The sequence below is a fragment of the Cibotium barometz genome, chromosome 16 (genome assembly GCF_041138505.1).
Source record: "Cibotium barometz isolate CiBa-2024 chromosome 16, ASM4113850v1, whole genome shotgun sequence".
NCBI classification, from domain to species: domain Eukaryota; kingdom Viridiplantae; phylum Streptophyta; class Polypodiopsida; order Cyatheales; family Cibotiaceae; genus Cibotium; species Cibotium barometz.
In genome coordinates this window covers 6,664,442-6,788,895 of record NC_141061.1, presented here as the reverse complement: position 1 = coordinate 6,788,895, position 124,454 = coordinate 6,664,442, and the positions used below count along the sequence as shown (strand labels likewise).

The window sequence follows — 124,454 nt, the reverse complement described above, 5'->3', positions numbered from 1 at the left end:
AATATGTCATCCATCAAGGGCTAAGATTGTTAAAATATTGTAATTTTGAGATTTCTTGCTATCACATTTAATGTTACATTACATGCTCTTGGGTACTTGAAGCGTATAAGAATGGTAGCTTCAGCCAAAATATATTTTCATGTCTTTTAATTTATTTTTATTTTTTTTTTGAAAAATTTTTAAGAAAGTAATATTCATTTATAGCTTAAACTCAGTTTAGTTTTAATTAGAGACCATGTTAGACGAGTTTTATCCCTAGCATTTTGGCAAGCTCTAACCTTAAAATTTTAGTGGTGGCTTTCACAGTGAATGGATTGAATGACACTTGTGAGGCTTACATGTATAGAAGGCTAGTCACAATGGGTGGCCTTTGATGTAGAGGGTGGGAAGGCTATCAACGCATTGTGGGGGAAGAGGCGGGGAGAGGTGGAGGTGGAGGTGGAGGTGGGGAATTGTGCCTATGAAGGCCTTAAAAAGGCCTTAAATTAGGTGGGTTTTGACCTTCTTTAATGATCTATTTAATAAGTGTTTCAACAGACTCTAACAAGTGATTGTGGGCATTTTTTGGGTGCTTAATCAAAGACCAATTAAAGGCTTAATTTTAGACTTGAGTAAGGCCCTTAAACAAAAACCACTATTGGGTTATGTAAGTTTTCATCAAAACCCACTATTGGGTTCTGTACATTTCACCATGCCGAATTTAAAATACAAAATGCTTTTATTATTATAAATGACTCCATTAAGTAAGCATTCAATGGGGCAAGACACTAATCATGATTCCAAATAGAAGATATTTATTTGATGGGGCTAGACATATGTTTAGCTTACCATACAATAAGTAATGTTCAAATGTATATTATACATGTTGTGCTTTGGCTTTTTCTTCCTCATTCTTACATTTACATTCGCAATGGCATTTGCTAGTTCTACTCTTTGTTTTGTTTGTATTGCCTACCATGTTTTAATCATACCTTCAAATCAATGCATTATGGCTACATAGTGCTTCCTTCTTGGTCCTTCCTCCTATCTATATTTTTTGCTTATGGTCCTTTTTGCATGTGAATTATATGCTCCCCTCTTGTTTAATGTTCTTTTGTTTGCATCATGTATATGCAATGTATAGTTTAAGGTCTTCTCTCTCTCTCTTTAGGTTATTTTGTTTGTTTGCATGTGTATGCAATGTGTACTTTGAGGTATTCTCTCAAACACAACCAACTCTTGAAGTTATGTTGTGCCCTTTCCAGCTAGTTGTGCAGCCTCTGCTTCACTTGTATTCTCTATTTTATCATATTCAAGTAATATATACACATGCATACTTTCATTCCTTTTTTGTGATTCATATGCTCGTTGTAGCACTATTAAATCCATGCACGTGATTCGTAATTTTTGTCAAAGAATCGGACATTTGATAATGAGAATCTTTCTTTATCCTTCCTTTTTTATGATTCATGTGCTTGTTGTAGTACTATTAAGTCCTTGCAAGCCCCTCATAAGTTTTGCAAAAGAATCAAATTTCTAATAATGAGAAGTGTTCTTCGTCCTTAAAGACCGCACCAAGATTTTCCAATAAGAAGGCTAAGTTATTTGGGGTATTGATAATCATTGGTGTGTCTAATAGAGACATGAACATTAGCTTTTGCGAGTCAAATGAAGATCTTTTGAGAATGGAATGTATCAAAGTCTTTTTTCCCCGATATATCATTGCTCTATACACGGTTGTTTGAGGCCACATCGTTTCAAGTGTAGAAATTACTATTTTTTAAAATTAAAAGATTAATGATTTGTCATTATTTGAGTATAGTTTTTTGTTGTAAGGTTTGATATTGTTATTTTAAATAGTTATGATGCTAGCCCTCACTAACTAGTACAAATTTAATTTAGGTAAATAAGTGTACAAGATGTGGCTCTCTCTTAAATTAAATAATAAACAAATAGTATATCCTTTGTAAGATTCCTCCCCCAGCCCCTCAAGATGTCCAGTTTCTCCCCCTATAATCAATCCCCTTTTCAGAATAATAACATATCTTGTTTCTATCTATTTTGGCCTAGAGAGAAGTGTATGAATAAGATATGATGTGGATAGAAGTGACGTTATTTAATGGTGATGTGAATGAATGTGATGGATATGAATGAATGTGAATGTGATGGATATGAATGAATGTGATGTGATGGGATGTGAATTGGGATAGATGTGAATGAATGAGATGTGAGGTAAAATGAATGATGTGATGTGAGTGAATGTGATGTGGTCTGAATGGATGAGATGTGGGTGAATGTGATGTGGTCTGAATGGATGAGATGTGAATGAATGTGATGTGATGAGATGTGGATATGGGTAGATGCAAGTGGATGAGATCTGATGAGGATAAATTAAGGAAAGATATGATGAGACTTAAAATGACATGATTGAATGAGAATAGGAATCCTTATGAAATGGTTGTGGAATTAAATAATGTGGGTTGATGTGGAGCAGTGTGGATGGAAAGACGAGAGTTCGTTATAGAAACTATATTTTTGAACTGTTTTTAAATGATTGTTTTATAGAAACTATATTTTTGAACTGTTTTTAAATGACTGTTTTATGTCAAGAATGCTGGAGAAGCATTTTGACCGTCTTAAGAATGAGGTCATGGAGACCTAATCTGATAGTTACAACAACTGACGGAGAGTCAATGGAGGACGTCTCGCGTAGCAAGGTCGACCGAGGTCTTGACTAGCCTCGGTTCGATGATTAAAATGGTAAGCTTCCGGTACGGTGGATGAGGGACCAAGGAAGCGGTCTATGAGTGAAGCGCTAGGTCACCTGCAAAGGATCCTAGAGGGTGCTGACCATACGGTGCTCGGGCTCTGGGTCGCTAACGATACCCACGCGTGCATCGTGGAAGATATTGGAACAAGGAGTAAGAGTTGTTTTCTGAATTTGGGCATGGATCTAGTTGATTGACCTTGCTGGTCCTCAATGGATGAGTCCATTGTTACCATATTATAGTAGTGATGTGTGTGAACACACTTAGGACCGCCGGGGCACTTTTTCCCTCACTAGGAGGTTTTTTTCCCGTGCATTGTATATACGCCCATTATCTTCTAGGGCTGGTTATCTTTCATTTTTGGCACTCATAATACACCACTGTGTTGTGCTCAAGCTTCCTCATCTTCTTGAAGTTGTGTGTGCATTCCTGCAACCCTAATTCCAACAATTGGTATCAGAGCAGGCTTCCTCCTCCCGGGCAGCATCACCGGCACCTGCCGCTTCATCTCCTCCGATTGCGACGAGGTTTCACGAGCGTCTGCAGGTTAGTATATGCCGTGGGTGAGCCCGTAGGGCTCGGTCGTTTCAGAATTTTGATCTGAGGTCATTTCGCCCTCCGTTTTTGCATTCCAAGTACTGTGGAGGCAAAATCGTCCTACTATGCAGATTTTCTGTCAAGATTAAAATCTGCAGGACAGGTGCCCATTCGTCTGTTTTGGGCTGTGCTACATAGCACAGGTCGATTTTATACAGGTTTACCTCTTACAGACAGCATTTACATCTAGTAGTACAGTCATTGGCCATGGCTGACAACAATGATGTATTCCGCATGTTGGCTGCTGAGGATAAGTTGGATGGCACCAACTATCCATTGTGGGCATATATGATGCGACATGTATTGGTAGCAAAGGGGTTATGGAACATTGTGCAGGGTATTGATGCACGTCCTATTGTGGCTGGGAATGCTGCAAACACATCAGAAACAGGTACTGTTGATGATGGTGCAGGCACAAGTGCTGTAGCAGCTGTTCGAGAACCACCACTTTCAGCAGAGCAGATTCGTTGGGATGGTAGAGATGCGCAGGCTCATGCCTTGATTGCGCTGTCTGTCAAACGTACCATTATCCCACATATTCGCTCCTGCAGGACTTCTAAGGATGCTTGGGATGTACTTGCCACATTGTATCAGGCAAGAAATGAGGCTCGTGTTGCTTACCTCCGAAAACAGTTGGAGAGTGAGCATATGAACGAAGGTGATTCTATGGATAGCTTTTTGACAAAGATCAAGGATTTCAAAGAGCAGCTCATTTCTGCAGATGAAATCCTGTCAGACAGTTCACTTGTGCAGACTGTTTTGAATGGTCTACCAGATTCTTATCAGGGTTTTGCTTCCACTCTTCGCTTGATGATGAAAGGCAATCCCAATGCCTTATCATTTGAGGAGTTAGTTTCTGTTTTGCTGCAAGAAGACCAGTCAAGGCAAAACAGGAATATTATGCGTGTCGCAGATCAAGCTTTCGTTGCTAGTCAGAGAAGCGGGAAAGGTAAAGCTGGCTTTTCTTCTAGTAAGCAGAAATCTGCAAATGCTGCGCAACCAAAGAAGGAAGACAAAGATGAGAAGAAGGGTGACAAACAGAAGACATTTTGCAAGTACTGTAAGGGAAATGATCATGTCATCAAAGCGTGTCCTAAGCTGGCTGCGAAAGAGGCTAAGAAGAAAGAGGCTGGTATGGCTGTTGCAGATGCCTCTCCTTCTAACAATGAATCTGCTAATGTTGTGCTAGATACAGAATGGGCATTCAATGCGCAGTGCAGTTATGACCCATCTTTGCATGACACATGTATGTCTGCAGTAGATTCAGATGTATGGTACTTTGACAGTGGTGCCACTAAGCATATCACCTCGCAGCGCAGTTTATTCACTTTCCTTGAGTTTGCTCCCACAGGGAATACTGTCACTTGTGCCAATAACTCCTCTTATCCCGTTGAAGGAGTTGGACAGATTGTGCTGAATGTTGCAAATGGCAACACCTTTACACTTTTTGATGCATTGTATGTGCCAGGGATCAAAAAGAATCTGCTGTCAGTCTCCGCATTTGCCAAAACAGGTTTGGTTGTAAAATTTGTGGATGACAGATGTACTGTTCATGATCTCTCTTGTGGTGACATCATTGTAGCATCTGGTTCACTATGTCGAGGGCTGTATAAGCTCAATATGGATGGCAAATGTGTAGAGGATTCAGCATGTGCTATTATGGATACGCAGGCTATTTCAAATGCAAAACTGTGGCATGCACGTTTTGGTCATCTGAATTTTGCAAGTTTGCTGCGCCTGCAGAAATCTGAAATGGTGTCTTCTTTGCCTAAGCTTGAGGCACCTGTCAAGCATGTTTGTGAGGGCTGCATATTGGGTAAAATGCAGCGTGCTTCCTTTCCCAAAGATGGATCAGTGAGAGCTGAACGCAGATTGCAGCTTGTTCACAGTGATGTTTGTGGTCCCATGCAAACTCCATCATTTGGAAACTACCTTTACTTCGTGACTTTCATTGATGATTTTACCAGGCATGCATGGGTATATCCTTTGAAGGCAAAGTCCGAAGTGTTTTTGTGCTTCAAACAGTTTTTGGTTATGGCTGAAAATGTGTCAGAAAGTAAGATGGGCACCCTCCGTTCAGATCGAGGGGGGGAGTATATGTCTTCAGAATTTAATGCATTTCTGGCTGAGCGTGGGATAAAACACCAATGTACAGTGCCGTATACACCACAGCAAAATGGTGTGGCTGAGAGAAAAAACAGGTCTCTCATGGAAATGGCAAGATGTATGGTTAAGAGTCAAAGTCTACCACATGGTTTTTGGCTTGAGGCTGTCATGTGTGCCACTTATGTACTAAACAGGTATCCCACCAAAGCATTACAGGTTGTCACTCCATATGAGGCTTGGCATAGCCGCAAGCCATCTGTTGGCCATTTACGTGTTTTTGGTTGCCTGGCATATGCATTAGTGCCTGTGCAACATCGCAGAAAATTGGATGACAAAGCTGTCAAATGTATTTTTGTTGGATATAGTGCTGAGAGCAAAGGCTATCGTTTGTATCATCCACAGACAAAGCGCATTTTGGTTAGCCGTGATGTTGTATTTGTGGAAGATGCAGTTCAGCCCTTGGTTTCATGTACTAAGGAGACAGATATCAGCTCACGTGATGTCTATGATGCATTGTTGCCTCTTTTCAGTGGTGCACAGTCAAGTGCAATACCTCATGAGGCAGTTTTTCAGCCTATGCAGGTTTTAAATGATGGCACAGATCAGCCTATATCTGATGCAGATGTGCATGATGCACTTGAGGATGAGAGACAAGAGATTGAGGGCTCTAGGAACATGCCTAGATGGCTGGTGCAGACTTTGCGTGACAGCAAGTTGGATGCCCCTTTGTCTAGTCGCACTCGTTCTGGCTCTCATGGTGCCTCTTATGCGTCAGATTGTTATGCATTGGCTGTTTCTAGTATGTGCGATGAAAGTGAGCCTGTTTCATTTGATGAGGCACAAAGTTCAGAAAATTGGATGGCTGCTATGCAAGCAGAATACGATGCTATTATGAAGAATAGTACATGGTCTTTATGTGACTTGCCCCCTGGCAAGAAGGCCATTGGCACTAAGTGGGTATACAAATTGAAGCGTAAGCCTGATGGCACAGTGGATCGCCATAAGGCTAGGCTTGTTGCAAAAGGTTATGCTCAAGAGAAGGGCATTGATTTTGATGAGACTTTTGCTCCCACATGTCGTATGACCACTGTTCGTAGCATCTGTGCATTAGCAGCTCATAATGGTTGGAATGTACATCAGCTGGACATAAAGACTGCGTTCTTAAATGGAGATTTGCATGAGGAGGTGTATGTATCGCAGCCTCGTGGTTTTGTTCAAAGAGGGCAGGAAAACAAAGTGTGCAGGTTAAAAAAGGCTTTATATGGTTTAAAGCAAGCTCCACGAGCTTGGTATGAAAAAATACATGCATATTTGACTGCACATGGGTTTCAGAATAGTCCAACAGAAAGCACTTTGTATGTTAAACGTGTGGATGGTGTACATCTAATCATTGCTCTCTATGTCGATGACATGCTGCTCACAAGACCAAATGAGAGTCATATTGCTGATTTTAAGGCTGATTTGAATGCCTCTTTTGAGATGTCAGATTTGGGGCATTTGCATCATTATTTGGGGATACAATTTAAGCAGTGTGATGGAGGTATTGCTTTGTGTCAGACAAAGTATATTGAAACATTGTTGCGGAGATTTGGCCTTGAAGACTGCAAGCCTATTGCTACTCCAATGGAGACAGGTTTGAAGTTGAGTCTTCATGATGCTGGAGATCACTTTGATGTCACACTCTATCAGACAGCTGTTGGTTGCCTCATTTATGTATGCATTACGAGGCCAGACATTCAGTTTGCAGTCTCACAGGTGAGCAGATTTATGCATAGCCCAGGCATTAAGCATTGGCAGGCAGTGAAGCGTATCTTTCGCTATTTGAGTGGTACTCGGCATCTTGGGTTGTTTTATCCCAAGGGGGGATCATTGCCGCCAGATTTACATGTTTTTTCAGATTCTGACTGGGCTGGTTGTTATGACACACGCGTGTCCACGAGTGGTTTTTGCTTCATGCTTGGAAGCTCATGCATATCATGGTTGAGCAAGAAGCAGCCTACTGTGGCCACTTCTAGTTGTGAAGCTGAGTACAGGGCAGCTTTCACAGCTACGGTTGAGTGTGTGTGGCTCAGACGCCTTATGGCTGATTTGGGTGTTGGGCAGCCATCTGCCACCACCATCTTCACTGACAGTCAGAGCGCATTGGCAGTTGCGCGGAACCCAGTGTTCCATGCTCGTACGAAGCACATTGAGGTGCACTACCATTATGTCAGGGAGAGACTCTCTGCAGGAGAGATCAGTTTGGCTTATGTGCCAACACAGGATAACCTTGCAGACCTTTTCACAAAGGCTCTGCCTCGTGAGAAGTTCGAAGCTTTTCGCAAAGCTTTGGGCTTACTCCCTTTTGTGGATTCGTCCACATAGCTAGACACTTCCCTATACATGAGTGCTAGCTCTTGTTCACCGCATCACTCCAGGGGGGATTTGTTACCATATTATAGTAGTGATGTGTGTGAACACACTTAGGACCGCCGGGGCACTTTTTCCCTCACTAGGAGGTTTTTTTCCCCGTGCATTGTATATACGCCCATTATCTTCTAGGGCTGGTTATCTTTCATTTTTGGCACTCATAATACACCACTGTGTTGTGCTCAAGCTTCCTCATCTTCTTGAAGTTGTGTGTGCATTCCTGCAACCCTAATTCCAACATCCATGGCTCTTATATGGATCCGTTGGTTGATCTTGCTGATCTTCAACAGATATTCCATTTGATGTGGGAATATATTGCCGGTTACTATGAGCTAGGAACTATCGAAAAGGCCCCTGAGTGGACAGATAGTGAGCGTTTTGGTTACCAATGATGCCATAGGTACACCGATGAAGGAATGATTGGAAATAAGGATTTAACCAGAGATTTTGAGGATTATGATCAGTGACACAATGGTTTCATTAAATGATTGATTTTAAAGATAACTGATTCTGTGAAAAAGATAACTGCTTGTTGTTAAAGATAACTGATTCTGTGAAAAAGGCAATTTCATATTAGGTGTGTAAGCGGTGTGACTAGTTTTAAGTTTGCATGAATATCCAGCTAGGGGCTCGGGAACTCTTTTCCTTGGTACCCAAGACAAAACCTAACCAAATTCTTAATTGGATCCCATCACTATGGTGGTTGGGCGGTTGGCTAACCCATGGGGCTGGATGGGGTTGGCTGGAATGATGGATCCCTAAATTGAGCTTCAATTCTGTTATGGTACGATAGATGAAGTAAATCCTGGATAAAAATTATGCTATGGAAAAGAATCAACGGCTGAGCCTCTCTATGAGGAAAAAAGCTTTGGTCTCTATGATCCAAGTGCAATCTTTTCCTTGATCTGACTTTCATACTACGGGTTCGGTCAGATCAGTTCAGCTAGTTAAGGTTTTTGACTACGTCAGAAAAAAATTTATCCTGGAGAAATCACCCGTGCTTTCCGGGCAAGGGAAGTTTTTCCGGTTTCGATTTTGGAATTTTGGAAGAATTGATGGATTAGTCTCTTGTCCGAATATCCGTGGGCGAGGCCCCGACGAGTGTGGGCCCTACCCCACGCAAGAAGTGCTACTTGCGCTGCTGCTAGCACCCTGAATTCGTTGCGCGGTGGGGACAGGGATCTTACATCCTTATTCTGAAGGCCTTTACGCTTTTTTTGTTTTTGTGTATAGGTTGCTATTTAAGTTGGTTGGTTACATTGGGGGTGAGTTTAGTATTGGAAGCTCATTGTTGGGCCTTTGTAAAAATCAACTTGAAAGAAAATACTTAAGCTCAAAATAGATGAAAGCTTCTGCACGCAACACAAGAATGGGTTAAATCTCCCCCACCATGAGAGTGGCTCATGTCCTCTTCATGGTGTACTTTAATATATTTCCTTGTACAAAAAGTAAGAGCCAAAAATACATGTAGCCAAAAAAATATGGATCTCCACTTTAGGCTTGCACAAGCCTAAATACAAAAGTGTGAACACTCTAAGGTTCACTCATGAAATAGAACTAATGTATATCAAAATGTTGCACACTAATGTGCACATAAAATATCACTGACATTGCCGATCATAAATAATCACCATGCGTCAATAAATTTTCGTCGAAGCAAGCCCAATGGATCCATGCACATCCCGCACACTAACCCTGCCCCACCACTGATTTGTACTGACATTCACTACACGTAAGCTCAAAATATGTGACAAGTTAGAGGTGATTAGTCTTGCTTGCACATAAAATAAATATCCATCAAATAAATCCATAAATGCCAAACAATTTAAATAATTCCAACATTCCTCCCTGGTGAATAGCAACTATCCTCAATTGCTAAACATGCAATACCTCAAATTCGGTACCTTTGCATATTTAAACAACTACGTGTAATACCTCAATTCGGTGACCTTTGCACGAAAGAAAATATCAAATGCAAAATATCCATGAAAGAAAATCTGATTCCCTAATATCAAAACCTCGTGCAATACCTCAATTAAGTGACTTTTGCACGAAAAATAAGGTCCATGTGTGATACCTCAAATTGGTGACTTTCACACATATCAATATCAAATACCAAAATAAACTACCAATTGTGTGATACCTCAAATTGGTGACCTTCACACATATCAATATCAAATACCAAAATAAACTGACAATCGTGTGATACCTCAAATCGATGACCTTCACACAATTACACCTGTCTCAATACCAAGTGTAAAATTCACTACAACTGTCTATGAAAGGAGTCGATCAGGGTAGAGTGTGTAGGAAGGGCATGGCCTCGAATCCACTGAGATTCTTCTACAAGATAATTCTTGTACTTAACCAAATATTTAACATAAACATTGCCATTGCGAGTTGTTTGCTCACGAGATCAAGAATTGCTTCAAGAACTAAAATTTATGTATCAGCCTCTAAGAGAGGTGGGTCATCACATAAACGGGGGTAGAAGGTGGTGTACCTTTAAAGGGTCAAAGTAGACTAATGTGAAAGGAATTATGAATATTCCAATGGTCAGGAAGGGACAAACGATAAGCATTGTCATTGATCTTAGCAATTATTCTCAAAGGCCCATAAAATCGTGGAGATAATTTAATGGTTGGATGTTTCTCAACAGACTTTAATCTACGCTTTTCTATGCGAAGCCAAACTAAATCGTTTTCTTCAAAATTCTTTGGTCTTCTATGCTTGTTAGTCTGTCTAGTGTAAGCTTGTTGAGCCTTAAGAATAGACTCACGAGCTTCGGCCAAAATACATTTATGAGTCACGGCAAAATCATCGGCCACTGGAACTTCATGAGAAAGTCTAGTAATTGGAGTTGGAAGTTTCTTACCACACAGACAATCTCAAAAGGAGCTTTGCCAGTGGTTGTATGAGATGTGTTATTATATACAAATTACAAAAGATGTAAATACTAATCCCAACTTGCAGGAGATGAGATAGTGTAAGACCTTAAAAGATCTAAAATAGTGCTGTTTGTGGCCTCAGTTTGTCCATTACTTTCTGGATGATATGCATAACTAAAATCAATCTTAGTGCCTAAGTTGAAAAACAATGCCATCCAAAAATGATTACAAAAACGAGAATCACGATCTAAAATGATGACTTTAGGTAAACCATGATTTGTGAAGACAGCTTTGATAAACAATTGTGCAGCATGTGAAGCATGTGAAGCATTCAATGTTTTACAAAATGCAATGAAATAAGCTTGCTTACTAAACCTATCTACAATTATCCATATCATATCATTTCGAGAAGATGTGGTAGGTAAACCAGTTATATAAAGTCCATGGAAATTTCTTCCCATGGTGACGTGGGAATAGGTAAAGGCATGAGTAGCCCATACTCTTTCCTTGGCATCTTTTAACTCGTTGACATGTCACACATTCTGAGACAAAAGAAGCAACATCATGTTTTAATTGTGGCCAGTAAAAATATCTTTTATGGTGCGAAGAGTAGTGAGAATGCCACGATGACCAACATATGGGGGACGATGCATCTCTTCAAGAATAAAAGATTTATAAGGAAGTGTAATGCATAAACATTTTGAAAGAAAAGGAAACCATCATTATATGAATAATCATGAAGAGGCAATCAATTCTAGTTTCTAACTTGTGCCAAAAATCAGAAAAATCAAGATCTGTAACATGTGAATCACGCATATCATGTGAAGAATGAATGTCAAGCATTGAAATGTTAGAAATAGAAGGTCGTAGACTAAGTGCATCAACCACTACATTCTCTTTACCGGGTTGATATTGGATAAGAGGATGAAAGCTCTGAATAAAAGATGCCCATTTAATATGGCGGTGTGAGATAACAAGTTAATTAAGAAGATATCTAATACTTTGTTGGTCGGTCTTAATCATAAACTCAGAACCCATAAGATAATGTTTCCACATGTGTAAGGCATGGACAACTGCTAATAACTCCTTGTCATATGTACTATACGAAAGTTAAGGTGTCGATTTTCTACTCTCATAAGCTAAAGGATGTCCATCCTCATGAGGACAACACCGATTCCTGAGCCACTAGCATCAATGTGACTACAAGGAAGAACGGTCGAGTAAAGTCTAGAAGTTGGAGGAAAGGGGTATGAGTCAACAAAGATTTTAGTCTATCAAATGATTTTTGTTGGTTTTCACCCCATCAAAAAAACTAGACCTTTCTTAAGCAACATTGTCAAAGGAAGTGCTATCAAAATGAGAAATTACGAACAAACTTCCTATAAAAACCAGCCAAACCAATAAAAGATCTAACTTCTTTAACACATGTTGGAGTGGGCCAAGTCTCAATGACTTTTACCTTTTTTGGTTCAATTTTGATGCCTTCACTTGAAATAATGTAGCCTAAGTACTCAATTTCATCTTGGAAAAAGAGACTTTTATCCGGATTAGCATAAAGTTGATTTTTTTTAAGAAGATTAAACACTAATGATGCTCTTCATGTTCTGCATGATTCTTACTAAAGACAAGTAAATCATCAAAGAAAACAATGACACAATTCTGATGGTCAAGAAATATACGATTCATCATGCGTGCAAAAGTAGCAGGTGCAATGGTTAGACCGAAAGGCATAACCAAAAATTCATAATGACCAGTTTGTGTACGAAAAGCAGTTTTATAAATGTTAGAACTAGTCATTCAAACTTGATGATATGCAGATTTCAAACCAATTTTACTAAAGACAGATGCACCTTTAAGCTTATCAAGCAAATCCTCAACGCGAGGAATGGGATATCTATTCTTAACTGTGACCTTATTGAGAGCTCTATAATCAATACACATGCAGTAAGTCTTATTTTTCTTTTTAACAAGAACAGGTGCACCAAAAGGAGAACTACTAGGTCGAATAAGTTTCTTGTCTAATATTTCTCTAATTTGTCATTCTATTTCGTTTTGTTGAAGAGGATTTGTATAATAAGGAGCTCATTGAGGTGGTTGGCTACCCATAATAATCTCTATAGGATAGTCTTCAAGACATGAAAGAGGTAAGGTAGGAGGTAAATCGCCTACAAAACAATCCTGAAACTTAGCCATGAATGCTTGTTGAGAAGGAGAGATTATTTTCATATGCTTGCACTTCATAACTAAAATCATGTATGCACGTGATTGCTTCCGAAGTGCACATTTAGCTTGGGTATGGGATAATAATGGATACATCTCAAGAGAATGATCACCAACTAATTGCACGAGAGTACCATTATGTGTGAAATCCATAGTATGCATGGAATAATCAATATGTGGATTGAATTCATGTCTAAATGACATACTAAGTATGATGTCACTAGAATGCAAAGGTGCAATGAGAGTTTCGTTTTTGTTTATAAGGTCCAATTTGTATCTCGAGGTCACGAACTTCACGAGTTCCCATGTAGCGTGTACCTTGAAATGCAAATTTAACCTTATAACATGAAGGATGAGTCTCCAAATGCAACCTACAAACTGCCTTTTCAGAAAAAAAATCATGTGTACTACCATCATCATGCAAATTAGTGATATCATTTCCATTAATAGATCCTTTCATACTAAGCAAAAAGTGAGGAGTGATTGAAGTACCTGCCAATTTGTTTTGCGTACCCACTTCTTTATTGTTGAGTTGATCTTCTGTCCAACCCGGAGCCGTATCACCATCACCATTGTAGTATGTGTCGTCTTCGATATTGTGAAGTTGTGCTCGATGTCCCACTGGATGACACTTGAAGTATGTAGGCACATTATTGCCTTGATGAGGTTGGGTAGGGCGAGGAGTGGGTGCATTACTATTGTGACTTGAATTGGGTTTGGGGTGTACATTACTTGGGGTGGTAGCATTAAAATTGTTCTTTACATTTGAATTGGAAAAAGTGCGTGCATTGCTACTACCATTACCAAAATTATCATTATTACCATTCCATGAACGTTGTTGTTGTGATGAAGGAGATTGTTAAAATTGAGGGCGTTGAAAAGAAGATATGAAACCTTGATTCCCCTCACAAAAGAAGATTGTCAATTGGGTGGACAAGCATACTAACCACACGACGAGGTAATTGACGAGTCAAACCTTTCTTGCGCTCGGAATCATGAGCAAGAGAGATTGCATCATCAAGAGAAGTTGGTTTGAACATGTTCACATCTGCTTGAATAGTTGTCTCAAGACCGTCTTCATACTTTTATTGGAGTGACTCTTTAGGAACATCCTCGAGCATACGAAGCATAAGAAGTGATTGCCAAAATCTCTCCATGTATTGAGAAACAGTATTATGATTTGTCATGCGGAGAAGATTCCATGCTGGACGAGTGTTAAGGTGGAATTGTGGAGGAAGAAAAGCAAACTTGAATTTGTCTTGGAATTGATCCCATGTGAGAGGCTTAGTAGGACCCATGCAAAGTGTGTTCTACCACAATGAAGCTCGATCACTCAAATGATTAGTAGCACACTTTATTTTTTCTTCCTCGGATAAGCGTTCACCAGTAAAATAATCATTAAATTGAGTCAACTAAGAAAGAATTAAGTGACCATCTTTTTTACCATCAAATTTGGAGAACGCGAATGCACGACGGCTGATCTTGGAGTCCTTGTGAGTTGCAAGTGGAAACTAGATTTGAGAATCTTGCTCAAGCGATTATATTCGGGAGAGATAACATCAGGAGATTCTTCATGAACGCGCTGGCGTTTATGTTGTTCTTCAAGTTGCATCTCGAGTAGAAGAATTTGCTCCTCCAAAGCAGGAGAGGGAAGAAGTGACACATTTGAAATGGTTGGTGGTTTAGTGCCATCATCAGAATCCATGGATATAGATGCCTGGTAGAAATCAAGATATAGAGCAAAACAAGGATTGGAAAAAAATATACCCCTTCAAAAGATGGAAGATATATATATATATATAGTTTTTTTTGTTTTTTATATACTTATTCTTCTTCTCTTTCCCTCCTCTCCTCTCTCCTTCTTCTTCTTTTCTCTCTCTTCTTCTCTTTTTTTCTCTTCTTCTTCTTCTCTCACAAGCTCACCGGCTGCCATGTAGGCGCCTTATAATCTCGTGTAGCGCCAGTGTGCTAGCAGTGCTAGATGTACTTGCTAGCTGTCAGTGTTGTTTGCTTGCCGTGTGGCTGGTGCACTGTCCACTGTAAATGGTAGACAAGCGGCACTCTGACAACTGGTGTCACCCTGGGGTTTTGTGCCAGTGTTCCTCACCTTCACGCAAAGGACAATAGTCATGGGCCGTCCGAGCGCCCAATACACAACCTGTTTTTTCGACAAGAAAGTACGATGGCATAGTTCTCTCTAATCCATGGCTTTGGCTCTGATACCAATATTGGAAGCTCACGGTTGGCCCTCTATAAAAATCAACTTGAAAGAAAATACTCAAGCTCAAAATAGATGAAAGCTTCTGCACGCGACACAAGAATGGATTAAATCTCCCCCACCATGAGAGGTGGCTCACGTCCTCTTCATGGTGTATTTAGATATACTGCCTTGTATAAAAAGTAAGAGCCAAAAATACATGTAACCAAAAATATGGATCTCCACTTTGGGCTTGCATAAGCCTAAATACAAAAGTGTGAACACTCTAAGGTTCACTCATGAAATAGAACTAATGTATATCAAAATGTTGCACGCTAATGTGCACATAAAATATCACTAACATTGTCGATCGTAAATAATCACCATGCACCATGCGTCGATAAATTTCCATCTCAAAGCAAGCCTAATGGTCCATGCACATCCCGCACACTAACCCTGCCACCACTGATCGACACTAACATTCACAGTATAAGCTCAAAATATGTAACAAGTTAGAGGTGATCAGTCTCGCTTGCACATAAAATAAATATCCATCAAATAAATCCATAAATGCCAAATCATTTGAATAATTCCAACATTTAATTTTCCAATCTACTAGTTAAATTGAATATCATAAATTTGAGGTTTAATATTATTATCATCTAAGCTTAAAGTTCACATGCGAGAAACTTCCTTGAGGCTCTACAAAATTACTGGCAAAATTGAATAAAAAGCTCTCTCTCTCTCTCTCTCTCTCTCTCTCACACACACACACACACACACACACACACACACACACACACATACACACACACACACAAAATAATTTTTAGGTACTTAATAATGCTCATAAATATTTTCTTCTCTATACATTTAATGACTTTTAAATTTTATTTTTTTAATTGCCATAAAAGTGGCTTAAGACTTGTATATTGGATTTTAGAAAAATATAAAGGCAAATAAATTTACAAGTCCACGAAACTGCTTCAAGATGTTTAGTTAGCATGTATCTACCACTAATCGTAAAAGTTTAGAAAAAAACTCAAGTAAAATTATAATTTTAAAATTTACTAAAAATAGCATAAAATGTTATAATTCTTAGATTCAAAGACATGTGTACAAAAACACGTGTCTTGAATTGATAGACACAAGGTATATGCCAATGGACTAAATACATATAGAATATTTTTTATATTGCATTTGTAGTGTACTTAAATTTGTTTTAAGGTAAATTTTAAAATTGTGTGTCTTAAATTGATAAGTACAAGGCATATGCCAATGGACTAAATACATATAGAAGATTTTTTGTATTGTATTTTTAGTGTGCTTAAATTTTATTTAAGGTAATTTTTAAAAATAAAAGAGGGTGTGGCCGACGGTGTAGCATCATGCTTACAATATTTTTAAGGATTAATAAATATCAAACATATTAGGAAAAAGTTATGAAGTTTAACCATGTAGAGGTCTTAATCATCTCTAAGAAATCCTCTTTATCAATTTAAATCTCATCAATCATTAACCCACCTACTAATAGGTACTAATCTTGGTCTTTAATACTTTAATAATCAAATCAAGTTTTATATACGAAAACCATTTTTAACGATTCCATTAATCATGTGTGCCAATTCAACATGTCATTTGAACCTCAAAGATCACACCCCTAAGGTCAATCTGTGCAGATCACGATTCATGTGGTTAATCTCTTACTAATTCTTCTTTTTAAAAAGAGATTATCACTAATTAATAAAATTAAACACAATTGATAAAATTAAATCACTTAGGATCCTTTATCTTATCAAGACACACCTCCCCATCTACTCAACGTGTACTAATTTAAGCCTTAAGAATCAATAATCTTGCTCTAGAACAAGATTAGGGAATATTAATCATTTAATGATCAAAACTCTAATTTAATGACAAAGAGGCCTTAGAAATGGAAGGGATTAAAGGATTATATGATTAATTTAACGATTGAGCCTTAATTAATCCATAAATTAAGTCTTATTAATTTTAAACGTTATTAATTTCAAACTCTAATTACTCATAGATATATAACTAAGTTACAAGTTCAGATTTTAGAAGGAAGTTCTTCTCATCAAGGTACTAATTACAAAACTAATCCCAACCTAATATTATTTTTGATTTTTTTGAAAGAAATTAACTTGATTTTCACAACACTTGGTCACTACAAAAAATAAGCATGAAAATGGACTAATCCCTTCTTTAGTTGGATGAGAAAATTTGGAAGAGTTGATCCGACAAGGTTATAGTAGTATAATCGCCCCTTCTTTCTTGATGATGTCACCCTCTTCTCACACAAGCATAGTGATGAAGAGAAGTTGTGTAATTACTTAAGGATCATAGGATTTATATAGAAGATAGGAGAATCCTTCCATGATGCAAGGAAAGTCTTGCTAAGTGGAGACAGGCATAGGGAGGAAATACATGATTTGTGAGTTTCTATATTAATTCACTAATATCCATTAAAATATATTATTTATTCATTTATATAGCCTAAGGTCACTTAACCTTATGTTTTTGGATTTTCTTTGTTCTCTTTTCACATGAGAGTGTCCAAACCCGCATTTGAGGATTCAACAATTTAATTCAAGTCTCATGCAAGGTTTTCAAAGCTTCTACAATTGTGGTATCTATTTATTAAACAAAATATTACTAAAAATCTCATTTTAATCTTTAAAAATAACTCTTTGACTTTTTCTTGTCATATTCGACGTAATTAGACCTTGCCCTTTCCAATCATATGACTCCATTTCAAACCCGGCTACCCGGCTAGCTCATAAATGTGAAAAATGCTAATTTTTTTATCCTAATCAAAGTGATTCAAATACAATGAAACTTGGTCCTCATGTTGTTCCTAGTGTAAATAACATGAATTTACTTCTAAAAGCAAATGTTAATAACATAAATTTGGAAAAAAGTATACATTAAAGAATAATATCTGTTTAGAAAATTATATTAACTAAGATATGAATCCATCTCTTTACACCACCTTCTTGACACCACCCACCACTGGTGGATTTAAATTGTAACATCATCAAAGATCTACTTCTTTAAATCATGCATTTATGAGAACAATGTGGGAGAAAGGATAAGCTTGAGCTCCTTTTTGCAAGCACACACACACAGACATAAGAGTAGACAAGCACACATAAGAGAGATGGATGGTTGAATTTTCTTCTATTCTCTTCTCTTCACTACAACCATAAACTAAAGAGATAGTACACACTATAAGGGAAAGTACTCTCCTACTATACTATATAAAGATTCGTCCATAGTGTGAATCAGACTACATGAGCTGGCACTATAACTATGCCATATTTCTAGTACACCAAAGTGGCACTATAACTATGCCATATTTCTAGTACACCAAAGTGGCACATAGCCTATAAACCATTGGCAACATATCGCCTATAATCTCACCAACAATGCTAGTGGCGTAAGTGAGGAATCTATCACCCAGGTCAGTCATCCTCAATCTCTATATCGCTAATTAAGTTCAATATCTCAATACCCTCAAATCCACACACTGTACTCCAAGTAAGCTCCTAAACTCGTGGAGCTTCTCTAATGCCTTTATGAGAAGATGTTAGTAGCCACATGATAGACTGGGTTACAGCCATATGCTATAGATGTTGTCATAATAGATGACATTGACCCTATCCAAACATGCTCACCCATATCACCTATCTGCATCTGTATACCCGTGTAGCTTTATCTCTTTGTCAGGCTCATAAAAAATCCCATAATCAACAATAGACTTTTATGTATTTAAGAATCCGTCTAGCCACATCCAAGTGTGGCTTCATGGGGGCCTACATAAACTAACTCACAAGTCCAACAACATATCAAATTTGATTTGATAATGGTCATGTAGATAAAGCTACCCCCTATGCACTTATATATAGTGGGATCCTCCAAAAGCTCACACATGAATATGTCGAAAGCTTAGTGTTATGCTCCAATGGCACTGAAATAGGCTTACTACCTGTTATACCATGCTTAGATAACATGTCCAAGCTTAGTGTTATGCTCCAATGGCACTGAAATAGGCTTACTACCTATTATACCATGCTTAGATAACATGTCCAAGCTATACTACCTCTGTAAGAGCAAAATATCATGAGGTGATCTCACCACCTTTATACAAGGAAAATACCATAGCTCCCCCAGGTCTTTCATCTCAAACTTCTGCTTCAAAAGCATTCTGACATCATGTATATCAGCATCATTATCACCAGTGAGATAATTATGTCACTAGTGATAATTAAGTCATCCACGTAGATGACTAACATCATGATCCCTCTATCTGCCTTTTTCACATAAAGTGAAAAATCTACCATTGGATGTCTGAAAATCCAATGGTAGCAAGATACTCCCCGATCTTTTTTTGATCATGCTATAGGTGTCTACTTCAAGCTATACAAGGCTTTGTGTAACATGCACACAAAATCTGGATGCTCATAACTTGGTGGCTATATCATGTAAACTTCTTCTTACAAATCACCACAAAAGAGCACATTCTTTATATCCATTTGAAGTAAGGACCAACCCTTCGTTGTACTTTGATGAGTATTTTGGGCATATCACCACAAATTTGCCTTAGATGAGTACTTTGGGCATATTTTACAACTCATGGCCCACACAACTCACTCTCAGGGAGAAAGAGAGTAGGATAATCCAAGATTACGCTCTTAGTGATGGATGCTTATTCTATTAACTAAGAATGTGCATACCAAATACGAAACATTAAAAGTTAAAAGACCGAATCCTACATGAAGCACATGATGTCCCATCAGCTAGACATCCATGATATGTGAAGATGCTGAATGTTCTACAAAGGAGTTTTTTTTGGCCAGGATTGAAAAAGGATGTACTCAGGTATGTCTCGCCGCAGTAATACTACTCGATAAAAAAATCCATCCCTTTTAATAAATAAAGACAAGGTAACTTTCAATCAAGATTTCTCACTTTTAGTTGGGAAGATGCTAGGCTTTCTTTAGAGTAAAGGCAAGGCAAATTTCAATAGATTTTTCTAATTCTACTTGGGAAAAAATACCCCAACTGCTTGGTTTTAAATAAGTTACAAACAAGAAACACCCCACCTTCCTAACAAAATTGTACCAAGAGCATTGAATGGAATTACCTCTCTCAAAAGGGGCTCCAAATGAACAAGTTTAAGTGTAGATATTTGACTAGCAGAGCTCCACATGTAAGCTTTTTGTTGAAACTAGTGTGCTTGGACATTGTAAGGGATGAGTTGAAGCCATTTGTTTAGTTTAGGCATACGAAGATGGACTTATAAAAAACGACAAGTAGAGAGGCGGGTTAGAGCCACATTGATCTCTCAAGCCTAAAGAAACCTCTTCAAGCAGTTGGTATATAAAACACAAAGGCTATATTTAATCGTTTCCTTTAAACAAACCTGTGTGAAAAGACTTTTGATTGTACCTTCGTAACGACTAGTGGGTTGACCTGTGCTTTGCACGTCTCTTCAAACCTCCAAATTCAAATTCTCCCCATCCTCCTCCTCCTCCTCTTCCGGAACCTCTAGGTTATTGCCACGTGGCAGCTTTGTGAAACTCATCCTTTATATAATATATATAGAGATATAGAGAAAAGAGCCTCGAGCGTGTAATCAAGGTGGTACAACGGTTAGTGAGCTACACAACGGGGGTAGCTTGTGTAAGCCGATGGATTATTCCACCTTCCCAACAAGAGATAGAGAGAAAAGAAGGTAGATTAAACCTTAGTAACATAATGACTCCTGCTTTGGGTTGGTGTTTTAACTAAGGGTTGGTGCGCCAAATGGTAATACAATGTATGGGTCTGAAATTCTCGTCTTCTTGAAAATCTAACAGAATATATTTAATGGAAATGCAAAACAAAACATTTTGGCCTTTTTATTGACTTTGTGTGGGACAACGAGGGGGGGCCAGGGGCATGCGAAGCCGCACAATCACGGTCCCGTGTCGGGACGGATGCTCGTGAAAGCCTAGCCGACAGCGGACACGTCGTCATAGAGGGCCACGTCAGACACCCTGGAAAGTTGGAAGTTGAAGTTAGGATATGCCACGTTGAGGTACTACAACTGATACGTGGCAGAGGCATCGACGTGGCTAGCCAAACGGCCACAAAGACGTTTTCTCTCTCCTCTCTAGAGGCTTCCGAAAACCAGAAAACTTCGGAAAGCGTCTCTCTCTCTCTCTCTCTCTCAGTCTCTCTGTTCTCTCTCTCTCTCTCTCTCTCTCTCTCTCTCGTGTGTGCTCTCTTTCTATCTCTTCTCCCTTCTTCTTTTCTCTCTCTTTCTCTCTCTCTCGTGTGTGCATTTGGGGTCCTGCCGAGAGCATCGTCCATTTCGCTGGGCGAGCCTCGCTGCTGTCAATTAGCGCTTAGGGTGTACAGCCCATTTCGAGAAGGAAAGCATTTTTTCTGCGTACCTATTTCGGCTTGTTGTGGAACCTGGGCACATCGACTTCCTCTGCTTTTTTTGGACTCGTTATGCAGCCCCCCCAACAGAACCTCATTTCCAAAAGCGTGTTTGGAGCGCCTTTGAAGCCGCCCACATAGCAGCAAAGCTCGGGTAAGTCATCTATAACAAAAGCATCTTGGTATTGGCTTTCCATCTTGTCATCGTTTGCGTTTTGTTCCACGTGGGTTCTTTAGGGTCTTGGCCTGCGGTTGAGTTAACCTTGGGCAAACGCTACTCTGCACAGGACCCACCTTTTACCTGTTTTTTTTTTTCCCAGGAAAACCTATTACCTGTTTTTCTCAACCCATCACCCCCAGATCTGTTTTGACCTGGGGCTCTCTACAGAAAATCAGAACAAAGGCCTTTCACAGTATAAAAGATCACCACACCTATATATTTCCGGCTCTTAAGTGCTGCTCACAGGTTGAGCACAAAAGCAACCTCTGCATCTCTTTTTTCCCCACTAAGAGTTCTCGGCTCCGGGGTAACCTTTGCTGCCCAGAAATTTCCCGCAGATTGAAGGACTGTGCTTCCAAGCTCTTTGCGGCTTTCCAGGTCTACATGTAAGAATGTGGTGAGACCCATTCTCTGATATCTTCTGCTATACAAGAACAGCTTTATCTCCGACTATCTTTAATGGATGACCGAGGTGTTACCTGCCTCGGTCATCATCAAGGTTGCAGTAAGGAAAGTGCAAGAGAAACCTTCTTTTTGTCCAGTTTCTTGGAGTTTACCATAAAAGAGATTGCACCAAACAACCAGTCATGGCCTTTTGCGCATTTAACTGATGTGCTAGGAGGAACTTACCCTGCCAAGCAGAATATGCTGATGCGGGATGGTGGTGTGGGCATCAATTTGGAAAAGGATGAAGATACCTTTAGGAACGGGGATTTGAATGGAAATGCCAGGAGATTGCCCTCGGCCATCCTGCCGATTAGCCCTAAGTTCAGAGAGATTCGTGAAGAGCAAAGGTCTGGCACCAGGGTTGATACAAATGATTCGTTACAATGGGAGAAGCATGCGCAGGGTAGCTGGAATTTAGAAATGAAAGGCTTTGACAGCCTGGATGTGGCGAAGAGAGGCTTCGATAAGCAACCTGTCCAGGGAATAGCTAAGGGTTTTTACACCCTCTCCGATGTATCTGCGGCTCCTCACTTGCAGGAGGAAGAAGAAATTTGGAGCAAAAGTACCAGTCTCGGTGTCATGGCCGGTGCAGAGCAGAGTACGCGTGCCCAACTTGACATGTCTGTGCGGCCCAATAGCATCAACATAGTTTCTTCTGCCAAAGTGGAGAGAAGGAGAAAACAAATTGCTGGTGATCGGGAACAGCTGGAAAAAGATTGGGAGTATGCTTTAACATCGGAACCAGTGCCTAATCTATTGTCAGAAAGGTCCCTGGTTGGACTACATTTACCCCATGAGATATGCCTCATGGGTCTTAAAGGTCCCAGTAATCTTACATTTAGAAAACTCACTGTACCTTCTGAGAAGCAGACAGCTTTTACGTCAAAGATATTAAAGATAAACGGCTTGCAGAAAGCCAACATAATACAAGTGCAGAAGCATAAAGATGCTGAGGCCATGAAGAAACGACAAGCACAAAGAGCCCACATTGTGAAACAGCTTCTATGTGGTGGTTTTGCTGGTGTCATATCCAGGACTGCAGTTGCACCGTTAGACTTGATCAAGGTAAGATGGTTAGTGGCCATGTTTTTTGGCTCGTCTTGTAAAGAGAGAACTTGTAGCGTGCAGCAGTCTTGATCTTGTTTTATTAACTGATGTCCATTGAAGTGCAGACTCATTTGATTACGTCACATGTGCTGTGGGGAGGGAAAAAGTCTGCCCTGACCATTTGCAAGGAAATTGTGGAACAAGATGGCTGGCAAGGTCTTTTTAGAGGTAGTGTATGTTGTGACAGTATAATGTTTTGAATGTTTATGTTAATTTTCTGGTTTCGTATGCAGAATGCATTGTTTCAGTTAGTTCTCTCTCTTTTCTGTTCCTTTCTGGGCAGGTAACCTGGTGAACTGCTTAAGAGTTGCCCCCAGTAAAGCTATAGAGCTATGTGTCTTTGAGACAGTTCGAAGAGCACTCAACAAGGAAGGCCATCCATTGAAGAACGCAGCAGCGACTATTGCTGGTGGAGCTGCAGGAATGGCTGGCACTATTGCTACTTACCCGTTAGAATTGATCAGAACTAGGCTTTCTGTTCAGGTATGCTCTTAATTTGATGGTTAATGGGCAGCTGGAATCTTAAGCAGCCTATCCTGTATATTCGGCTGATACTTGATTTATTCTTCTCTTACAGCCTGAGCTATACAGTGGGGTCTTACAGGCCATTAGGAAAATTGCCAGTGATGAGGTAAGCTGCATGTTTCAAGTTTGCCACCCTGGTATTGGTGAGAGGGACACCATGTTCTGATAGTTGCGGCATGTGCATGTGTTGCAGGGTTTCTTGGCATTCTATTCTGGACTTACCCCCAGCTTAGTTGGAGTGTTTCCATATGCGGCAACAAACTATTTTGTGTATGATGGTCTTCGCACAACGTATTGCCGTTCCACCGGGAAGCAAAGTGTGCCAACGATACCAACTCTTATTTTTGGAGCAGTAGCAGCTGCTGCTTCCAGTGCTGTTACTTATCCTTTAGAGGTGTGTGTCAGACAGCCACAGCCATTTGTAATATGACCTCTATTGGTAAACTCAAAATTCAGGGTCTGGTGTTGTGTGGATTGGATAAATTGTTTGCCTTATATGTGCAGGTGGCGAGAAGGCAGTTGCAATTGTCTCTTACAGATGCTGTAATTAAGAAGTCAACTGTTGGGGTTATTCTAGATATTTACCAGCACGAGGGTTTTCTGGCTCTCTACAGGGGACTTGGAACAACTTGGTTAAAGCTGATTCCTGCTGCTGGAATCTCATTTGTGTGTTATGAGACTGCCCGCCTGGCATTGCATATTGATGATGCAAGCATTGTGAAGCCTGAAGAGACCTCCTTTATAGCAGAACAGGGGCCTGAATCTTGAAATTGCATCTGTCGGGCTCAGTGCTGCCTGTGTAGTAGTAGACAACGCAGATGAGCCTTCAGCATATGGTAAACATGGATAGGCAATCAGAATCTCCCCTCTTCTCCAGGACAATGTGAGCAAGAGACAGTTTGCATTTATTAAGGGAAGGTCTAATTATCAGCCCTGATTGACTTATTTTACTCGAGGAGATCCATGTGCCAGGTCTGTGCTCAACTTACATTTAGTATGCCTTTTACTCAGTCCACGTTTCCATTAGGTAAAAATGCATACAAAAGAAAAGGTTATATGAAATAATTTTTAGGATGAAGCCCACGGGGAGGGCATTCTGCCCTGGAACTGGGGAGCAAGGGAGTTGTGAGCCAGCTTCCAAGGGTAGAATGGTTGACCACAATGTACTTTAAATTACATAATGGTCAGGGTGAGGTGATGATAGTATCTCAAGTCGGGGTAACATTAGCATGGCTGAATCCTGAGGTGAAAGTCAGGCGTTTAGTAATGAAATTTAGGTTTTTGGAGTCATGTCCAGTGTCTGACCATTGGCATACATGGCTGTACGGAGCCTGGGAAAATCTGGGCCGTTGGAAGATGTGATTATGGTTTGGATAGAGGCCAGATCCAATGATGGCCATCCCTCCATTGCCAAGCCCTGACCATTAGTGTAGAAAAATGTTTAGTCGCTACTTGAGTTGATGCTCTGTATATCAGCACGAACTCTAGTGTGTGGGTTATTCTTCAAGGCCACATGCGGCTTTTCTCACATACATAGAGATGTAAGACTCTGTGCATGTGTTTGTGCTCTTCTCCCATGTAAGACTGTGTGCATGCATACAAATAGTGTACATACTATATGCAGACTCTGGCAGATATTGGGCTGTAAATTGGCAGACTCTGGTAGCTCTTTCAAACTTTATACAAGCCATGTGCATGCAAATCAAGAGTGGGATCCAAACTTGTAAATGTCGAACAGCAAAGTTGTAGACTCTGGTGGGTAAGTCTCTCTCTCGGATGAGATTGGCCTTATGTTACGGCGTCCCATGCGAGAGTTTCTTCGATGACGCTCTCTCTCTCTCTCCACCCCCCCACCCCCCCCCCCCCCCCCGCGCCCCGGCCGGATGCTATCACTCATCTGAATGTACCCCTCTTTATATATTCTTTCTTGTTCCACAGACAGCTTGTATCGGACCTTTGATTGTAACTTTTGTCTCATAGGTCATTCTGGCCTTTTGAAGATGTTAATATGACATTTCATTTCATTTCATTTTCACTCTCTCTCTCTCTCTCTCTCTCTCTCACACACACACACACACACACACACACACACACACACTAGTGGGAAACCTCCAAGTGGAGGAGAAAACCCATAATCAAAATACAAAAAAACATGAGGTAATTACAAGTCCAGTTGTCCAACTTTGATACAGCTAAAATTCAAAAGCAATCAAAGAACACTTGTATAGTTGCCAAGCGCAGATCTCCAAGGTCAAAAGAATCCCGAAAGAAAAGAAGGGATATCCTAAAGAAAGCAAAACAGGGAATATCTTGTGCAGCAAAGATTAGCTGATTTCTTGCATGATAAATGGACCATAGGGCCCAAAACCTAGTCAATGCAATGAAAGTATCAAATTCTGTCAAAGAGAGGGAATGTTGCCAAATAACCAAGAAAAATTGCCAAAAGATCTGCCACAAATCTCACACGAAGGTGTCTTGACAATCTGTCTAGAAGAGCACGAGAATAGTGGCAAGACCATAGAAGATGACATACTATTGTCTCACATGGATGTGAACACCTACAAGATGCAGGAGGAATATGTCTTTCGGCCAGAAAATTGCCAATTGGTAAAGCACCAATGAGGCATCTCTAGAAGAAGACTTTTTGTTTGAGGGGTAATTTACTCTTCGAGATTTTCGAGACACCCCTCCACCAGCCAGAAGGCTTGTTAATGTGCCATAATGAATTTCCACGAGCCTGTATCCAAGGTGGAGGAAGAAGCAATTTGTATGCACTGGCCGTAGTCAAATTGTGAAAGGGCACCGCATGGGAGCGTGCATTTTGACCCACCAACATCCAATCTTTCAAGTCTAGAGGAGGTACAGGTTGAAAATCATGCAGTAGAGAAGCTATGGTACGCCATATCGGTTTGTGATGTAGACCTAGATTGTAAAGTGTCATAGCTTCTGGAAAAGAAAGTACATAGTCCCTATCATTCACCACAACCTCAACATACTTGACTGCTTTTGTAGAGAGGAAATCTCTCTCGGTTGTAAAAGAGCAAGAGGCTGTTGAAATGCACAACCCCAATGAATGCCGTCGTTGCGAAGGGAGTTGCCTTGATCAGGGTGGGCTACTAGAGCATTTCATTTGAGCCATCAAAGTTTGCTAGTCTTGAATCAATTTCGTGGAAAACGAGCATCCAAGAACGCCCCCCTCTGAGGAGCCAAATATAACCTCAGCATGAGTAATCATCCGATGCCCAAAGGTTGGAGTTTTCATTGCTGCAACAAGACTTGATGACATTAAAGTCCACGGTTGTTTTTGCACCAAGAAACTCAAAAGAAGATAAGCTTTCTTGGCAATAACATGAAAGTGTAAATTCAGTATATTGTGGCCACCATGCATTCTTGGAGTACATACCAAAAGATTTTTGAGTAGCTTGATGGTTTTTTTGTCCACCTTAGTACGCCACAAATATGCTAATGTTGCAGACATGAAACTATCTAAATCTTCCGAGGATCAGGAACAAGAGGCAAGTGAAACTAAATATAAGCCATTAAAATGGATCGGACTATTCCTAATCTAACATGCAACGGCCAAGTAGATAATTTCCAACAGAGCAATCTCACTCGGGACCTCGATACAACACTATCTCAATGTTTGGCTACTCCAGTAGTTTTATCTCGTAACTGTTGGCGTAAGCTTAACATTGAGAAATGTACTCGACTCCTCCAAGGGTCGTCTCTCCATAATTCTCACAAATAGGAGGCATATAGGTGGCTCAGAAAACCTTTGGTGATGTCCTATTCCTCGATTATGGAGCAGGCAATTGTTCCTGGGTAACATTGGTTCTAATAAACGATCTCGTTTATTTTTCCCAAGTTGTATAGATTCACAATGATTTTGGTCTTGATTTTTTCTTCTTTTTGGAAAGCACTTGCAACTCGGGTCCACCCTGCCTCCTGCTTTCCAATGGTTTAATCCTTTTTCAACTTAGACCAGCTCCAAGGGTACAGCCTAGCCTTGACCACACCATGGGTCTAGCCGCTCTCCCGTTCATTAGACCTGTGGGGTTGGTGTGAACTCACGCACCCGTAATTGATATTCTTTTTCGATCGCGTACATGTTAATGACAACCAAGAAAACAGAGTATACACACCGCGGAAAGCAGTCGTTAATTTAAAAGTTTTGAATATAGTATATCATCAATGTTCATAAAATCTCAGTGTCTACAACTAGGATCCTTAGATTGGAAAGATATGCACTGTTGAGCTTGAACACTCCAAGATCACTAAGCCGCCCGGCGAGGAGTCCATATGTCTCACACCTAGTACAGACGTCGTGAATAGCCATACGGAGCTACTTCCGACAGCCATATCACTTCCGAGGCACGAACACTCGGACCAACCAATGCACTAGGGTTCTTACAACCACCACCACCACTCGGATTGGTTCTCATAGCAACTAGGGTTCTTACAACAACCACCACTCGGATTGGTTCTCATAGCAACTGTGGCCCAGTATAATCGGAGCCGCCTCTTGTCCATCACACGAATTGCATCTAGAGCATATCCACATTCGTCAAGATGGTTTAAGGTCTCGGTCGACCGTCTTCGCAATGTGATCCCCCACTAGGGCAAGATCCGTCCGGTACAATAATGATCTGTGAGGTATCGTCACAAACTTCACAAACTCCAGTGAATATAGTATTCAAGCAAAAACATGGACAACCATCATGTATCACATATGCTGTCCAATGCAGAGTAAACCACTACAAGTGCGAGTGAGACTTTCTTAGTCCTCAAGTCGACACTCCGAATGCGAGTCTCGTTCCGTAAGTCCAGCGGGTCCATAAGCTTACTTGTCTTGCTTGTTCATTGTCCAAGTCCTTCAATCGATTCTTAGTCCCGATTTGATGATTGAATGACTCTTATATCTATCTTAGCCGTAGTCAATTTCTAAGGCCTCTATATGGTTATTAATGTGTCCTAATAGTACTCTTAAGATAGATCTATTCCTTATGGAGTATCGTACTCTTGAGTTTGAATCTAGAAGAATTTACAACTAGACTAGTAACCTTTTAACTAGTGGACTAGTTAATTTTTGGTCTTAGGATAATTTACGTAAGGTTCAAAACCTTGGAAAATTAATGTATTGGATAAGTTCTCTAATTCAAGGTCTAAATTTACTCAATTTGAGGTCTAGTTCTAATCATAAGGTTGTTCTCTCTCTCTCTAAGAACTAGTCAAATTCTATTTCTAGAATTTCTATTACTATGTTCATAGAAAGGTCCATAGTTATGGAATATACCCATTTTTTCTAAGATCAAAAGAAGGATAATTCATATTCCATGTGCAACTTTAATTATACTTTAATCTAGGACTAATCCATACTAGTTCTAAGGGATTAGGTCTAATGACTAATTCCCCATAAGTTTGAAGATTACCTATATCAGTTAAGTTGATCCTAACCTTATTGGGATAAGATTCATAGAGTGGCTAGGATTTTCTAAAATAATCCATATTCTAGCGCTAATTTAGCGCTTACTCTTTAAGGGTCATAGTCAATTTTTAGGCCTAATTCTAAAAGTTGCACCCTTGCACATGTATATAATTGGTCCTCTCTTTACTTAACCATATGTCACTGTCTTAGGGTTTAGACCATAGTCTTAGAACTCAAATGAACTATATATTCTTAGGGTTTAATGTGGCAAAAGAGAGTTAGAAATTACACCACCAAGGCATCTACTCTAAGGTTCACTTCTAAATTAAATTAAAGACTCTATGATAGTCCATGTATTTAAGATTTAAATTCAAGAGCTTTGATGCATGTGTGTTCATTACAACATCTACCTAAGTTTTTGCTATGTCCAACCATAATTAATGAAAGGCATGATTTCAAGGGATTTAGGCCTTATTCTAAGGCTCATTGTAATTTGATTACAGAGGGTATTAAGACCTTAGATTTAATAATTCTTTCATTCTCCTAAGTCAAGAGTTGATTGTACCTTATTCTAGAGGCTATTTCTCCAATAATTGCATTCTAGGATGGGAAGGGGAGTATTTAATTAAATTATCCACTATTTCTATTCTTTGTAAAATTGACATAGAGCAATAAAACAATTTATTCAAATAACAAGATTTAAAGCATCAAAAGAACATGTACTTGGTAGGAATTCAAATATTTGAGAGGCTAGTTGGATCACTTACTTATAATCTAGCTTTGGCTTGATGTAGATGCTCTGCAAGGTGTGTGGAAGACTCCCCTATTCCAAGAGAAACAATTGCCTACTTCAACTTGTGTCCAAGACAAGCTTCCATAGGGTATAAATGGCTAGTATGACATCTAGAGGGGGTACACTAGGGTGTAAGGGTTACTGTCACCAATTGGCCGACCATTTGGTCCATCTCCAGTTTTTGCGTCTCGTTCACTTGAGGCCAGGCCGGTGTCTCATGTGAAGAGGCCAGTATTTTGCTGACATGGACGGGAGCCAGACTGGTGCCACCCGTGTGTTAGCAGGATGGTGTCGTATGGACGGGAGCCAGACCAGTGCCACCCGTGTATGACCTTGACTGTGTCCGACCCATGGGATTATCACGCCATGGAAGAGCCAGTATTCGTGCCGTGTTTTGCCTATGGGACTGTCACACCATAGGGAGACTCGTGCCTGGAACTGTGTCTTACCTATGGGACTGTCACTCCATAGGAAGACCAGGTTTTTATGTTTTTATGTCGTGCCAGTTTTGTGCCGACAGATATTTTGTACTTGTTCCATGAACGGGAGATATGTCCATGTTACTATTTGCACATGCACACATGATTTGCATGTTTGAAACTGTTTTCGCATGACATGTATTTGTGTGTTTGCCTGCTTGACGTGTTACTTACTGAGCGGGGACGCCTGCCAGTGAGTCGTGAAGTCTGCTCTGTATTCTGACGAGTTTTGGTGCATGTGAACAGGTGGTAAGTATGTTGCACATGTTGTTTTTATTATTTTATCTCTAACCTCTTATTTTATAAGGTTAGGTGTTCACATTTATTTAAAAGTGGGCACCCCCTTTGGGCACCCACTTAGGGGCCAAGGTGGGGAGCCCCACTTTAAGTGAGTGTGGGGGTGGGCATGGGCACCTACCCAAACTCCCTACCCACATGCAAACGTGGGTATCACAAAGTTAACTTCACTCTTATTTTATTAAAGAAAAAGGCTCTCTCTTCAAGCGTCAACATGAATCGCTTCTTGCGTTGTTCATCACCCATCGCTTCCACCTTCTTGCGTTGAGAAACCGGCGACCATCTTCTCTTCGCTTGCTTTTCCCAAGCGGCTGGCTGCCTTCCCTGCACAACGACTGCAGTACCCTCTGCTCTGCTGGCTGCGCCTACCTCTCTACAGGCTGCTGATTTTGCTGCAGGTGGGCTGCGCCTGTTTTCCAGCAGGTTGCCCTGGCTACAGCAGGCGCCTGCATCACTTCCTCTCCTACAGGTGGGCTGCACAGCGTAACTGAAGTACACATCCAGCAGGCTGCCCGTCCTCTACCGGCTGCACCTCCCCATGCTCCCTTGCAAGCGACAGGCTACTATTCATGCTTTTCTACTGTGTATGCAAACTGCTGGCTGCGCATGAATTTCTACAAGGCGACTGTGCACGCCATCTCCAATAAGGCAGGAGGCTGTGTGCTCTAACTCCAGCAAACTGCTCATTCTCTCCACGTTGCAGCCAGGCCGCTCCTCCCTTGCAAGTGGGCACTCCTACTCTCACAGCAGGCGGCTGTGCTTTTTGCGGGTGTACTTATCTTGGTGGCAGCACTAAGTTCACCACGAGGCAATTGTTTCTTCAACAAGGGTGGCTTCAGCATACCACAAGTATTGGTTTTCTATCAACCATCTACAAGTAAGTGATTTTCAGATTTGAGTAAAGTATCTTATGTTTAAATCTGATAAAAGATTCATCCCGCTCGGCCAACACCCGTTCGGTGCCGGGTTGTCCAAGCTATATTGGCGAACCTCGGTCCAAAGGTGCTGAGATCGGGAGAGCCAGGCGTTAGTACGAGAGCGCCTGTTTGTGCGTGGTCTCGGAACACCAGTGAGGCGCTCTCCGCGGAGTCCAGTGAAAGCACAGGACCGTAGCGATTGAACCACACTAGTGGTCGTTCTGCTTTGAGCTTCTACATCGAAATTCGACTTCGAGCCTATTTGTTTGGTACTGTTTTCATATGTACATGGACATCATCTGGTTCTTGGAACCCATGGAGCATTGTATTCATTAAATACTCCCAATAAATATAACATATATTGAGGGGGGGTCGGCCCGTTCCGGCCCCAGTGCTGGTGTCCATCTTTCCATTTCATTTCATTTCAATTTCAAGTTGTATTAAGTTGTCCATTTCAAATTTGTGGTTTTAAAGTTGTGCTATTAAGTGTGTGGATGTCCAACGGAGTCTTTCCCACTTAACGGGATCGGTTTCAGTTACAAGGTATTGCTGTAAGGCCTTGATGTACAAAATACAAGCATCGACACTTCATGAAGGGGGCGTGGGAAAATGAGGGACTAGGAGGGTCTTTTTATAGGGAAACACCCATCTTTGTGCTTGGGAAGGCTCCTAGTGTGGTATAGCCACCATGCACCCTGTTGAGGAAATCATAGTCAAAGAGTGTATTTTTGAGTCTTTGTGTGAGAGAGTGCCACGTGTCACTTTGGGAGTTATCCCATAAGCATATGGTACTTGAGTGTGTGTGTTCACTCTATAAGAGTGATGTACTTTCTTGTGTGTCATATCAATCAAGTCAAGCTATCTTGGTCTACATTTAAGTACTTGTTCATTGTTTTCTGTGACATGTAGAGGTCTTCGACCGTAGTAATCACAACCTTAGTCTAACTAAACTGCACTTAATGGTGTTTAAGAGAGACAAATATGTGTCAATGCAATGCAGCTATATTAGATAATGAATGCGGTTACAATGAGATCCAAATGGATCTATGCTGTCCACTATCTTTCCCTTGTCTCTTGGGAAGGAAACGTTGAAGGGATGCTTTGGAACAGATGCTATGCTGACCTGATGATGAAACGCAGATGCTCTCCAACACGGGAAGGTGGATGCTCCATGCGTTTGCAGATCTGATGGGCTGAACTGAACTGAATGCTGATGCGTTTGCTGAAGATGAAGTACTGAATGCTGATGATGATGCGCTGCTGTTCTCAGCCCTCCTGGAGTAGAAACGCTGAAGGAACACTTGGCTGAATGCTGAATGATGGACTGAATTGCTGAATGGAGAGGCGCCTGTATATATATGTAGGACTGCTGCTGGGGGTCGGCCAGCATAACTGCTGTCGGCCAGATGAAATGTCCAAGACTGCTGGTTGGCTGCCCCATAAATGCCTGTAAAATGCCTGTAAAATTGCATAAATGCCTGTAAAATACCTGATAACTCCTGATGATGCTAATGATGCTAAAATGATGCCATGTCACTGTACACCTGAATGGTGTGCACGTGACACTTTCATTTCCTTTCATTTTCCATTTCATTATGATTGCCATCTTTCCTTTTTGCACCTAGAGTTAGCTTGCTCTCTTATTCCTTCATGTGGTATCAGAGCCATGGGCAACCCTCGGGGGTGAAGGCCGACCCACAAATGGAAGTTGGTCTTCCTCCTTTGGTTGCCCACTCCCATGAGGTTCTCTTCTTGCGATCGATCTCACTCATCGCCTACCTCTCCCACAAGCTGCCCACTGTCCACAACCACTATCTCGCCCTCATCTCCGTGATCTCATTTGTCTTCATGCTGTGCGAATAGCTAGCTTCTGAGGTGCTTGCCCATCTCCAAGCTAACTGTAACCTGCAGAGCTGCTGCATTGGAGATAAGAGCTGCTCCCATCACTACAGTCACGGAGCCCGTATGTTAAGTACATGAGCATCATCGCTATCAGTTTCACCTAAGCTCAGCAGCATCAAGCTCCTCGCATCAGCAGATTACTAGCAGTGGCCATAAGCATCGTATTGCAGTCATCCAACAGAAGAGCTTCGTCATCCATACGGCCCGGGAATTTCAGCCATTTGTTTGGGATAAGTTTCATCACAATTCTTATTTCTTGGCTTCACACTTCACCACAGATAGGGGTGCTTTCACATGAAGCTAAAAGCTTCCTACCCATCTGCTGCACCATCAAGTCTTTTGAGCTGAATTCCATTGTATAAACAGTAAGTTTTCAGTTCAGATTTGAGTCATGACTTCCCTATCTTCTAGTACATTGGTCATGGATAAGTTCCAGGGGGAAGGCTTTCCCACATGGCAAACCAAGATGCAACTGCTACTTATGTGTGAAGGAGTTTGGGATGTTGTTGAGAACGACACAATTGATGCACTTGATCAGCCACAAAGAAAAATTTGGAAGCAGCAAAATGCAAAAGCCATTGGTCTCTGCTTGGCGAACTCTCTCATTCATCACGTCGACTTTACATCCACGGCTAAGGAGATCTGGCATCGATTGGAGAGCATCTTTGGTAACAAGGTCACTAATTCCAAAGTTTTTCTGAAATTGAAGTTTTATGAGCTGAAAATGCAAGAAGATGAAGAGTTAAGTGATCATCTCTCCAAATTTAATTCTCTTGTGCAACAATTATCAAGTTTGAAGTGTTCACCAGATGATGAGGACAAGATGGCAGTACTAACCAAAAGCATGCAAGGCATTTCTCGCTTTGAGCAGACCATTGAAGTATTACGCCTGGCCGCTACTACATATGATGACTTGGTTGCTCTTCTCATTGAGAAAGACCGCCGGAACAAGGAAACCACTTCTACATCCTTGACCTCCAGCACTGAAGAGGCGCTTATATGTGCCAGCAGACGGAAAGCCAACAAGAACATCATATGGAGATACTGTAAGCGGAAAAGTCATATTGAAGCCAATTGCCTCAAGGAGGAGGAGAAAGAACAAGAACAACACCATGCTAATCTTGTTGCGCGGTTGCTGATCCACCAGACGAGATTCCCGCGATTGACAACATTCATGCACTTACTGCCCATGTCACCCTCGATGAGGATGACAATGATTATTGTTTCTGATTTCTTCGATGTATGTATGGGTGCTCTGCCCTTGTGAGTGTGAGAGACGGTGTGGAGCACACGAAGAAACAGAACAAAACGTGTGGAGGCAAGGAGCAAAACGATGGAGCTCAAAATAATGAAGATAAGTTTGTTACAAAACTTAGGGCATATAATAGCCCTAACTGGTGCCCGTTTCACATAACGGTAAGTTGGGCGCCTTATTGGGCGCGGGGAAAAAACCTCACTTAAAGTGAGTAAAAAGTGCCCGGCCGGTCCTAATACCACCAAAAGGAAGTAAGCCTAAAGCTTTGCGGAAAGCTTCAAACTTTTCTCGAGGTAAAGCTTTGGTGAAAATATCTGCGACATTGTCATGTGTTGGACAATAGATCATGCTGATCTCCCCTGCATGAAGTCTTTCTCTGACATAATGATAATGTATCTCTATGTGTTTCGTTCGTGCATGAAACACAGGATTCCGTGCTACTGCAATAGCACTCTGACTGTCAGTGAGAATCGGAGTAGGCTCCTCCAATAAAGGATGAAGATCTGCCAAGAGTCTGCGTAGCCAAACACATTCCACTGTCGTTGTGAAAGCTGCCCTGTACTCAGCCTCACAAGACGAGGTAGCTACTGTAGATTGTTTCTTGCTCAACCATGAAATGCATGAGTGTCCCAAAAAGAAACAATTACCACTGGTAGACTGCCTTGTGTCGAAGTCACCAGCCCAATCTGAATCACTGTATGCATGTAAATGCAAGTCACCCCCCCTGGGAAACATCAAGCCATAAGACTTGGTGCCTTGCAAGTAACGAAACACACGCTTTACAGCTTGCCAATGAAGCATCCGTGGGCTGTGCATATATCTGCTCACCTGGGATACTGCATACTGAATATCCGGTCTTGTGTTGCACAAGTAAATCAGGCACCCAACAGCCTGACAATAGAGAATAGCATCAAAAGATTCACTGCCATCATGTACTGTAAGTTTCAGCCCTGGTTCCATAGGAGTGGAAATAGGCTTACAATCTTGAAATTTGAATCTTTCCAACAGTCTCTGTACATACTTCGACTGTAACATAAAGATACCCTTCTCACTTTGTATGAACTGTATGCCCAAGTAATAGTGCAACATACCCATATCTGACATCTCAAAAGCAGATTTGAGTTCGGACTTAAAATCTGAAATTTTATCCGCATCAGTACCTGTGAGCAACATATCATCTACATAAAGAATGATTATCAAAATATCCCCCCCATCTTTCTTGATGTAGAGGGTGCTTTCAGTTGGACTGTTGGTGAACCCTTGGCTAGTCAAAAATGCATCAATCTTTGCATACCAGGCACGCGGTGCTTGTTTTAAGCCATACAAAGCTTTCCTCAACTTGCACACCTTGTGCTCTTGACCAGACATAGCAAAACCAAGAGGTTGTATCACATAAACCTCTTCCTCAAGATCACCATTCAAAAAGGCTGTTTTTATATCCAACTGATGTACAAACCAGCCATAATGTGCAACCATAGCAAGAACAACACGGATGGTGGTCATCCGAGAAGTGGGGGCAAAAGTTTCTTCATAATCTATGCCCTTTTTCTGAGCATAGCCCTTAGCAACCAGCCTTGCTTTGTACCTGTCAATGGTACCATCTGGTTTGCGTTTAACCTTATAAACCCACTTTGTACCAATTGCCTTCTTGCCAGGAGGCAAATCCACCAAATCCCATGTATGATTCTTAACAATAGAATCCAATTCAGCTTGCATGGCCTGCATCCAATGCTGATTTTCACTTGCATCTTCAAAACTCTCAGGTTCCTCTTCATCCATAATAGAACTCACCCAAGCTGACTCTGAAAAATGAGAGCTTTCAGCCTCACGTGTACTCCTACGTGTCCTACCTGGTAATGGAGCAGCAAGTTTACTCTCTTGAAGAGTCTGTATAGCCCAACGAGGAATGGTTCTAGCTTCTTGCAAAGCTGTCCTCTCTTGTACAACAATATCCTCTTCTGCTTGCTGTATGTTAGGCTCAGCCTGGGGCTGATTTAAAGCATCAAACACACGAGGTGGTGGCTGCAAATTCTGAAATTCAGCCGGTATATCAGCTGTGGTTCCTATGCCAATGGGTATCAACCCTTCAAATACATCAAAAGACTCCTGAGGTTGCTGAAATTTAAATTCAGCAATGGGTTGTGCTGAATTCTCTGCAAAAACAACATCTCTGCTCACAAAAATCCTGCGTGTGACAGGATTATAGAGACGGTACCCTTTACTTTGACTGCTGTAGCCAACAAATATGCACTTTATGGCTTTATCATCAAGCTTCCCACGAAGCTCCTGTGGTACATGTGCATAAGCCAAGCAACCAAACACATGAAAATAATCAACACTAGGTTTCCGATCAAACCAAGCTTCATAGGGTGTAACAGATCTGAGTGCCTTTGTAGGGCACCTGTTCAACACATGAGTGGCACACATAAGAGCTTCCACCCAAAACTTATGTGGCAATCCCTTTGCTTTCAGCATACACCTGGCCATCTCCATGAGTGACCTATTCTTTCGTTCGGCCACACCATTCTGCTGAGGTGTATATGGTGTAGTACACTGGTGTACTATGCCCTTCTCTAAACAAAAAGCATCAAATACTTTAGATAAGTATTCCCCCCCTCTGTCAATTCTGAGAGTCTGCACTTTTTGTCCTGTTGCATTTTCAACCATGTTGACATAATGTCGGAAATGCATAAAGACATCAGATTTGTTCTTCAAAGCATACACCCAAGCATATCTGGAAAAGTCATCAATAAAAGTAACAAAATACCAATGACCTCCCAAGGATTGTGTCCTCATTGGACCACATACATCACTGTGAATGAGCTGCAATTTGCGGACAGCTCTAACAACTCTATCCTTTTTGAAAGCCTGACGATGCATCTTTCCCAAAATACATCCCTCACACACATGTCTGGGAGGAGTCTCTAAATTAGGTAGGGCATCTACCATTTTCAGCTTCTGAAGTGCCATGAGACTGCCATAATTTACATGCCCAAACCTGGCATGCCACAACTCTGCATCCTGCATAGCAGATGTAAAGGTAGAAACAACACATGCACTGTGCCTCTCATAAGGATCAAGACGGTACAAACCGCGACATAAGGTCCCTGTAGCAACCAAAGCAAAGTCACTTTCCCTGTCACGGACCATACATTTAGTATCCTCAAAGGAAACAACCAGCCCTCTCTTTGCAAAAGAAGACACTGAGAGAAGATTCTTCTTTATCCCAGGTACATACAATACATCCTGAAGGAGAAATTCTGAGCCATTAATGGCTGTAAGCATAACATCCCCTGTGCCCTGAACTGGATAAGAAGCATTATTTGCACACGTAACCTTTCTGCCACATGAAGAAGGTACCATCTTGCCAAACAAATCCTTTCTGGACGTGATGTGCCTTGAGGCACCACTGTCAAAGAACCATACATCACCACTTTCACTCACACTGAGTGAATGAACCTCATTTAAGGGATCATAGCTGCAAGTAAAGAAGCACCAATCCTCTTCCACAAGATTGACTGTGGCATCATCTTTCTTGTTATCCACATCTGAAGAGTCTTCAACTGAATTACCAGACTCTTTCTTCTTTTCCTTGGCTATCCTCTTAGGACATTCATGAATATAGTGACCTGTTTTCTTGCAGTAATGGCACTTACCCTTCTTTTTAGGTTTCTGTGCATCATCCTTCTCTTTACTAGATGGCTGTCCTGATTCTGACTGTCACCAGCCTGGACATTTCCCAGTCTGAAAGGGGTCTGGTGGACTCCATGATGTCTGAATATTTGGAAAGTACAAGCTTTGGGAATGGGGGATTATCCTAGAATACAAAGGACCACACTCCTAAAATTTAGGAGAGTTACTATTTTTGGCCCGACTTCGATGGAAATTCTGTTCGCGTCATTACATCTGGAATTGAGCAGATACCAAGAGTTGGCAAAGTGTCTATGACAGAATGTCTACCAGTTGGGATATTTTTAGAGATAAAGTTTATGGAAGGACCCATCTCTTAGATTGGGACATGTGGCAAGGAGGTGGACCAAAGTGAGACAAGTGGCCTGACACTTGTTAGAAAATGGATCAAAGTGAGACAAGTGGCCTCACACTTGTCACTTCAGCTATTGTGTGGCTCTCCACTTGTCATTGTAGCCTTCTCTTGCCATTTTAGCTCATGGGAGGCCCAAATCTATAAATTGGAGCCCTCTCTCTTCATTAATAGAGGCTCTCTTGCTGCACACTAGCCTCTACCACCGTTGAAGGCTTCTCTAATGATGGCTACTCTCTTTCTCTCTCACTTGAAGGCTGCCCATGAAGAATACCGGCTGTTGGGGACTGTTTTGGAGGCTTCCATTGCGAAGAAATACTGAAGGCAAGGGTATTCAATCATTTATTATGATTTCTAGCCATTGTATGTGTTGTACCAGCATTTGTACTTGCTGTACCTGCTGTACCAGCCACCGCACCGACTGTACCAGCCACCGTACCGGTTGTACCAGCCATTGTACCGGCTGTACCGGCTGAATGGAGAGTTGTACTTGCTGTACCCTTTCTATTGCATGAATACCCGTGGTTTTTGGGGAAGAATCAGTACCCACACGGAGGTATATGGATTATGTTGTTGGCTCGGCATTTCTACAGCCTATGTTCCAGCTCGGTTGCCTTGTGTTGGGCTGTGTTATGGCATTTGTATATGGATAATCCGGCATCTCCCGTGGGGAGAGTAAGGCCCTCAAAGCTTGTACATGATATTATTCTCCTTGGGTAATAAAATACTCCAAGGGGGGGGTCGGCCCATTCCGGCCTCTATGCGGTGTCACACGTGCAAGCTCCATTTTCAACATTTGTGGATGTTTTGTCCAGCTTTATGTTTTACGCAAAGTGATGATGGATATGTGTTAAGGCTGTGGCCATGTTTAAGTGTTTTAATATGCATTGATGGTATCAACAAGTGTGTCAAAGGCCCTAGTCCCCCGGGCACCGCCGCTGCGAGTTACATTGGTATCAGAGCATAGGCTTTCTTGGAAGCGGAGGCTTCCTTCTATCAATAAGGAAGAGAAAAGATCTCAAGTGGGGACCACACTTACCATCATTGCTGTTAAGCATGGCCAGCCGCTTCATAGCTTATGAAGCAAGAGCATGAGCAGTAGACAGCTTGTTGATCTAAGGATTTATGAATTCACAAAATTTATCTTGGAAGTATGGAGTTGGCTTTATGTGCACACGTTTAGCACTCTTTCCATATGGATATTGTGGATTATATTATCAAGCTTACTCTCAGGATATCTTATGGATATGGTGACGAGATATTTCTTTTGGCTTCATGACCAACCTGGCAAAGAAAAGCTAAGTATACTTTGAGTTTGCAAAGTTAGTGCTTTTGCTATGAAGTGTTTTTGATGTTCACTAACCCTTGTATAGCTATGCAAGGAGAAAGGTGGTGTTGTTTGCCTTGAGATGGTTTCAGGGAAACATTGTTTATGGCTCCCTTTAATGGGATGAATTCTTTTCATGGCTCCTTTTATTGGGATGGAATATATCTATGGAGATTTCTTTCTTGGACGAGATTTATATAGATATTGGGCTTCACAAGCAATTTCTATGGACGAATCTGTCCGAGTTTATAGAGAAGAAATCTTTGGATATCTCATGGATATGATGCTTTTATGGATAAACTCCACCTCTACTCCAAGGTGTGTGGTTAGCACAGAGTGGATGAGGCCTATCTGGAGGCTTTTCAGGTGCGGTCAACTGATTAGAAGCCGGGGGGAATGTCACAAACCCCTATATTCTAGGGACATGCGGATGCGTGTCAGGCCTAGAAACATGCGGATGCATGTATGTATTATACCTGGGCATGTGTATGGATCATATGAGTGGATGCATATGAGTCCAAGGACATGGCAAGACATTTGTGGACTTTCGGGCGGTGCCCGTGTGGATTCCGGCCATGCACACATGGTGTGTTATGATGGCAGGCGGAATATTTTCAAGTAGCACAAATGCTTATGGAACTCCAGGTTATCTATGCCTGCGAGTGATTGTTTTATCTTGTTACTTGAGCCCACCTCTCATCCAAGGTGTGTGGTCAGAGTACCAACACGGAGTGCAAGTGGTAAAGTAGACATGACGCCTGGTTGGCACGGAACTTATATCTATGCCAAGGATCATGTGGACCGATGCCTTATTGGCAGGAGACTTATTTTGTCTCGCCCATTTTTGGGACATGGATTACGATATCTGGACTTATGGGACTGTTTTGTCTCGCCCATTTACTTGGGACATGGATTATGATATCTGGACTTATGGGACTGATTTGTCTCGCCCATTTATCTTGGGACATGATTATGATATCTGAACTTATGGGACTGTTTTTGTCTCGCCCATTTATTTTGGGACATGATTTTGATATTGGTATTATAGAGACTTATTTAGTCTCACCCATTTCTTTGGGACATGGATTCTTCAGTTATATTGGATTTTTGAGACTGTCTCGTCTCGCCCAATCGATGGGACATGATTATATCTTGAACATATGGCTTGAAGCTTAAAGTTGCGGACAACTTTTAAGAAGCTGGGGAGGATGTCACCAGCCTGGACATTTCCCAGTCTGAAAGGGGTCTGGTGGACTCCATGATGTCTGAATATTTGGAAAGTACAAGCTTTGGGAATGGGGGATTATCCTAGAATACAAAGGACCACACTCCTAAAATTTAGGAGAGTTACTATTTTTGGCCCGACTTCGATGGAAATTCTGTTCGCGTCATTACATCTGGAATTGAGCAGATACCAAGAGTTGGCAAAGTGTCTATGACAGAATGTCTACCAGTTGGGATATTTTTAGAGATAAAGTTTATGGAAGGACCCATCTCTTAGATTGGGACATGTGGCAAGGAGGTGGACCAAAGTGAGACAAGTGGCCTGACACTTGTTAGAAAATGGATCAAAGTGAGACAAGTGGCCTCACACTTGTCACTTCAGCTATTGTGTGGCTCTCCACTTGTCATTGTAGCCTTCTCTTGCCATTTTAGCTCATGGGAGGCCCAAATCTATAAATTGGAGCCCTCTCTCTTCATTAATAGAGGCTCTCTTGCTGCACACTAGCCTCTACCACCGTTGAAGGCTTCTCTAATGATGGCTACTCTCTTTCTCTCTCACTTGAAGGCTGCCCATGAAGAATACCGGCTGTTGGGGACTGTTTTGGAGGCTTCCATTGCGAAGAAATACTGAAGGCAAGGGTATTCAATCATTTATTATGATTTCTAGCCATTGTATGTGTTGTACCAGCATTTGTACTTGCTGTACCTGCTGTACCAGCCACCGCACCGACTGTACCAGCCACCGTACCGGTTGTACCAGCCATTGTACCGGCTGTACCGGCTGAATGGAGAGTTGTACTTGCTGTACCCTTTCTATTGCATGAATACCCGTGGTTTTTGGGGAAGAATCAGTACCCACACGGAGGTATATGGATTATGTTGTTGGCTCGGCATTTCTACAGCCTATGTTCCAGCTCGGTTGCCTTGTGTTGGGCTGTGTTATGGCATTTGTATATGGATAATCCGGCATCTCCCGTGGGGAGAGTAAGGCCCTCAAAGCTTGTACATGATATTATTCTCCTTGGGTAATAAAATACTCCAAGGGGGGGGTCGGCCCATTCCGGCCTCTATGCGGTGTCACACGTGCAAGCTCCATTTTCAACATTTGTGGATGTTTTGTCCAGCTTTATGTTTTACGCAAAGTGATGATGGATATGTGTTAAGGCTGTGGCCATGTTTAAGTGTTTTAATATGCATTGATGGTATCAACAAGTGTGTCAAAGGCCCTAGTCCCCCGGGCACCGCCGCTGCGAGTTACATTGGTATCAGAGCATAGGCTTTCTTGGAAGCGGAGGCTTCCTTCTATCAATAAGGAAGAGAAAAGATCTCAAGTGGGGACCACACTTACCATCATTGCTGTTAAGCATGGCCAGCCGCTTCATAGCTTATGAAGCAAGAGCATGAGCAGTAGACAGCTTGTTGATCTAAGGATTTATGAATTCACAAAATTTATCTTGGAAGTATGGAGTTGGCTTTATGTGCACACGTTTAGCACTCTTTCCATATGGATATTGTGGATTATATTATCAAGCTTACTCTCAGGATATCTTATGGATATGGTGACGAGATATTTCTTTTGGCTTCATGACCAACCTGGCAAAGAAAAGCTAAGTATACTTTGAGTTTGCAAAGTTAGTGCTTTTGCTATGAAGTGTTTTTGATGTTCACTAACCCTTGTATAGCTATGCAAGGAGAAAGGTGGTGTTGTTTGCCTTGAGATGGTTTCAGGGAAACATTGTTTATGGCTCCCTTTAATGGGATGAATTCTTTTCATGGCTCCTTTTATTGGGATGGAATATATCTATGGAGATTTCTTTCTTGGACGAGATTTATATAGATATTGGGCTTCACAAGCAATTTCTATGGACGAATCTGTCCGAGTTTATAGAGAAGAAATCTTTGGATATCTCATGGATATGATGCTTTTATGGATAAACTCCACCTCTACTCCAAGGTGTGTGGTTAGCACAGAGTGGATGAGGCCTATCTGGAGGCTTTTCAGGTGCGGTCAACTGATTAGAAGCCGGGGGGAATGTCACAAACCCCTATATTCTAGGGACATGCGGATGCGTGTCAGGCCTAGAAACATGCGGATGCATGTATGTATTATACCTGGGCATGTGTATGGATCATATGAGTGGATGCATATGAGTCCAAGGACATGGCAAGACATTTGTGGACTTTCGGGCGGTGCCCGTGTGGATTCCGGCCATGCACACATGGTGTGTTATGATGGCAGGCGGAATATTTTCAAGTAGCACAAATGCTTATGGAACTCCAGGTTATCTATGCCTGCGAGTGATTGTTTTATCTTGTTACTTGAGCCCACCTCTCATCCAAGGTGTGTGGTCAGAGTACCAACACGGAGTGCAAGTGGTAAAGTAGACATGACGCCTGGTTGGCACGGAACTTATATCTATGCCAAGGATCATGTGGACCGATGCCTTATTGGCAGGAGACTTATTTTGTCTCGCCCATTTTTGGGACATGGATTACGATATCTGGACTTATGGGACTGTTTTGTCTCGCCCATTTACTTGGGACATGGATTATGATATCTGGACTTATGGGACTGATTTGTCTCGCCCATTTATCTTGGGACATGATTATGATATCTGAACTTATGGGACTGTTTTTGTCTCGCCCATTTATTTTGGGACATGATTTTGATATTGGTATTATAGAGACTTATTTAGTCTCACCCATTTCTTTGGGACATGGATTCTTCAGTTATATTGGATTTTTGAGACTGTCTCGTCTCGCCCAATCGATGGGACATGATTATATCTTGAACATATGGCTTGAAGCTTAAAGTTGCGGACAACTTTTAAGAAGCTGGGGAGGATGTCACCAGCCTGGACATTTCCCAGTCTGAAAGGGGTCTGGTGGACTCCATGATGTCTGAATATTTGGAAAGTACAAGCTTTGGGAATGGGGGATTATCCTAGAATACAAAGGACCACACTCCTAAAATTTAGGAGAGTTACTATTTTTGGCCCGACTTCGATGGAAATTCTGTTCGCGTCATTACATCTGGAATTGAGCAGATACCAAGAGTTGGCAAAGTGTCTATGACAGAATGTCTACCAGTTGGGATATTTTTAGAGATAAAGTTTATGGAAGGACCCATCTCTTAGATTGGGACATGTGGCAAGGAGGTGGACCAAAGTGAGACAAGTGGCCTGACACTTGTTAGAAAATGGATCAAAGTGAGACAAGTGGCCTCACACTTGTCACTTCAGCTATTGTGTGGCTCTCCACTTGTCATTGTAGCCTTCTCTTGCCATTTTAGCTCATGGGAGGCCCAAATCTATAAATTGGAGCCCTCTCTCTTCATTAATAGAGGCTCTCTTGCTGCACACTAGCCTCTACCACCGTTGAAGGCTTCTCTAATGATGGCTACTCTCTTTCTCTCTCACTTGAAGGCTGCCCATGAAGAATACCGGCTGTTGGGGACTGTTTTGGAGGCTTCCATTGCGAAGAAATACTGAAGGCAAGGGTATTCAATCATTTATTATGATTTCTAGCCATTGTATGTGTTGTACCAGCATTTGTACTTGCTGTACCTGCTGTACCAGCCACCGCACCGACTGTACCAGCCACCGTACCGGTTGTACCAGCCATTGTACCGGCTGTACCGGCTGAATGGAGAGTTGTACTTGCTGTACCCTTTCTATTGCATGAATACCCGTGGTTTTTGGGGAAGAATCAGTACCCACACGGAGGTATATGGATTATGTTGTTGGCTCGGCATTTCTACAGCCTATGTTCCAGCTCGGTTGCCTTGTGTTGGGCTGTGTTATGGCATTTGTATATGGATAATCCGGCATCTCCCGTGGGGAGAGTAAGGCCCTCAAAGCTTGTACATGATATTATTCTCCTTGGGTAATAAAATACTCCAAGGGGGGGGTCGGCCCATTCCGGCCTCTATGCGGTGTCACACGTGCAAGCTCCATTTTCAACATTTGTGGATGTTTTGTCCAGCTTTATGTTTTACGCAAAGTGATGATGGATATGTGTTAAGGCTGTGGCCATGTTTAAGTGTTTTAATATGCATTGATGGTATCAACAAGTGTGTCAAAGGCCCTAGTCCCCCGGGCACCGCCGCTGCGAGTTACATTGGTATCAGAGCATAGGCTTTCTTGGAAGCGGAGGCTTCCTTCTATCAATAAGGAAGAGAAAAGATCTCAAGTGGGGACCACACTTACCATCATTGCTGTTAAGCATGGCCAGCCGCTTCATAGCTTATGAAGCAAGAGCATGAGCAGTAGACAGCTTGTTGATCTAAGGATTTATGAATTCACAAAATTTATCTTGGAAGTATGGAGTTGGCTTTATGTGCACACGTTTAGCACTCTTTCCATATGGATATTGTGGATTATATTATCAAGCTTACTCTCAGGATATCTTATGGATATGGTGACGAGATATTTCTTTTGGCTTCATGACCAACCTGGCAAAGAAAAGCTAAGTATACTTTGAGTTTGCAAAGTTAGTGCTTTTGCTATGAAGTGTTTTTGATGTTCACTAACCCTTGTATAGCTATGCAAGGAGAAAGGTGGTGTTGTTTGCCTTGAGATGGTTTCAGGGAAACATTGTTTATGGCTCCCTTTAATGGGATGAATTCTTTTCATGGCTCCTTTTATTGGGATGGAATATATCTATGGAGATTTCTTTCTTGGACGAGATTTATATAGATATTGGGCTTCACAAGCAATTTCTATGGACGAATCTGTCCGAGTTTATAGAGAAGAAATCTTTGGATATCTCATGGATATGATGCTTTTATGGATAAACTCCACCTCTACTCCAAGGTGTGTGGTTAGCACAGAGTGGATGAGGCCTATCTGGAGGCTTTTCAGGTGCGGTCAACTGATTAGAAGCCGGGGGGAATGTCACAAACCCCTATATTCTAGGGACATGCGGATGCGTGTCAGGCCTAGAAACATGCGGATGCATGTATGTATTATACCTGGGCATGTGTATGGATCATATGAGTGGATGCATATGAGTCCAAGGACATGGCAAGACATTTGTGGACTTTCGGGCGGTGCCCGTGTGGATTCCGGCCATGCACACATGGTGTGTTATGATGGCAGGCGGAATATTTTCAAGTAGCACAAATGCTTATGGAACTCCAGGTTATCTATGCCTGCGAGTGATTGTTTTATCTTGTTACTTGAGCCCACCTCTCATCCAAGGTGTGTGGTCAGAGTACCAACACGGAGTGCAAGTGGTAAAGTAGACATGACGCCTGGTTGGCACGGAACTTATATCTATGCCAAGGATCATGTGGACCGATGCCTTATTGGCAGGAGACTTATTTTGTCTCGCCCATTTTTGGGACATGGATTACGATATCTGGACTTATGGGACTGTTTTGTCTCGCCCATTTACTTGGGACATGGATTATGATATCTGGACTTATGGGACTGATTTGTCTCGCCCATTTATCTTGGGACATGATTATGATATCTGAACTTATGGGACTGTTTTTGTCTCGCCCATTTATTTTGGGACATGATTTTGATATTGGTATTATAGAGACTTATTTAGTCTCACCCATTTCTTTGGGACATGGATTCTTCAGTTATATTGGATTTTTGAGACTGTCTCGTCTCGCCCAATCGATGGGACATGATTATATCTTGAACATATGGCTTGAAGCTTAAAGTTGCGGACAACTTTTAAGAAGCTGGGGAGGATGTCACCAGCCTGGACATTTCCCAGTCTGAAAGGGGTCTGGTGGACTCCATGATGTCTGAATATTTGGAAAGTACAAGCTTTGGGAATGGGGGATTATCCTAGAATACAAAGGACCACACTCCTAAAATTTAGGAGAGTTACTATTTTTGGCCCGACTTCGATGGAAATTCTGTTCGCGTCATTACATCTGGAATTGAGCAGATACCAAGAGTTGGCAAAGTGTCTATGACAGAATGTCTACTAGTTGGGATATTTTTAGAGATAAAGTTTATGGAAGGACCCATCTCTTAGATTGGGACATGTGGCAAGGAGGTGGACCAAAGTGAGACAAGTGGCCTGACACTTGTTAGAAAATGGATCAAAGTGAGACAAGTGGCCTCACACTTGTCACTTCAGCTATTGTGTGGCTCTCCACTTGTCATTGTAGCCTTCTCTTGCCATTTTAGCTCATGGGAGGCCCAAATCTATAAATTGGAGCCCTCTCTCTTCATTAATAGAGGCTCTCTTGCTGCACACTAGCCTCTACCACCGTTGAAGGCTTCTCTAATGATGGCTACTCTCTTTCTCTCTCACTTGAAGGCTGCCCATGAAGAATACCGGCTGTTGGGGACTGTTTTGGAGGCTTCCATTGCGAAGAAATACTGAAGGCAAGGGTATTCAATCATTTATTATGATTTCTAGCCATTGTATGTGTTGTACCAGCATTTGTACTTGCTGTACCTGCTGTACCAGCCACCGCACCGACTGTACCAGCCACCGTACCGGTTGTACCAGCCATTGTACCGGCTGTACCGGCTGAATGGAGAGTTGTACTTGCTGTACCCTTTCTATTGCATGAATACCCGTGGTTTTTGGGGAAGAATCAGTACCCACACGGAGGTATATGGATTATGTTGTTGGCTCGGCATTTCTACAGCCTATGTTCCAGCTCGGTTGCCTTGTGTTGGGCTGTGTTATGGCATTTGTATATGGATAATCCGGCATCTCCCGTGGGGAGAGTAAGGCCCTCAAAGCTTGTACATGATATTATTCTCCTTGGGTAATAAAATACTCCAAGGGGGGGGTCGGCCCATTCCGGCCTCTATGCGGTGTCACACGTGCAAGCTCCATTTTCAACATTTGTGGATGTTTTGTCCAGCTTTATGTTTTACGCAAAGTGATGATGGATATGTGTTAAGGCTGTGGCCATGTTTAAGTGTTTTAATATGCATTGATGGTATCAACAAGTGTGTCAAAGGCCCTAGTCCCCCGGGCACCGCCGCTGCGAGTTACATTGGTATCAGAGCATAGGCTTTCTTGGAAGCGGAGGCTTCCTTCTATCAATAAGGAAGAGAAAAGATCTCAAGTGGGGACCACACTTACCATCATTGCTGTTAAGCATGGCCAGCCGCTTCATAGCTTATGAAGCAAGAGCATGAGCAGTAGACAGCTTGTTGATCTAAGGATTTATGAATTCACAAAATTTATCTTGGAAGTATGGAGTTGGCTTTATGTGCACACGTTTAGCACTCTTTCCATATGGATATTGTGGATTATATTATCAAGCTTACTCTCAGGATATCTTATGGATATGGTGACGAGATATTTCTTTTGGCTTCATGACCAACCTGGCAAAGAAAAGCTAAGTATACTTTGAGTTTGCAAAGTTAGTGCTTTTGCTATGAAGTGTTTTTGATGTTCACTAACCCTTGTATAGCTATGCAAGGAGAAAGGTGGTGTTGTTTGCCTTGAGATGGTTTCAGGGAAACATTGTTTATGGCTCCCTTTAATGGGATGAATTCTTTTCATGGCTCCTTTTATTGGGATGGAATATATCTATGGAGATTTCTTTCTTGGACGAGATTTATATAGATATTGGGCTTCACAAGCAATTTCTATGGACGAATCTGTCCGAGTTTATAGAGAAGAAATCTTTGGATATCTCATGGATATGATGCTTTTATGGATAAACTCCACCTCTACTCCAAGGTGTGTGGTTAGCACAGAGTGGATGAGGCCTATCTGGAGGCTTTTCAGGTGCGGTCAACTGATTAGAAGCCGGGGGGAATGTCACAAACCCCTATATTCTAGGGACATGCGGATGCGTGTCAGGCCTAGAAACATGCGGATGCATGTATGTATTATACCTGGGCATGTGTATGGATCATATGAGTGGATGCATATGAGTCCAAGGACATGGCAAGACATTTGTGGACTTTCGGGCGGTGCCCGTGTGGATTCCGGCCATGCACACATGGTGTGTTATGATGGCAGGCGGAATATTTTCAAGTAGCACAAATGCTTATGGAACTCCAGGTTATCTATGCCTGCGAGTGATTGTTTTATCTTGTTACTTGAGCCCACCTCTCATCCAAGGTGTGTGGTCAGAGTACCAACACGGAGTGCAAGTGGTAAAGTAGACATGACGCCTGGTTGGCACGGAACTTATATCTATGCCAAGGATCATGTGGACCGATGCCTTATTGGCAGGAGACTTATTTTGTCTCGCCCATTTTTGGGACATGGATTACGATATCTGGACTTATGGGACTGTTTTGTCTCGCCCATTTACTTGGGACATGGATTATGATATCTGGACTTATGGGACTGATTTGTCTCGCCCATTTATCTTGGGACATGATTATGATATCTGAACTTATGGGACTGTTTTTGTCTCGCCCATTTATTTTGGGACATGATTTTGATATTGGTATTATAGAGACTTATTTAGTCTCACCCATTTCTTTGGGACATGGATTCTTCAGTTATATTGGATTTTTGAGACTGTCTCGTCTCGCCCAATCGATGGGACATGATTATATCTTGAACATATGGCTTGAAGCTTAAAGTTGCGGACAACTTTTAAGAAGCTGGGGAGGATGTCACCAGCCTGGACATTTCCCAGTCTGAAAGGGGTCTGGTGGACTCCATGATGTCTGAATATTTGGAAAGTACAAGCTTTGGGAATGGGGGATTATCCTAGAATACAAAGGACCACACTCCTAAAATTTAGGAGAGTTACTATTTTTGGCCCGACTTCGATGGAAATTCTGTTCGCGTCATTACATCTGGAATTGAGCAGATACCAAGAGTTGGCAAAGTGTCTATGACAGAATGTCTACCAGTTGGGATATTTTTAGAGATAAAGTTTATGGAAGGACCCATCTCTTAGATTGGGACATGTGGCAAGGAGGTGGACCAAAGTGAGACAAGTGGCCTGACACTTGTTAGAAAATGGATCAAAGTGAGACAAGTGGCCTCACACTTGTCACTTCAGCTATTGTGTGGCTCTCCACTTGTCATTGTAGCCTTCTCTTGCCATTTTAGCTCATGGGAGGCCCAAATCTATAAATTGGAGCCCTCTCTCTTCATTAATAGAGGCTCTCTTGCTGCACACTAGCCTCTACCACCGTTGAAGGCTTCTCTAATGATGGCTACTCTCTTTCTCTCTCACTTGAAGGCTGCCCATGAAGAATACCGGCTGTTGGGGACTGTTTTGGAGGCTTCCATTGCGAAGAAATACTGAAGGCAAGGGTATTCAATCATTTATTATGATTTCTAGCCATTGTATGTGTTGTACCAGCATTTGTACTTGCTGTACCTGTTGTACCAGCCACCGCACCGACTGTACCAGCCACCGTACCGGTTGTACCAGCCATTGTACCGGCTGTACCGGCTGAATGGAGAGTTGTACTTGCTGTACCCTTTCTATTGCATGAATACCCGTGGTTTTTGGGGAAGAATCAGTACCCACACGGAGGTATATGGATTATGTTGTTGGCTCGGCATTTCTACAGCCTATGTTCCAGCTCGGTTGCCTTGTGTTGGGCTGTGTTATGGCATTTGTATATGGATAATCCGGCATCTCCCGTGGGGAGAGTAAGGCCCTCAAAGCTTGTACATGATATTATTCTCCTTGGGTAATAAAATACTCCAAGGGGGGGGTCGGCCCATTCCGGCCTCTATGCGGTGTCACACGTGCAAGCTCCATTTTCAACATTTGTGGATGTTTTGTCCAGCTTTATGTTTTACGCAAAGTGATGATGGATATGTGTTAAGGCTGTGGCCATGTTTAAGTGTTTTAATATGCATTGATGGTATCAACAAGTGTGTCAAAGGCCCTAGTCCCCCGGGCACCGCCGCTGCGAGTTACATTGGTATCAGAGCATAGGCTTTCTTGGAAGCGGAGGCTTCCTTCTATCAATAAGGAAGAGAAAAGATCTCAAGTGGGGACCACACTTACCATCATTGCTGTTAAGCATGGCCAGCCGCTTCATAGCTTATGAAGCAAGAGCATGAGCAGTAGACAGCTTGTTGATCTAAGGATTTATGAATTCACAAAATTTATCTTGGAAGTATGGAGTTGGCTTTATGTGCACACGTTTAGCACTCTTTCCATATGGATATTGTGGATTATATTATCAAGCTTACTCTCAGGATATCTTATGGATATGGTGACGAGATATTTCTTTTGGCTTCATGACCAACCTGGCAAAGAAAAGCTAAGTATACTTTGAGTTTGCAAAGTTAGTGCTTTTGCTATGAAGTGTTTTTGATGTTCACTAACCCTTGTATAGCTATGCAAGGAGAAAGGTGGTGTTGTTTGCCTTGAGATGGTTTCAGGGAAACATTGTTTATGGCTCCCTTTAATGGGATGAATTCTTTTCATGGCTCCTTTTATTGGGATGGAATATATCTATGGAGATTTCTTTCTTGGACGAGATTTATATAGATATTGGGCTTCACAAGCAATTTCTATGGACGAATCTGTCCGAGTTTATAGAGAAGAAATCTTTGGATATCTCATGGATATGATGCTTTTATGGATAAACTCCACCTCTACTCCAAGGTGTGTGGTTAGCACAGAGTGGATGAGGCCTATCTGGAGGCTTTTCAGGTGCGGTCAACTGATTAGAAGCCGGGGGGAATGTCACAAACCCCTATATTCTAGGGACATGCGGATGCGTGTCAGGCCTAGAAACATGCGGATGCATGTATGTATTATACCTGGGCATGTGTATGGATCATATGAGTGGATGCATATGAGTCCAAGGACATGGCAAGACATTTGTGGACTTTCGGGCGGTGCCCGTGTGGATTCCGGCCATGCACACATGGTGTGTTATGATGGCAGGCGGAATATTTTCAAGTAGCACAAATGCTTATGGAACTCCAGGTTATCTATGCCTGCGAGTGATTGTTTTATCTTGTTACTTGAGCCCACCTCTCATCCAAGGTGTGTGGTCAGAGTACCAACACGGAGTGCAAGTGGTAAAGTAGACATGACGCCTGGTTGGCACGGAACTTATATCTATGCCAAGGATCATGTGGACCGATGCCTTATTGGCAGGAGACTTATTTTGTCTCGCCCATTTTTGGGACATGGATTACGATATCTGGACTTATGGGACTGTTTTGTCTCGCCCATTTACTTGGGACATGGATTATGATATCTGGACTTATGGGACTGATTTGTCTCGCCCATTTATCTTGGGACATGATTATGATATCTGAACTTATGGGACTGTTTTTGTCTCGCCCATTTATTTTGGGACATGATTTTGATATTGGTATTATAGAGACTTATTTAGTCTCACCCATTTCTTTGGGACATGGATTCTTCAGTTATATTGGATTTTTGAGACTGTCTCGTCTCGCCCAATCGATGGGACATGATTATATCTTGAACATATGGCTTGAAGCTTAAAGTTGCGGACAACTTTTAAGAAGCTGGGGAGGATGTCACCAGCCTGGACATTTCCCAGTCTGAAAGGGGTCTGGTGGACTCCATGATGTCTGAATATTTGGAAAGTACAAGCTTTGGGAATGGGGGATTATCCTAGAATACAAAGGACCACACTCCTAAAATTTAGGAGAGTTACTATTTTTGGCCCGACTTCGATGGAAATTCTGTTCGCGTCATTACATCTGGAATTGAGCAGATACCAAGAGTTGGCAAAGTGTCTATGACAGAATGTCTACCAGTTGGGATATTTTTAGAGATAAAGTTTATGGAAGGACCCATCTCTTAGATTGGGACATGTGGCAAGGAGGTGGACCAAAGTGAGACAAGTGGCCTGACACTTGTTAGAAAATGGATCAAAGTGAGACAAGTGGCCTCACACTTGTCACTTCAGCTATTGTGTGGCTCTCCACTTGTCATTGTAGCCTTCTCTTGCCATTTTAGCTCATGGGAGGCCCAAATCTATAAATTGGAGCCCTCTCTCTTCATTAATAGAGGCTCTCTTGCTGCACACTAGCCTCTACCACCGTTGAAGGCTTCTCTAATGATGGCTACTCTCTTTCTCTCTCACTTGAAGGCTGCCCATGAAGAATACCGGCTGTTGGGGACTGTTTTGGAGGCTTCCATTGCGAAGAAATACTGAAGGCAAGGGTATTCAATCATTTATTATGATTTCTAGCCATTGTATGTGTTGTACCAGCATTTGTACTTGCTGTACCTGCTGTACCAGCCACCGCACCAACTGTACCAGCCACCGTACCGGTTGTACCAGCCATTGTACCGGCTGAATGGAGAGTTGTACTTGCTGTACCCTTTCTATTGCATGAATACCCGTGGTTTTTGGGGAAGAATCAGTACCCACACGGAGGTATATGGATTATGTTGTTGGCTCGGCATTTCTACAGCCTATGTTCCAGCTCGGTTGCCTTGTGTTGGGCTGTGTTATGGCATTTGTATATGGATAATCCGGCATCTCCCGTGGGGAGAGTAAGGCCCTCAAAGCTTGTACATGATATTATTCTCCTTGGGTAATAAAATACTCCAAGGGGGGGGTCGGCCCATTCCGGCCTCTATGCGGTGTCACACGTGCAAGCTCCATTTTCAGCATTTGTGGATGTTTTGTCCAGCTTTATGTTTTACGCAAAGTGATGATGGATATGTGTTAAGGCTGTGGCCATGTTTAAGTGTTTTAATATGCATTGATGGTATCAACAAGTGTGTCAAAGGCCCTAGTCCCCCGAGCACTGCCGCCGCGAGTTACACTGACTTAGGCTTATATGCACCAGATTTTCCTTTGCCCTTGTTCTTGGCAAAGAGTGCTTGCTCACCACTTCTTTGCATGACATTTTTCCGAGTCTGCTCTTCCTGCAGCAAAAGTCCAACCAAATCCTGAAAGGATAGAGGGACTGGATTACCCCTCATGGACAAGTGAAGAGATGTATGAAAACCCAAATAAGAGCTCGGTAAAGAGTTAAGTGTAGTGGTGACCATCTCAGCATCAGAAATGATTTCATCAATATTCAAGAGCTGTTCTCTCAAATCCTGAATATTCGTAAGATGATCCTGCATAGAATCACCCTCATCCATGCACAAGTGTGATAGTTCCCGCTTCAAAAAGGCAACTCTAGCCTCATTGCGAGCCTGATACATGTGCTCCAAAGTATCCCATGCAGCCTGAGATGTCCTGCATGAACGGATATGCGGAATAATGGACCTCTTAACTGAAAGTGCAATCAAAGAGAGTGCCTGAGCATCCCTGGAATCCCACCTAGTTTGTTCCTGTGTAGGTGCCTGAGGAGCTGGTAGTACAACCTGCTGAAGCATGTTGTGGAGGGGTAGCTGGGGCCACATGCATAGGCCTTGCCTCAGCTCCACTTACATAATTCCACAAATTCTTTGCAACTAGCAGATTCCTGAGCATAAAGCTCCACAGGGAATAGTTGGTTCCATCCAACTTATCTTCCTGGGCTAAAAACCCAAACACATCAGCAGTGTTCTGTGCCATGAGAGCAAACTGTAACCTGCAAAAGAGACTGACTGCACAAGAGTCCACAAATATTGCTCGAGACTGTCTGTTTCACACAGATAGACAGCACAGCAACAAAAGCCCCAAATTTCTGGTGGCTCAAATTTCTCTGATTCCCACAAAAAACCTGTGGGAGCTGTCACAGATTGTGCAGCAACACAAAAACAGCAAAAGCCCCAAATTTCTGACTTGATTTGCTGACAACATTCACAGTTAAGCTCCAAAATTCAGCAGGTAGACTCACCGGAGTTGCTGCTGCAGATTGCTGAGGTAAGAACGGATGCAGAAGACGGTACAGAAGGCTGTACGGACAGAAAAACAGCAACCAGCAGGTGCTGTACAGAACTGTACAGACAGAAAACAGCAGATAGGGCTGTACGACTGCTGTACGACTGCTGTACTATCAGAAAACAGCACCAAAACTGGTCGTACAGACCTGTACGGACAGAAAAACAGCAACCAGCAGCCACACGTGCTGCACAGATGCTGTACGGCCTGTAGAAAAACGACCAGCACTGCTTTTTGCACCAGAACAGTGCCCGAGACACACAGAAAGCAGTCGCCCAGGTCTGTAGAAGGAGGGCGACCTGTTTTTCAGCACCAGAAGCAGGCGACCAGCACAATAGACCTGTTTCTTCGCGACGAAAGTGCTTCACCAGCAGTAGGGAAGGCGGGAGCAGGAACAACAACCTGCTCTGATACCAATTGTGAGTGTGAGAGACGGTGTGGAGCACACGAAGAAACAGAACAAAACGTGTGGAGGCAAGGAGCAAAACGATGGAGCTCAAAATAATGAAGATAAGTTTGTTACAAAACTTAGGGCATATAATAGCCCTAACTGGTGCCCGTTTCACATAACGGTAAGTTGGGCGCCTTATTGGGCGCGGGGAAAAAACCTCACTTAAAGTGAGTAAAAAGTGCCCGGCCGGTCCTAATACATTGGCCACTGCCCATAATAATGTCAGGACATTATTTCTAACAGCCCTTGCATGATGCATAAAATGGATGAAATAAATAGTGTGATGTGTGATGGTAAATAAGGGTCCTCTGCCCTGGGTTGTCTCCCAAAAATGTATGTTGGTTTTTCTTTGATATGATGTATTGACTCCCAGTTCAGAGTAAAGGGGGGGTGACGAGTGATGGTTCTAATTGCCGGTCGCAAGCTAACTCAGAAGTCACTATCACACAGGAGGTGTTGGATAGTTGGACTTGCTCTTTGCAGTATTGCGGTAGAGGGGAGATCGGTCTACTCCTCGCGTGTTGGGTCTCACACTCTGCTTTGAGGAGGGATGTTGAGGAAATCATAGTCAAAGAGTGTGTATTTGTGAGTCTTTGTGTGAGAGAGTGCCACGTGTCACTTTGGGAGTTATCCCATAAGCATATGGTACTTGAGTGTGTGTGTTCACTCTATAAGAGTGATGTACTTTCTTGTGTGTCACATCAATCAAGTCAAGCTATCTTGGTCTACATGTAAGTACTTGTTCATTGCTTTCATTTATTTTCATTTTCCATTTCATTATGATTGCCATCTTTTCTTTCTGCACCTAGAGTTAGCTTGCGCTCTTGTTCCTTCACACCCTAGTTAAACTCCATCTTACTTGAGAAAAAGGAGCTAATTCATGCACGAATCTCATTTTGTGGGCTAGATTAAGGTGAACTCAATTATCACTTAGTGAGCTAATAGAATAAGGAGCCTGCAACCACCAAACCACTTTGGTAAATACCATCTATCAAAAACCACAAGCTGGAATACTTCTAACCAGCTATGCAGAGCCCGGCGCCCTCGACGTTGTTGCCCTTGCCCACGCCCGCGTCACCACAGGAGAAGTAGAGCCATCATCATCCACCACTTCTCCCGCCGGTCCAGCTTTACTACATTGGGTGCCATGTTGCAGCGTCCTATGCGGGATATTTTAGCTATGGAAAGGTGTTTAGGGCTAAAAGAAGACAGAGAGCTTCTACTCATGTGACATTGTTATCAAAGCTTTAGGTTCAACAATGCTAAACACTAATAGTGTCCTAGATGAAGGTGCACAATCCAAGGAGAGTAACGTAGCTTGAGTCAAGACTCCTTGAAGCTGGTTGGTCAGGCAAACCCAAGGAGAGCGTTTCATGAGAGTCAATAGCCAAGGGTACTTGAGAGGCTTTTATGGAGCACGCCAAGGGATGAGATTCATCCAAGGGGTGGAGCCAAGCATGTCTTGGACTAGTCTTCAAAAAGAAGGATTCATGTTTGTGTTCAAGGACAAGGCTAGAAGGAAAGGGGACAAAGTGGAATAGATTCATAGATCTGTTAGATTTGGAGTGGAATTGGAGATAGGGCAAGGTTTTTAGTGAAAAGGTTGCCAAGAAGCAAAGGATGATAGGTTTGGGAAGTCCATGCGAAGACAAAGGGATGTTGACGGTCATCCAGGGTTGGAAGTTGGAATCCCGTCATCAAGTTTAGTAGAAGGGGATGTCATGGACATGCTCATCCCACATCTAATCATTGAAGGGCAACAGATAAACAAAGGAATTAGGGCATGAGCAAGGCATAGGGGACCCCAAAAGGCATCCTGTGGATACAAGAATTGGTCAGTAGGGCACTAGAGGTGCTACTGGGTTGGTTGGCAACAAGGAGAATATTCTATGCATTTTTGTTACTGGCCGACAACAGTCAGCCAATAGAAGTGGGTATCCACATGCCTATTTAAGGCTTTTGCCATTGAACCATTATTCATTCATTCCTTTAGGGATTTGGATCATAATAGGACTCTTTAGAGTCAAGATTACCTTTTTAGGTAGGCCTAGGTTGCGAAGAGTTATATCTTATTGTACATTATGAATATACTAAAAATACAGCTCTCTCTCTCTCTCTCTCTCTCTCTCTCTCTCTCTCTCTTCATCTCTTGTTTGTGTTTTGCATCTACATGTTCTTATGGGAAGGTGTTTAGGGCTGAAAGAAGACACATAACTTTCGCGTATGTGACACCATTGGATTTTCGATATCCAATGCGGATTTTTCACTTTATGTGAAAAAGACAGACAGAGAGATCATGTTGTTAGTCATCTATGTGGATGAAGGGATCATGTTGTTAGTCATCTATGTGGATGGCTTGATTATCACTAGTGATAGTGATGCTGACATACATGATATTAGGATGCTTTTGAAGTAGAAGTTTGAAATGAAAGACTTTGGGTGAGCTACGGTATTTTCTCGGTATAGAGGTGGTGAGATCACGTAGTATGACTTGGACATGTTGTCTAAGTAGGGTATTATAGGCTGCAAGTCTATTTTAGTGCCATTGGAGCATAACACTAAGCTGTGTGTAGATACATGTGAGCTTTTGGAGGACCCAACTATGCACATGCGCATGTAGTGGGTAGCTTAATCTATATGACCATTACTAGTCCAGATTTGAGCTATGATGTTGGACTCGTGAGTAGGTCCCTAGGATTCTTAGATACATAAAAGTCCATTGTTGATTATGGACTTTTTTAGGAGTCTGGCAGAGAGATACAACATGTGAAATCGGCCTTCAAAAATTTGACAGGCGGTGAAACAAATACTCACACACAAAACACTTCATCACCCATGGGGACCCGGAAAAGGAAACAATTTATGTAGGTCCCTAGGATTCTTAGATACATAAAAGTCCACTGTTGATTATGGACTTTTTTAGGAGTCTGGCAGAGCGATACCACATGTGAAACCGGCCTTCAAAAATTTGACGGGCGGTGAAACAAATACTCGCACACAAAACACTTCATCACCCATGGGGACCTGGAAAAGGAAACAAATAGGGGGAGCTAGAATGCTCCTGCAAAAATTACACGGACAGTGATTGGCCCCAAAACGTAGTGGTGCCCCTTGCAGTATTTCTTTACTTGATCAAATTTGAGTACAAAGTACAACTTGTCGAATCCTCCACGAATAGGATCCCTTATAGTTTCACCCAAGACTTCCAAAAGAGAACTCTCGTTATTACAGCACAACATACCATAGAGAAGGCACACCTGTACAACATCTCCTTGCTTGAAAAGGTCTTCTCCATCTCTACCATGGATCTCTCAAACCTTTTCCCAAACAGTAGTAGGGCTGTACCATACCACACGTCCTTCCCTATAGCCACAGCTTGCATGTAACCTCCAGAAGACTACAACCTGTTCACATGAATCCAAAGACATGTTTTCCACATGAAACCAAAGGCCTGTATCCGATAAACCAAAGGCCTGTATCCGATAAACCAACTCCCATAAACCATAGGCTTGTTTCCTCGTTACCAAAGTCCTGTTTCCTCACGAAAACCAATGTCCTCCACCAATAGGATCCCTTATAGTTTCACCCAAGACTTCCAAAAGAGAACTCTCGTTATCACAGCACAACATACCATAGAGAAGGCACACCTGTACAACATCTCCTTGCTTGAAAAGGTCTTCTCCATCTCTACCATGGATCTCTCAAACCTTTTCCCAAACAGTAGTAGGACTGTACCATACCACACGTCCTTCCCTATAGCCACAGCTTGCATGTAACCTCGAGAAGACTACAACCTGTTCACATGAATCCAAAGACATGTTTTCCACATGAAACCAAAGGCTTGTATCCGATAAACCAAAGACCTGTATCCCATAAACCATAGGCTTGTTTCCTCGATACCAAAGTCCTGTTTCCTCTCGAAAACCAATGTCCTCCACCAATAGGATCCCTTATAGTTTCACCCAAGACTTCCAAAAGAGAACTCTCGTTATTACAGCACAACATACCATAGAGAAGGCACTCCTGTACAACATCTCCTTGCTTGAAAAGGTCTTCTCCATCTCTACCATGGATCTCTCAAACCTTTTCCCAAACAGTAGTAGGGCTGTACCATGCCCCTTCCCTATAGCCACAGCTTGCATGTAATCTCGAGAAGACTACAACCTGTTCACATGAATCCAAAGACATGTTTTCCACATGAAACCAAAGGCCTGGATCCGATAAACCAAAGACCTGTATTCCGTACACCATAGGCTTGTTTCCTCGATACCAAAGTCCTGTTTCCTCACGAAAACCAATGTCCTGTTTCCATGACAGATATACAATCCAATCACGGTTGCCAAAACCCAGAGAGAGAAAGATAGAGGACGTGTGAAGCAATCCTTGAATACGGATATAAGTCCAAGACGAAGAGTAACAACACATCTCTTCCAAGAACAGTATCCTGTGCATCTTAGCTTGATCCTCTATATCCCAATCAGAGCGTGCAATCCATGATGAGAGATAGAGAGAGAGAGAGAGAAAAAAATAGAGAACTCTCTATGACGGAGGTGTTGATGATCTGGCAGACGACGAGAGCGATCATGGAGGTCTTGCTGGTGCGGAACTGGGCCTGGACAATATCGTCACAGTTCTAGATGATGGGACGGTTAGCGCGCTACTGATTGGCGAAGGGCCTCTCGAAGCCGTAGGCGTGGATGCCCCGCAGGAGCTCATCCCGGATACCCATCGCATCGAAGCTGCTGTACATCTTCACGCCCGACTTGTCTCATAGGCCATGCCATCGTCGTCCACCGGCGCCCCACCTCCGCCACCACTTGAGACCATTGCTTCGCATGGCTGCTTTCACACAGGCAGTGAGACTCGCAACAGTGCCTGGGGGACTGGGGTCTTTGACACACTTGTTGATACCATCAATGCATATTAAAACATTTAAACATGGCCACAACCTTAACACATATCCATCATCACTTTGCATAAAACATAAAAGTTGGACAAAACATCCACAAATGCTGAAAATGGAGCTTGCTCGTGTGACACCACATAGAGGCCGGAATGGGCCGACCCCCCCCCCCCCCCTTGGAGTATTTTATTATCCAAGGAGAATAATATCATGTACAAGCTTTAAGGGCCTTACTCTCCCCATGGGAGATGCCGGATTATCCATATACAAATGCCATAACATAGCCCAACACAAGGCAACTGAGCCGAAACATAGGCTGTAGAAATGCCGAGCCAACAACATAATCCATATATTTCTTCCCCAAAAACCACGGGTCTTCATGCAATAGAGCTGGTACAGCAAGTACAACTCTCCATTCAGCTGGTACAGTAGGTACAATGGTTGGTACAGCCGGTACGGTGGTTGGTATAGTCGATACAGCAAGTACAACAAGTACAAGGATTGGTACAGCCGGTACAATGGTTGGTATAGCAAGTATAAAGGCTGGTACAACAAGTACAATGGCCAAAAATCATAATAAATGATTAAATACCCTTGCCTTCAGTATTTCTTCGCGATGGAAGCCTCCAAAACAGTCCCCAACAGCCGGTATTCTTCATGGGCAGCCTTCAAAGAGAGAGAAAGAGAGTAGCCATCATTAGGCAGCTTGTAACGGTGGTAGAGGCTAGTGTGCAGCAAGAGAGTCTCTATTAATGAAGAGAGAGGACTCCAATTTTTAGATTTGGGCCTCCCATGTGCTAAAATGGCAAGAGAAGGCTACAATGACAAGTGGAGAGCAACACAATAGCTGAAGTGACAAGTGTGAGGCCACTTGTCTCACTTTGATCCACTTTATAACAAGTGTCAGGCCACTTGTCTCACTTTGGTCCACTTTCTTGCCACATGTCCCAATCTTCCTTCCATAATCTTTACCTATAAAAATATCCCAATTGGTACTGACCCCTTTCATACTGGGAAATGTCCAGGCTGGTGACAGGCAGCCGCCACCAACATATGGCCTGCTATATGCTGCAGAAGATCGCCCGCCTGGCTGCTTCTGTTAGAAGTCATCTCCTGTCCAGTTTTATACACCAGGGCCTTTGTTGTGGGTGTGCCCACCCTTATGAGGTGTTTTCCCATTTTTCCCCACTCTTCGTATTTTTTCCATTTTTTCTGAGGCTTGGGAGGGCTGCCAGAGGGTGCCAACAGCAGTACAGTGCTGGCCGGCTGGGTGTTGATCAGTCGTGGGCACTCTTGCTGCTGGCCGATTGTTTTTCATCAGTCGTGGGCACCAGTTTGCTGGCCGACTGCATTTATGCAGTCGTGGGACCTCTTTCTTCAGTCGTGGGCACTTTAGTGCAGGCCGACTGCCCTTCCAGGGAGGTATATATAGGACCCCAGCCCCCATACCTTATTTGTATCATTTCTCGGGATCTTCTTGTGTATATCAGAGCAGAGTTACACGCCTACATCTCTCTCTCTCTCGTGCTGTTTTTCTGCCTGCGTTTTTGCTTTTGCTCGTGTGTTCCCAGATTTGGTCATCATCTCCGCTGCGTATTCTGACATGGTATCAGAGCCCGGGCGTGTGTGGTCCTAGGTGGCTCAGGCGTGTGTGGTCTTGGGTGATCCCCTCGCGCCTCGATGGCTTGCGGAGCTCGAATCGAGGGAGGGTGTTGGAAGGTTGGCGATTTCGAGCATGTGATCTATGGCTAGAAGGTGCCTTGGATTATCCCATAAGTGGAAGCATGGGAAGTTGAAGAGCCATATATAGGCTAGAGTGGCACCTTGTCATAATCATCTCCTCCGGCCGGTGTTTTGGGAGGCAGCTCACCGGGAGATGGGTGTCACGTGCATCCCGCACTTGGATGCCACGTAGACATTTCTGTACAGAAGGTGCAGGACCTGGGATGGTGAACTGGTCCCATGTGAGCCCAGTCCGGGACGAGTCAGCCAGGGATCCATCTCAGTCGTCCGAGGTCAGGTGTGCAATGTCCTGCACAAGAAGCAGTGCCAGTCCGCGCTGTGAGTCTCCCTCTGGAATGATGTCAGATGTGCTGAGTATCTGGTTTGCAACTGGATGCCAGGCCTCTGTAGGCATGTAGTTTGCATGTAGAGATGGGGCCAGCCCATAGGGCTACCCCAGGGCAAGGTTTTGCATTGGCATATTTAGTATGGGCATGGGGAAGGTATAGAACCACCCCCAAGGGGCCAGGAGGGCCCACATTGTGCCCACCAGCCATGGCTTGGGCTGGAAGGGCAGTCGGCCAGCCCTAGGGCTGCTGGACAGGCAGCCGACAGGGTTAGAAACCCTGCCCAGCCAGTCGGCCAGGTGTAGGGGCAGTCCCCACACCTATGCGCAGCATGCCCAGCAGCCAGAAGCTGTCCCAGAATGCATGCGCAGGCTGGACAGTATTTAATAGAGTGTGAAAGCATTTTATTGCATGGAACCCAGTCGTGGAGCTTTTAAGAACTGGCCGACTAGATGCTTTGGAGGGTATAAATACCCCAGCCCATAATCCATGTTTTCATCTCATAATTCACCAAGAGCATCAAGCATTCAAGGGCCAAGACAGCCAAGGGTTTGCTAAAGCTAAGGGGTGAAGGACTGAAGGTCAAGGGCAGGTTTTCCAGCCAAGAAAAGGTCAAGTACTTTGTATTTGTTTCAGATTTACATCATTCTAATAAAGCAAATACACCATCCGTGGTGGGGGCCCTACAGAGGGTAATTGGGACCCAATACTGTGTCCTTCTCCATCTCCCCCTTCTCTCTCTATTTTCTGCACATCGTCTTTCAGTTTGTGCGTTAATTCCGTCGCGAAAAGAGTGCTGTTTTCTGAGTTTTGAAGTACCGATCCTTCTCCGAAGCTTCCGCATATTACAGTGGTATCAGAGCCCACTTCAAGGACAAAGATTCAGCAAAGAAAACCAGAAAATTTTTTCGCTCGTGTGGTTGATTTCTAGACGCCGGTGGACTACCCCTTTCGGAGTGACTCCTGTCCCTCGGAGGATGGTTGGTTTTTAGCCTCCGGAAGCCTCCGGAAGCCTCCCACACAGATAGTGGATGGTCAGATTGCGTTCCGGAAAGGAACTGCATTTTCCCGCTATGGCGAACTTCGGCGACGAGAGAGAACCAGAACCATGGGACCAGAGTGCACCAGGCAGCGCAGCTAGGGCACCCGGCTTGAGTGTACAAGACATGTTCCAGCAGATGATGCGAGCAATCGCAGACCAGACAACCAAGTTGGATGAGCAGAAGGCGCGGATTTTGGCTCTGGAGGAGCGTTCTCGCTCTCCAGCGTCGCGTTTTCCATCTCCTCCTTCCTCGCCTTCCGTACCCCAGATACCAGATCCTCGTCACAGGGACCCTCTCGAGGGGTCACAGCCGCAGTCAAGCTCCTTGCTTGAGAGGCAGATACGGGCATTGGAGATTCGACAACGAGAAGACGAAGCCATGCGACGAGTGGAACACGAGCGTTACCTCCGAGCTTTGGACGCCAGATTGACACCGGCGGCGCCCTCGAATCATTTTCCCGAGAAAATGAACTTCAGTAAGTATAATGGTAAACTCGATCCCACTACTCTGTATTCATGGTTACATCAATTTGAAGCTTACTTTGCCGCAGTCAGGAAATCAGATATTGACAAAGTGATCTTAGCCAGTTGGTATTTGGAAGGTGAGGCCATTCCTTGGTGGACTCAGTGGGCTCATGCCCACACCAGATCAGGTATGGCAGCTTATGGGTGGGACGAGTTCGTCCGTGACCTTAAGCAGCGGTTTTTACCGCCCCACTACCTTGAGCGACTCGAAGACGAGTTCAGGGGTGCGCGTCAGAATGCGCAACCAGTCCTTCAGTTTGCCAATAGAATTTCGACCTTGTGTCTACAATTAGGCTTATCTAATGCGGACAAGAAAGGGCAGTTTTTGTATGGCCTGGACACGCACATCCAATGGGAGGTGCGTATGTTTAGACCAGCCACCTTTGAGGACGCACTCTCGCTTGCGCAGAGTGCAGAAATGAAACACAATGGTGGCAAGCCCAAGACTTCCCAGCCGGCTTCTCCTAAGGCTAACGCCTCGGGGGGCAAAAGCCAGAACCAGACGGGGTCTTCCCCAGGACAGAGCCCGGGAGCCTCTGGCTCCAAGAACTCGAACAATGCGTCTAAGCTTACTCCAGACCAGAAAGCGGAGGCAGGCAAGACAGGTGGCAAGTTGAGTGCTGAGGAGCTTGCTCAGTACAGGAAGGAGGGTAGATGTTACTTTTGTCACACAAAAGGACATACTTCTCGGGATTGTCCGAAGAAGCCTCCAAAGGCCGCCGCCGCCTCCACAGCTTCCGTGGTGAGCACAGCTCCCACACAGACCCCAGTGGCTACCCCTAGTTCTTCAAACCCCGGTGCTTCAGTTGGAGCAATTATTAGCCGGGAGCTCGAAGATAAGCAGAAGGGCGCCCATGACCAGGAGTATGAGCGCAACGAATTGCTCTAGTCCTTTGGCTACATAGGTGGCCAGAGAGTCGTTGTCTTGTTTGACAGCGGCAGCACGGAGGATGTGATCACGGAAGAGGCCGCTAGGCGTGCCCGCTTCGAGCTCACTCCGGTGGACAAACAAGTTGAGGGATTTAGCACAGGTATGACTACGAGCGTCAAGTATGAAGCTCTAGGTGCTAAGTTAGTCATTCAGGGCATAGAGTTTGTGCGTGACTTTATGGTTGCCCCCCTTGTAGGAGCAGACATAATTTTGGGTATCCAGTGGTTTCACAAGTTTCTTCCTGATGTCAAGTGGGACAAGCACACGTTCCAGATTGATCGGAATGTGTCAAACACCCCGGTGACCATTAAATGTGAGCCAGGTATTCCAAACTTTCCGCTCATAAGCCACTTGCAGGCTAAGCGAGCAGTCAGGAAAGGCGCACAGTGTGCGATGATTTACATCCAGATAGCCCAGACGGTGGCCAGTGCTTCCGAGAAGTACTCGGTTCTCCATGAAAAGTTCCAGAAGATTTTTCTTCGGGACAGTCTCCCTCCCCAGCTTCCCCCGTCCAGACCGGAGGATCACAAGATTGACCTCCTCCCAGGCTCGGAACCCCCGAGCAAGTTTCCGTATCGCCTTTCTAAGGCAATGGAATCGGAGTTGGACCGCCAACTCCAAGAATTGTTGCAAGCTGGCTTCATCCGCCCCAGCGTGTCGCCATTTGCAGCACCGATCTTATTTGTCAAGAAGAAAGATGGGTCTTCTCGGTTGTGTATCGATTATCGTGCACTCAACAAGCTGACTATCAAGAGCAGATTCCCGATGCCTCGAATTGACTATATTCTCGAGAGGCTGAATGGAGCTAAGGTGTTCTCTAAATTGGATTTAAAGAGTGGGTACCACCAGGTTCGGATTGTTGAGGGGGACATCCCCAAGACAGCTTTCCGTACAGAACGGGCCCACTATGAATTTGTGGTCATGCCATTTGGTTTGACGAACGCCCCAGTTACATTTAACCGCATGATGATGCGTATTTTCCGGAAGTTGATTGGAGTGTGTGTGTTCATATTTTTGGACGACATACTCATATTTTCAGCTACAGTTGAGCAGCATGACATTGATGTGGAGAAAGTCCTTAGGTTGCTGGAAAGCAACGAGCTCTATGTCAATGAAAAGAAGTCAGAATTTTATCTGTTCCAGGTGCATTACTTGGGATATATAATCAGTGCCGAAGGCATTCGACTTGATCCGGCTAAAGTGGCCGAGATTGTTAACTGGGAAGTACCTCAGACTGCTTATGACATTAGATCATTTGTGGGTATATGCCAAGCATATTCCACCCACATTGATAAGTTTTCTGATCTCTCGGCAGACCTCACCGATCTGCTAAAGGGAGTGAAAACAAGGAGGCAAAAGATTCGAATGACTCCACGAGCGTTGGAGGCATTCCAGAACCTCAAGGTGGCTTTGTCAGAAGCGCCCTGTCTAGCCCTTGCCTCGTGGGACGAACCATTTCAGGTGATCACCGATGCGAGTAACATCGCAATTGGAGGTGTATTGCAACAGAATGGTCATCCGGTAGCTTACATGTCTCGTAAGTTACTGCCCGCCGAAAAGAATTACTCAGTCTATGATTGTGAACTCCTAGCAGTCATTCAGGCCTTGAAACATTGGAAACATTTCCTGTATGGCCGTGACTTCGAGGTTCGCACTGACCATCAGGCATTGCGCTGGATTCAGACGATGCCAAGTGCACAGTGGAGTGATCGACAACACCGCTGGAGTCAGATATTCCAGCAGTTCGGTGGTATGATTGAGTACCTTCCAGGAAAGGCCAATCCAGTGGCCAATGCTTTGAGCAGGAAGGGACAAGTATCTGCGATTCAGACCACTAGACTAGACCTTGTTGGTACAGGACTAGAAGACATGAAGCACACGTACGCGGATTCCGAGGAATTCGGTACTCAGTGGGAACAGGCATTGGATGCCACAGGACCATGCCATTTTCTGATACGCGATGGTTGGCTTTATTACAAAGGCCGGCTGTGTGTCATGAAATCATTCCGGGCAGCTCTTCTCCATGATGCCCATGACGCCATTACAGGTGGTCATAGGGGCATGAATTCGACTCTGGAGAAGTTAGAACGGCAATACTATTGGCCAAAGATGAGGCGTGATGTGTTTACTTATGTACAACGCTGTGACATTTGTCAAAAGGTGAAAGCTCCTTGTGGAAAGAAGATAGGGTTGTTACAGCCTTTGCCAATTCCTGAGGGTCCTTTCCAAGACATTTCGATGGACTTTGTCACAAATCTGCCTCCCAGTCCGAGTAAGCGTAATACACAGTGTTTGACTATTGTTGACAGGTTCAGCAAATTTGTGATGCTTATTCCTTGCAGGGCCAATGTGACCGCCGAGGATGTTGCCCAGCTATTCATTCGGCATTGGTACCCGATTGGTGGGATTCCTAGGACCATAGTGTCAGACCGAGATGCCAAGTTTACCAGTCATTTTTGGAGGGCATTGTTTGATAATTTTGGTACTAAGTTGAATTTTTCCAGTGCATTCCACCCACAGACAGATGGTCAGACAGAGATATACAACCAGTTGGCCTTTGATGTGCTGAAGTGTTATGTCCACGATCAGCAAGGTAAGTGGGAATCGTTTTTGCCTTTAGTTCAAGCTGTTTTGAATGACTCTTTTTCTTCAGCTATTGGCAGGACTCCATATGAGGCAGCGTTTGGAAGGCCTTTCCAGTCGTTGTTAACCAGGACGTCGTCTTCAGTACCGGAGGCGAACAGAGTGACGGAGTCTTACCAGGAGATACTAGAGTCCGTCAAAGACAGATTGGCTAAAGCGCAAGAGGCCTACACTCGACAGGCCAATAAAGACCGAAGGGACATGAAGTTTTCGGAAGGAGATTGGGTATATCTTCGGATTATGAAGCAAAGATTAAAGCAAGTGGGCAAGCGATGCCCAAAGTTGTCTTTCAGGAGCTTCGGACCATTCCCCATCCGGAAAAAGATTAATGAGGTGTCTATGCAGTTAAAGCTACCTCCGAGTTGGACTATGCACGATGTATTTCATGTCAGTTGGTTAAAGCCATATGCAGGTCCACCCCCTTCAGAGGTCAAAGACGAAGCGAAACCAGACATCATTGATGAAGCAGAAGTAATGGTTCCAGAACAGATCCTTCTGCACCGTTTCAAGCATGGCTCAGGCCGAAGACTACGACAGTTCCTCACGAAGTTTCAGGACCGAGGAACTCATGAAGCGGTATGGCTCGACAAAGAATTTTTCGAAGACTATCCGGTATTATTGACGGATTACTTGGAGGCTATGCAGCTTCCGTCAAGTTAAGCAGAAGGGGATGTCACGTGCATCCCGCACTTGGATGCCACGTAGACATTTCTGTACAGAAGGTGCAGGACCTGGGATGGTGAACTGGTCCCATGTGAGCCCAGTCCGGGACGAGTCAGCCAGGGATCCATCTCAGTCGTCCGAGGTCAGGTGTGCAATGTCCTGCACAAGAAGCAGTGCCAGTCCGCGCTGTGAGTCTCCCTCTGGAATGATGTCAGATGTGCTGAGTATCTGGTTTGCAACTGGATGCCAGGCCTCTGTAGGCATGTAGTTTGCATGTAGAGATGGGGCCAGCCCATAGGGCTACCCCAGGGCAAGGTTTTGCATTGGCATATTTAGTATGGGCATGGGGGAGGTATAGAACCACCCCCAAGGGGCCAGGAGGGCCCACATTGTGCCCACCAGCCATGGCTTGGGCTGGAAGGGCAGTCGGCCAGCCCTAGGGCTGCTGGACAGGCAGCCGACAGGGTTAGAAACCCTGCCCAGCCAGTCGGCCAGGTGTAGGGGCAGTCCCCACACCTATGCGCAGCATGCCCAGCAGCCAGAAGCTGTCCCAGAATGCATGCGCAGGCTGGACAGTATTTAATAGAGTGTGAAAGCATTTTATTGCATGGAACCCAGTCGTGGAGCTTTTAAGAACTGGCCGACTAGATGCTTTGGAGGGTATAAATACCCCAGCCCATAATCCATGTTTTCATCTCATAATTCACCAAGAGCATCAAGCATTCAAGGGCCAGGACAGCCAAGGGTTTGCTAAAGCTAAGGGGTGAAGGACTGAAGGTCAAGGGCAGGTTTTCCAGCCAAGAAAAGGTCAAGTACTTTGTATTTGTTTCAGATTTACATCATTCTAATAAAGCAAATACACCATCCGTGGTGGGGGCCCTACAGAGGGTAATTGGGACCCAATACTGTGTCCTTCTCCATCTCCCCCTTCTCTCTCTATTTTCTGCACATCGTCTTTCAGTTTGTGCGTTAATTCCGTCGCGAAAAGAGTGCTGTTTTCTGAGTTTTGAAGTACCGATCCTTCTCCGAAGCTTCCGCATATTACAATGGGAGCCCGGTGGAGGGATGCTGCAGTGCCCGTTGGGGGTGTTCGTGGAGCTCGATGGTGATGCATCTCCTACTCTTCCGCTGCGTAACACGGGCAAGGGGAAGGCTTCGTCGGAGAAGTCTTCTGAGAAGATGTCCGTTAGTGACCGCGAGAAACTGAAGGCAGAGAGGACCTGTAATGATTGTGGCGAGAAAGGCCACTACTGGAGGCAGTGTCCCAAGCGGAAGACCGAGAAGGGTGAAGACTCCTCAGCAGCAATCATGAAGACTCCGGCTTTTGTGCACCTGGAGGTGATGGACACCGATGCTTCATTTTCTTCAGGTAGGGAGGAGATTGGAGGACTCTCCGCAACGGATACTCGGGAGTGGATTCTCGATAGTGGTGCTTCCAGGCACATGACTCCTTCCCGTTCCGGTTTACAGGATCTCTGCAGGCTTTCTGGTCATATACTTACTGGTGATACGTCCACTATCCCAGTTCACAGTGAGGGCAGGATGGAGATAGTTCCCGATGGCAGAGGGGGGAAGCATTCCTCCCAGGTGTTGTATGTTCCGGCACTTGGTTTTCATGTGTTGTCAGTGCATCAGGTTTGCAAGATTGGCGTACGGGTGGAGTTTGATGAGCATTTTGTTGCTCTCCGGGACAAAGCAACATGCCAAGTGGTTTGGGAAGGTGGAGTGGAGAATGGAGTCTACAGGCTTTCAGCACTCTCTCTCCTAGGTCCTCAGGATTGTGATGAGTGGCAGTTTGGTAATGGCTACTCAAGTGTGGATACGCTGCAGGTGCGGGCTTTCCGAGACCAGGTAATGGATAGCTTGCCAGTAGATGGCAGCAGTTGGCAGGAACTTTCCAGTACTGATGTTGGTAGTTCTTGTGTTCGTGAGTCAGAGGAAGCTGAACAGGTCACTTATGCTCTGATGTCTCGTCGTGTTCGGGACATAGAACTTCCAGTAGATGAGGATGTTCTTTCCACGGGGACCTTTCGGAAAGCCAGGCAGGTGGCAGGTGCTTACTTGCAGAAGGAGGTGGTTTCTCTAGGCTTTGTGGTTCCGGATTCAGAGGGGGTGGTTGACAGGTTTCATCAGGTTTCCAGGACTTGTTTGTGTATCGTAACAGGTGTTGATCCTTGTGAGCAGTGTGATGTCTCTGTGATTCAGAAGCTGTATGGTTCATTGATCTGGTTGATGGACACCAGATTGGACGGGAGCTTCCTGATGAGGCGGTTGAGCTCATGGTTGCAGATGTCTCTTTGGGAGGCAGGATTGCGTTTCCTGTGGTTTCTGCGGCATGCGAAGGATCATGGACTCTTGTACACAGGAGGGGGATTGTTGGATGGAGTTCGACTCCACGGTTGGAGTGACTCGGTTTGGGGAGGAGATTCGGACACGAGGAGATCTACTTATGGCCCAGGAGCAGTTTTACGGAGCAGGAGGAGGTTACATTGCAGGTTTGGGCTTCCACTGGAGGAACCCATGGTCATCCCGAGGCACTTTGTTCGTGAACAGATCGTTGCTGATGACATCTTGCTGGAGTTCTGTTCGATGGAGGACAGTACGGTGGACCTCTTCACGAAGTCGCTCTCTCAGGATTTGCTCAGGCGGCACCCCAGCTCCCAGTGGTTGGTTTCACAGCCAGGAGCTGAGAGGGGGCGTTAGAAGGCATCTCCTGTCCAGTTTTATACACCAGGGCCTTTGTTGTGGGTGTGCCCGCCCTTATGAGGTGTTTTCCCATTTTTCCCCACTCTCCGTATTTTTTCCATTTTTTCTGAGGCTTGGGAGGGCTGCCAGAGGGTGCCAAGAGTAGTACAGTGCTGGCTGGCTGGGTGTTGATCAGTCGTGGGCACTCTTGCTGCTGGCCGACTGTTTTTCATCAGTCGTGGGCACCAGTTTGCTGGCCGACTGCATTTATGCAGTCGTGGGACCTCTTTCTTCAGTCGTGGGCACTTTAGTGCTGGCCGACTGCCCTTCCAGGGAGGTATATATAGGACCCCAGCCCCCATACCTTATTTGTATCATTCCTCGGGATCTTCTTGTGTATATCAGAGCAGAGTTACACGCGTAGCTACATCTCTCTCTCTCTTGTGCTGTTTTTCTGCCTGCGTTTTTGCTTTTGCTCTTGTGTTCCTAGATTTGGTCATCATCTCCGCTGCGTATTCTGACAGCTTCCACACACGCAGCCGCCACGTGTATGTGGATGTCACGTGCATTCCGCACTTGGATGCCACGTAGACATTTTTGTATAGAAGGTGCAGGACCTGGGATGGTGAACTGGTCCCATGTGAGCCCAGTCCGGGACGAGTCAGCCAAGGATCCATCTCAGATGTCCAAGGTCAGGTGTGCATTGTCCTGCACAGGAGTCTAAGGTCAGGTGTGCACTGTCTTGCACATGAAACAGTGCCAGTCTGCGTTGTGAGTGTCATGTGCATGTCAATGCCATGGACAATCTTCAGACGCTGATCCAGAATAGGCAGCCAGATAAAGAGTATTAGAACTAGGACATGGAGCACAAAGTGCTATTTGGCAGTGTACGGATGGGAGCAAAAGCATGATGAAGGACTGTCGGCTGCGTTGGAGGCTGTCGGGAGCAGAGGAGTGCTGTCGGCTACATGAGGACCAGACGGCGGTGATTATGGACATAAAGAGGGCAGTCGGTTGGCCGACCAGCAGCCCAAATATTCCCAAGTGACTATAAATAGCATGGATGCTCATCATTGAACTCATTCACTCCCATTTTGGGTGTGGGTCTAGACTAGGAGATTTTGGTGTGTCCCACCTTTTATGTAAGGCAGCCTATGGCTGTAGATTAGGGTACCTTTTTGTACCATATGAATATACTGAATTTCCAGCACATCTATCTCTCTCTACTCTCTCTCTATATCTGTGTTTTGCATCAGATGGTTTTCCAAGAGTGTTTAGGGCTGAAAGAAGACTCCCAGAGCTTCCGCATGTTACATTGGTATCAGAGCATCAGGCTCAACAAAGCTAAACACTGATTCAGTCCCAGATGATGGTGTACATGTCCAAGGTATAGGAAAGTACACGGAAACGAAGCCCAAGGCAAGGAGCACAGAATCGGGAAGAGCTCCCAGGAGGTTTGTTGGTGGTGTTCCACAGTGCCAAAGGGGATGACAGTCCTGTGAGCCAGATAGGTTCTCGGGCAACGGTCCTAAGGGAGGTTTATCCTCCAAGGGTGATGTGAGAGTGCCAAACTCATTTCTCAGGAATGAAGACCAAGACAGTGTTCAGAGTCAGGGCAGGAACGGATTGTGGACTTGATGGAACCAGATGCATAGATCTTAGTCGGTGACAGAGTAGTTTGGAGAACAGGCCGGGTTTTCAGAGAAAAAGGGTTGCCAGGGATGGATGGATGACAGAGGGACTTCGGGAAAAGATTGGGATGATGACAGTCATCCAAGAACAGGTTGGAATCCCGTCATCAAGTTTAGCGGAGGGGGATGTCATGTGCATGGTCAATGCCATGGACAATCTTCAGACGCTGATCCATAATAGGCAGCCAGATAAAGAGTATTAGAACTAGGACATGGAGCACAAAGTGCTAGTTGGCAGTGTATGGATGGGAGCAAAAGCATGAAGAAGGACTGTTGGCTGCGTTGGAGGCTGTCGGGAGCAGAGGAGTGCTGTCGGCTGCATGAGGACCAGACGGCGGTGATTATGGACATAAAGAGGACAGTCGGCTGGCCAACCAGCAGTCGGCCAGCAGCCCAAATATTCCCAAGTGACTATAAATAGCATGGATGCTCATCGTTGAACTCATTCACTCCCACTTTGGGTGTGGGTCTAGACTAGGAGATTTTGGTGTGTCCCACCTTTTATGTAAGGCAGCCTATGGCTGTAGATTAGGGTACCTTTTTGTACCATATGAATATACTGAATTTCCAGAAAATCTCTCTCTCTACTCTCTCTCTATATCTGCGTTTTGCATCAGATGGTTTTCCAAGAGTGTTTAGGGCTGAAAGAAGACTCCCAGAGCTTCCGCGTGTTACAGTGAGTCTCCCTCTAGAATGATGTCAGTGAATCTGTGTATCTGGTATGGTATCGGATGCCAGATCACTGAGTAGATAGTGGTTAGGACAAGGGGCCAGCCCATAGGGCTACCCCGGATCTTAGTGTGGGCATGGGAATGGTGTGGAATCACCCCCATGAGGGCCAGGAAGGCCCAGGCTGAACCCACCAGCCATGGAGGGGCCCTAGGGCAAAGATAAGGCAATTTCCAGGAGTTTACAGCCTTTATATGGCTAAAGGGCATGTATGGGGCAGCCCATACAGGCTGCCCAGCCCTTGGATTGTGGGCAAAGGCTGTGCCCAGCCCTCTGGAATCATGCCCAGTCTTTTAGGAAAAAAACGCAGCATTTTATGGGATTTTATTCAGCATTCACAGTCGTGGGACATTAAATGCTGGCTGCCTGGTTCTATGCTGGCCGACTGCTCCTGATGGGGTAGTATAAATAGAATTGCCCATAATTCCAATCATTCATCTAATTCTCCACCAAGAGCTCAAGCATAAGAGGCTAGACAAAGCCAAGAGGGTGCTAAGCAAAGGGGTGAAGGATTTAGGTCAAGGGCAGGGTATTCCCAGCCAAGAAAAGGTCCAAGATTGCTGTATTTTCTTTCAGATTTCTCATCATTCTAATAAAGCAAATACACCATCTGTGGTGGGGGTCCTATAGAGGGTAATTGGGACCCAATACTGTGTCCTCTCCACCTCTCCCTCTCTCTCTATTTTCTGCACTTCTCCTTTCAGTTTGTGCGTTAATTTTCGTCGCGAAAAAAGTGCTGAATTTTGAGTATTGAAGTTACCGATCCTTCTCCGAAGTTTCCGCATATTACAGTTGTATCAGAGCCTACTTCAAGTACAAAGATTCAGCAAAGAAACCAGAATTTTTTCTCGCTCGTGTGGTTGGTTGTTAGACGGCGGTGGACTACCCCTTTCGGAGTGACTCCTATCCCTCGAAGGACAGTTGGTTTTTAGTCTCCGGAAGCCTCCGGAAGCCTCCGGAAGTCTCCCTCATAGATAGTGGATGGTCAAATTGCGTTTCGGAAAGGAATTGCATTTTCCTGCTGTGGCGAGCTTCAACGACGAGAGAGACCAAGAACCATGGGACCAGAGTGCACTTGGCAGCCCAGCTAGGGCCCCAGGCTTGAGTGTCACAGACATATTCCAGCAGATGATGCGAGCAATCGCAGAACAGACAGCCAAGTTAGATTAGCAGAAGGCACAGATCTTGGCTTTGGAGGAGCGTACCCGCTCTCCAGCGTCGCGTTTTCCATCTCCTCTTCCCTCTTCTTCCGTATCCTAGATACCAGATCCTCGACACAGGGACCCTCTCGCGGCCAAGCTCCTTGCTTTAGTTGTAGATGCGTGCATTGGAGATCCGACAACGAGAAGACGATATGCGTGCATTGGAGATCCGACAACGAGAAGACGACGCCATGCGACGCGTGGAACACGAGCGTTACCTCAGAGCATTGGACGCTAGATTGACACCGGCGGTGCCCTCGAATCATTTTCCCGAGAAAATGAACTCCAGTAAGTATAATGGTAAACTCGATCCCACAACTCTTTATTCATGGTTACATCAATTTGAAGCTTACTTTGCCGCAGTTAGAAAAACAGATACTGACAGAGTGATCTCAGCCAGTTGGTTGGTACTTGGAAGGTGAGGCCATTCCTTGGTGGACTCAGTGGACTCATGCCCACACCAGAGCAAGTATGGCAGCTTATGTGTGGGACGAGTTTGTCCGCGAGCGGTTTCTACCGCCTCACTACCTTGAGCGACCCGAAGACGAGTTCAGGGGAGCGCGTCAGAACGCGCAACTAGTCCTTCAGTTTGCCAATAAAATTTCTACCTTATGTCTGTAATTAGGCTTATCTGATATACGGACAAGAAAGGGCAGTTTTTGTATGGCTTGGACACGCAAATCCAATGGGAGGTGCGTATGTTTAGGCCAGCCACCTTTGAAGACGCACTCTCGCTTGCGCAGAGTGCAAAAATGAAACACAATGGTGGCAAGCCCAAGTCTTCCTAGCCGGCTTCTCCCAGGGCTACCGCCTCGGGGGGCAAAAGCCAGAACCAGATGGGGTCTTCCCCAGGACAGAGCCCGGGAGTCTCTGGCTCCAAGAACTCGAACAATGCGTCTAAGCTTACTCTAGACCAGAAAGCAGACGCAGGCAAGACAAGTGGCAAGTTAAGTGCTGAGGAACTTTCTCAGTACAAGGAGGAGGGTAGATGTTTCTTTTGGCATGCAAAAGGACATACTTCTCGGGATTGTCTTAAGAAGCCTCCAAAGCCTGCCACCGCCGCCTCCACAGCTTCCGTGGTGAGCTCAGCTCCCACATAGACCCCAGCGGCGGCTACCCCTAGTTCTTCAAACCCCGGTGCTTCAGTTGGAGCAATTATTAGCCGGGAGCTCGAAGATAAGCAGAAGGACGCCCATGACCAAGAGTATGAGCGCAACGAATTGCTCAAGTCCTTTGGCTACATAGGTGGCCAGAGAGTCGTCTTGTTTGACAGCGGCGGCAGCACGGAGGATGTGGTCACGGAATAGGCCGCTAGGTGTGCCCGTTTCGAGCTGACTTCGGTGGACAAACAGGTTGAGGATTTTAGCACAGGTATGACAACGAGCGTCAAGTATGAAGCTCTAGGTGCTAAGTTAGTGATTCAGGGCATAGAGTTTGTGCGTGAGTTTATGGTGCCCCCTCTTGTAGGAGCAGACATAATTTTGGGTATTCAGTGGTTTCACAAGTTTCTCCCTGATGTCAAGTGGGGCAAGCACACGTTCCAGATCAATTGGAATGTGTCAAACGTCCCAGTGACCATTAAGTGTGAGCTAGGAATTGTGAACTTTTCGCTCATAAGCCACTTGCAAGCTAAGCGAGCAGTCAGGAAAGGCGCACAGTGTGCGATGATTTACATCCAGACAGCCTAGACGGTGGCCAGTGCTTCTGAGAAGTACTCGGTTCTCCATGAAAAGTTCCAAAAGATTTTTATTCGGGACAGCCTCCCTCCCCAGGTCCCCCCGTCCAGACTGGAGGACCACAAGATTGACCTCCTCCCAAGCTCGGAACCCCCGAGGAAGTTTCCGTATCGCCTTTCCAAGGCAATGGAATCGGAGTTGGACCGCCAACTCCAAGAATTGTTGCAATTTGGCTTCATCCGCCCCAGCGTGTCGCCATTTGCAGCATCGATCTTATTTGTCAAGAAGAAAGATGGGTCTTTCCGTTTGTGTGTCGATTATCGTGCACTCAACCAGCTGACTATCAAGAGTAGATTCTCGATGCCTCGAATTGATTATATTCTATTCTCGAGAGGCTGAATGGAGCAAAGGTGTTCTCAAAACTGGATTTAAAGAGTGGGTACCACCAGGTGCGGATTGTGGAGGGGGACATTCCCAAGACAGTCTTCCGTACAGAACGGGCCCACTATGAATTTGTGGTCATGCCATTTGGCTTGACGAACACCCCAGCTACATTTAACCGCATGATGATGCGTGTTTTCCGGGATTTGATTGGAAAGTGTGTGTTCATATTTTTGGACGACATACTAGTTTTTTCAGCGACGGTTGAACAGCATGACATTGATGTGGAGAAAGTCCTTAAGTTGTTGGAAAGCAACGAGCTCTATGTCAATGAAAAGAAGTCAAAATTTTATCTATTCTAGGTGCATTACTTGGGATATATAATTAGTGCTGAAGGCATTCGACTTGATCCGGCTAAAGTGGCCGAGATTGTCAATTGGAAAGTACCTTAGACAGCCTATGACATTAGATCATTTGTGGGTATATGCCAGGCATACTCCACTCACATCGACAAGTTTTTTTGACCTCTCGGCAGATCTCACCGATCTGCTAAAGGGGGTGAAAACAAGAAGGCAAAAGATTCGAATGACTCCACGAGCGTTGGAGGCATTGTCATGTGCATAGTGGGTATCTACCGTGTGCTATACGCATGCAAGACTAGTTTCGAGGCTTGGGGAAGCTTGGAACTAGGCAGGTTGATTGACGAGCTGAGTTAGGGATATACTAACGGGCGGGCACCCAAGTATGGACGGGCGGGCGGCCAAGTGTGGACGCCCGATGACCGGCTAAGAGCCTATAAAAGGGTGGCCAAGGTTAGTTATTGTATTGTAGAGAGTCTCGCGAGTCTGTGAGAGCTCTATGGTCTTGGAGCCTGGATGTAGTGCAGACGTGCACCTGCTTTATGCAGCCGAGGCTGGCAGCAATCTCGAGGCCCGCGAGGGCAGCTTCGCGGCGGTATGGGACGTCGCGAGGAGGAGATTGGTTGGTACGTCAACCTAGTTAGCTCAGCTCGTGGCTCGGTGGGGACAGCCAAGACTGTGGGCTTGCCCACGGCTGTCATGGTTGGGAGGTGAGTCAGGCCTGCACCCCCTTGCTTGTTTGTTTGTTCGTTTGTTTGCAGGATTCGAGTTTCGAACCAAGATCGATCACGAGGGGATCCGTGGGGATTTGACAGTGGTATCAGAGCATACCTCGTGAACGAGATAGTCGGTAGGTAGAGAAGAAGAGGTCGAAGAACGGTATGTGTTAAAAAGCTTGCTGTTTTTTTTTCTGTGCATACTGCAGTTTTCAGATTAGTATGTGTTTTTTCTTCATCAAAGAACCCCATGTTGATGGGAGATGGTAGGATTAGTAAGGGTTGATTGCTTTGCAAAGAAGGGGAGTCGTGTTGTGCAGTCGCATGAGAGAAAACAGAAAAAAAAAAAGAAGCAGCAAAAAGCATGTTGATTTTCGTTGCTTTTTGGCGCATGAGAGAAAGAGCGAGCGCAGAATTGCTTGAAGCGTTGCTGGCGGGTGTGCGTTTTGGGCCGCAAGAAAACCTGTAGGCAGGCGCCTAAGGCCATGTAGGCCTGTGTAGCCAGGCGAGCCCAGGCCTACGCCAGGCGGCCAGGCAGCCAAGCCACGTAGGCGCCTAGGCTACGCCAGGCGGGCTGGTGCCCAGGCCAGGCGGGCTGCGCCCAGGCCTACGCAGGTGCCCAGCCAGGCCCTGTAGGCGGCCCAGCACAGGTATCGCATCCGGCTGGCGCGCAGGCGCACATGCAGGCTGGTGCGACAGTGCAAAGTAGCTCTCGAAGCTTCTTCAACGGAACGTCAGGCACAAATCGCAGCCCAGATGCAGGCTTTGCATAACTCCATCGCTCTCTTGACCACTACCCTCTCTACTTTCTCGGGAATGGATACCTTGGCTTCAGCTTTAGGTCCCAACATTACTCCGGAACCGTTCGGGGGCGAGCAAAAGCAGTGAACCAAGGAGATCGTGGACACGTGGCTACACAAGTGGCAAGTTGACTTTCAGTTTTATCCATATGATGATGGAAAGAAGATACAGTTAGCAGTAGATTTCCTGTCCGGCAAAGCTTTGCTTTGGTGGAAGGAACTGAACCCTAAGCCAACGACTTGGGCACAATTTGAAGATATTTTCAAGAAAGAATTCCTCAAGAAAGAGGATGACTACGATGTTGTTGCTCGGTTTTCAGCTTTGACCATGACCTCGTAGCACCTCACTTATGAGGTCTACCTCCAGAAATTTCGTGACTTGCAGATGAAGGCTACAAAGATGGATCCCACTACTCTTTTGGGGTTTTTTGTAGCTAGTTTACCAGACTCGTACCGATTACAGGTTAAAAATAACAAATGTAAAACTTTGGACGAGGCCATTCATTCAGCTCGTATCTATGATGATACGATGGTCTCTTCCAAGTCAAAACCCGTTACCGAGCAAGGGAACAAGCATAAAAGAAAGTTCTCCGCACCTATGGCTAACAAGACAGAAGGCAAGTCTTCGGACCAACCTTCGAAGAATACAAGTTCGACACCAGCCAAGAAGAAACGACTCCTTAGGGCTTTGAAGCTCAAGAAGGAAGAACGTTGTTTTATCTGCGAAGAAAAAGGACACATGCGTAACAAGTGTCCAAAGCAAAAGGGCACCAAGTCAAACGCAGGACCCAAGCCAAAGGCAGCTAACCAGTTGTCGTTGACAGGTACGTCAATTACTGTACTTTCTCGCCCTAGTACTTGTTCTGATTGTCTGTTCAATTCTAAAGTATTTGGCATGCATGATCTTCTCCGAGTTTATGGAGAAGTGAGTGGCCATAAAATTCACATTCTGTTAGACCCTGACAGTTCGCATAACTTTGTTAACTACAAACTTGTGCAAAAATTTAGTCTTGATATGACACTCAGCGACCATACCTATGTGGTACGTCTACCTGCGGGAAGACAAGTTTGGGATCGCAAGGTGGAGATGCTTCCAATCCAGATTCAGGACTATAAAGATACTCTGGAATGCTATGTTATGCATCTGGAAAATGTAGACTTGTTATTAGGGATTGAGTGGTTTAAGACTCTTGATGTCCAGATAGATTGGTCTAGTCATATTTTTTCTTTTCAGCATAGGGACACCAAGTATAGTATTTTAGGTGATTGTATCCATCCCTCTCAGGGACCTCTTGTAAATACAATTGATTTTGGAAATATAATGGATTCTTCGTTGTATACCGCTTTCCATTGTGTATTGATTCCACTTTCTTCTTTTCTCATCCCTTCCATGGATGTGAATGAATTAAGTGTGTTTGAAAGCAAAGAATTACAGAAGATACTTGATTCGTTTCAAGACGTCTTTCCTAAGGAATTGCCATCGGGTTTACCACCTGAACGGGCAGTAGATCATCGTATTGACTTGATCCCTGGTGCTCATTCTGTGAGTATTCCACCTTATAGGATGAGCCAAGCTGAGGAAGATGAGTTGGCTAAACAACTCGTAGATTATTTGAGGATGGATCAGATCCGTCCACGTAAATCACCTTGGGGTGCACCTGTGTTGCTTAGGAGAAAGAAGGACAATACTTGGAGAATGTGTATAGATTACAAGAGATTGAACAAGTTGAAAATTAAGAACCGTTATCCTCTCCCTAGATCAGATGACCTAATTGAGCGGTTAGCAAGAGCGAAATATTTCACGAAGATAGATCTACGTACTGGCTATCACCAGATACGTATTCATGAAAGGCATGTCGAAAGAATCGCCTTTCGGACTAGGTATGGCCATTACGAGTTTCTCGTATTACCTTTTGGGTTAACCAATGCTCCAGCAAATGATGAACGATCTTTTTCGTGAACATTTGGGAAAATTTGTGGTGGTGTTCCTGGATGATATTTTGATATATAGCCGTACTCTTGAGGATCATGTCAGACACCTCACGATTGTCTTATCTATTTTAAGACAGAATCGACTGTATGCTAAGTTAAGTAAATGTGAGTTCTTTATGACCGACATCATTTACTTGGGACACAAGATCACTAGAGATGGATTGAGCATTGACTATGACCGAGTTCAGAAGGTTTTGGATTGGCCTATACCACGAACAGTGAAACAACTTCGTTCTTTTCTCGGTTTTGTCGTCTTTCTTCGGAAATCTGTACAGGAGTACTCTCAGCTCACACTACCGATGACCGACTTATTGAAAGGTCGTGGACGTAAGTCCAATCAGCCTATCACTTGGAATAACGATTTGGATATTGCCTTTAGACTTTTGAAAGATAAAGTCAAGGAAGCACCTATCTTAGCATTGCCTGATCCTAGTCGGCCTTATGTTCTTGAAACTGATGCCAGTGACTATGCTATCGGCGCTGCTTTATTTCAAGATGGTAGACCGGTTGCTTTTGAAAGTAAAAAGCTAGACAACACTCAATCTCGTTGGCCAACCCTTGAGAAGGAGCTTTATGCCGTGATTCATGCTCTCAAGGTTTGGAGACATTATTTATATGGCTCCAAGTTTGTGGTATTGACTAATTATCAGTCAATCAAGTATGTGTGTGATGCGGATGATTTGAGAGGAAGGAAAGCTCGTTGGGTAGAGTTAATGCAAGATTTTGATTTTGAGATCCGTTATCGGAAAGGGTCCATGAATAATATTGTAGATGCGCTTAGTCGGATTAGAGAGGGGAATACTTTGTCGTTCACCGAGATTTCTACTGACTTATTTCAGTCATTGAGAGGGCTTTGCAGGACTGATAGTTATTTTGGTCGATTTTGGCAGAAGATCCAGGACGGGAGCTCATTGATTGACCAAGACTCGATGACTGAGCAGTCTACCATTCAGGCTGCAGGAGGTCAGTGGATGATTCGGAATGGTTTACTATTCCGTAATGACAAAATTTGTGTACCACAGATCCCGGACATTAGATCCAAGATTCTGAGGGAGTGTCACGACGCCTCTTCTGCTGGACACCCTGGGATACACAGGACGCTATCATTAGTGAAACACACTTTTTATTGGCCGAAGATGAAAGGGTATGTAGAAGATTATGTTCTCAAGTGTCAGATTTGTCAGGCAAATAAAGCTGAACGCTTTAGACAGGCTGGGTTGTTGCATCCTTTGCAAATCCCAGGTAATAAGTGGGAGGAAAGTATTTCCATGGATTTTATTACCGGATTGCCAAGAACACATCAAGGCCACGATTCTATTTGGGTTGTGGTAGATCGCTTGACAAAGATGGCTAGATTTTTACCGACCCGGAAGACTATTACAGCTACGCAATTAGCTCGGCAGTTTATTGAGCAATTGTTTAGATTGTACGGGTTACCGCAGGACATAGTCAGTGATCGAGACTCTAAGTTTACGAGTGACTTTTGGAAACTTGTTTTTGAGAAGTTGGAAACAACTTTGAATTTGAGTTCCTTAGATCATCCTCAATCTGATGGCCAGACTGAAAGAGTGAATCAGATTTTGGAGGATATGCTTCGAGCATATGTATCCAAAAGACAAAGTTCATGGGAGGATTATCTTCCTATGTTAGAATTTGCTTATAACAGTACTAAGCATACGAGTACAGGGTTTAGTCCTTTCATGCTTATGTATGGTTTTCAACCAAGATCACCTGTTACAGTAGGATTCTCAGGACTTCAGCATGATGCAACACGTAATTTTTTGCAAGATATGCAGGAAATGTTACAAGCTGTGAAGAAATCTATTAGAAGTACTCAAGACCGAGACAGGTTTTATTCTAATAGACATCGTTCACCTAGAGAGTTCTCTGAAGGAACGATGGTGTATTTGCGAGTTCCGAAAGATTCCGAGACTTTACGAATAGGTAGATCTCCGAAATTATCCCCTAGATACTGTGGACCATTTCGTATTACACGACGGATTGGTTCAGTTGCATATGAATTGGATTTGCCTTTTCATGTGAAAGTTCATCCTGTCTTTCATGTCAGTAGACTTAAGGAAGTACTGGGTGGAGTAGATCAGTTAGTTACTTCTCAAGAAATTATAGATGTCGAGGACATGACATTTGTTCCGCACGAACTTGAAAAGATTCTTGGCTTTCGTGAACGAAGATTGCGTCATACGCTTATCACGGAATACAAGATCAAGTGGAAGGAACGTGTTGAGGAGGACGCTACATGGGAGACATTGACTTCTCTTCAAAGAGATTACCCTGGCTTTTTAGTGAGCTCACGAGTGAGCTCTTAGAGGAAGGGGAGTATGTCATGTGCACAGTGGGTATCTACCGTGTGCTATACGCATGCAAGACTAGTTTCGAGGCTTGGGGAAGCTTGGAACTAGGCAGGCTGATTTACGAGCTGAGTTAGGGATATACTAACGGGCGGGCACCCAAGTATGGACGGGCGGGCGGCCAAGTGTGGACAAGAGCCTATAAAAAGGGTGGCCGAGGTTAGTTATTGTATTGTAGAGAGTCTCGCGAGTTTGTGAGAGCTCTATGGTCTTGGAGCCTGGATCTAGTGCAGACGTGCACCTGCTTTATGCAGCCGAAGCCGGCAGCAATCTCGAGGCTCGCGAGGGCAGCTTTGCGGCGGTATGGGACGTCGCGAGGAGGAGATTGGTCGGTACGTCAACCTAGTTAGCTCAGCTCGTGGCTCGGTGGTGACAGCCAAGACTGTGGGCTTGCCCACGGCTGTCATGGTTGGAAGGTGAGTCAGGCCTGCACCCCCTTGCTTGTTTGTTTGTTCGTTTATTTGCAGGATTCGAGTTTCGAACCAAGATCGATCACGAGGGGATCCGTGGGGATTTGACAGGCATTCCAGAACCTCAAGGTGGCTTTATCAGAAGCGCCTTGTTTAGCACTTGCCTCGTGGGACAAACCATTTCAAGTGATCACCGATGCGAGTAACATCACAATTGGAGGTGTATTGCAACAGAATGGTCATCCAATAGCTTACATGTCTTGTAAGTTACTGCTGTCGAGAGGAACTACTCAGTTTATGATCGTGAACTCCTAGCAGTGATACAGGCCTTGAAACATAGGAAACATTTCCTGTATGGGCGTGACTTCGAGGTTCGCACTGACCATCAGGCATTAAGCTGGATTCAGACGATGCCAAGTGCACAGTGGAGTGATTGATAACACCGCTGGAGTCAGATATTCCAGCAGTTCGGTGGTATGATTGAGTACCTTTCAGGAAAGGCCAATCCAGTGGCCGACGCTTTGAGCAAGAAGGGACAAGTGTCTACGATTCAGACCACTAGACTTGACCTTGTTGGTACAGGACTAGAGGACATGAAGCACACGTACACGGATTCGGAGGAATTTGGTACACAGTGGGAACAGGCATTGAAAGCCACAGGACCATGCCATTTTGTAATACGCGATGGTTGGCTTTTCTACAAAGGCCGACTATGTGTCATGAAGTCATTCAGGGCAACTCTTCTCCATGATGCCCATGACGCCATTAAAGGTGGTCATAGGGGCATGAATTCGACTCTGGAGAAATTAGAACGGCAATACTATTGGCCAAAGATGAGGCGTGATGTGTTTACATATATACACCGCTGTGACATTTGTCAAAAGGTGAAAGCTCCTCGTGGAAAGAAGATAGGGTTGTTACAGCCCTTGCCAATTCCTGAGGGTCCTTTCCAAGACATTTCCATGGACTTTGTCACGAATCTGTCTCCCAGTCCGAGTAAGCGTAATACGCAGTGCTTAACTATTGTTGATAGGTTTAGCAAATTTGTTATAGGCTTATTCCTTGCAGGGCCAATGTGACCGCCGAGGATGTTGCCCAGTTATTCATTCGGCATTGGTACCCGATTGGCGGGATTCCTAGAACCATAGTGTCGTACCGAGATGCCAAGTTTACCAGTCATTTTTGGAGGGCATTGTTTGATAATTTTGGTACTAAGTTGAATTTTTCCAATGCATTCCATCCACAGACAGACGGCCAGACAGAGATATACAACTAGTTGGCCTTTGATGTGCTGAAGTGTTATGTCCACAATCAGCAAGGTAAGTGGGAATCGTATTTGCCTTTAGTTCAAGCTGTTTTGAATGACTCTTTTTCTTCAGCTATTGGTAGGACTCCATATGAGGCAGCGTTTGGAAGACCTTTCCAGTCGTTGTTAACCAGGACTTCGTCTTCAGTATCGGAGGCGAACAGAGTGACGGAGTCTTACCAGGAGATTTTAGAGTCAGTAAAGGACAGATTGGCTAAAGCGCAAGAGGATAATAAAGACCGAAGGGATATGAAGTTTTCGGAAGGGGATTGGGTTTATCTTCGGATTATGAAGCAAAGATTGAAGCAGGTGGGCAAGCGATGCCCAAAGTTGTCTTTCAGGAGCTTCGGACCTTTTCCCATCCGGAAAAAGATTAATGAGGTGTCTATGCAGTTAAAGCTACCTCTGAGTTGGACTATGCACGATGTATTTCATGTCAGTTGGTTAAAGCCATATGCAGGTCCACCCCCTTCAGAGGTCAAAGACAAAGCGGAACCAGACATTGTGGATGAAGTAGAAGTTATGGTTCCAGAACAGATCCCTCTGCATCAGGGCATGGCTCAGGCCGAAGACTACGACAGTTCCTCACGAAGTTTCAGGACCGAGGAACTCATGAAGCGGTATGGCTCGACAAAGAGTTTTTTGAAGACTATCCGGCGTTATCGACGGATTATTTAGAGGCTATGCAGCTTCCGTCAAGTTAAGCAGAAGGGGATGTCACGTGCATCCCGCACTTGGATGCCACGACATTTCTGTACAGAAGGTGCAGGACCTGGGATGGTGAACTGGTCCCATGTGAGCCCAGTCCGGGACGAGTCAGCCAGGGATCCATCTCCAAGGTCAGGTGTGCATTGTCCTGCACAGGAGTCTAAGGTCAGGTGTGCACTGTCCTGCACATGAAACAGTGCCAGTCCGCGCTGTGAATCTCCCTCTAGAATGATATCAGTGGTTCTGTGTATCCGGTATGGTACCGGATGCCAGATCACTGAGTAGATAGTGGTTAGGACAAGGGGCCAGCCCATAGGGCTACCCCGGATCTTAGTGTGGGCATGGGAATGGTGGGGAATCACCCCCATGAGGGCGAGGAAGGCCTAGGCTGAACCCACCAGCCATGGAGGGGCTGTAGGACAGCCCTAGGGCAAAGATAAGGCAATTTCCAGGAGTTTACAGCCTTTATATGGCTGTAGGGCATGTATGGGGCAGCCCATACAGGCTGCCCAGCCCTTGGATTGTGGGCAAAGGCTGTGCCCAGCCCTCTGGAATCTGCCCAGCCTTTTAGGAAAAAAAAGCAGCATTTTATGGGATTTTATTCAGCATTTATTGCTGAATATTCACAGTCGTGGGACATTAAATGCTGGCCGACTGCTCCTGATGGGGTAGTATAAATAGAATTGCCCAGAATCCCAATCATTCATCTAATTCTCCACCAAGAGCTCAAGCATAAGAGGCTAGACAAAGCCAAGAGGGTGCTAAGCAAAGGGGTGAAGGATTCAGGTCAAGGGCAAGGTATTCCCAGCCAAGAAAAGGTTCAAGATTGCTGTATTTTCTTTCAGATTTCTCATCATTCTAATAAAGCAAATACACCATCCGTGGTAATTGGGACCCAATACTGTGCCCTCTCCACCTCTCCCTCCCTCTCTATTTTCTGCACATCTCCTTTCAGTTTGTGCGTTAATTTCCGTCGCGAAAAGAGTGCTGAATTCTGAGTATTGAAGTTACCGATCCTTCTCCGAAGCTTTCGCATATTACATGTGGACTGCTCCACGCTGTAGAGGGTCGCCCGATGCTCCCTGCAGTCCAGCCCAACGCACAACGCTTCTTGCCAAAAACCAAGAGAAGCGCCACACGCCACCATAGCCAGCCCACGTGAGGGAGAGTACATTCAGGCTGCGATCACCAAGATGATGCGCCACCACACGACACCACCCTTCGGAATCCGCCACCCTTTCCTTTATAAAGAGGCGCCTCCACCTGCTTTTCTCCAAAAACTAAAAGCAATAGCAAAAACGCATCTTCTAAAAAGTAAATAATATTTTAAAATCATCTAAGGTTTTAAAACCTTATAAAATCAAAATCCCTTTTTGTCCCTTTCACACCTGGTCCTATCCACACATGGGTTCCCTTTTCATATCTACACAGATGCCATTCACACTGTCCATCCCATGCCTGTGCTCACCTGCTTTCTGTCCCGAGAAAAACACAGGGTCGTAACATATCTCCCTCTTGAAAAAAAAGCAAGCGTCCCCCCTCTTGAAAAAAAAGCAAGCGTCCTCAATTGCACTCAATAATACAGTAAGGCATCATATGAGCAAAGATTCTCCATATGACAAAAGCAATGCCCCGCTAGTGCATTTGGGTGATGAAACAATCATCTTGGACAATAAGGCCTCACCGTCACATCAAAGTGACAAACAACTCTTGGTTGTTCCTTGAGAAATTGCAGCAAAAGTCTAAAACCAAGTGGAAACACGTAATCTGTGCTAGCCAAAAACAAAACCATGCATCATTCTACATATGACAAACATATGTATGACACATATATGCATTCGCAAACAACATGCTCCTCAAGATGCTCTACCTACTCCAAAATAACAGTCCAAGGGTTGCTCGCAAGCCTTACACCTATGAATATCTCGCAGGACCCACGATTGATGGTACAACATGATCATATGAAAGCACTCAATGCATCTAAACTATACATCCAGTAAGTACTTTCCACATATGTCTCGTGGCCATCCCGCAAGAGTCACACCCAGTGATGCATCCATGAACATAATAAAGTACTTGATGTATCATACCAATATACATGCATCACATGACACAATCCAGAGTACTACCCAATGTATTCTCAAGGTTACCAGGATCCAATGGCACCAGAATAAAATAATACCTCAAAAAGTGTATGCATACATGCACAAATAGAGTTCGATCCATATATCCATGAACCAAACCAACTCTAGGACTGCTCGCAAGACTTATGCCCTTCATAGAGTCTCGAAGTGTTAGCTCAGATTTCCGCAAACTTTGAGCTCAACCAAAACATGCCATTCCAAAGGAGACCAACTCCACAAATAGCATCATCTCAATATCCAATTGACCAACACCTTGGTCAAGAACAGCCAGATCCATATGACAAAGATCAATGTCCCAATCTTCCACAGTCATACCTTAGTTCCAAAGGCAAAAACCATCCATAGTTGCAGTTATAGTGCATGGTGCGGCCAACATCTCATGTGACTAGTACACAATATCATAGAAGTCCCATAAGCAGATGTACTGTCAGCCTCCAGTACCTTCGGGTGAATACAAAGATGTCACCAAGCGACTTCTAGATGAAAACTGAGCGTGTCTGTGTAACAAGGGAGCGGAGGTGCTACCCCCCCTCTTGAGCATCAGGCAATGCTCCAGACCTATGCTCTGCTGAACCTGAATGAGCCGTAACAAGAGTCGGCTCCCACTCAAAAGGCATCAAGATAAAATTGCAATACCTGAGGTGAATCTGCTAAGTCACCCTCCTCCATTGACATCGGTGAACAATTCTTGAAATTCACGAGATAGCGACGGGAAACTTTACCTCGTACCTTTCTTTCCTTATGTGCCAATATCTGCGAGGGAATTAGAACCTCATCAAGTTCCTCCACTTCCATCTGAGCCTCATCTGATACATCCTTAGGCACCCAAAACCTGCTTGCACTCCACCCGAGTGGTAAGCACAAGTCCTTGATGAAGCATAGTAGATCACTACTGCTAAACATAGAAAGAAATTGCCTTTCGAACCCATGAAGCCTCCGTGAAGATACCACCGGTGACAAAGTGTCAAAAGCCATAGCCTTCAACCCATCTCTTGCACCATAACGCTTCAACTACTTCTTGTTCCTGGCTGACTACTTCTTGTCCTTGGTGTCTTTTCTCTTGAGCTTCATCTTCAACTTTTGCTCTTCACCTCATATAGGCAAAGTCACAATCTTGCATTGTCTTCTGCACTTCCTTTTCACTTGCCACATGTTGAAGCTTTTGATGTGACAACCATGGGCTCGCCTCCTTGAGAAAGTCGATGATATCCCGGCAATGGAACCATGAAATTGGCCTTCAAAAATTTGATGTGCGGTGAAACAAACACTCGCACACAAAACACTTCATCACCTATGGGGACCTGGAAAAGGAAACAAACAGCTAGAATGCTCTTGCAAAAATTACACAGACACCGATTGGCCCCAAAACGTAGTGACGCCCCTTGCGGAATTTCTTTACTTGATCAAATTTGAGTACAAAGTACAACTTGTCGAATCCTCCACCAATAGGATCCCTTATAGTTTCACCCAGGACTTCCAAAAGAGAACTCTTGTTATTACAGCCCAGCATACCATAGAGAAGGCACACCTGTACAACATCTCCCTGCTTGAAAAGGTCTTCTCCATCTCTACCATGGATCTCTCAAACCTTTTCCCAAATAGCAGCAGGGCTGTACCATACCACATGTCCTTCCCTATAGCCACAGCTTGCATGTAACCTCGAGAAGACTACAACCTGTTCACATGAATCCAAAGACATGTTTTCCACATGAAACCAAAGACCTGTATCCGATAAACCAAAGACCTGTATCCCATAAACCATAGGCTTGTTTCCTCAAAGTCCTATTTCCTCTCGAAAACCAATGTCCTCTTTCCATGACAGATATACCATCCAATCACGGTTGCCACAACCCAGAGAGAGAGAGATAGAGGACGTGTCAAGCAATCCTTGAATACGCATAAGCCCAAGACGAAGAGTAACAACACATCTCTTCCAAGAACATCATCCTGTGCATCTTAGCTTGATCCTCTGTATCCCAATCAGAGCTTGCAATCCATGATGAGAGAGAGAGAGAGAGAGAGAAAAAATAGAGAACTCTCTGACGGAGGTGTTGATGATCTGGTAGATGGCGAGAGCAATCACAGAGGTCTTGCTAGTGCCGAACTGGGCCTGGACAATAACGTCGCAGTTCTAGATGATGGGATGGTTAGTGCGCTACTGAATGGCCAAGGGCCTCTCGAAGCCGTAGGCGTGGATGCCCTGTAGGAGCTCATCCCGGATACCCATCGCGTCGAAGCTGCTGTACATCTTCACGCCCGGCTTGTCTCATAGACCATGCCATCGTCGTCCTAACAAGCTACCATACTAGCATCCCTATACTCTGTCTCTGCACTCGACAAGGAAATTGTCGATTGTTTCTTGTTGCTCCAACTCACAACAACACTTCCAAAAGAGAACATACAGCCACTAGTAGATCTCATGTCGAAGACACTACCACCTCAATTTGCATTTGTATACCCCATGTGGTTACGACCGTGTGTTTTTCTCTAGACGGAAAGCAGGTGAGCACGGGCACGGGATGGACAGTGTGAATGGCATCTGTGTAGATATGAAAAGGGAACCCATGTGTGGATAGGCCCAAGTGTGAAAGGGACAAAAAGGGATTTTGAGTTTATAAGGTTTTAAAACCTTAGATGATTTTAAAATATTATTTACTTTTTGGAAGATGCGTTTTTGCTATTGCTTTCAGTTTTTGGAGAAAAGCAGGTGAAGGCGCCTCTTTATAAAGAAAAGGGTGGCGGATTCCGAAGGGTGGTGTCGTGTGGTGGCGCATCATCTTGGTGATCACACCCTAAATGTACTCTCCCTCACGTGGGCTAGCTACAGGAGCATGGTGGCGTGTGGCGCTTCTCTTGGTTTTTGGCAAGAAGCGTTGTGCGTTGGGCTGGACTGCAGGGAGCATCGGGCGACCCTCTGCAGCGTGGAGCAGTCCACATACACATGGCGGCTGCGTGTGTGGAAGCAGCCAGGCGGGCGATCTTCTGCAACATATAGCAGGCCATATGTTGGTGGCGGTTGCTTGTGTGAAAGCAACCAGGCAAAGCAATGGTCTCAGGTGGTGGCGTAGGCAGGGCAGCTTGGTTTTAGAAGCTACTTGGTGATATGGGTGAGCTCATGTATAGGGTCGTCGTCATTTATTGTGACAACGTTTGTAGCATACATCTGACTAATAACCAAGTCTATAAATGTATGTATGTATGTATGTACGTTCCTAAAAGGTGATTTGGGCATGTTCCTGGATTCATCTAGGTATATAATTCAGCCGTATTAGCGGACATGCAGATTTCACATTGTGAAGTTTTCGTCCGAGTTGCGGCCAGTTGATATTGTGCTAATTCTTTCTATCTTTAGTGTTGCATTTGCTCTATCAACTACTTATTTGCTGTACTAATTCTTTCTATTTGTTACTTCCCTTAGTGCTAGGCTTCATTATGGCTGAGTCTGCCCTGCATCTCTAGAGGTTTGACAGAAAGTCAGTACGAAGGGCTTTGTGTGAATATATGCTCTTATGTGTGTGTGTGTGTGTGTGGAGTGCGTGTGTGAGAGCATATCTTGATACAGAGCTACATCCACTATTGGGCACTCATGACGTTAGTGGGGATGTCGTAGTATCTAGTCCATACTATGCATAATGGAGTTGATAGTTATATAGTCTTGTGGGTTGACTACCATGAGTATATAACATGCACCTTCCTAAAAGGTGAATTTGGGCATGTTCTTGGATTCATGTGTGTGTGTGTGTGTGTGTGTGTGTATAGTAGAGGGAAGAGAGAGGAAAGAGAAGATCAGGGTAAGGAGGGCAAAGAGGGGGGAGGAGGAGGAGTGAGAAGAGGGGCAGCAGTGGCAAGTGCTCATTGCTTAGAGGGCACATTGGGCACCAGTCGGCAGTAAGGGGCACAGGGCGCAGATGTGGGGCGTTGGGGTCTCCAGCGTGGGCAGATGTGGGGCCTGGGCTGTAACACGCGGAAGCTCTGGAAGTCTTCTTTCAGCCCTAAACACTACCAGACACATGCTGTTGCAAAACACAGACATGAAGAGAGAGTAGAGAGAGAGAGAGATATGTTGGAAATTCAATATATGTCATATAGTAGAAATTTGTGGGAGAAAGAAGAATTAGGGTTTAGAGATTCACGTGGGAGACATGCACAGAGAGAACAAGGGAGAGAGAGAGAGAGTTGTGGGGATAAGTCAACTCATGAGGCATGAGTGTGTGACTCCCCTATCACACATGTATATTGCACTAGTACACATAGTGCACTTAGTACATTAAAAGTACTAAGTGTACTATGTACTATAACTTATGGGCTTGTACACACTATAAGGGTGGGCATTATGCCTTTACCCCAACAACCTCCCACTTAAAGGCAAAGTGCCCTTAAGTAAAGGAAAAGAAAAATCAGCATGTACATGATAATATACAAGGCCATATCAAGGCTGAAAATGGCCTCATCCAATGCCCATCAAGTGTTTGCAATGAGCAAACCGCTCCGGAGGCAAACTCTTCGTCAACAGATCAGCCGGGTTGTCATCCGTATGAATCTTAACAAGCTGAATTTGCTTGTTCTCTATCACCTCTCTGATGAAGTGATACTTCACATCCACATGCTTCGTCTTTGCATGAAAGATAGGGTTCTTTGCCAACTGGATGGCACTCTGACTGTCACAATGCAACAATGGAATATCCCCTGTATAACCCAAATCAACCACTAACCGAGATAGCCATAATGCCTCCTTGCAAGCCTCTGTGGCTGCAATATACTCGGCCTCTGTAGTAGATAAGGCTGTGCACTTCTGCATCTTGGATATCCATGACACAGCACCTCCTGTGAATGTAAACACATAACCGGTAGTAGACTTCCGGTTATCTGGATGACCGGCATAATCCGAATCCGTGTAACCATGCACTAATGCATCCTGTTTGCCAAAACATATGCACATATCCTGTGTGCCCTTCAGGTACCTCATGACACCTTTCACTGCTTCCCAATGCTTCTTGCCAGGGTTGGCCATGTATCTAGAAACCACTCCCACTGCAAATGCAATGTCCGGCCTAGTAGCAACCATGGCATACATGAGACTGCCACAAGCTGAAGCATACGGAATCTTGGCCATATCAGCCCTGTCTCTATCTGACTGTGGGCTGTCCATAGCACTGAGTTTCACATATGGAGGCAAAGGAGTACTAGTCTTCTTCCCCCCGTCCATATTGAACCTCTGCAAGACTTTGCCAATGTATTCCTTTTGAGACAAATACAACACATGCTGATTTCTGTCCCGAAGTATCCGCATACCCAAGATGTGATTTGCATCACCCAAATCCTTCATATCAAAGGTTTGATGCAGCCTCTGCTTCAAGGCATCCATCTCCTTACGAGATTTCCCGGCAATCAACATATCATCAACATACAAAATGAGAATCAATAGACTGCCATCCAAAGCTTTCTTGGTGTACAAGCAGTGATCTATGTCACTTCTCCTGAAATGCTGTGATTTCATGAATGTATCAAATTTATGATACCATTCCCTTGGTGCCTGTTTGAGCCCATAAAGACTCTTTTTCAGCTTGCATACAAGCTTCTCCTTTCCACTTACTCCATAACCCTTTGGCTGCTGCATATATATCTCCTCATGGAGATCACCGTGAAGAAAAGCAGTCTTCACATCCATCTGAATCAAGTCCAGATCATCATGTGCAACCAAAGCCAACACAGCTCTAAGTGTGGTCATTTTGACCACTGGAGAGAAGATCTCATCAAAGTCCACACCATATTCCTGCTTGAAGCCCTTAGCCACTAACCTGGCTTTGTATCTTGGCTTTGCATCTGGTGCAACTTTGAGCCTGTATACCCACTTGCATGGCAAAACCTTCTTGCCTGCAGGCAAATGCACCAACTTCCATGTTCCATTTTTATGAAGAGAATCCATCTCTGACTTCATGGCACGCTCCCAAAGAGCTTTGTCTGCCCTCTGTAAAGCCTCTTTATAACATGAGGGCTCCCCACAGTCAGTAAGCATCAAATAGTCAACCCCTGGAACAAACCTGTCAGGGGCTCTGGAGGGTCTTGTGGACCTCCGTACCCAATGACCATCATTTGCAGGTTGCTGTCCAGCCTGCATATCACCCATTGGTGGCTCCTGTTCCATGCCATAAGGCTGAAAAATCATGCCCGGTATCTCTTGTAACTGTGGTATATCCATAGGGATATCTTCTGCCATCTCTGGCTGTCCATTTGGACCATTTTCAGCACCATTTAAGGGCTGGTTTTGCTGCTGTAATGGCTGATTTACAGCCCTTGGTTGTTGTCCATGATGTCCATCATCATCAAAGATGACTCTGCCAGGCTCCTGTTGCCTTGCAGGCTCCTTATACATGCATGTTTCATCAAAAATGACATCATTGCTGCGTATGATCTTTCTATTCATGGGATCCCAAAGTCTATACCCCATTTCACCTCTGTCACCATATCCTAGGAATATGCATTTGTGAGACTTAGGATCAAGTTTGGTGCGCATTTCCCTGCGTATGTGCACGTACGCAACGCAACCAAACACTCTCAAGTGCTTGTATGACGGAGGCTTCCCTGTCAATACTTCCTCTGGCACTTTCCCACCAAGCCTCGTGTTAGGTGACCTGTTTATAAGGTGAACGGCTGTCATAACAGCTTCAGCCCAAAAACCATGAGGTAATGCAGCATGTGACAACATAGAACGGACCTTCTCCTGTATGGTCCTGTTCATCCTCTCTGCTGTCCCGTTTTGTGGAGGATCATAAGGAGTAGAGAGCTCCCTCTTGATGCCTTTAGCATCACAAAAGTCCTGAAACTGTTTGGACATATACTCTCCACCATTGTCGGAATGCAAAGCTTTCAGTGTTTTGCCAGTTTGATTCTCAACAAGAGCAACAAACTTCTGAAACACTGAGAATGTATCACTCTTCAAACGAAGAGGATAAACCCACACCTTGCGTGTGGCATCATCTATAAAAGACACAAAGTATTTTGCCCCTCCCAAAGAAAGCTGAGGCATCTCACATACATCTGTATGCACAAGCTCTAACTGAGCATCTTTTTGTCCAAGAGCTTTCTTGTGGGGGCACTGTAGTTGCCTACCATATATACAATGCTCACAAAACTGAAAACTTGAAAACTTTAGAGAAGGCAAGTAACCCAAACGAGACAATTGCTCCATTCCTTTGACACTCATGTGTCCCAACCGGCTATGCCACATAGAGATTTCCGGCAGCTCGGTTGCATTTACATTAGCATGGTGACAAACACCTGCATGCATGAAATAAAGAGTGTCCACCTTAGAGCCTCTGGCGACAACCAGTGAGCCCTTACTAATCTTCCACTTTCCACTACCAAATGTGGTAACATAATCAGCATCATCAAGCTGTCCAGTAGAAAGCAGATTCTTCTTGATCTCAGGCACATGCCTGACATCATGGAGCATAAGCTGTGAGCCATCTGAAAACACAAGCCTCACATCACCTCTGCCACCCAAATAAACCACTCCTTCATTGCCAGCAGTATACCTGACAAACAAGTCTCTGCAACCTGTGACATGAAAGGAGGCACCTGAATCAATGATCCATGAGTGCATACCATGACCACCTGTAAGAAGTGAATGGGCATCAAGTGAAGAAGTAAATAGGACCTCATCCTCACTGCCACCTGCATGTGACACATTGATTTCTTCAATCTTGACTCCACTTTTGCCCTTTGGCTTTACATCTTTAGCTTCATCTTTCTCTTTGTCTTTGCCTTTTCCCTTTTCCTTTTGATCATTTTTCCATTTGTAGCATTGCTTTTTAATGTGTCCCTTCTTGCCACAATAATGGCATTCCAAATCCTTTTTGGAGCGAGACTTGCTCCTTCCCCTTTCTTGGCTTTTACCCCTTTGCTGGGATCTCCCACGTGCATTCATTGCATTGGACTTTCCAACAGAGTTGTTTTTCCTGTTCATCTCTTCTTGAAGAAGAGCACCCTCAACATCTGCATATGACAGCATAGCATGCGAATTGCTAGTGGCCGTCCTGAATGTGTCCCAACTCTCTGGCAAAGTGCATAACAAAAAAGTGGCTTTGAACTCATCGTCCATTGCCAACTTTTGATTAATGACCTGGCTGACAATACCATTAAACTCATTTAGATGGGTTGTCATAGACGCCCCTTCCTTCATCTGAAGACCTATGAGTTTCTTCAACCAATACACTTTGCTTGAGGCACTTTGTTGGGCATACAAGTCCTGCAATCTCTGCCACATTCCCCAAGTTGTCTTCTCTTCACGAATGCTGAAAAGTAAAGAGTCTGACACAGACAATATGATAGTAGATCTTGCCAGCTCATCCATATCTTCCCACTCTTCAGTAGTAAGAGAAGCGGGCATTACACCCGTTTCTTTGATAGGCTTGTGCTGCTTTTTCTGGAGCAACACATTGTAGCACTGGGTTTGCCAAATATCATAATTATGCGAGCCTTCAAGCTTCTTGATGTGAAGCAATGTAGAGCTCTCTCCTGTGGTTGCCATAGCAAAATGCAACCTGTCAATGCCTGACTCCCTGGAAAATGTGCAAACACTGCACCAAAAGCACACAAAGTGCTCACAGTTTTTCTCCCAAGCTTTATCTCCCACTGCGGAAGCACAAATGCAACTTTTCTCCCACTTTATTTGATGAAATCACCAAAATCTGGTTGCTGCAGATTTTGGACAGCACCTTAAATGTGCTCTGTTGCCCTTCCAAAGTACTGTACAACAGTACCAAGTGCTCACCAATGATGTACCAAACCTGTACCGGCAAATACAGCACCTGAAATTGAACCTTTTGGTCACTCAAAACAGTGTATAGCCATGCCAAAACTTGCACAAAGCTGTGCCAAATCTGTACCAGCAGGTACAGTAGCAATAAATGCTATCCTGGCTGTCCAAATGAGTGAAAATCAGACTTTTACAGTCCCGAACACTGCATACAACAGTTCCGAACAGAAATTGGGCAAAAGCCCCTTGACTGCAAGCTGATTTTTGAGGATTCAAGGCATAAATGTCTTGCCTGCTGCTTTGTCAAGCTCAACAAGCATACGAACTTGAAAAGCCCCTTGATTTAAGATCAATTTTTGATCATACATGGTACATTGACGCACATGAAGGCATCCAGAGTCATAGTTGCAAACATTCGCGAATGCATGGTGTTGCAAACGTTTGCAGTTTGCATCCCTTTGCAAACTTGACCTGCAATTTCAAGTTTCAAGCTTTCAAGTTTTTCATTGTGTTTTCAAGCATTGACTTTGAACATTCTATTTATGCCCAAAAAAAATATTTTTTTAACCTGCCACGAATGCGAATGCATCCACCCTCAATGCATTCTTTTGCAAACTCGGCATTCTCGAATGCGAATGCACGAATGCAAAGAATGCTTGCAACTATGTCCAGAGTGTTTACGATGCTTCCCCCTGGCCACATATACATCAAATACATGAAAGCCCCTTGATTTACAGGCACATTGAGTGCTTGTAAGGCATCAACACATTATCCACAGCATCAAATGCGATTGTCTGCATGCAAATCAACTAAATCGGCACAAAAGCCCCTTGATTTGCACTGCAATTTGCTGCAATTTTGCCCAAATGTGCCAATTTTCACATCATACAGCATGTATGAGTGCTTAATTGCACAATTACATCAAAAGCCCCAAATTTGACATTTAATTTCCTGCAAATTGATCCTGATTGTGACCAATGTCCTGCAAATTGATCCTGATTGTGACCAATGTCACCCAATTTTGCCGATTTTGCTCAAAATTGAGCAATTCGACACCTGTATCTGCTCAATTGTTGATTGTACCTGCTCAATTGCAAGTCCCAAAAAAAAATTGAGAAAAATACCTTGTAATTTTTTGATTTTTCTCTGATTTGCAGGTGGGATTTTAGTTGTTGCAGGAAGGGGGGGGCATCTTCCTCCCACTTGCAAGGAAGCATGCCTGATGCAAGAAAAGCTTCTCGTTTTCCCTGGGCAGAAGCTTCATGGTTGTCCTTTACCCTCTTGTTGTTGGAGGCTCTTGTGCAGCAGAAGGGCAACAACACGCATACCTGGCTGCCTTCGCCTATTCACAAGCAACTTGAAAAGCGCTGGGCGTCTATTTGTTGGCTACGCGGCCAGTTGACGGGCGCTGGGAGTTGTGCGCGCTGGCCTAGTAGCCTTCGCTTCGCGTGTTTTCGCTCGGTGACCAGCGATTGACTAAAGCCTTCGCTTACTTGTCTAACGCCTCTTCGCTCCACGCTGTTCGCCAACGCCTCTTCGCTCCACGCTCAGCTGCCTACTAGTTGTGTGTCGCCTGTGTATCCACTCGCTGCTCACGCTGAAGGGCCAGTTGTGTGGGAGAGGGAAGAATTAGGGTTTAGAGATTCATGTGGGAGACATGCACAGAGAGAACAAGGGAGAGAGAGAGAGAGTTGTGGGGATAAGTCAACTCATGAGGCATGAGTGTGTGACTCCCCTATCACACATGTATATTGCACTAGTACACATAGTGCACTTAGTACATTAAAAGTACTAAGTGTACTATGTACTATAACTTATGGGCTTGTACACACTATAAGGGTGGGCATTATGCCTTTACCCCAACAAGAAAAAGGTACTTTTCTACAACCCTAGGCTGCCTTATACAAAAGGTGAACATCACCCAAAATCTGGTCCTAATGCTGGACCGTAAGGACCCATTCCCTAGAGGAATGAATGAATCCAATGAACAGCACACGTGGCCTTTTATGGCCTTGAGGAACGTTGGAGTGCTGGCTGACCAGTAGACGGCCAACCGATTGGGCACAAATCCCTATAAATTGTAACGCCTGTAGCCGCCTTGCTCTCCAGTTCAGTGGACCACTCCTGTAAGCAGTCGACAGCTTCTTGCTTAATTCTGGTACAGCTGACAGGCCTTCCTCTTCATGCCCTCAAGCCTTGCTCCAAGTCCACACTGGCCTGCACCTTGTGCTCCAAATCCTTGCTCTAATATGTTTTTCTTGGCTGCCCCTTCTGGATTAGCTCTGGAATGTTCATGGCAATGCTTGCACATGACATGGGCGCATTAACGTGGAGACTTACAACATACTCGTGCGAAGGTGAGGTGGTGACAGAAGCGCACAGCGGGCAAATCGGGGGCAGTTGATAGTCATACACGTTTTTTGGGAGGAAAAAAATGAAATAAAAAATGACTTTTTAAAAGCGAACAAAATGTTTTGTCACAAAACGTTTCGCAAGTTTCACTAGACCAAAACGGGTTTTTTTTGTGACTATGCACCATAGGTGTTTTAGAGTCAATTGTGCATGTCCCGTACATATTAGTCGTACTAGTCAAGCATATGATTGTAATCCTCTTTAATGATGTAATGGTGTCAAGGTGTCTTGTGTGCTTATTAGGCTAGTTGGTTGGGTGAATAGACTCTTGTCAGAGTCGAAGTTGTGAATTCAGCAAGACACTATTTGGTATGCATCAATAGATAGGCATGCACGAGTAGGATCATCTTTTGCAAGAGCAATAAATTAGGGCTACATCTCCTCCTCTTCTCTTCTCTCTCCTCGGCCCCCCTCCCCTCCCTCCCCCCCCCCCCCCCCCCCCCCCCCCCCCCCTCTTCCCTTGTTGGAATATATCATCTCTAGATGGTCTACATCATTTTCATGCTTGTACTGGCCATTTATGAGGCCTTGCATATGCATATTTATTTAGGCATTTTCTCAGTTTTTTATGCCTTTTATAGCATTTTTATGCTATTATGATGTTGTTGGCCTACTATAGCTGGTTGGCCTACTATAGCTGGCTAACGAGCTCTCATGAGGGGTATATAAGGGTTGTCTCCCTTTCTCCTAATTTTTATCTCATTATTGTGTATCCACTTGAGGTCATTAGCAGCTGCTTCTGCTTCTTATCATTGTACAGCACCTATGGGCTTCCCTCGTGCTCAGTTTTTAGCAATAAACATCAGTTTCTAGCATTTATAGGTCTTGTACTTGGGCCTTCACTTGTGTTTTTTCTATTGCTTCCACTTTCTTTCATGGTATCAGAGCAAAATGTTAACCTGTAAGCAGAAGAGAGTAGCGTTTTCTGTTTTGGAGCAGAGGCTTTGACAGTTTGCTGCGTTTTCTAGAGATTTCAGCGTAGAAGCAAAGATTGTTGATTTTTATGCTGATTCGATTGTTGGAGGCCTCTTCTAGGTGCTGAGGACATGGATCTACATCTTGGAGAGATCTTCCTTCTTTCAGTTTCCCACCCTCCCTCCCTTTCTTCTTACTGTGCATAGCTTGAGAGGAGGATTTACTGATTTTTTCATACCCTTTCTTAAGAGAAGGTTTCTTGTCAGAGGACATGACTTTAGGAGATTTCTCTCTTGCTCCTCCTCCTACAGTTTCTTCTCCAGTGTCTGGATCTCCTACATACCCTCTCTTCTAGTATTTCTTGAGGACGCTTGGATTCTTGGTGGTGATGGCTTCTAGATACCCAAATTTGGCCATACTGGACTTAGTTACCTTTGGAGGCTACTTGTCTTAGGGTTGTTGTTGCTTCTCCTCGGTTATTGGATCCTGTTTATCGGGAGTTGATGATGCTTCTGCCAGGTTGGTTATCATCCAATCTTTGTTACCTTCGATACAGGTGGAATTTTCATCTGTTGCTTATGATGCCTCTTAGTTGTGGCTTGAACTTCAAAGGCGGTATTTGGACTTAGGCATTGCCTGACAACATCAGGAGACTAGGGTCAAAGTGGCTCCCTTGTCAGTTTCAGATTCTCTTTCTCCCTCTCCACATGACACAATCCTAGTGACCACAGCTATGACTTCTTCAGTAGAGGTTAAGGTCACATCAGATGAGGATGAGGATCATCCACTGATTTCTTCCTCCGTTAACATTGCAGATGATCATGCCTACCCTCTCCATGGTGTTGATGATATTTCTCTGGGTTCCCCTCCTATGCTACAAGATATGATTTTAGAGAAGGATTCCGCTTCTTATGCTCCAGAGGAGACATCTTCAAAGGGTTCTATGGAATTCTCATTGGTGGTTACTTCCACTATTTTAGAGTCTATTTTAGTTCAGACTTCAACCTTGGCAAATTCGGTTATCCTTGATGAGCCTCTTCTGCATTTCCTCCTCCTCCAAAGGAGGATTCATCATCTGAAGATCATCTTTCTCCTATTGTTGGAGAATCTTTACGCCGGACAGTATTTTCATCTAGCGTTACTTTGGTGGATTTTGGAGTTGCTACCTTTGTGGTTTCTCCGGTGACTGCTCTATTGGTGGTTGTTCCTAGCCCTTCTCCAGGCATTTTGGTGTCACCGACTCCTACTTCACCATTACCTACAGTTGTTTCTTCTTCAAAGGAGTCGTCTACTACGGTACCGATACTTGTTGCAGATACAGAGGAGGTACCATTTTTCTTAGTAGTTCCCTTTCTTGAGAACTTCTTCTGGATTGATCCCGGTGCTGCTTCTACATCACTTGCTTTGGATGTGTCCATTATTGCAACTTGTACCTCTTCCTTCTGATTTGAGAGGAGGTGGTGTTCTTCGTCGTCTAGTGTTCGTCGATCCTTTTTAGATCCCTCCCTTGGTTAACGTTAATCCAATTTGCTAGTGCTAATCATGTTTAGTATACCCGACCTCATCAGTAACCAATGGAGAGCATTGATGCTTGGTACCGGCAAGAGCTCAAAATCCAGCAAGCAGTACCGTAGAGAAGATGAAGAACGCCTATCACAACACGAACGTGAATTGGCCATACGTGGAGCTGAGTATTGTCGACAATATGAAGAGCAGATAGCTTTCCCGACAATATGAAACATAGGAGCCCAAATCACCAAGACGGTGACAGATTTCATGGCTGCATGGGTAAATGACGATATGGAATTGTACAAGTGTTGAGTAAATCACTTGTTATGTCCAATGTTATTAGCTAGGGGGAGGTGCCCAGAATGTGCACCAATGGTTGGGACATTTATTGGGCACAATATGAACGTGTTTGGTGACCTTTTGCTGATGTTTTATGACCGAGCAATGGATGGCTGACCTGAATCCGACTTGCTATGAGTCTCCTCTATTAAGATAGGTCAAGGGTAATTCATGTGGTTTCAGAGATAGACGTTGCAGAGCCAAGACCAAGGGCAAGAGCAACCAAGGCATCTCGATCAGAAGAGAAGATTCAGTGAGACACCTTATGCATCAATAGATAGGCATGCATGAGTAGGATGTGAGTTTAGATCCAAGAACCATTGTATATATGATCATCTTTTGCAATAAACAATAGATTAGGGCTTAGGGCTTCGTCTCTCATCTCTCTACTCGTTTGTTTGCTAGATCATTTGGATTAGCATTAATCTAGTTTTCTCAAGTTAATATGTTTAAGTCTTTCGCTTTAAGCACTAATGTGACAACATATGCACACTTGATGTATTAGCGGACATGCAAATTTCACATTGTGAAGTTTTCGTCCAAGTTGGAGCCAATTGATATTGTGTTAATTCTTTCTATCTTTGGTGGTGCATATGTCCTATCAACTACCTTTTTGTTGATATGATCCCTTAGTGCTAGGCTTCATTATGGTTGATTCTGCATTGTATCTTCGGAGCTCTGACAGAAACTCAGTACACAAACCTTTGTATAAATGTATGCTCTTATATATGTGCGCGTGCGCGTGGAGTGTGTGTGTGGGAGCGTATATTAATACCAAGTTCTACACCCACTATTGGGCACTGATGTCATTAGTGGGGATGTCGTAGTATCTAGTCTATACTATGCATGATGGAGTTGATGGTTTATTTTCTTGTGGATGACTACCATGAGGTTATAAATTGCACTTTCTTATAAGGTGAATTTGGGCATGTTCCTTGAAATATATATATATATATATATATATATATATATAAAACCTGATGGGTTGAATTCTTTTTCAGCTATTTGACTGTCTACATTGAAGAGCGAAAATAGTTGATTGCGTAAGCCTTGGATCTTTGGTTGCATCTTTGACATTTTTAAATGTAGACTGGCATCATTAGATAAATGTTGATGTTCCTTGCTGGCACGTCTTTGTTTTTGTCGGTGATTTTACTGAACTTCATATGCTTGGTGGTGTGTGTGGACAGCTCCTTAATATTGATGGGTGAATCATGTCATGCCGCACACACAAAGTAACCCAGGAGTCTGCATTAGAGAGATTTGTGAGAACTCTCTCAGAAAGAACATGCAAGGAGGATTGGCCACTTCGGATCAGAATCTTATATTTTGTAAGGGTGAAGTTTGATTAGTAAATTCTATTACACGCTGTTAGAAGCCGAAGGTATCAATTTTGCGCAAAAAGGAAATGGTGTTTGGATGCTTGTTTTTATAATCTTCTGGCAAGAGAATTAGAAAAGGTAATGAAAGAGTTGGTTAATATGGCCAGAAGAGAGTTAATATATTTGCGTGATCATTTTTGTGCTCAATGATGTTGCAAGTGTGGTCTTGTGAAAGCAGTGTTGAATTATACGTGGAATTCACACCATGCACAGCCTATATAATTAGGTACATTGAACTGGGTTAATTATAAAAGCAGTTTTGTGAACTCTCGCCCAGCACTAAATAAAGAAACAAAACATTGTAGCTTACTTTGGGTCACTTTTGTTGCTTACATCGTATTAGATGTTTGAGATGGGCATCATGGGCATTAACATCTACTGGAAGCACAACAATACAGCCCCCTTTCTTTTTGAGGATGCTGAAAGATCTTGTTGAAATGAATGGGTTGAGTGCTGGCTGGTTGATTTTTGAGCTCTCACCTTTCCCTTTGCATCTCTCCTCTCCCCCTCCCCATGAATATGTGCTCCTCCTAGAAACCCTTGTTTTGACTGATCGTAGCCGCCTCTGGTTTTGAACTTCTCAAAACTAACTCAGCAAACTTACATGAGCCTTTTTATAACAAAAGGAAAATGGATGTTCCCCTACACCAATTTTTGAGAAAGGAATCCTGTCTTCGTACTTTGACAACGAGTGCCCATTAAGTCAATGGAAGTACCCTCTACACTTTAGGCCCACAGATCTCCATCTCTTAAGTTCTTTTGCTATAACGTTATTATTGAAAAACTATGAATGGTAAGCACTTCATTATCAATTGTCTTTCTCGCCATTGACCTGTGTTTGTCTCTCCTCGAATGTGTGTTTCATTAGTTAAGGCTTTTGAAGCCTAACATATCACTTGGGATGCAAGGCTGATTTGGCAGATATACGATTAGGTCAAAGCATAATTGCATCAACACTTCTTATTGGTGATGAAAACTTCATTTCTGCATATGTGGGAGGTGTGTTGGCTACAGTCCTCTACAATTTTTGCGGTCTACATTTATGCATTAGTAAGAGGTGTTTGGATACTGCCATACTTGAGCTATGTAGGGTACAGTTTGAATGATGTGGCATTACCACCTTCCCTATTCATAGTTGTAAGAATGGCCCCATATTGAATATGCTCTGCCATCATGGTAACTATGGGTGTTGAGATATAATTCTTTCTATGAATGTCATAACCATCTAAGTTTTCGTTATCATTGATTGTAAACCTTGAAAGCCTCAAGCATTGCTCCTTGTAAAAAGTTATAAGTTTCTTTCACTTTATTATAGTATATGCATCTTCCTTTGCTGTGCTTTTACTTCATTCTATCCTCTCTATTATTCTAGCTAACATGGATGCTTCTATTGTCAAATGTATAACATTTGCATCTAATTTATAAGGAGTGTGCTTTATTATATTGTATAGTGACATCTTTACTATGTTGTAAATACTCTTGAAATGCTCCCACAGCTTGTACAACAAGGTTATATCATGAGGAACCTGGCTTACAAGACCAAACACATGTAAAAGCCTTATAACTAGAAAGGGGAGCTCAGGTCACTTATTCCCAAGCAACCTAGTGTAAATATGACTAAAAAGCAACCGTAGCTCGTGTCACTTATTCCCAAGCGACCCAGTGAGAAAATGCTTACAAAGTATGTAAGCCAATCTCTCATGATATAAAATCATGAACATTCTCAATTGTGCAATAGAGCTGTCTAGTCTCTTTGTAATTCCTTGCTAGTATGTGATTTACAACTTTAGCTTTTCAACAATCCTTTTTTAACTAAGGTAAGTATTTCTGGTTTTGCTATCAAGGGACACCATTTAGCTTCACTAATTATGGGTTTGGATCCATGGTTTCCATGACTAGTGCTTATTAGTACGAGTTGGGTATGCCCCCAACCATAAATGTGCTCAAACCATGTGGACACTTTTTTTGAAAAGGCCAACTATGAGGTCTTGAGATATACTTTCATTGCTTGTGGGACTTTCACCCAGTGGAGCCAAATGGAGCCCCATTGCGCAAATCAACAACCTCAAGCAAGAGGAATGTGATACCAGACAAGACTACATTGCCAGAGCCAAGTATCTTCATATGAGTTGTAGTCCCAAAGAGAAAGGCTAGATGATCTACACTCATGGATTGATTCATGATTAGTCTCAAGAGGTAGAGGCTTTATAACCACCTCTATAGGTCTAGACACTATAACTCCATGAGGCAATGGACCTCCTACTAGATAATCTGCAAAAGAGAGGGATATAGAAGTCATCACCACCCAAAACAAGAGATAGTGGAAGCATCATCCAAAGCTCCTACGAATAGGGGAGTCCAACCACCACCATGAAGGGTCCTAGTGAGGGACATGAGCATGGATGAGTTGGTATACAATCTGCTCAACTGATAGACCACTAGCATAGGGCTAGTCCCAAGGGAAACCTCAAGGTTAACCCCAACCAGATCTGCAAGCCATACACCTCGACTTATTCCCCCATGGAGAGATATGGTTCGACGTGCAGCTCACTGGCAAAACCTTATGAGCATGGAGTGTCTGTGTTGCTAAGGCTTAGCCAGTGGTAAGCATGACACATCTCATTGTTGGTAACAAGGAAACCCAATTGGGTAGAATGAGGTGGTGGGGACACGGGCACCACGAGAGCCATCCACCAACCCTACTTGCCACTCCTCATTGTTGGTATCAAGGAAAGAAAACCAACAGGGTGGACTCGGGCACCACGAGAGCCATCCCACAACCCTACCTGCCACTCCTCAATCCCACGACACAAGCTCTAGTTCCCATTCACCTACCATAACCCCTTACTGATAGGTGTGTGAAAACCTCTAGTGTTTCCATCCCACCTCTGGTATTACCACCCCAATGAGCTTCTCCATGAACCACACCAATACAACACTTGGTGGCTCTACCTTCATATGCAGAGAATTTAAAACATGATAGTTACATGTCTTATGAGAAACAAGACCCATAGGAGAGAAATATGATCCCTATGGGTATCCAAATAATATGCTCCATAGACTATGCCTATAGTGGCTTGTGCTATAAGTGTGGATTTGAGTATGCTTATAGGATTGTCCGGATAGAGTGACAATCGCCCTGGTGGGGTTGAAGCATTAGACAAACCTTAACTTGTTGAGTATACAAGAAGGACTAATCCATACGATCCTCCTTAATTCTTGCCGTCACAGGGCTCCAAGTTAAGATGAGGGTAACAGCTAAGAGAATATTCGAGGCTACAAATAAGAAGAAAACCCAAGCTTCAACTGCAAAGCGAGAAAGCAAAGAAGCTTAAGGTGCAAGGCTATGGTAACCCCCCAAAAGGCTAAAGGACTAGCACCAAAGGTCCAAAAAGGAAGACGATATTGAAGAAAATGCAAAAGCACAAGAGAAAGCATAATGTATGATAAGTTGTTAAGGGCAACGATCATGACCATTGAAAGTGGTTCGAACAAGGGCTCCAAAGCTAGACATTAGGCAATTTCTCCGTATGAATTCTCTCTATCTACTAATGCTTTCTCTCTATAATGTTAAATTTTTTTTTTTTGTTTATTCACTTGTTTGAAAGCTAACTATCAACTTTAATCATCATATGAGACTCTCTTTCGCTTCTACTACATGTTTAGAGAACTTTATAGCATAATTTCTCCAAGTTTGATGTGATTTTTTGAATTATTTGAGTACCCAAAGATTATTTTCTCATATGAGTAATGGGCCTATGAGAGTGTGGTTTCCATAAATCTTTTCATGGTGTCAAAGCACAACTTGTAGCTCCCTTGTGTTAAGAGATTGTATTTGTGAGAAAATTTATATTTTGTGTGAGGAGTGAATTGAGAGGTTGAGTTTCTTTGGGTTGGTGAGAGAAGAGAGGTGAGATATATAGGTTTCAAGTATGATAGAAGTCCCAACAAATATGAGGAGTTTGACACTTGGAGATGTAAATTGCATGGCTATGGAGAAGTTAGATAAGGACAACTACCACACATGGTGGTACAAGATGAAGGTCTACTTGGAGTTGATGGATCTATGAACACTATTTGAAAAGGAGATGAACTTGAACCAAAAACCCCACGGATGAGAGGTTCAAGACTTACATTAGAACAAGTAGCAGGCATGGAGAAAGCTTATCGAGAAGAGCTCAAAGACTGGCAACTAAACAACAAGAAGGTAATTTATCTTATTACCATGACTCTTTGTTCTTCTATTATTTTGTATGTTGAAGGTTAGAGTACATCATAAGAGTTATGGGATGGTCTCTAAGCCTCTATGTGAGTGCTACAAAATCCAGGAAAATGCAACTCAAGAGATAACTTGATAACCTTGGCAGCATATCAACCATGATCTCACCAACCATTCGAGTGGCATAAGTGCAAAAGTGTCATCTTAGGAAGAATCTCAACAGTATAGATTATGTTGTCAAAATCCAAAATTCAGTTGATTCACTTACATTAAATCGGTAATATATAGTTGAAGAGAATGATAAGGTAGGTGCATGCTTGCAAGGCTTATGTAAACTACAAAGTGATTACTACTACTATATAATGCAAACTAGAGATGTGTTGCCTATATTCAAAGAGCTGGCATGCATGTTAAACCGCTTCTCATAGGTTAACATGGTTTCACATGATGCTGGACCTACTGTAAGGCACTTTGCCATCTTACCCACTTGAACATGCATTCATGTTTTCTAAGACGGCATTGGAACATAGAAAGTGACCTTCCCTTTGTATATAAGTCATTTTGACATTAAGCAATACACATTTATTCCCTTGCAACAAAATAATTGTGAGCTCTTTTTTTTGATATTCTTTCTTCTATGCATGCTATATTGAATGGATTCTTGCTAGATAGGTTTGTTCTTCTCTTCTCTGTTCTTGTTCGCATGCATGATGCTATATTGAATGGATGCTTGATAGATAAGTTTATTCTTCTTTTCTCTTTTCTTGCTTGCACGTATGCTATATTGAATGGATGCTTGCTAGAAAGGTTTGCTTGTAGGTTTCCCTCCTGCATGAGCTGCTTCTTCTCTCGCTTTATGTGAGATAAAAACATTGCAAAGGCTATCTCTTTCTGCCTCCATCTAGGCGTAGGGAGATTTTTCTTCACCCCATTGGCAAAGAAGCATGCTATATGTAAACAGCGGAGTGAGGTCACGAAAAACAAGTGCTAGCGATCACCCACATCATGGGAAGTTGCAATTACAGCTTTAAGGGGCAAGGCCCAATGACACATAATTTGACAAGGCTAAGGAAAGCCCTTGAATTGAATATATTTGGCGTTGTCTTTGCTCCATTTTATCGTCCATTCCAAGCGAGGGATTACCCAATATTACTCCGTGTTAATTAAGAGGTTACACTTCCAAAAAACATACAATTTTAGAGATTTAGATTTTTTTAATTGTTTTTATTTTGTTTTGAAGTTTATTTACATTAGGACATTCTATATTCATATCTTGGAAGGGAAAAAACCATGGTTGCTTAATGATTTGCATGATCTTGAACTTGTTGCATAGATGCAACATAAGGAATAGCTTAGTAAATTTATTAGGAATGGAATCCACTCCTAAAACCTAAGCATTATGATCCATTAGGTGTGGATTAGAGTGAGTCTACTTGGACATGACATGAGCCATGTTCACATGAAAAAAAAAGTTCAAAGAACCTAAAAAAGAATTTTTTTTTGGCAATTTGGTGGTATTATACACACGTGTCTAAGTTCAGATATGATTTAGGGGGGGTGCTAAAATGATTTACCGAGAGAAACTCTTTGATGTGAACTAGGTCTATGCTAATTTGAAACAACAATCTAGTCAACTATAGTGCATCAAACCATACATTCGTAAACCCACCCTACTTTTGGTCCCATCAAACATCAAAGCACTCAGTGGTGTGCTTCCATGTGTTGGAAGACAAGGCTCTCCTTTCACTGAACATTAAGCGAGAAGTTTTGGGAAGAAATGAGCCAAATAAACATGGGGCAAGGGGGGACATAGAACCCCTAAAACTAGAGGCGCCACGGTCCTCTCAACACCAAATTCACCAATAGGCTTAATGAATATAATGCCACAAAATCCTGGAAAGGGTGTAACGGTCCTCTCTTTGAGAAAAGATCTAGTGAGGAAGTGGGAACAAGGCTAGAACCATCAAGGCTCACCCTAGCCACCAAAAGTGCTTAAACTATGTCAAAACACCACAATTTTTCAAACCCTTGGCATCAATTAGCCTCGATCCATAGAGTTGGGAATGCTCCCAATTGGAAGTGCTCAAACCATGTTGGATGCCACACTTTGAAACCCTTGGCATCGATCCAGAGTTGGGAATGTTCCCAGCATTCCCATCATTTTTGTTACAGATCAGGACATGCTTGAAAAGACCAACTATGAGGTCTTGAGACATACTTTCATTATTCGTGGGATTCTCAACCAATGGAGCCAAATGGAGCCCAATTGCACAAATCTATGGTCTCAAGCAAGAGGAAGGAGATAAAATATGGGACTACATTGCCTAGAGAAAAGTATCTCCATATGAGATGTAGTCCCAGAGAGAGAAAGGATTGATTCATGTTATCGGTCTCAAGAGTAAGAGGCTTTGACCACCTCTACAGGTCTAGACACTATGACTTTGCTGAATGTTTCACCACACGAAGCAATGACAATCTTAAAAAGTAAAGGATGTAGAAGACGATAAGTGTTTCCATGAGGCAATGAGCTTCCTACAAAACAATCTAAAAAAGTGAGGGATGTAGAAGACGAACACCACACAAAATAAGAGATAGGGGATGCATCATCCAAAGCCCTTAGAAATAAGGGAGTCCAACCATCAGCATAAAGGGTCCCAGTCTCAAGAACATGAGCATGGCCAAGTATATAATATGTTCTTAATTGATAGGCCAACAACATTGGCTAAGCTAGTCCCAAGGGAAACCTCAAGGTTAACCCTTGCTAGATCCACCAGCTAGACACCCTTACTTATTCCCAAGGGAAACCTCAAGGTTAACCCTAGCTAGATCCACAAGCTAGACACCCTTACTTATTCCCAAGGAGAGATAGGGTTTGGTGTCGGTGCCAAGGTACTCCCCTCAACCCCAAGGCAGCACAAGCTCTAGTTCAAGTCAACTACCAACCCCTTACTAAGAGCTATGTAAAAACCTCTAGTGTTTCCATCCCACCTTTAATATTACCACCCCAACGAGTTTCTCCACAAACCGCACTACTAAAACAACACTTGGTGAGCAACAAGACCCATACAAGTAATATGATCCCTATGGGTATCCAGAGACAACACACTCCACCATAGAATATGCCTCCTTGTTTGACATCATGATGCAAAAATGAGGGAGAGAACTCAATAATGTGGTACATAAGTCACCACCAATGCAATGCTTTAGATGCAAGGGACAACATTATGGAGTATCCTCCCCAGAGGAACTAATCCATACAATCCTCCTTGCTATCACAAGGCTCCAAGCTAAGTCAAGGGGAGCAACCAAAAGAACATTCTATGATGTAAATAAGAATAAAGCCCAAGCTTCAACTCCAAAGCAAGAATGTTAAGAAGCTTGAGGCGTAAGAAGGCCATGGTAGCCCCCCCAAGAAGGCCAAAGGACTAAAACCAAAGGTTTAAAAAAGAAGAAGATTTTAAAGAGCATGTAAAAGCACACACGAAAGTGTGACGCACAATTAGTTGTCAAGGGTGGTGACATCATGACCATTAAAACTGGTTCAGATGAGAGATCCTTAGTTAAACATCAAGGGCATCTCCCATTGTGTATTTTCTCTCTCTACTGCTCATGTTTTCTCTCTCTAATGCTGTTTTTTTTCCCATTTTTTCCCACTTGTTTGAGAGCTAATTATAAACTCTAATCATCATATGAGACTTTCTTTAGCTTCTACTGTGTGTTAAATTTTGATGTGATTTTTAAGCACCCAAAGATTCAATTTTCTCATACGAGTAATGGGCCTATGAGAGTATGTGAGTTCCATAAATCTTTTCATGGTATCGAGGGGTTGAGAGTTTCTTTGGGTTCGTTAGAGAAGAGAGGTGAGTTACACAGCTTTTAAGTATGATAGAAGTCACAAGAAATATAATAATTTGAAACTTGGAGATGCAAATCTCACGGCTATGGAGAAGCTACATAAGGACAATGACCACACACATGGTGGCATAAGATGAAGCTCTACTTAGAGTCAATCAATCTATGGGAACTAGTTGAAGAAGGGAATGGAGCTGAACCAAAAACCCCATAGGTGAGATGTTTTGGACTTACATTGAAGCAAGTAGCAAGCATGGAGAAAGCTTATCAAGAAGAGCTCAAGGAATGGAAACTAAATATTAAGAAGGTATTTATCTTATTATCGTGACTCTTTCTTCTTCTATTATTCCATATGTTGAAGGTTATGGTACAACATAGGAGTTATGGGAGGGTCTGGCAAGCCTCTATGAGTGTGCTTCAAAAGCCAAAAATTACAACTCAAGACAGAGATCAATAATGTGGAATAATCTCAGCATTATGGATTATGTTGCCAAAATCTAGAATTTGATTGATTCACTTGCTTTAATCAGTTATATAGGTGAAAAGTATGATACCGTAGTTGCATTCTTGCAAGGCTCAAGCAGACAACATCGTGTTTTACCAGTAGTATATATAGACTAGAGATGTGTTGGCTATATTTGAAGAGTTGGTGCCTATTATAACCGCTTCTCATAGGTCAACCTGGTTTCACATGCCCGACCTATTGTAAGGCACTTTTCCATCTTACTCGCTTGAATGAGCACTTTTTTTTTGTAAGATGAGGTAGGAACATAGAAAACTACCTTAGCCTGAGCTTAATGTCGTATATATGGGCTCTTATGATTTTTATTTTTTTGTATATACCCACCAGTAGTACTCATTATTCTGTTATTGTTGTTTTCTTTTTGTCACCTTTAGATCTTTAACATCCTCATGGGAGGAATTAGAGTACTTGAATGAGTAGATTAGCACAAAATACTTAATGAGTAGTAGATGGTGGTATTGATGAGGGGTTAGTAAAGCAACGGTGTTAGTAAGCAAGTGGCGAGGTGACTATGGGATCCTATTTTGATGAGAGTGGTAGTTGAGAAAGGATCCAGAGGTGTAGCAACTTTTGATTATGGAAGTAAAAGAAGTTGTAGGTAGGATCGATAAAACGACATGAAGTGCATTTATTAGGTCGAAGTTGGGGTGATCAAGAAGATCTAGGCGATGGGTCGTATCATTGACTAGGCCATTGACCAGGCTTGCACCCTCCATGGTCCCCCCATCCAGAGATGTACCTGGATGGCTATCGATGATGAAGCTTTATGCGGTGTGTGTGCAAATGACAGAGCCGAGTGAGGATTGTAGTTTTTGTGCATGGACAATAGGGCAAAAGGTGTGCCCATTTGTCCTAATCACCTAGACATGCCTAATCACCTAGAGATGCTTGAGTTTGGTCTGCACTCTCTTCCTATTCTTCTTCGTTCTTTTTTTTTTTTTTGGTCCTCCTCTTGGGTGAGAACTTGAAGGTTGTTTATTGGTCAGCACCCAAGAGAGGGTTGTGAACTAATTAGCCCATTTGGCTAGATTTGTAAGCTTACCCTTGATGTCGTCTTTGAGTGGTTGTATAAGCTTTGGCATTTACGGCACTGCCCCTAGGTTTGGTAAGTGATGAAGTGGAGGGATGGGTTGTAGCTTTGTAGACAAGGCTCTTTTTGTTGAAAGGAATGGGTAAATTGAGCTTATGAGTGCCCATTCTTTGTGTGTAGGCAAGTCCGTGGGATTTGGTTGATGAAGAGGGGACTTGCTTCCTAGTTGGCCACCAAACCAGCTATGTGGATTGGATAGGTACGGATCAATTTTTGTGGATTGGGCCAACTTTTGAGGATTATTCTGTGGGACCCAAAAAATGTAGTTGTCATCATTGAAGCATCAGGCTTCTAAGAGATGTTTTGGTACCCATCGTTGCGCTGTGATGAGGGCCTATGGTTGACAAGGCTTCTTGGTTTTTTGGCAGTGGGGCTTTAGGCTGAGTAGGTTATCAATGCTGAGGACAAGCTTTTGATTGTGGCTTTGGGAGCCACAGGTGCATGCTTCCTTCATGGAATCCTATTAAGCTTTGAGCACGTTAGTAACATCCATCATTAATGGCTTCTTTGTGCACGTTAGTAACATCCATCATTAATGGCTTCTTTGTGCTTGGGGGTGCCTAGCTTTTGGCTATTTAGCCTTTTGTCACAACTCCTTAGGGACTTGTTGGGTTGGATGAGCACAGGTTACATTCTTGGGTAGCTGAAGGTGAGTGGTGCCTTTATAGTAGCGTTGTGCTCTTAGCACGTGGTCGGGGACTAGCCAACGTGGAAGGTTTAGCTTAAGAATGGGTTTTGTTTTCTTGGTTTGCTTTTTGTTCTTGTGTTTTTGAGATGACCATTTTGGGATCTAGAGTTCTGATAGCCATCGTATAATCCTTGAGCTGCAAAAAGATTCTTGGGCACCCACCATTGATTGTTATGATAGTGCTAAGAGATTGGGGTGCTTATGGTGTGGATGGTCGAGGATGTAGGGTTAAGGGTGATTATGGATGACAAGGCTTGATTGTCTGTGTTGGATGATGTCGATAGTGCCCCTTCGACCAGCTTTGGTAAGGCACGAGGTGTGGGAACAAGGGAGACTGCCAGTGTGATGAGAATGGGACTTGAATGTGGAGGGTAGTCGAGGGTGAGGCTATGTGTATAATTTCCTATTCTACACACAAGAGGAATGTGGCTTGTTTACTATTGACTTCCATGGTGGCCATTTCTTGCCAAATTAATTTGGCAATGAGTGGCATCAATCCAATATTTCCCTATTATAATCTAGCCTTGGAGTGCTCCTGCATTAATGACATGAAATTTGCACTCCAATTGGTTATTTCCAATGGTTATTTTAGGAATGAAATACCCAACACTGTTTAGATGCATCTAACGTGAGATTTGAATATAAGCGCTTTTAGGTGTAAGTGTGGGTTTTCTAAGAGTTTTCCATGCCTCCAAGAATATGAGATTGGTATGGACCATAGGATATATGTGGGCTTGCAGTGGAAGACTTATCAGTGTTTGTGGGTGAAAGAGTGCCCTATGTGGAAGTAGTTGGTGGTGCTGGCATAGGATCGGATATGGTGGGCTCCCTGTCCCAAAGGATCATCGTTACATTTCCCTTGGGATGCTCAAGGGTAGCTGTGTTGTTAGTTGAGTTGACTGTAGATTGGGTGTTTTTGACCCAGCTCCCTCCAAGGATGACTGCTTCTATGGTATCACCTGTGGAACCACATAAAACTTACAAGCCAATGGGTTAGAGACAGTATGTATCATTTATGTAAAAGACCCAAGGCTTTGTATCCATTTTTCACTAAGCATCTGAATTTTGGCACGAGTAGTGTTTGCCTAGGGAGACCCATGTTTCCCATGCGAAAGATTGTGGCTAACTATTGGAGATAGCAAGGCATGCTTTCTTTGTATATTTTTGCCAAAGGGAAAATCTAACCATACCACTCGTTTTATCAAGGATTTGGCGTCAAGCTTGGCAAACAAGGAGATCGTTAGTCTTGGATGTGGTTACAGAATGTTATGCGAAGGGACCTTTCATCATGGGATGTGCCTTCCATGTACATAGGTTCACTTTAAGCGTTCGATCCCATTTGTGGAGGTAGACATGATATGTGTCCCAGTCATGAACCATTTATGTCAGTCTCACATGAAGGGCCTTCCCAGGATACTTTCATAGCCACTCGGTTGTTGAGTAAAGTCCATGACTACAAATGTGTGTTTGAAGCTCATGTCAAGGACTTTAAATTTTGAGGTTCTTCAATACTCCAAAGGGTTCTGTGGTTGTCCCATCCGCTAGCCTTAACACCAATGTAGTGTCACCTGGGGGTGGTTTGCCCATTTTTCCCACGGCACTTCCTTGTGACGACGCTTATGCCAGCATCCCCATCTAGGATGGCCGTGATCTCATCTCCTTTGTAGAAAATGGGTAGGGCTGCATTTGTGTCATCACTTTCAAAGTAGTGACCCAGCACATTTACTCAAATTGTCAGTGCGCCTTTGGGTTGTGGGCCTTTCTCATGAAGTAATTCAGGACTATGTGGCTCAAATTCATATGAGGAATTTGAGTTGTCCACCTCCTCTATGGGAGCTTGTAGTTTTCATTCTATCCAATACCTAAGGTCCTTCCATAAATTCAGATTCCCTTGTAACAAGGTTCCAATAGGCATTTGGATTTGGGAGGAACTCCTTCATTTTCAAGGCCTGGTTCATAGGTTGGACCAAATATGGTGTATGGAAGTTCAATCTGGTCCGTGTTCAACAAGGTTTTAGGTTGAGACTTGGGTGCCATAAGATGGTAAAATACTTTATTAATTTTTGTGTAGGCACCTTGTAAGTCTTTGTCTGACTTTGTGTCACTGTCTGCATCAAGTGCTTTCGATGTGAAAGTGGGATTTGGTCTTAACCTCCTCTAGAATAGGCAATGAAGGGTTAGGAGGCAGGAGGCATGGGTGGGGCAAGATCTTTGTTTGCTAACATCAGGTTGGCAAATGGATCTTCCTCGTCCTGGAGCATAAGCCCATGCTCCTTTCTTACCTGCTTACGGAAGTTCAGGTTCTTTTCCTAAATGTTGAGTAAATAGGTCTATGGGGGATTGTGTGTCCTCGGGTGTGCCTGCGTTTGGCGGTGGTAATGGTTCTTCTTCGAGTTGGGCCTGATAGTCCCATACCGGTACTTGGGCCTATTGAAGATGGTGCTTCTCTATGGTGGGGTTGGGATATTCGACCGGTCGCTTTTGTAGTTTGGCTTGATTCCTCTATTTTGGCACGATCATCACTCCCTAAGGAGGAGGATGTGGTCTTTGTTGAGCCACTTCTGATGGTAACCTGATCACCTTTGCCAATGTGCTTAGAGCATTGTTTCTTTTTGGATGTGGCACATTCAATAGCTAAGGTATTGGATTGCTTTGGTTCTTTGGCCTTCTTGAGTTTGGCCTGCATTCGTGTGATTACATTCAACGGGACAGTCGATATCTTTCCATGTTGAATGCTCGACATTGAGGAAGGGCATGCCTTCGACCATGGAGTTAGAAACTAATTGCAAGGGGTAATCCTTGAAGTAATGGTTGATACCGCAACCATGACATTGTCATGTCAATGGTGGCAGGCTTTTCTTCTAAGGGCTATAGCATTATATGGTAGTGATGTGTGGAACACACTTAAGACCGCTGGGGCACTTTTTTCCTCACTAGGAGTTCCCCCCCCAGTGCATATGTACACCCTCTTATCTACTCATTTTGAAGTGTGTACTTATCTTTGGTATCTGGTATACATTTTTTCATTCTATTCTAGTGAGTTTGTGTGCTCTCAAGCTTCTCTATCTTGTGTGTGTGCATTGTTGAAACCCTAACCCTAATTCCAACAATTGGTATCAGAGCTAGATTCCTTAACACTTGATCTAGTAGTCTGCCTCCCTCCTCACGACCCTATTTTTCTGTATAATGTAGTGTGTTGTATACAAATTTTTCGAGGTTTGTGGCGCGATTCGGGCACGTTTTGGGCACCGCAAGGTTTCTATAGACGTTCTGGAAAGGTGTCATTTTGGATTGGTTCTACTTGATTTTGGGTGTTTGGGCTATGTAGCGGCAAAGATTTGGTGTGCAGTAGCATCTACAGTGTCTTCGACAATATCAGCCATCATACTTTTGCCAGTAACACTCTATTCTCTACTCTGTGCTATTTTCCACTCTATTCTCTACTCTGTGTTATTTTTCATACACTTTGCAGGTAATTTAATTAGTTGGGGCAGCCATCCAGGGTTGCATTCAGTGAATATACTGAGTAAAAGATTTTGCATTTGGTAGAAAGTCATGGCTGGCAGTAGTGATGTATTCAACATGTTGTCTGCTAGGACAAACTTGATGGGACTAACTACCCATTGTGGTGAGACTCAATGGACAACTTCTTGAACAAGATTAAAGATTTTAAGGAGCAACTTGCTAGTGTGGATGAGATATATCTTGATAGTACATTGGTGCCCACAGTTCTCAATGCATTATTGCCGGATTCTTATTAGAGTTTTGCCTCTACCCTTAGACTCATGATGAAGGGAAATCCAAATGCCCTTATATTTGAGGTTTCAGTACTCTTGCAAGAAGAGCAGTCTAGGCAAAACAAATCTAATATGTGAGTTGGTGACCAAGCTTTTGTTGCCAATCAGAAAGGCAAAGGTAAAGCTTCTTCGCATGGTGGCTATAAGCCAAAATTAGAATCCTCAGGTAAGGATGTAGAGAAAGAAGGTGATAAGCCTAAAAAGAAGGGCAAGTGTCACTATTGCACAGGAAACCATGGCACTACACACATGAGTGCAAGAAAAGGCTAGAGAAGGAGAAAAAAAAGAATGAATCGAGCTGTGGTGGCTGATGCATCTGCACCAAGTGCAGAGAAGAAGGAATCTGCAAGTTTTGCTCAAGATGATTGCGCATGGATTGTACATTGTAGTTATGACCCTTCTGTTCATGATGTATGCATGTCAGTGGGGCAGAATTGGATACATAGTACTTTGACATTGGTGCTAGTAAGCACATTACATCACAAAAACGTTTGTTCTCATCTCTGGAGTCTGTCCCAAGTGCAGGAACCATCACATGTGCAAATGGTTCCTCAAATCCTGTCAAAGGAGTTGGTAGAGTTGTGATCACTACTGCAAATGGGGGCGCATTTACTCTTTCGAAAGTTTTATGTGTGCCAGGCATTAAGAAGAACTTGTTGTCAGTTTCAGCCTTAGCCTTGTCAGGTTTGACGGTGAAATTTGTGGATGGCAGATGTACAGTTCAGGATAAAAATTATGGTTATTCTATCATTGCCTCAGGTACCTTGTTTCATGGCCTATATAAGATGGATGTATTTGAGAAGTTGCAGCATGATGCTTGCTCAGACTCTACAACTAGTGCTATGAGTGATGCAGAATTATGGCATGCACGATTTGGCCATTTGAATTATAGCAGTTTGTTACGCCTTCAAAGACATGATATGGTGTCTGAGTTACCAACTCTTGAGACCCCTACTAGACATGTATGTGAGGGGTGTATTCTTGGTAAAATGCATCGGGCATCATTTCCAAAGGATGGATCTGTGAGAGCTGTTAAGAAATTACAGCTTATACATAAAGATGTATGTGGTCCTATGAGGACACCATCTATTGGGGGATATCTCAAACCAAGGCCCTCCCCAAGTATAAAAGAAGCTAGAGCCCTCTTGTTTGGGTATCAAATTGGTGGAGAGAGCAAGGAGATCTTCGTCAACATCATCTTCCTCATCCTCATCCTCATCCTCCGAGCACCATCATGTTCTTCCCAGGGCCGCCGCCGCCTGTGTAGCGCCACCCATAGCCACCAGCACTGCTAGCATTTCCTCCAGATCCTCAACAGGGAGGGGATTGGCTATCAGACTCGTATATCCACCACCTTGGTGTTTGCTTTTTCGAGAAGCTTCTTGAGGATCTTCCTACAAATTGGGTATTGAGTTTTCCTCGACATCTTTGAGATTTGGGATTTGGACTTGGATTCATGACATCACATCCATTCACATCTCATATCATTCATTCACATCCCGATTCACATGATATCACTTCCATTCACATCCCATATCATTCATTCACATCCCGATTCACATGATATCACATCCATTCACATCCATTCACATCCCATATCATTCATTCACATCCTGATTCATATGACATCACATCCATTCACATCTATCCATTTTACATCACATCACCTCCGTCCATTCACATCCATCACATCACATGCAATTCATATCCATCACATTCACATCCACATATATTCTTTCACATACACATCTATATCCATTCTTTCACATACATCCACATCCATTCTTCTCATACACATTCACATCCATTATCATCACATACATTCACTCATATCCCATATCATTCATTTATATTCTGATTTACATGACATCACATCTATCCACATCACATTCTCATCACTTCTATCCACATCACATTCTCATTACTTCTATTCATATCACATCCATCCATCCATTCATTCACATCTATCTGATCCTCATCACATCTATTCTCATCACATTCGTTTAAACATAGAATTTAAAAGAATTTTTAATTTTTGATATAAAGATTCTTACGCATCTATTTATGCATAAAATCAACTTCAGTGGGAATAACACTTTCAACAAAATCCTTTTATGCATCTATTTATACATAAATTCAATTTTAAGGAAAATAACGCTGTTAAAATAAAAATAAATCCTTTATGCATCTTTCTATGCATAAAATCAATTTTAATGAAATTAACACTTTTGGAATAAAAATAAATTCCCTTATGCATCTTTCTATGCATAAAATCAAAATTAATGAGAATAACTCTTTTGAAATAAAAATAAATTTCCTTATGCATCTTTCTATGCATAAAATCAAAATTAATGAGAATAACTCTTTTGAAATAAAAATAAATTCCCTTATGCATCTTTCTATGCATAAATTCAAATTTAATGAGAATAACTCTTTTGAAATAAAAATAAATTTCCTTATGCATCTTTCTATGCATAAATTCAAATTTAATGAGAATAACTCTTTTGAAATAAAAAAATAAATCTTTTATGCATCTTTCTATGCATAAATTCAATTTTAATGGGAATAACACTTTTGAAAGAGAAGGGGTGGCCTTTCCATCAAGGCATAGCATCAGATTTTAATTCAAACATTTACAAAGCATAAAATTTAAGAAAACCATAGCATCAGATTTTAATTCAAACATTTGCAAAGCATAAAATTTAAGAAAACCATAGATTTAAAATTCACAATAAGTAGAATTAAGCTTACATGGAACTTGTAAGCTTTCCTTTGGCTTGAGGGATTGAGGGTTCTACTCTTGTTTGTAACAAGAGTGGCCACCAGTTCTTTTGGAGAGGATTTAGTCAAAAATAATTGAATTATCAATTGAATTCAATATATTTGACTCTGGGGAGGAGTAGAGTAATAGTGCATAAACACCATTAACCTTTTACAAAGAGGGAGGTTTCTATTTATAGGAAAAATGAGCTCTAACCAAGCAAACTGATTCTAAAATTTTCCAGATCAATTTGGTCAATTTTTGACCATTTTTGGGTCAGTTTAGCTGACTTTTTGGATCTAGTTGAAACAGGAGAGAGGAGAGATAAAATTATCTCATTATTTGTGAGTTTAAAACTCATCCACACATGTGAAATATGCGCCTCCTTCATGAGGGGAATTCCCCCACACTGAGGTGTCAAAAATGCATCATTTCCTCTAAATATCTCTTCTTTCTTAACTAATAAACCTTGTCCTTAGAGTCAACTCTTCATCTTATGTGAGTATTTACTCATTTTTGGGGGATTTTTCTTTTATTCTTAAATTTATCTCCTCCCTACATTTGGATTAATCTTATTGGTCCATAGGAACCTTAATCCAAAATTTTTAGAAAATTTGGACCCTCAAGCTATGGTCCTTTTTACCTATTTTTAATTTATTCCAATTGCACACTGAAAAGTTCTTTTTGAACTTCTGTTTCAGGGGAAATCATTTTAATAATAAGGGATATTTTTCCATCCAAAGATATCTAAAAACTGAGTTACCTCTCTCTAAAATATTTTCTCTCTCTAGGCCAAAACAGGTAGAAACAAGATCTGTTATTATTCTGAAAAGGGGATTGATTACAGGGGGAGAAACTGGACATCTTGAGGGGCTGGGGGAGGAATCTTACAGTTAGGGTCAGGGTAAGGGGTTCTTTTAGCTCTCTCAAAATGTATGAGAAATGGTCTCTTTAATCATATGTTTAAAGTGCTTAGGAATCTATGGCTACAAGGATATGCACCCAATTCTCGAAGTATTTAGGCTATAAGGATATGCCTTGTGAGAAGAATGTCCATGGTTTGCAAGGATATGCATCCACCAATTTTCAGAGTATTTAGGCTCTAGAAGTGGAGCAAACTCCGAGCTTTCATGTTCCTCATCCATTATCTTATGGCATGGGAGGCACATGTTCACTTCTATGGTTCTTGTAGTAGTGGCTGAATCCTTCGCAAAATGGTCTCCACTCAGGGATGGGTCTTCTATGTTTACAAATTGACTAAGAATGTAGCTTTCTCAAAATGTATAAGAAATGGTCTCCCACATCGTTTTGAAGTGCTCATGGACCTATCTTTAAGATCTTTAACCTTAACACTTTCTTCTAAGATATTCTTGGCATCTCTCTTTGCTTTCAGCTAAGGTTTTGTTTTTAGCCCTTATTGTAGAGTGAGAGCTCTCAAATGTAGGTTCTGCCTAAGTTAGGGTGGTGTGCCTAAGTTATAAGAGTTTGGTTATTGAGAAAAATTCATCACCATAAAGAGCGGTGGAAACTAAGGCCAAAGATTTTAATTTTGAGATTCTAAAAAATTCCCATGGTTTTTGCAATGCCATATCATCTCCAACTTCACAATATTGGCTAGCCCTTTCTCCCAACACTACTTTTGGTAATGGGACCAACCCTAGCACCACCATCCATGATTATCATGATTTGTAAGCCCCTATATTTCACTGGTTCACCATTACCCAAGATTGTTGTGACTTGTAAGCCCTTATATTTCACATGGTAGTTTTGAATTCATATCGTCACTCTCAAAGTAGTGACCTAGTTTATGTACGGCTAGTTTGCCTTACATTTCTTAACTTTCCCCTACAAGGTAAGATGGCGGTTTCTCTTCCATGCCTACTCTTAGCCTTTTGTTGACAGCCTTTTCTCTTCCATGCCTACTCTTAGCCTTTTGCTGATAGCCTTTTGTCCATCCACTAATCCTTCAAGTCCCCTTCCATAAGTTTGGGATTCCTTCCATAAGGGAAACGTTGGCTTGTCTCCTTTAGAATTATCTAAAATCTAGTGGAGCTTGCTCTTTTTTGCCCACTCTTAGCCTTTCATCCATCACATAATACTGAAGCATGCACCAAGTGTCGAAATTAGACATCTCAACTCAACATGTAAACCATCGCAAAGAGGAGATTATTAGTATACACAATGCCTACCTCTCAGCATGTATCACACATTAATGTTTGTTGCACATTTGTAAAGGCCCTCATTCTAAGGAGAAGCCATTGATGCACATGTCTTTGGTGGGAACCCAAGCTTAAACGATGGGGTTGTTATTGTGACCGTTAATAGTTTTAGGAGATGGTTAGGGGCTTTTAAGCATTAGATAGGGCTCAAGGTGTTTGCCCTAGCTAGAGGTCCCAGGGGAGACCACCGTTGGCCCCCTTGGCGCAGGGGTCTAGGGATGGGAGCCCCTGGCCTAATGATATGGGTTCATTATTAATGGGTAGGGGTCAGTTGGCTCCATTAAGGGTGGTGACGATGTCTATGCAACAACATAACCGCCCACGTTGTGTATACTTGCCAACCACACCTCCTACAATGCTATATATAGACATAGTTGTGTATACGTGCCTACCACACCACCTACAACACTATATATAGACATAGTTATCACAAGGTAAGGTATCGAATGCTTGTGAGTATCCACACCAAACCAATGTGCCTTTAAAAAGGCTAGGGCCTAAGGAACAAGAGCATTGAAAGCAATCCTCTTAGCATCCAGAGTCTATCAAGATCACCATTTAAGCTCTACTTGAGAGCGCATGGGTGGACAACACCATCACATTTGTACTTATCTTAGAATTTCAAATTCTCTCCATTCATCTATTGCATTGTCTATTGCACTTTGTTTTGGTATCTATCTTTTTGTTGTGCTATATTCTTATATGGTATTAAAGCTTAGGTGATTTTAGCATAAATAGTGCATAAAGTCTAGTCTTTCTTTGCATAGAATACTAGGAGTGATGGCTTCTACCTTGTCTACACGACGCTGCATTAGTCATGTGCATTCCACTAGCCTTCAAAGAAAGCAAGCTTGATGGGATAAACTACACTATCTAGAAATTCAAAATCAATGCCATTCTAGACTCGTATGAGCTTCTAGACATTGTTTTGGGAATGAATGTGGAACTAGTGGGAGCCCTCAATCCCAACAATAGTGTGAACACACTTTTAGATGCTACACTAGTTTAGGCATGGTGGAAGAGGTGCAATGTTGACATACCTTGTGCCATCATCACCAGCATAAGTGATTTTGTTCTTACTCTAATTTGACACACAACTAAGGCATCAGAGGCATGAACCATACTAAGGAATCAATATGAGACTCGGAATTAGACCAGGATTTAGAACCTGGAGAATCAGCTTATTGCTAGAAGGAGAAGCCACTGAAGCATTTATCACATGGATTAAAAATCTACGAGATCAAATGGCTGCTATTGGGGATTACAATGACAAGTGAGGAACTAGCCCAGAGGTGCATCCAAATTCTTTCGCAAAAGTATGATGGCTTGGTTATGGCACTAAACACTCATGTTAGAATAACACCTCTATCATTTGAAGAATTTAGTGCTATGTTGCTTGAGAAGGAGATGTGGCTAAGGACCCATGATGGTGGTGATGCTGCATTTTTTGCCAATGTTAAAGGCAAAGGTGCGGCATCTTCTAATGACAAGAAGAAGAATCCAAAGAAGAAATTCCAAGGGAGTTGCTATTATTATGACAAGAAGAGGCACACTATCAAAGACTATAGAAAGAAGCACGTGGATGAGAAAAATGGTGCATGGAGTGTTCATGAAAGGGAAAGGAGTCAGTTAACAATGTCGAGATTGAGCTTAAACTTTGTGTCACCCATTAATGGTGATTTGTTCTCAAACCCTCTATTACCCTGCCCACTATCATAGCCATCATGTTGCTAGCTTCTCTTGTCCTTTTCCTACCCCATGGTCTACTTTTACCATGGGGCAGGAAAAGGACAAGAGAAGCTAGCAACACGGCATTCCTACCTGTCGGCATCTTGATAGGTCCTTGTGAAGCTGTCATAGCCATCATCGTTGCTAGCTTCTCTTGTCCTTTTCCTACCCCATGGTCTACTTTTACCATGTTCATAGCTGCATCAGCTCCTGTCGAGTTTGCCTCCCTTTGCGGCCTTGCCTCTTGCAGTTCCTACTGCTGATGGCGCTGAAAGATGGGGCAATCATTTTGACTATGTCCTAGACCATTGCAGTAAAAACACGCTTCCCTCGGTCCAAATCTGCTTTCTCCTCTTCCATAAGATCTGTTAACTTAAGGTTCTATGGTGACCTCGTTAACAACTGGAGCTTACTGTTGCCTTTCCATCACTCTCGGATTTCTATTCTGGGTATTATAGTAACACGTCTCGGTAGTGTGATTGCTCCTCCCTCAAATAGTACATATTTGCGGAGTGTTCCTTAACTTGCACCACTCCTCCTTCACGTGCCCTTGA

General features: G+C 43.4%; 1 protein-coding gene across 4 annotated transcripts; it reads left to right on the top strand.

Annotated features, from left to right (window-relative positions):
• The first annotated feature begins 21,473 nt into the window (after positions 1 to 21,473).
• On the top strand, positions 21,474 to 103,170 carry LOC147630311 (uncharacterized). Of its 4 annotated transcripts, none has more exons than XM_086810150.1 (9): positions 21,474 to 21,765; positions 21,932 to 23,343; positions 23,451 to 23,553; positions 23,669 to 23,868; positions 23,963 to 24,016; positions 24,104 to 24,304; positions 24,415 to 24,882; positions 102,666 to 102,684; positions 102,832 to 103,170. In XM_086810150.1, the coding sequence occupies exons 2-7, from the start codon at positions 22,291 to 22,293 to the stop codon at positions 24,676 to 24,678; spliced, it is 1,875 nt and encodes a 624-aa protein (XP_086666276.1). In that variant the 5' UTR covers positions 21,474 to 21,765; positions 21,932 to 22,290; the 3' UTR covers positions 24,679 to 24,882; positions 102,666 to 102,684; positions 102,832 to 103,170. The 4 variants fall into 4 exon arrangements, with proteins under 4 accessions (XP_086666276.1, XP_086666275.1, XP_086666273.1 ...); XM_086810149.1 differs by having other exon boundaries at positions 102,643 to 102,684; XM_086810147.1 differs by lacking the exon at positions 102,666 to 102,684.
• The last annotated feature ends 21,284 nt before the right edge of the window (positions 103,171 to 124,454 follow it).

Coding starts and splice junctions, on each gene's coding strand:
- LOC147630311 (XM_086810147.1), top strand. CDS start 22,291: ATGGATGACCGAGGTGTTACCTGCCTCGGTCATCATCAAGGTTGCAGT. Junction 23,554..23,668: donor CTGGCAAGGTCTTTTTAGAG/GTAGTGTATGTT, acceptor CTTTCTGGGCAG/GTAACCTGGTGAACTGCTTA. Junction 23,869..23,962: donor GAACTAGGCTTTCTGTTCAG/GTATGCTCTTAA, acceptor CTTCTCTTACAG/CCTGAGCTATACAGTGGGGT.